The sequence below is a fragment of the Malania oleifera genome, chromosome 10 (assembly GCF_029873635.1).
Source record: "Malania oleifera isolate guangnan ecotype guangnan chromosome 10, ASM2987363v1, whole genome shotgun sequence".
Classification (NCBI taxonomy): Eukaryota; Viridiplantae; Streptophyta; class Magnoliopsida; order Santalales; family Ximeniaceae; genus Malania; species Malania oleifera.
The window spans coordinates 7,010,018-7,154,196 of record NC_080426.1 but is presented as its reverse complement, the minus strand read 5'-3'; the positions used below and the strand labels follow the sequence as shown (position 1 = coordinate 7,154,196).

Below are 144,179 nucleotides of genomic sequence, written 5' to 3'. Positions count from 1 at the left end.
GTTATTTTTTCAAACATGGAATAGAATGGGAATGGATATTCTCATGATGAAATTTACTTTACAATGAGAACATCTCTTTTGTAACCTACCAATCCTTTTTTTTATGGCCGTTCTGTTCCTGAAATTCTTTGAACCAAACTAACCTCTGTGAGCCAAACTAAGCTTTGTTCTCCTGGTTCAGGCTTCCAGTGCTTACACTTCTGATGCCATGCATTATAGCATTGGTAAAACAAAATCCTACTTAATTTCCATCCCACCTAAAAAAAGAGTGAGACGAGCTAGTTTGAATTTTGGTGTCTCATATGGAGTAATGGGTCACAAAGTTGAGCATGCTTGTTGTTTGCTTTAAAAATTCCAGCCTGTAACACAGCTGGATTTGTTTCCTTATACCAGCTGTTGCACTTGGACGGATTTTTTGTTGTTATTTGGCATTATAATTAAATTTATGATGTGTTGGAATCTTTTGGCGATTTCCTTCTTGCTGAGTTTAAAACTCCCATGGCTTTTTATTTCTCAATTCTGTCATGTACTGGTGTTCTTCCCCACACCTTGCGTCGTCTGGTGTGTTCGTGTCAAGCTCCAGTAAATGCCTCAGTTGAGGTCCAAGTTAGATGACTGTGGGCGCTTTTATTATGATTGTAGTTTTTCAAATGTCAACACAGATCCATAGGATTCTGTCTTTCTTCTCTCCGCATATAAAAATACAGAACAGCTGGAGATGAATCTGCTCCCATATCCTATGTTGCACTTTTACTTCTTGGAAAATTCTGCTTATATCTTGATTTTATAACTAGCAGGAAAGGCAGAGGCATATCACAATGAAGGCCCTTATTCTGGTCGGAGGGTTTGGAACACGGTTGAGGCCGTTGACACTCAGTGTCCCTAAACCACTTGTTGATTTTGCCAACAAACCAATGATCCTGCATCAGGTCTGCTTGCCCCTTCAAGTTGAATTTATACTAATAGTGTTTTAATATGACCTTGTAAACAGGGATCCTTTTGGATGGATATTCTTTAAAAATGCTGCTTTAGGAAAATTGTATTTATTTCCTTGTTTGAGATCTAAAATTTGACATATTTATTTATTCCTTAATCAGTAGAGCCTGAGATCCATAACTAGCAATTTATTTTTGTGAACTTTGTACCTTTAGAAAGTGAGATGCTGATAAAAATGTAAACACTTCGTCTATTATTGCTTGGTAGTATTTCATCCAAGATATGTGGAAGCCCCGTGTTCTTGAAATTTTTACTTTCCACTTAATTTAGTGGGTGATTGATATAGTCTTAACCCTGTGTCAGATTGAAACCCAAATCCCTCTCGAAAACAATTATCTGCCTAGGGAGGGAGAACTTTAGAATATGTCATGAAAGGAGGGGGGATGGAGGTGTCATGATCCTTATCTATATTATTAGTCCTTGTTCCAGTACTCAAATAGTTTGTGCTCTTTATTTCCATCTCTCTCTTTCTGTGCTAAGAATAGTTTGATAATGTCTGAATTTTCAGATAGAAGCTCTTAAAGCTATTGGCGTGAATGAAGTGGTGTTGGCCATCAATTACCAACCTGAGGTTGAAGAATGAATTCCTAATGCTCTGAGTGTTTATAATTGTAGATTAATTTTAGGGGATTCCTCAAGGGTCTACTACTTGTTTCTACAGGTGATGCTTAACTTTTTGAAGGAATTTGAGGCCAAGCTTGGGATCAAGATTACTTGCTCTCAAGAAACTGAGCCACTCGGGACTGCTGGCCCTTTGGCTCTTGCAAGGGACAAACTTATGGATGACTCTGGGGAGCCATTTTTTGTCCTCAACAGTGATGTTATCAGTGAGTACCCACTCAAACAAATGATTGATTTCCACAAAGCTCATGGAGGAGAGGCCTCCATAATGGTAACCAAGGTAAATAGTACTACTTCTTTCTTGCCTGGATGCATCCTAAGACTTGGACTTGAAGTAAAAAGATTCCTGCTATTTTGTTTACAGGTGGATGAACCTTCAAAATATGGTGTGGTGGTTATGGATGACTCAACTGGGAAAGTTGAGAAATTTGTAGAGAAACCAAAATTATTTGTCGGTAACAAAATCAACGCAGGGATATACCTGCTGAACCCATCGGTTCTTGATCGAATTGAGTTGAGGCCAACTTCAATTGAGAAAGAAGTCTTCCCAAAAATTGCAGCAGAGAGGAAGCTCTTTGCTATGGTCCTCCCGGGATTTTGGATGGACGTTGGGCAGCCAAGGGATTACATCACGGGCCTGAGACTCTACCTAGATTCTCTGAGAAAGAAAACACCATCTAAGTTAGCCATCGGTCACCATATTGTGGGAAATGTCCTTGTGGATGAGAGCGCCAAAATTGGGGAGGGTTGTCTGATTGGGCCTGATGTTGCAATTGGGCAAGGATGTGTGGTTGAGTCGGGAGTTAGGCTCTCGCGTTGCACAGTGATGCGTGGAGTTCGCATCAAGAAACACGCATGCGTTTCCAGCAGTATCATCGGTTGGCACTCCACTGTTGGGCAGTGGGCCCGTGTAGAGAACATGACTATTCTTGGAGAAGATGTTCATGTTGGTGATGAAATTTACAGCAATGGTGGTGTGGTTCTGCCCCATAAAGAGATCAAATCCAGCATTTTGAAGCCAGAGATCGTAATGTGAGGAAGGTATATCTACCGTTGTTTGTGCAAGGAGAGAACATGTGTAGGATGTAGTAATTTGTTGTGTTTGATTGTGAGATGAGTTTGTTTGTTTGTTTGTTTTTTTTTTGCCTTATTCCTCTTTTCTCTTTGTATCATCTGCTGCAAGTGTAAAAGCCAGTCTCAGCAAGTTTTCAAGAGTGATGGGGGGCTAAAATGCTGAAGGGTCATATCATCTGTTAATGATGGGTTTAAATTAGTATGGGCCTTTGGGGGTGGGATGTGTACATTTTAATAATGTTTTGTATATATAAATAAAGTGTTTCTTTGTGGTATCTGTAATTTATTTGAGGATGAATTATTTCATAAGAGTACGGCCATTTTAGCACTTAAATGAAAATGGTGTTGGGGTTTTCCTCCAATTTTGCTGATTCCCTATTGTAGGGCAAGAGGCTGGACCATGGGCAGACCTTAGTTGGAGACTCATTCAGAAGAATTGAGTCAAGGGATCATTGGGTTTAGTTAATTGTATGTTTTGTTTTATTAGTTTAAGGTTATGTCTATTTGGGGGTCTCTTTGTAATATTTGTGTAATTTCATGAAGATTTAAGAGTAATGTAATTTTTAGTGTTATTGGCTTTCTTACTAATGGTGCGTGAAAGCAATGTAGGAGATGGCTTATTGCTGAGTTTGAATTGAGAGGTAATCCTCAGTTTTGGTACCTATGGAGTCCTACCCCTCGCAGCATTAAGAAGTCTTGGCGCTGAAGGAAAAAAAAATACGTTGCCCACAAGGTAACTATTAATCACTGCGCACTTCTATATACACACACACACCCCCGCGAGCCAGCGAGCGAGGATTCCAGACCTTAGCTTTCCAACCATATTCCTACCGTAAATTTGAAGGAAGTTGAAGAATATTGGACAGCACTAATTATATATGATGGGGACATGGCAACAATTTTTCATGTGCAAATTTGACGCTTTTCTTTTCTTTTCTTTTCTTTACAAGCAAAGACATATTACAGGCGTTTTGGAGGTTTCTTTGAGTTTGGTAACCGTCACTTTCTCTGCGAATATCATGTTTGAGCATTACATGCATAATATTTTTAAAAATAAAAAATAAAAAAAAAAACATGAGAATTGTGTTTGAAAATATAAATTGAATTTAAATGTGTAAATTTTGATAGATCATGTTATTCGCATTTACACCAATTAAATTTAAAATTCAGAGAAAGGCGATAAGGTTGCATTATTTCCAATGAAAACAGCTGGGGTAGGGTAGAGGTAGCACGTCAAGTTCATGACGTGTTAGTGTGTCTTTTTTTTTTTTTTTGTCAAAATAAAGGATTGATCATAATTCAACCAGACGTGCATGACGATGAGAGGCCCTACTCATCATAAATAGTCAGTAATTTTGCTTGAAAAAAAGTATGTGTAAATCAACAAAATAACATATCTAAAAAAGAGAAATTAAATTAAAATAGAGAGCAAGTGATTTAGATGATGTAGGGGGAAATTCAAATGCTCAGAATCGCTCCTTCCCTCTACGCCCTCCTTGTTTAATTTTAATCAAATAGTATCTTACTTTGATTTTTCCAAGAAATGATAAATTTGTCTTCTTTTTTTTTTCTTTTGCTTGCAAAGTGAAATGTTAAAATTGTTAAAGTTATCATATAATACATGATAAAATAATTACATATTTTATTTTTAAAAAATCATAAATACACCAATTTAAGTTTATATTATTCATTCAAAATCACATATGTTTTTTATAAAGTGTATATCTATTAATTGACAGCGTGCTGGCAATATGTTTTAATAATGGTACTGTAAGTATTCCCAATAGCTTAGGTAAGAGGGATAAGAAACGCTATACTTACCTCATAAATATTATACTTTTATTTTCCCGCTATTATATTTTGTCATCATTTTTTAAATTGACCCCTTCCAACTGATAAGGCCATTAGGTTGGGTCAACTCAGTGGGCAAATTGGTGATATCATCATGATGTCATATATATATATATATATATATATAATTATGTATGTAATTATGCACATTTGTGTGTGTGTAAATTAATTCTTATATATGTACAAATTCGTAATTATAAATAATAAAAAATAAAAAGTAACAATTCAAAGTTTAACTTTAAGCAATTTTGTGTATTTACTCCATTTAACATTAATGTTTTAAATGTATATATATATTTAAAATAAAAATAAATTAAATCTGGCTAACCTACTTGTGAGTCTGGGTCAAGCCAATTTTAATCGCTTAGGATGGGTTGATCAATTTGGGACTGAGTTACTCAAATTTCGATTTTCTAATTTCACTTGAACTAGAAAGGTGGCATGTTTCGGACAAATCAGGTTAAACTAGTTTATTTTATTTAATTTTTAAAACCATGTATTGTATACTATATGTATGACACAATCATATATAGTAGTAGGTAAATAAAAAGTATGGTGTTTGGGTGGTAAGTGTAGCCCTACTCTTATTACTTAGAATCCCCCCTAAAAAAAAAAAAAAACATCATGATCTCTAATACTCTTTTTGTAAAGCTTTTGATATGAATAGCATATTGATTAAACAAACTGAAATGTGTGCTCTATGGACTTTATTTTTTAAATTTTTTTTAAAAAAATTTAAAAATTAACAATTGAAAGATATTTTAATTTTAAAATTTATATTTATTATAAATATTTTTAAAAATGATAAGGGTATTTATGATAATTACAGGAGTATTCTGAGATAGTTTATGTAGTTATAGTGATAATTTTGATATAATTATAAAATATTTTAAGATAATTATAGGTAGTTATAAAGGCATTTTAGAATAAGTATAGGTAATCATATGGATAAATTTGAAAAAAGACAAGAAAGGGAGAATCTCTTTTATTGTATTAGAGATTCTAAATTATATATTTTATAATAATACGTAATTATATTTTCATTACATAATAAGTAACAAATTAAAAAGTCAAAGATTTGTGCATTGCACAAGTCTCTTCTAGTATTAGCAAATGTGTAAGAACCCGAAATATGAAAAATGGGTTTAAATATTAAGAGAGGGACAAAATTGGAAATTGCCAGGTCAAAGGGCTATAAAAGGAAATTTCCTTTGCTTCTTCATTAAGAAATCTCAAATCTCTCTCTCTCTCTCTCTCTCTCTCTCTCTCTCTCTCTCTCTCTCTCTAAACCTCTCCCTACTCATTCTCTCTAGAATTCTTCGCCGATCGTTGACGGAATCGAAAAATGGAAGCTACCACGAGGATCGTGGAAGGATTCTCTACAACTTCTATGGATCGGAATCTCGTTTCAGAGATTTTCGGGTTTCGGCGTAAAATTGACATAAAGCTCGGTTTTCAATTCTGATCTTGTAGGTTTGTAGGTAACTGTCTTGTGAACATATTCTGTACTGTGATTTGTAGGTTTTGGAACTCGATTCGCTGTTTAGGGACCTTGGAGTTCGAGATTTGCTTATGGGGTTAAGGTAAGGGGAACTATGTTTATATTAGTTATTTTTTAAATCGGACTCGGTGGAACTGTGGTCCACGGTCTTATGTGTGTTTTGGCTACTCATTTGGGAAGATCTAACGGAAAAAATTATGGATTTTTCATTATTACAGTTTTGGGAAAAAGGGGGCGACGGGCTGAATCCCGGGTTTTTTTGAAAACCGAGTATATGTGTGATTTATACTGTGATATTGGGATGGCCGTGCCTTGACTTTGTTTAAACTGTATTTGTTTGGAAAACCATGATTTAGATTACCAAATGAGTGTGGTTTGTTTGGTTATATGAGTATGCATGTGTGTGTGATATGTTGAAATGCGAGTAGGAATGCGGTTCCGAAATGATTCCAGGTACTGAGAGTGTCCGACTCTATATCCAAGGGCGTGTATTTTACCACCTGCCATGTGGGTAAGAGTGTCCGGCTCTATATCTGAGGGCGTGAGCCTAATCCGGCAGATCAGGACGAAGGGTGTGGATCCACCAGTTTAGCGCCGATACGATGCCATGGAAGTCGGGGACTAGCCATGTGTCGGTGGCGCTGTGTTCGCGGGTTGGCTATGGGCCAACACCGTATGTCGCGGGCCGGCTTCGGGCCGAAGAGTGTGACGACACTGAGGATTACTGATCATGTGTATGTATTATGACGGGGCTGCGTATAAATGGCCGTCGTATGTGCGCGTGTATGCACTGTGTAAATTAGTATTGGAATGCATTTAACTGTGTGTATGTTGTATCATGACAACACTCAAATGTTATACACCGATATAACCTGTGTTCTTCCTTACTGAGAGGTGTTTCACCCCTACTATACGTACATTTTTACAGGTCCTTCGGGTAACCGGAACTAGCGCCCTGGTGTAGGGAGTATAGTGGTCGGTGTACTGCGTTAGCACTTGGGTAAGTGCTAAGACTGTAGTTTTGTTGGGTTGCCATTTTGAGTTGTATTTGGGCACCCAGTTTGTACGTTTTGTTAGAACCATGTTTTGCTCTTATAGACTCTAGTATGGTACTGTATATGTTGATATATAATGACTTTTTCCGCCGCGTATATGATTATGATTGGATGTGTGTAGAGTGCCTGGGAAGCCCACGGGGTCGGACCCTCATCCTTTGTACTGTATCTGTGATGATTTGTACGATATAGGGACAGGTTAGATTATATTTTCACCCTCGGGTCCCATTTCTGGGTTCGGGGCATGACAAAATGTCATTTTTAAGATAAAATTGTTAAAACTTGATATACATTGTTAAACTTTTAGGTAAACTGATAATCTAACATGGTATCAAAGCTGGTTACCAGAAGATTCTAGGTTCTAGTCTTATTGCCCACAATTTAAAAAAAAAAAATATTACATTCCTTATTATGGGTGTTATTTATCATGTGTTTATCTCTCCACGTGCTGTCGGACTGCACGTGCGGGGGAGTGTTAAAGTTTGATATAACTTTTAGGTAAACTGGTAATCTAACAAAAATTGAAGTTTGCTTGTAGCAGTCTTCTTCTATTAACACATTAACAGAAAGATGGGCTGTGAGATCATTGCCCAAATATAAAATTAAAAAAGAAGAAGAAGAAGAAGAAGAAGGGAAGGGAGGAGATGATATTATGTTATATTCTCCTATGCGATACTATCTCTTTATATAAACACCTATTCATTAATGGAAACATATCTTGGAAGATACCTCATTAATAGATATATCTTGGAAAAAGAGAGGTTTGTGGTATCCAAAATATTTTCATAAAATGACATTCAGAATCTCATGTCTATCATGTGAATATTTTGTTAGTTTGTATTGTAAGATTCCCATGAATTATATAAGATTCTCATATTTGGTTGAACATAAGAATCTTAGCATGCATTTCAAGAAGATGAAGACTATATCCTTGATATGCACATACCCAATACATAGAGAATAATTATATTTTTAATACGAAAAATTACTAATTGTATGAACTTATTAAATCCATGTCATAAAATTCTCAACAATCATAAATTAAAAACACCTGAATACAGTAGTGCCTAAATATTAATAATTAAATTACATTATTGTAACATAATAATATTATTTTTTATTTTATAATAATTTATTGTCTCAATATAGTAATAGAGTATAATAATATTAGTTTATTGAGGCATTGTTGCCTAATTCACCAAAACAATAAAAGCAATTGATCCAAAAAAAGGTAGAACTCCCATGAGAATGAGATTCTAAAATAAAACTCACTCATGGAGGAGGATAAGAATGAGATGTTTATGTTCTATGAGAATCTTTCATTTCATGAATGTTAAGATGTCTACAACAATAGATTTTCAAATCAAAACAAATGTTAGAATAAGATGTTATGTACTCATGCGTAAATCACAATTTTAAAAATGTTGAAAAATGACGCAAACCAAACAATCCCTTAAATAGTATTAGTTAAAATATATGCTTTTGAGAATAATATATATTTGTGTTTACTAAATAATTATTTCTTGTTTATGAATAACTATTCACAAATGGTATTATATGTGTGTGTGTGTGTGTATAAAAAGTTATTTGCTTATCGTATTAAAAAAATATTTTGTGTAAACTATTAAATTCTTTTAATATAACTGTTCTATTCCTAAGAGCAAAGATTTTTCGAGCCAAATTAAATTCAAATTCTTAAAATAGCATTTCATGAACCAAATGAATAAATGAAAAGATAAATTTTATTTGCATAATATGTAAAAGCAAAATGATGCCAATTATTGTAATTTACAATGACATTATTTTTTTTCCTTTGGGGTTTTTTTTTTTTTTTTGAAAATTTAAACCAACACCAATTTTTTTTTCTTAAAATCCAGCCTCCCTAAAATTTTGAATTGCTCAGCAAAAGGACTAAAAAAGAGCTATAACTATAATAAACAAAGTCGGGTTAATTATAAGTGGTATTTTTATTTATTTTTTAATTGTTGGGTTTATTGAAGGCTTAACTTGAGTCTAGATTAAACAAAGGTAGATAGTTTATCTCCCATCCCATGCTTCTTTTCACCTCTCATAGGATTCAAAGCTGATGGTGTAAGATATGTCCCACATGAATTATATGGGTCTCACATGAAGGACATATGTCCCATATGATGAGGGTAGTGAATGGACACATTTATGGGTTAACTAAAGAGATTAGCTTTGAAAATGCTGTAAAATTAATGGCTGGAAGTTGAAAGGTTTTCCTATATAATAGCTACTGTTATGGGGAGTAGTTGTATGGTTATCTGAATAGAATTGTGAATGGTAATAAAAGAAAGAAATATAGGAAATTGTCCTCTCTCTACCTTTGCTCTCTGTTCATCAGCTCTACTCCCATAAAATTTGGTGAAGTAAAGAAAGAAATCAGGGTGAAGTGAGAGAAATGATTTCTTGACGTGTTCTTCTCGATTGACATATATCATGAACAATCCCGATATGTGAATTTATGGTTTTCTTTATTTTTCTGCATCAAAGATAATATATATAAGTGAAGATCATGATAATTAAAGGTCCTATTTTCAGCAAACAACAGCAAAATAATAGTATAAATTCTTACATGTGGTATTAAAGTAAGGTTGAAATTATCATGATCTTCCTTTCAATATAAAGATTGTTTTTGATAACACCTTTCGATCTTGTTGCTGTTTTATATGTAAAGTTTATGTTCATGATAGTTTTCCAGGATCAAACAAAAAATTCATATGATATTTGCAAGATTATTGGGATTATATTGGATTAAAAAATCATGGTTCTGAAATCGTGATCTCGCTGTCTGAACAAAGTTGTCGACGGTTTTGACAGATCTTCTGATACCGTCGATGGAATAAAATATCGAGAACAGATTTTTGGATTCCAGAAAAATCATCGACGGTTTTTATGAAACCTCTGAAACCGTCGACGGTTTTCCTAGAGTGCTAAATCTGAATTGAGCCATTAAATGAAATGTATGCAAACCATTTTATTGTTTGATTATGTAGTAACCCGAAAAAAAAAATATAATAATAATAATAATAATAAAATAATAAAATAAAATAAATTAATTAAATTAATAAATAAAATAAACATTATCATAACTAAAAAATATATATATATATATATATATATATATATATATATATATATATAAAGGGTATGAAAGCTTCTTTACTTTACTTTAGGTTTATTATATATATATATATTATTAAATTAGCAAGCTTCTTTAAGAAGCTTTGGAAGGAAATCCAATTTTTGGATTTGTTGGCCGTGTCTCTCTTCTCTCTCACTTTCTCTCTCTCTCTCTCCTACAACTCTCTCTCTCTCTTCGATTTCGGGTTAGTTTTACGCCGGATCGACAAACCGAAACCACCACGACGCTCCTGGCGAAATTCTCTACAAGTTTGCCGGAACGGATCGTCAGGAAAACGAAATTGGATTTCATCCCAAATCCAAGGTAAGGCTTTATATTCAATATTTGGATTTTTGACAGTTGAAGAAAGTGATATACGCGTAAAAATACTGAACTTTAATACTGGAAATTTTCAGTTCCAGGGTGTTGATTGGGAACGTGGGAAATCATCCCTAAGTTGAGGTAAGACTTTTTAAAGTCGAATTTGATTTAGTGGTAGTTATAGAAAATGTTGTACGTACGAAAATACTGAACTTTAATTCTGCGAGTTTTCATTTTCAGGGTGTTGAGTTGAGAACCTTGTGGGTACGGGGGAGATTTTCTTAGGGGCTTTTCAGGAATCAGGTAAGGGGATAAACTAAGCTAGTTTTGTTTAAGAAAATGCATGTATACATATATGTAGCATCTGGTTTTAGGAAAAATAAATATATTTATATATATGATTTATATTTGGAAAATACTGTTTAAATGATGATATGTTGAATACGAGGAAAATTTGTTTAGTGTGGCATGAGTATAAAAATGTTTTGTACTGTTTTTTTTGGAATGGGGATGAGATTTGCCAGCGTATGGGCTGTGCTATGTGATTTGCCAGCATACGGGCTGTGCTATGTGATTGCCGGCGTATGGGCCGTGCTATGTGGATTGCCAGCGTACGGGCTGTGCTATGTGATTTGCCGGCGTACGGGCCGTGCTATGTTAAAATGTGTAATATCGGCGTACGGGCCGATGATTTTTATGATACACGTATATATGTGAAATGATATGATTGATGCGAAAATAAATGATATGAGATATTTATGTATCACGATTTTAGTATATGTATATGATATCAGAACCTGGTTGGCTTGGTCTAGGCTAGCACTTACACGGTACCGTTGTTATGTGTCCATGGTCTTCGTGATCATGATATCTGTGTTAACGCCGCTGTACGAAGTGGTGTGAGATTGGATGGTCGATGTGGTTATTTTCAAGAAGTGTGCTGTTATCGCCCCTGGTGTACGGACCAGTCTGGGTAGACCCATCGGACCTACAGACTACTGTTTGACTTGGCAGTGGTCGGCCAACTATTGTCAAGTCCCGCCTTCGGGCCACACAACCCAGTCATGTGGGGGTAATACATGACAACAGCCAGCTAACCTACCAGGATTGTTTTATGTTATTATTAGTGTATGAGATGAGATATGTTTATGAAAATGCAGTATATTCTGCTATGTGTTGATATGCATATGTTTTCTCAGATTTGATAAACAGTATTGAATATGTTATGTATGGTATATGTAGAACACAGAATACTCATGTTGCCACACACTGGTATTAGTTTATTTCCCTTACTGAGAGGTGTCTCACCCCTAAATCTTATACATTTTTCAGGAGCCCCTGATAGGAGAGCGGGAAAAGCCCCGCTGATCTAGATCAGTTGGTTGCCCTCTTTGGAAGGGTAAGTTTTTGGTAGGGACAGTTAGGTTTTTGTGGGGATTGTCCCTAGATTTCATTTTTGGGATGTATATACTGTGAGATAGTAATTGTAGTGACTCTGGTATGTGTTATGCACATTGTGATGAGATGTATATAATTTTGTACTTTCTACTGCGTTGGCTTCTGCTGTATGTTTTGTTATATCCCTGGTGCCCACGGGTCCAGGTGGATTGTGACCTGCTGAGCTGGAATGTATGATGTGATGATAATTTATTTATATAAAAAAAATAATATGCGAAAAAGGAGCGGGTCGTTACAGATTAAGTATAGAACACTCACATGTTTTATAATAGTAAATTCATAATGGTGGGAATGTTATGGACCCATTTGAGTTAGGTGAGTAATTGTATTTAAGCATGCATGGGCTGTTGGATTGTTACATGAAAGTAAGCTAGTAAAAATATTATTCTGGGAAATTAATAATCTACTTTGAGCATGGACAATATTTTGCTTGGCCTATTTTCAATCAATGTTTATATTATGGTCAGCATGTTGTCACCAAAGTGATCTTACCGAGAAAGGTCATAAACATTGAATTGAATTATGTTTTACAAAAATTATTACAGAATGGTTATTTGATTATTACTGTAGGAACCTGAATCAAGAAAATAAAAGAAAAGGAAAAGTAAAGAAAAGAGAAAATCAAAGAAAAGAAAGAAATCGGTTTGGTACAAGACCAAACCGTCGACGGTTTTAGTGAGCTCAGGGAAACCGTCAATGGTTACAGCTACCGAGAGCTCATATGTACAATACATCGGAGAATTTGGTATGGTAAGTGACCAAATCGTCGATGGTCTCAAGAAAAACGTCTACGATTTTCTACGGGGCTGGGGCTTATAAGTTAGAATCTTATTATAATTTTTCATTAAAACTCATACTTTCTCTCTCCTAGGGTTTCCTTTCTCAACCCTCATGTATCTCTCTCTCTCTTAAGCTCCCCTAGGTCACCCTCTCGCTCTCCGATCCTCTCTTCCTCCTCTTGGCTTGCAGGTCCGCATTCCTCGACTGGTTCAGAAGCTAGGGTTTTGGTTCTCTAAAGGTTTTAGGCAGATTTTTCAAGAATAGGTAAGGGTATTAGATTATGTCAACTATTTTTGAAATATGAACCAAATAAATTGGAGTATATGACTACAGGAATAGTATATATGTTTTTCTGAATGAATCAAGCATATGAAAATGATAGTTTTGATTATTATACATATTTGGGGAAAACTAAAGTGAATGGGGTAGATCATCTCCTTTTTCCAGTAAAACATATAGTTTGAGTTAAATTAAACCCTAAATAAGATTATACCCTTGTTTTCAGTAAATTATATGTTCCCTAGGCAGTTTATTATGTTATGATTTATCAATCAAAATTGTACGGCATGAGAACGAGTATTATGGCATAATTAAATATGATGGTTTTATTAGATAGTTTTATTAGTATAATGATATGGCGGCTATATGTCAGTTATGATATAATGATATGGCGGCTATATATCGGTTGTGCCGAGTTATGATATGCCAGTTTTATACTGAGATAGGAAATGACATATTTTATACAGAATTATGAACATGTCAGGTTTTATATAGATTTATGAAAATGAAATCATGTTACAATTTTTATTACATAAATTGTAGTATATGATTTGAGAACCCTGATGGACTAGAGATTTACAGATTGCTCGGTACTGTAGCTATAGTGATATAGTAGTGCAACCACACTGTTCTGAGAGTGCTGGTTATTGACTCTACGAGTCCAATCTGGTTTTTGATAATGACAAATCACTTGGTATTTGATCTGTGCCTTGAGATTGTGAACATGAACTATACATATAGCATTCACGAAAGGATAACAAGTCATGGAAGTCATGAAGATGAAAGCGTACATATCTTGACACAACTTATGGAACTCAAAGAGTACAAGAATGAAGATGCAAGCAACAAGTTCAAGAGAGTCATGGGAATGGGTACTTAGACCTCATGTATTTACATTTTCATATCATTTAATTTGAGGCTCAAATCATACCTTATAATGACCTTAGGACTCATGCATTCATGAACATCATTAGGGGACATTCATGGACTTATAAATAATGTCAAAACCTTGGAAAATATTTTTATAAAAGAGCCAAGAAAGAAAGCAAAATAGATTTTTCAAACTAAAAGAAAAAAATCCAGGAATTGGAAACTTCAGAAGACCGGAGTCAACGTTCTATCGTCTGAAGTGGCAACTTCAGAAGACTGAAGTTAACCTTAGTCGTCTGAAAAATTTCTTTAGAAGACCGAAGATTAAGTTCAGTCTCCTGAAGAATTTCTGGTGAAACTCTGAACCTGACAGAAGCACCTCAGAAGACTGAACTTACACTTCAGTCGTCTGAACCCAACACTTCAGTCGTCTGAGCCCCAACCTCAGTCGTTTGACCCTGTGTCTAGGTTATTTTTCGGAGCTTAAAAAGAACTTCAGACATCTAAATTTGCGCGAAAACTTAAAAAATTTAATTTTTATTAAGAGAACTCGTGAGATAATTTTTTATCTAACGGTTGAGATCTATTCTAAAGGCAAGATCACTATATATACTGAATATCTAAACCCTAGTATGAGAGTTAAGACATACAAGAAGAGAAGAGAACATCTTGTTGAAAAGAAAAATTGAGAAATTTGGACGTCTTGATATACGATTGCCTACACTCCAACTTACAAGCATCAAGTTTGGGCAAATCAACTCAAAAAATCAAAGGGAATATATTTACACATCTTGATTTCAACTTGGTTTTGAGGTTTGGTTAATTCATTCAGTGATTTCAAGAGTTTTTCATATCATCATTTGTTATTGAATATCATTAGAGAAGATTGATATTGAACTTTCATATACATATGGAGAGTGTTTTTGACTAGTTCATTACTTGAGAAAGTTTTACTTTGGACAAGATTAAAGAGTTATTTTTTAAGCGTGTTCTTAGCTAAAGACTTAATATCTTGGATACTCCTAAACTATTTGATTAGATATCCTTAGCAGTGCAAAAGTATATATATTATTGAAGGATAGTTTCTGAAAATCTTATATTAAGGTTTGATCTTTGGTAATCTCATTATATATATATGTATACATTAAGTTGAATATTACAAAGATCATATTAAGATTGAAATCTTGAGAGAAATATCATTTTGACAAAGAGTGTTTTTAAATCTTTGCAATCTTCAAAGTTGCGTGCGTATTCAAAGATTTAACCTAAGTTCTCCAAAGTATTGATTTATATAAATACTTTTGGGAGATTTGATAAAAGGGATAGTTAGTGAATCATACTCTTGCATATAACGATTACATCGTTACATTTATTTTGAGCTTCAAGTTTCATCATATGTTAATGTATTAGGAATTTGAATTGTACTCACTAGCTTTGTTGGAAGCAACTTTGAGTGTTTTACAGATTTCATTTGTAACGACCTGAAGAATAATAGTATTTAAATAATAAAAGAAAGTGAAATGGAAACAGGAACAAAAGGAAGCAGCCGACTTCGCATTCGTCGACGACGTTGCATTTTGGATGGGATAATCCCAAGAAATTTTTCAAGCCTCGTCAACGAACACAGGGGTTTCGTCGATGAGGGTTCTATAGGATCTCGTCGACGAAGTTCAGTCTCATCGACGAGAAGATACCAAGAAAGGATTTTTTTTGGAAGTCTGAAATTCGTCAACGAGGATTTAGGTTCATCGATGAACTTTCTGAAGGACTCATCGACGAGGTGACGTGGCTCGTCGACGAATCCCCTAGTATAAATAGTCTAAAACTTCGTCTAAACGCACAAAACTCAGAAATTCTCACTCTCTCTCTCTCCTCTACACCCCTCCTACCTTCTCTCTACGATCTCGGGCTGGATTTCCGCCGGTTTGACGATTTAAAGCCACCATGACGCTCTTAGGAAATTTCTCTGCAAATCTGTCGGAGCGGATCATCGACGGGGTTGAGGTGGAAACCATCCCAAATCCAGAGTAAGGTTTTCTACTCAGTATTTGGTTTCTTGACAGTTGTAGGAAGCATAGTACGCGTAGAAATATTGAACTTTAATTCTAAGAGATGTGATTTTCAGGGTGTTGAGTAGGGAACCCTACGGGTGCATGACAGATTTTCTTAAGGGCTTTTCAAGAATCAGGTAAGGGGATAAACTAAGGTAGTATTTTATGAAAAGTATGTATAATATTATAGCATTTGATTTCAAGGAAGTAAATATATTTATATATGATTTATATTTGGGAAATATTGCTGAAAATGATGGTATGCTAGATATATGAAAAACCTATTTCGTGTGGCATGAGTAGGAATTACAATGAAAAATTGTTTTCTGGGAATGTGTTAATGATACAGATTTTTATAAAGGAAAACTGGCGTATGGGCCGAGATTTTGATATATTTTTCGGCATACGGACTGAGCTATGTATATGATTTGCCAGTGTACGGGCTGAGCTATGGATATATTTTGCTGGCATACGGGCCATGCTATGTATATGATTTACCAGCGTACAGACCGAGCTATGGATATGATTTGCCAGTGTACGGTCTGAGCTATGGATATAATTTGCCGGCGTACGGGTCGAGCTATGGTAAAATGTGAAATATCGGCGTACGGGCCGATGATTTTCATGATATATGTATATATGCAAAATGATATGATTGATTTGATAATTAATGATATGAAATATCCATGTATCACGGTTTCAGTATATGTTATATGATATCAGAACCTGGTTGGCTTGGTCTAGGCTAGCACTTGCACGGTACCGTTGCTATGTGTCCATGGTCATCATGATCATGATATTTGTGTTAATGCCGCTGTATGGAGTGGTGTGAGATTGGATGGTCGATGTGGTTTTTAAGAAGTGTGTGAGCATCCCTAGTGTATGGACCAGGTCTGGCAAACCCATCAAACTTACAGACTGTACTTTTGACTTGGCAGTGGTCGGTCAACCATTGTCAGGTCCCGCCTTTGGGCCACACAACCCAGTCATGTGGGGATAATACATGACATTAGCCAGCTAACCTACCAGGAATGTTTTTGTATTATTATTATATGAGATGATATATGTTTATGAATATGTAGTATGTTCTGCCATGCTATGATGATTTATATGTTTTCCCAGATATGACATAACAATTTACTAAATATGTTATATATGGTATATGTATAACACAGAATACTCATGTTGCCACACACTAGTATTAGTTTATTTCCCTTACTGAGAGATGTCTCACCCCGAATTTCATAAACATTTCAGGAGCCCCTGATAGGAGAGCTGGAAAAGCCTCACTGATCTAGTACGGTTGATCTGCCCTTCTAGAAGGATAAGTGTTTTGATAGGGTTGGATGTATTTTATGGGATAACCCTAAGATATCTTTTGGGTTGTGTGCTATGTGTATATAAATACAGTGGTTGTAGTAACTCTAGTATTAGTATGTATGGTATAATAAGATGTATATGATTGTATGTTTCCTACTGCTTAGGCTTCTGTTATATGTTCTAATATATCCCTGGTACCCACAGGTCCAGGTGGACTATGATCTGTTGAGTTTTGTGATATTATATTTTCATTATGGAAAAAGAAAAAAAAATGAGGAAATTAAGCAGGTTGTCACAGTTTGGTATCAGAGCAAAGGGGTAGTTACCCTCGATCCTCGGGAACTCTCGCTTATGAATGATTGTGGTGAAGTAAGACTCTCCACCCGAGGGCTTTCTGAATTGAGGGACGGCGATACGTAATGCCTCAATCTTAGTGAGTGCTCTAATAGGTACCCGTTGTTGCCACGGGCGCAAGGCCCATAAGGAAAGTGACAATGCTTGAAAGGGGGACGTCACATCATTGAATTCATGGTTCCGATTGTGAACCGTGTTTGAGAAGAGAGTCGTATCTCCTGTAAGCAGCAGATTATGAGGAAATTGTATCTCTTGTAAGCAGCGGATTGTAAGGGAAGTTCTGTCCCAATTTAAGGAGCCGGGATTATAGTGGAATCCTTGAGTGGGTTGATCAAGGCGAGGGTATAGGCCGGGTTGGCTGAATTTTGTAAAAACTGTGTTTGCATTCTCTTTTCCCTTATCTTCGTACTTTCTGCACTACATTTCATTATTTACTTGGCATGTATGTTTGTTGAATAATTTCACACGAACTTGATAAGTAATTGTTTGAATTTATACATAGGGATTAATTGTTAAATAAGTTTGAAAGAATTTTTAAAATACCCAATTCACCCCCTTTTTGGGATTACACCTAAATCAACACTGGTATTAGATAGTCGATTTGGCCAGAGTATAGTAGAGTGTCTCCTGGAGTCCGGACCATTTAGGCAGGCAAATCGTACTTCAGACGATAGTTTTAACTTAGCCTGGTGGTAGGCCAGTCATGGTTAAGTCCAGTCTTCGGACCGCACAACCCGATCATGGGGGTTTATACAAGATGTGATATAGTATCTAGCTAGGAAGGTTCTTCTATGCATATATGTAGATTTATGATAAATGGCTATATTGAGCCGAAAGTATGTTATCAAAGAGTATGTATGTATTTTCAATAATACAGGTGTAAGTATACTTTCAAATGTCATTTCACTTATAGTTAAATATATGAGGATATGTTGTTCACACTAAAACTCATGACAGTCACACACTGATGATAATCTAATCCATCTTACTGAGAAGTGTCTCACACCATTAAACATTTTAACATTTCAAGAAATCCAACGAGTCAATCTTAGGAAGCTCCGGGAGGAACTAGATAGTTTTGGGTTGAAGTAAGTTTTTGTGAAACACTGATTTGTACATGTATATAGATACATTTTGTATCTAGGATGTAATATGAACGCTTGGGGATACAAGTGTAATTGTGATGGTATTAGAACTCTGGTATAGTATTTGAGGTATAGTGGCAGAAATATATATATATATATATATATATATTGTTTGTGTTATATTGAATGATGGACAGGTGTACCTGGTACCCACTTCGGGTTCGGGTATTTATAGTAATGGTATCAGGGATATATGTATAGATAATAGCACTCTAGGCCCCGCTAGGTTCGGGGCACTGCAGTTGTGGTATCAGAGTTTAGGTTGCTAGGTTCTGCAAACTTTGTCAGATGATCTTACCAGAGTATAGGTTTGTGTTAGAATGAGGGTAGGAATGGGTAGATTATTTTGAGTTTTCTCTTGCAACCTAGAGGCAGAAATCCCTTGATGGATTTCTGTGTTTTTCCTAAAATGATGGTTTCAGAAAAATCATGGCAATCTATCGACGGTTTTATTTCTGAGTAGAGAGACTGGACTTCAAAAGGCTGGAACTAGAACGTCACGTTGGTGGGGTACGTCGTAATATCAGTGGTGATTTGAGGCCTGTTCCTTAGAATGGTTAAATGTATACAGGAAAAATGGAGTTATTGAAGGTTGCTGGGGCCAAACCGTTAACGATTTTTAGGGGTCTTCACAAACCGTCAACGGTTTGCTTAAAACAGGCTCTCGAGATCTCAGTCTTAGGTTTTCCTTCAACGGTTTCAAAGGTCTCAGTAAAACCGTCGACAATTTTGTGTCTGAATAGTGAAAACAAACCTTAAAATGTAGAACTTGGATTTAAATTGATTTTTAGTTAAATAATTGTACTAGTCATGTTAAGATATTGGAATTCTAAATGCATTCTGTCCTAACTTCAAGATGGATCCCAAGGATAACAATGTGAACGCCGAAGAAGGTAGCAACAGGGGGGCTTCTCACGAGGACGGTATTGATTCTACATCAGTGCTTCGTGGTTTTGCCTAGTAGTTCGTGGCCGAGATTGTCACACCCCGAAAATTTTTCTATATTTTTTTTCCACATAATAATAATAATAATAGAACTCTGATACCATAAAACATAATCAAAGTCAACCCAGACCCAAAGGGGTACCGGGGATCAATTTGCTTATACATACATGTCAACTATGCAACGGAAACCATAATATACTAAACCTTATATACAATACTAGAGTTTTACTGTAACCAAAATACACGTACGTATACATTCCAAAAAGAGCCATAAATACCCTAGGGTCATAACCCTAAAAATTCATCCTGATTTCAACCCAACTACTTACCCTTCAGTCAGGGTAGCACTATCAGCCTCCTCTATCTCGGAGCTCGGTCCGCTCGTCTATCTGGGTTTCTTGTAATATTTGTATTTCTAGGGGTGAGACACCTCTCAATAAGGGAGATAGACTAATATTAGTGTGTGACATGAGTATTATTGTGTTATAAACATATATTGTTCGTGATAAACTGTATCTAATAAGTAAGGAAAATTTGTACATAGTTTAACTGCATTTGACAAGTCAGGTAAAACTGTTCTGTATAAATTTGAATAAATCATAAATCAACATAACATACTGTGTTGACCTTATTGGTCATATCCCATTTTGATTATGACAAATACTCTAATATTTAATGGTTGATAAGTTTGTGTGCAGGACTAATCGGAAGTATCATATGGTGCAAGCACATGACCTCAAAGAAGACAAAGACTCAAAATATTTTATTCATTGTAATTTATATTTATTATTTTGGGTCTATAATAGTAAGATAGGAAAATGGTTTGTAATAATTAATGTCTTACCTGCATGGTAGGATGGATAAGTTCAAGACCATAGATGGACCTTAGGGAACACTCTTCGGTTGACTGAGTCCGGATTTTTTCGGTGTCCTCAAAACGAAAAAGGGCCTAGAATGACCCTAGGACACTCATACATGCACACACACACACACACACACACACACACACACATACACACATATATATATATATGGTTAAATGGAAAGCGTGATTACATAATTAAATTGAATCGAAATGCACTTAAGTTGCATGTTCAGTCGACCGTACTTGAAAGTACAATATCTCTTGGTCGACCGAACCGGGATCGAGTCAACACTTTGACCACTGCCCGATCGATCGAACACGACTAGTTCATTCTCACTCGATCGACCAAATTTCCTCCGATCCAAATATTTGACCATACGGTCGACCAAGCCCAAAACGTAAGCCAATGTCCTGGTCAACCGAGTTCCCACATGTGAGAACTCAATGCTCCGGTCGACCAAACTAATCAGTTCAAAACCTCCTAGTTAACCAAACCATGTAGTTAAGAAAAATCGCTTTGGAACCCTGGTATTCGGTCGACCAAACTTCTAGTTCAATTTAAGCCCGGTCGACCAAACGTGCACAACTCGGTCAACCAAACCTTGCTTCGGTCAATCAGTGCCCTCGGGTCGCCCCAATATGTTTTACCATAGTTAAATTTTTTAAATGGGGTTAATTGTGTTAAAATGGTTTAAAACAACCCTAATAATACCCTATATGTCCCCAACGACTATAATTCTTCCCATTTCTATATATAGCCTTTCATTTGCAAAATTATAATGTGATTAGGGTTTTAGATTAGAAAAAATTCTCTAAAAATTTTATTACCCAAAATATTCCCTACTTCCATATTCTTCATACTCAAAGCCATATACTCTTCCATTGATCATTCTATTGCAAAACCCTTTTTGAGAAAGAGTATTTTGAGTTGTTCCATATAGTTCCTACATGCTTATACTCTCATAAGTGCATTGATTTTTTATTTTAGTGAGAGTAAGCCTAAAGGTGTTCCCAGTGATTTAATTCATAAATTCATTTGTGGGAAACCTTCTTAAGCTTGTAAGTCTTTGCATTCTCATTGCAAGAATCAAAATCTTGTCTTGTGTTGTGAAGAAAAATATTTTTGAGAAAGTTTGTTTTTCAAAAATATCTCTTGTGCTTGAACTTTTGAAAATCTTGTTTGAGATATTTGATTTTCATATTGAAGGTTAAGCAAGGATTTTTCTAACGATTTAATTTGATAAATCTTGTGTGGGAAAAATCCTATAGCTAAGTGGGTCTTTGCATTGTTATTGCAAGACTCATTTGGGTTTATATTTTTGTGTGCAAAAATATTTTACAAACTTATTTTTGAATATCTCCTTGTGCTTGAATATTGAGAAAATATTGTTTTGAGATATTTAGAATATACTTGGCATAAATCTTTGAATCCCTAGACTTATGATTGAGATATATTGATATAAAGTTTCAAAGATAGTTCTAGTATACACTCTTGTGCATATTTGAGAACACACATTATAGTGAGTGTAGATTGCACACATTCACATCACTGAGCTTATAGTTCCTATCGTGTTGATGTGCATTGTTTAGTGACTGTGCGTAGTGGTACAAATCTGCTTGTTGGAGAAGCAATGAAATTGTACACGAAATTTATATTGTAAATCTGTTGTATTCCAGGTGTGGGCCTGAAGAGGGAGACTAGCCCTAGTAAATAGTCCTGAATTGGCTTAGACCCGGTTAGGAAAGTTAGGTGCGCCATCCTAGTAAGGCGTGTTGGTTGAGGTCATCCCGGCTAATTGACCTAATTGTAATCGGTGCTGCTCCACCCGTTAAGTGAGCTTTAGTGGAATCCTCGGGCTTGCGAGCTAAAGGCGGGGTCGTAGGCACAGTTGGCCGAACCCCGATAACATATCGTGCGTTTTCTTTATATTTTTACAATTCATTTACTGCACATGTATGTCATATTGTGAATGTTGCGCATAATTTAATTTCTGCACATTTTATTTATCTACGCATTTGGAATTATATAGACAGACCCTAGGTTGCAAATATAGTATTGTTAGATTAGCTAAACCTAGGAATAAATTTTAAAATTCCAATTTACCCCCCCTCTTGGGAATACACCAATTCTAACATACTGTATTATACTAAATTTCTGTATACATATAATTCATCTGCTATATCTGTATATTATTGAAATTATACCCTAGATGGAAGGCTAAATCATGAATTAACCCCGCATGATTAGGGTTGTGCGGCCCGTGGGCTGGACTTAACTCTGGTTGGCCTACCAGGCTAAGTTAAACATAACATAACTACGAACGATTGCCCACCCAACCTGGTCCGCCCATCCTACTCTCTGCAACACTTCTTGGGTCAGCACACAGTGGGTATCCTACTCTTCGCAACACTACGGGGCTAATTGGCCTTCGACCCAACACTTTCTGAATAGTGTGGTTGAGCTATCAGCTAACACCAACTTGGTCCGCCCATCCTACTCTCTATAACACTTCAAGAGTCGGCACACAGGGGTTACATTGTCGACTAACACCAACCTGGTCTGCCCATCCTGCTCTTCGCAACACTTCTCGGGTTGGCACACAAGGGGTTACTGTAGTGACCCAGAGAATTTATAATATTCAAATAATAAAAGGAAGGGAGAAAAGGAAATTAAAAGGGGGTAAATAGGTCTTCGTCGACGATGCGACGGTTGGGCTCATCGATGAGGGTACTCTTCATCGACGAGAAAATATCGAGAGAGGTTTTAGGTGCCTCTGAATTTCGTCGATGAGGAGAGAGCTCGTTGACGAGTTTTCTTCATGACCTCGTCGATGAGGTGACATGGCTCGTCAACAAAGGCCGCAGTATAAATAGTGGTTAAACGCGATTTGTTAGAATTGGTGTTTTCCCAAGAGGGGGGGTGAATTGGAATTTAAAACTTTTTCTCCTAGGTTAATCTATCCTACAACAGTATATACACAACCTAGGGTCTGTCTATTCAATTTCCAAATGCGTAGATAAATATAATGTGAAATTTAAGTCATACGCATCATTCACCCATAACATACATGTGCGGTAAATATAAAGTGCGGAAATATAAATGAACACACGATATGTTATCGGGGTTTGGCCAACCGTGCCTACGTCCCCGCCTCAAGCTCGCAAGCAGGAGGATTCCACTAATAACTCACTTAAGGGTGGAGCGGCACCGTTTACAACCAGGTCAAATTAACACAGGGCTGACCTCAACCTTAACCAGGTCAATTAGCGGGGCTGACCTCAACCTACACGCCTTAACAGGACGACGCACCTAGCTTTCCTAACCGGGTCTAAGCCAATCCGGGACTATTCCAGGGCTAGTCTCCCTCTTCAGGCCCGTGCCTGGAAATACAATCAAAGTGTATTATAATGAAATGGTACAGTGATTGTGCTTTCAAGTAAAGCAAATAAGTACCCAAATTCGCGCAATAATATACACCACAAATATGATTCAATATGTAAACTGAATGTGGTCTAGATGATTCAACTCTCAAAGGTATTTTCTATCGGTGTAAAGCGTACGTGAGAGTGTCAAACAAACAATCTTTGTATCACAAGATATTCAACAAATAATTTCACACAAAGATGTCAAGTCTTATGTATTTCAATCATTAAGATATCTCAAGCATGTATGTATTAAACGATGTATATGCTTGGTTTGCAAAAGACGTGTAATCTTTGTATTCAGCAAATAATATATGAGTGAAAGAATATTGCAACAAAGATCACAATCACACAAGCAAATATCTCTTCAAAGTATTTTGCAATATAAAAGTATAATAGATATTTGGAAGTGTTTGAAAAGTTTTTGCAAACAAAAACAAATACACTCTTCTCAAGATCTTGCAATGAAGGTGCAAGCTTAGAAGATCTAACAAGGTTTTCTTAGGAAATGCTTATTAGCAAAAGCCTCCTAAGAATCCTTAGGTTTGGCTCTCAAGAAAATCATGTCAAACAAGTAGCATAAGGAGAGCAAACCTATTAAACAAAACACTCAATCAACTTACAAAATATGTAGGCAATGATAGAAAGCAAGTATGAGTGGTTTTGAGTAATCAAATGAGTATTATAGGGTTTTGGTTTTTCAAAGAATTTTCCCTAATCAAAGTGGCTAATTTTTTTTTTTTTTTTAATCTTTGCAAATGAACCCATATATATAGCTATGGAAGGAAATATGACCGTTGGGGACTTATAGGGTATTATTAGAAAAGTTTAATGACGTTTAAGGCATTTTAACCCTGTTTAGAAAAATATTAACCACGGTAAAAATTGGACCAACCCGAGAGGTTCGGTTGACTAGAAATGGTTCGGTCGACCAGGACTCAAGTGGCTCGGTCGACCAGGGGCATTTTGAACTGAGTGGTCAGTCGACCGGGTAAGGGCGATTTTTCAAAACTCCGAGGTTCGGTCGACCGGCCCCGTTTTGAACTGCATGACTCGGTCGACCAGACCGTTGGGAATCCTCCCAAGACCCCTCGGTCGACTAGGTAGTTGGAGTACAAATCTGGTCGGTTGACCAGGAGGTCAAACTGTTGACTCCCAGGTGGTTCGGTCGACCGAGGTCAAATGACCTATAAGGGCTCGGTCGACCGGGCCTGGGTCAAATAGTTGACCTGGACCGGTTTCGGTCGACTGGGCCCAATTGAACTGAATTGGCCGGTCGACCGAAAGTGCACCAAGTGTGCATTTCGGTCCCATATCTACCCAAACAATTCCTATTCAAGTGCCTAACAAATATATATGAATATGTGTGTGTCCTAAGGTCACTTGGGGTCCAATTTGAAAGCACCGAAAAAATCCGGTGTCGAAGGTCAACCGAAGGGCACCCTAAGGTCTTTCTACGGTCCTTTCTCATTCATGGTTCGGTTTGAGCTTACGTAGTAAATCATACATGTGATGTGCGTGAGCTTATCACAAACCGAATGCCCTAATTACTATTACAGACCAATATAAATATATTACAAAGAATATGATTTGGTATTCAAGCTTTTCTTGCTTTGTGCACATCTTGATCTTATCATTCTTGATTCCTGCACAAAACCTCAAACGTTCATTAGATACAATGAGTATTTGTCATAATCAAAACCGGGCGTGACCAATAAAGTCAACACGATTTATAGCTTATTTTGGCCGCAGAATTCACTCACTCACTCACTCTCTCTCTCCTTTCGGTTTCTCCTCCTTCTCTCTAAGTTTTTGGGCTGGATTTTCTCCTATTTGATGATTTGAAGCCACCACGACACTCCTGGGAGAGTTCTCTTCAAATCTGCTGGAGTGGATCATCGGTGGGGCTGAGTTGGAAACCATCCCAGATTCAGGGTAAGGGTTTTTACTCAGTATTTGGCTATTTGACAGTTGTAGAAAGCATAGTACGCGTAGAAATACTGAACTTTAGTTATGAGAAATGTCGTTTTTAGGGTGTTGAGCAGGGAACCCTGCAGGTGCAGGAATATTTCTCTTCGGGGTTTTTCAGGAATCAGGTAAAGGGATAAACTAAGCTAGTTATTTTATGAAAATATATGTATGTTATTACAGCATCTGGTTTCAGGAAAATAAATATATTTATATATGTTTTATATTTGGGAAATACTGTTGAAAATGATGGTATGTTAAATATACGAAGAACCTATTTCGTGTGGCATGAGTAGAATTATTATGAAATACTGTTTTCTGAGAATATGATAAAGTTATGGATTTTTATAATGAAAAATTGGCATACAGGCCGAGATTTTTATATGTTTTCCAGCGTACGGGCCGTGCTATGTGTATGATTTGCCGGCGTATGAGCCAAGCTATGGATATGTTTTTTCAGTGTATGGGTCGTGCTATGTATATGATTTGTCGACATACAGACCGAGCTATGGATATGATATGTCAGCGTATGGGCGGAACTATGGATATGATTTACCAGCGTACGGGCTGAGTTATGGATATGATTTACCAGCGCACGAGCTGAGTTATGGTAAAATGTGAAATACCAGCGTACGGGCCGATGATTTTCATGATATACGTATCTATGCAAAACAATATTATGATATTGATCTGGTAATTAATGGTATGAAATATCCATGTATCACAGTTTTATTATATATATATGTTATCAGAACCTGGTTGGCTTGGTCTAGGTTAGCACCTGTACAGTACTGATGCTATGTGTTCATGATTTATCATGATATTTGTGTTAATGCCACTGTATGGAGTGGTGTGAGATTGGATGGTCGGTGTGGTTTTAAGAAGTGTGAGCGCCCCTGGTGTACGGACCAAGTCTGGCAGACCCATCGGACTTACAGACTGTACTTTTGACTTAACATTGGTCGGCCAATCATTTTCAGGTCCCGCTTTCGGGCGACACAACCCAGTCATGTGGGGGTAATACATGACAACAGCCAACTAACCTACCAGAGTGGTTTTTGTATTATTATTATTATATGAGATGATCTATGCAATGAAAAATCCTTCATGTTCTTCTTTTGAATGAGTATATATGTTTTCCCATATATGATACATACAGTTTTACTTGTTATGGTTATATGTATAACACAGAAATGCTCATGTTGTCACACACTAGTATTAGTTTATTTCCCTTACTGAGAGGCGTCTCACCCCGAAGTTCATAAACATTTCAGGAGCCCTTGAAAGGAGAGCGGGTAAAGCTCCGCCGATATAGTACCGTTGATCTGCACTCTTTGAAGGGTAAGTTTTGGTGGGGACGATTAAATTTTGTGGGAAATGTCCCTAGGTCTTTCTTATTTGGGATATGTATATAATAACAATGGATGTAGTAACTTTGGTATTGAGATAGATGGTTTTGTGATTTTATGTTTCCTACTGCGTAGGCTTCCGTTTTATATTTCTGTTATATCCCTGGTACCCCACGGGTTCAGGTGGATTATGGTTTTATTTTATATTAAAAAAATATATGAAAATTAAGCATGTCGTTTAAGTTACACTGTCTGATCTGCCTAACTAGCTATGATACCGTGCTCATAATATACTTAGTCCATCAGGGTTCTGTTACAGTATAATATATTTCATTAATAATTTTAATAATAATGTTTCATGATTATGTGTAAAATCTGTCATAATAATAATATTTTTGAATATCTATTATAAATATATCTAGTCACGATATCTGCACCGATTGAATATCACGGCATCTGCATCGGCTGAATATCACGACATCTACGTCGGTCGAATATCACAATATACTAAAAATATAATTTATGTACTATTTATAGTTTTTCTAAAAATTGTTGTCAATTCATGCTTGTACTGTGAATTCATAAAATATTCTAACATACCATTATTTATAGTAAAATTTATACTCATGCCACACATAAGTAAGTACTACTCTATAATATATTATCTGCTGACAAAATAATATTAAATTTGTCTTCAAAGTTTCCTTAGTTCAACATCAGTATTCCCAAAAACTATTCTAATTCATATATACCTTTATGAATCAAATACTGTATATTCAATGATTAATTTACTGAAAATACCTAACTTAATCTATCCCTTTACCTAATACCTGAGAAGCCTATTGAAAACCCTAAACCATGCCCGTGGTGTTTAGAACTCCAAACCCTAAAATCGCATTATCCCCAGTTCAATTGACTCGTTCTGATTTTGCTTCCAAGTGCAGAAGTGTCAAGTTGTATCAAGGATGAGTCCAGGATCGTATTCCACAGGGACCACTGAGTATCAAAGTATTTGTGAAAGTTTAGCGAAATCCTGTTGTTGTAAAATATGGGTTGAAAATATTTTTGGTATTTTATGATTTTGAAAACAGTAAACAAAGTGGGAGATGCTTGAGTAAACTATCAAAATGAAACTGAAATTTTATCAATTTTGCAAAAATGTAAATCTAATAACGCAACCAAAACTAAACAAATTAACTGAAACAGTTTTACCAAACACTCAGGTTACGGGTTCAACATCTATTTGCTTCCATCGTTTACTAATTTCCTAGGTCTTACTCCTCTTCTTGTTAATCCAATCAAGGCATTAATAAGACGAAATTTTATCACTAAAGATTGAGTAAATTGGCCTCATCCAAGCGGAAGAAAATATAAACTCTCATTAAGCATCAACCGAATATCGTGTAAATAAGTTGATTAAAATCCTAGATTAAATCAAGGTTTTGATGTGCCTAACGTCAACAACAAAACAAGAAGCAAGAGCTAGCGATTTATCAACGATGTCTTCAATTTTCGGTTTTAACCAAATAAAAGTTTAACAATGATATCTTAGGATAACTAATAAACCATGGAACGCAAACGACATCGACCCACAACCCGAGTTACCGAACTTAGCCACTCATGCTAACAATACACACTTTTCGGGTTAAATTAATTCTATGGTGACTCATTCCATCAATAAAACGAAAGGCATCAAAATAAAACAAACCTAACACTTAAAGATACCGAAACATGAGAAAAATACGAACTTTAATCGAACCAATCCTAATATAAATTGAATTTCAAAAGAAAGAAAGAAAAAATTAAAACTTGAAAAACTTCAAAACTAAACAATATTTTTATTCTGTCTTTTTTTTTCGAACCGAACTTAATTTAAAGAACTAATTAAAACCACCAAGAACTAGTTTAATGAAAAAAAATTCAACAAGAGTTAAATGCTTAACAATATTCAATCTTAAAAGAAATTTCAAATAAACTAAAAAAAATCTGAACTTTATGCAATATTTAAAGTCTTAACAAAAATAAATAAATAATTAAAAGCAAGAAGGGAAAAGAGAGAGTAGGGAGGGACGGCCATGGCAGGCCGTGAGGAACAGAGGAGAGGGCTGCTGTTACTGCTGCTTGGGAGCTGCTCTGGCTGGTCGTGGGCTGCTGGAGGGCTGAAAATCTGGAGCAAACAGCAGAGGAGCTGCTGCTGGAGAAGGTTTTCTGCACTGCCTGCTATGGTGGAGATGGAGGCCGGAGCTGGTGGTGGTCCGTGGAGTTGCAGAGCTGCTGTGCTCTGCTGTGTATCTGCTGGAAAGGAGGCCAAAGGGGCTGCTTTTGCTGGCTGGAGCAGGTCTCTAGGCCGGAGTCTGCTGGTGTTCGGTTGGCTAGCAGGGGCTGCGGGTAGAAGTTGCAGCGGGGGAAACCAAGGGAGGCTGTGGAAGATAAGAGAGGGTGAGGGAAGGAGAGGGAGTGCAGAGGGTGCGCAGAGGCACACCGAACAGGGGAAGGAAAGCAAGTATAAATAGGATAGGGAAAAGAGAAAAAAAAAAACTATGACCCGCTGATAGCTAACCCGACCCGGCCATGCATGGCCGGGTCACATCAACCCATTCATATATATATATATTTTTTCTCATTTTATTTGTTCTCTGTTCGTCTCAAATTCTGCTCTTCTGGAGCCTGTATCTCACAAAACTCAAAACACAAAAGTTGTAGATGATCCTTTTCTCTTTCTCCAGAAATTTTAATCGTCTCGATCGGAGCTCGGACGGAAAAGTTATGCACAAAATACGAACAGGTATCAGTTTTGATTCCCGAGAATTTTCCTGCGACAAAAAATTACCAAAATCTCATAAATAGTGCAATAAAGTTCAAGAATGATGATTTTGGAATTTTATTAAAATATTAAACAAATTTAGACATTTAATTAAAAATATAAACGGTAAAGCCAGGGTTAAACGTCTAATTTCGCAGTTTCAGCGCGTAATCATCAATCAACTCAACCCCAGTGTATTTATCATCTAACACATTTCCTGAGTCTACATTTCCAAACAATAATTTAAACCCTTAAATAACTCACTTACCTTGATTTTGGAGTGGTGCCCAAGGACCCCAAATCAACAATCCGCTCTGCTCAACTTGCAGAGAATCACCCTTAGATCATTGTGGAGGTTCCTGATCGTTGAAATGGGCTTAAACAGAGCTGAAATCAAAGAGAGAAGGTGGAGAGGCCGAACTTAGAGAGAGCAAGGGCTGGGAGAGAGATTCATTTGCTAAAATTATGATTTTTGGCTATATATAAGTAGTTGTCTACGTGTCCTCATCGATGAGACACATGGACTTGTCGACGAGCCAAAGAAGGGAGTTCGTCGACGAACCCTGAATCGTCTGAAACTCCTGCTCTTGGTATCTTCTTGTTGACGAGCGCAGGGCCCTCGTTTATGAGTCCTTGCTAATCCCCTTTTCAAATTTCTCTTTCCCCATTTTCTTTCTCTTTTCCTTTTCCCTTATTTTTTTTCATAAATTAAATTTTTCGGGTCTCTACATTCTCCACTCTTTATAAAATTTCGTCCTCGCAATTTGCTATTTACCTCATATATCAATCTCTAAGGAAAAACCCACTATAATTTTATTAATTACCCTTACTTATGGCAAAGGAATACCATGATTATATTTATGGTTCTGGGAGATTACAATAACCAAACAAAATTCTCCCAAAATCCACCAAAACCAAAAACTCTTACATACAATTGATTATCTTGCACAAAAACAAAAATTTACTTAGTTACATGATTCCTTACCTAAACATTTCCTTCCTCTGACTGATGTTGAATCCCACTAAAATAGATGTGGGTACTTCTTACGCATTTCCTCCTCTAACTCTCACGAAACTTCCTCAATTGCGTGATTCCTCCATAGCACTTTCACTAGTGAGATTTTCTTGGTACGTAATTCCTGCTCTTTATGATCTAAGACCTGAACTAGTATTTCTTCATAAGATAAGGTCTCACTAATCTCCAGTGTTTCATAACTTATTATGTGAGATGGATCTGTGATGTATTTCTTCAACATGGACACGTGAAATACATCGTGGATTCTGGACATCGTTGGGGGTAAGGAACCTAGGGTTCTTTCCAAGGAGCATGGTAGGCTTATTTTTAGGAACAGGTAAGGAAAATAAATTATGTCAGTTTGCTTTCTAAATTAAACTGCCTGAATTGAGAATATGGATACAGAAGTACTATCTATGATTTTCTGAATTATTCAAGCATATGGAAATGATGGGTTTTGGTTATCATATATATATATATATATATATTTGGGGAAAACCAAAGAGAGTAGGGTTGATTGTCCCTTTTTTCTTATTAAACTGGTATTTTAAGTCGAATAAAAATTATGGAGATGGTCATACCTATTTTTCAATAAAAATATATTTTTCGAGAGCAGTTTAGTATATTATGATTTATTAGTCAAATCGTGTGGCATGAGATTTATTTATATTTTACTGCACAATTGAATCTAAGTATTTTTATGGTATTATACAGTGAAAATGTGATTTGCACTAATTGATGGAAATACCAAAAAAGTGGTGGAAATTGTGAAATGTGATATGATGATTGAATGCCGAGTTTGATATGACGGCTGAATGCTGGGTTTTGATATGATAGGTTTTATACTGAATTACGAAAATGAGATTATATTACAGTTTTTATTACTTAAATTGCATTATATGGTTTAAGAACCCTGAGGACCAAATGTGATAAGAGCACGGTACCGTTGCTAGTGAATGAGTTAGTGCAGCCACATGGTAGTGATACGTGTAGCTTTTCAGATAGTCGATTTGGCCGCGAAGAGTTGTTATACCCCTCTGGAGTCTAGACCAGACTGGGTAGGCAAATCGAACTAACATATGGGATTCTCTGACTTAGCCTGGTGGTAAGACAGCCATGACTAAGTCCAGTCTTTAGATCGCACAACCTAATCATGAGGGTTTATACATGATGATGTTGTTTGTCCAAAAGGGGGTTTCTTCTACGCATATATGTGAATTTATGTAAATGATATTATTTTCCGAGCTGATTATATTTTGAATAAAATGTATGTTTCCAACTGTATAGGTGTGAGTTATATTATACAAATACTATATTTGTCAGCTAAAGTAAATTAAAGAATGTGTCTGATTTCACTGAAACTCATGTTAGTCATACACTAATAATAATTTATTTCGCCTTAATGAGAAGCGTGTCACCCCAGTAAATATATCAACTTTTCAGAGCTTACAAGAAACTGAGTCTAGGAGCTCCAGGGCGGGACCTTGACGAGCTAGCTAAGAGTGAGTGTTGGTAGGACCCTATTTTGTTGTATTTAGTTGCTTTTGGTCATTATGGGTTGTAATATATTTTGGAAGATATTCATGCAAATATTGAGGGCTAGTACTCTGGTGTGTATGATATTAGAAGAGCATTTTGCTTCCATTGTTCATTTTTTTAAATTAATTATGGGATGGAATTAACCTGGACCCCACTGGGTCCGGGGATATTGCATTGCGTTATCATAGATATCATATGATGATATTATCTTATGTTTATTATGGAATATTTTTGGGATCGTTACATTAATGGCTGAACTTACTACCATGAAGTTTGATGGTAGCAGAGGAATGAATGAACATGTCCTTGGAATGACTAATCTGGCTGCCAAATTGAAATCACTAGGTATGAATGTTGATGAAAGTTTCCTTGTTCAGTTTATTTAGAATTCTTTGCCTCCTCTGTATGGGCCATTTCAGATTCACTATAACATTATTAAACAAAAGTGGAATGTGAATGAATTGGAAAGTATGTTAACTCAAGAAGAGGCAAGGCTTAGACAACAAGGACAACATTTAATCAATGTTATAAGTCATGGAGCTAGAAGTAAAGGAAAGAAACCAAAGAAAAGTTTAAAGAAAGATCCATTGAAGGTTGCAGGTACTTCTTATGGCAATAAGGCTTACAAGAAGGAACATGATGGATCGAAATGTTATTTTTGTCATGGCTATGGGCATTTAAAGAAAAACTGCCCAAAACGTAAAGTATGGTTCGGAAAGAAAGGTAAGTTATTAGCTTATGTATGTTTCGAATCAAATATAAAACAAGTTTCTTCTAATACATGGTGGATTAACTCTAGTTCTACTATTCATGTTTCAAATTCGATGCAGGGATACCTTACAATCCAGAACATAAAGGAAAATGAGTATTTTACAGTCTTGGGAAATGGAAATCAAGTACCTGTTGTTGGTGTTGGAACTTTTCGTTTGTTTTTAGAGTCAGAACATTGTTTGGACCTATTTGATACTTTTTATGTTCCAACTATTTCTAGGAATTTAATTTCCATGTCAAGACTTGATAATGATGGATATGCTCTGTATTTTGAACATAAAGTGTTGGCTCTGATAACTACACTATCTTGGTTTATATATTTTGATGATATTAATCTATTTGTTGTTCCTAGTATTTCCATCCTTACATATCTTATCTAGTGCAGGTACAAAGTGTCGGCTACACGGAGGTACCAAATCAGAAGCAAAAATCGAACCAAGTAGACATCAAATAGGAAAGATCGGAAGGGCGCATACTCGAAAGCACCAAAGCACATCCTGAAGTTTTTATTGTGTATAAATTAATTGTAATAAGGGTTGTGTGAGTGAGTACGTATTGTAACTCTTGTGGTGTGTGTCTTGCATGATTTCTGAGTAAGAGTTGAGCCATTGTATAAGCATACTTGGACACATGAGTATATAGGATTGCACTAAAGACATAAACACAAACTCACCTTTCATGGCTTTCAAAGTTAAACTTAAAAAGTTTATTAAATGAATCTTAAACTCAAATATGTTTTCTAAAGAGACAAGTTTTCAAACATCTTAATATTTGGAACATCTTCATACTTAGTCCCGGTTTTATCAAAACGAGTCTTGTGTCCTAAAGGTTCAAAGAAAGTCAAGTACATTTATAAAAGGACATACTAAGCATATAAGATATCAAAATGGGTTTTCAAACGTGTTTTATTAATCAAGATATTTTATATTCAAAAGAAAACTCATTCGGATAAGTTTTAATCTTCATTAGACTTAATAAATTTCATACACTTTTTTCCAAGAATGTTTTGAGTCATTAAAATGCTTTTTGACAACGAAAAACAAAGCAATCGTCACTACCATAGTGCAGCCTTGAGTCCTGAACACTTTTTGGTATTTTGGGCATAACTTCTTTTAGAAAAGTTCAAATGGGACGATCTTGATGTCCCTAGAAAGCTAATACAAAATTCAACAACTTTCATGTAGATGACTTTTTCTAATTCAGGGATCTCATTGACAAACACATGAGATTCGTCGACGAGGTGCAATATATGATTAGTCGACAAGTGCAGGGGCCTAGTCGATGAGTCCAATGGGTAGAATGATGCTAACGGGCGAAAAATGGCTAGTTTACCAAATAAAATATCTTTTCTTCCCCCAAACGACTAGTTAACGGCTCCTAAGGCTCTTGAGCTATAAATACAAGCTATTAGACTTGTATTAACATAGTTTTGAAGGTCTTTGATCATTGTTAGTAAAAAACATCATTTTATACAAAACCTAACACATTGCGTATTAGTTTTTCATTACATGTGTTCATTCTCTCTTGCTCACTTATTGTGTTTGATTCAATTCTTGAGAGAATAGTGTGAGTTTTGAGTTGTAAATCATATTTGCTCATTGTAAGGAGCATTCTTTGTAATCTTCCATCTTCTTGAAAGGTTCTTTGTGAACCAAATCGGTAAAGGCTCTTTGTGAGTGGTAGGGATTTGTTCCCAAGTTTGTAAGTCTTGCTCCGCTGCAAAAGGAGCGATTATAGTGGATTGTGGAATCCTTGGCATGGTGCTAAGACGTGGACGTAAGCTTGGTGCCAGACCACGTAAAAATACCGGTGTTGTTCTTTCTCTCCCTTACACTCTTTATTTTATATCTTGTGCATGATTTATATTTATATTACGATATAATTTCTTGTATCTTGCCAAGAGTTTTTATTTTATAGAAAAATACGTATTCCGCGAAAAGAGTCTATTCACCCCCCTCTAGACTATATACTCCAGGTTGGGACTCCCAACATAAAAGTTTTCGTTTATTAAAGAATGGTTTATGTGTTGGTTCTGGTGTTTTATCTGAGGGGTTATATAAATTTAATCTTAATGAAAATTTAGTTGAAACACTCCTCACCCTGCATCATAATGTTGGAACTAAACGTAGTAAAGTAAATGAAAACTCCTCTTTCCTGTGGCATAAAAGACTAGGCATAAAAGACTAGGCCATATATCTAGGAAAAGAATGGAGAGATTGGTAAAAGATGGGATTCTTTCAAACCTTGATTTTACTGATTTCGAAGTATGTGTGGATTGCATTAAAGGAAAGCAAACCAAACATACAAAGAAAGGAGCCACAAAAAGTGAAAAACTTCTGGAGATTGTCCATACTGATATTTAAGGACCTTTTGACTCACTATCTTTTGATGGAGAAAAGTATTTTATCACTTTAATTGATGATTTTTCACATTATGGTTGTATATATTTGTTGCATGAAAAGTCTCAAGCAATCAGTGCTTTAAAAGCATATATTGCTAAAGTTGAGCGACAATTAGATCGAAAGGTGAAAATCATTCGATCTAACCAAGGTGGTGAGTATTATGGAAGGTATGATGGAATAAGATAATGTCTAGGACCGTTTGCTAAATTCCTAGAAGAGCGTGGTATTTGTGCACAATACACAATGCTTGGTACGCCTCAGTAGAATGGTGTGGTTGAAAGACGTAATCGTACTCTTATGGAAATGGTTAGGAGTATGTTAAGTAACTCATCAATACCCATTTCATTGTGGATGGAGGCTCTTAAGACAACCGTATATGTGCTTAATCAGGTTCCTAGTAAGGCAGTTCATAAAACTCCTTTTGAATTGTGGACGGGAAGGAAACCAAGTTTAAGGCACTTTCATGTTTGGGGTTGTCCAGCAGAGGCTAGGATCTACAATGTAACGACCCAGAAAATACTGATATTTAAATATTGAAGAAAGAGGAAAATGGAAACAGGAACAAAAAGAGGTAGTAGACTTCGTCGCCGACATCGCATTTTGGGGGTAATAATAATAAATTTCAAGGAATTTCTAGGGCTTCGTCGACAAGTACATAAGGAATTTTTTCGACGAATACAGGGCTTCGTCGACGAGCACATAAGAAAATTCGTCAACGAATATAGGGCCTCGTCAATGAGAAAATACCGAGAGGGAGTATGGAGCAGCCTGAATTTTATCGACGAATATAGGGACTCGTCGACGAATTTAATGAAAGACTCGTCGACGAGATGACGTGTCTCGTCGACGAATCTGGTAGTATAAATATTTGAAAATCGGGATTTTTATCCATTTACCAGCGCCCCCCTCTCTCTCTCTCTCTCTCTCCTCTCTCTCTCTCTACGAATCCTCTCCCTTCTCTTTTCGATTCTGGCCCCACCAGTCGCCGGATCGACGATCCGAAACTACCACAACGCTCCTGGCAGAATTCTCTACAAGTCTGCTGGAGCAGATCGTCAGGAAAACGAAGTTGAATTTCATCCCAAATTCAGGGTAAGGTCTTATATTCAGTTTTTGACTTCCTGACAGTTATAGGAAATGATGTAAACTAAGAAATAATGATGTTTTGTTCCGTGGGATTGCGTTTTCAGGATGTTGGGTTAGGAACCCTGTGGGTATAGAGTTAGAATTTTATAGGGGCTTTTCAAAGTTAAGGTAAGAGAAATATGCTATGCTAGGAATTTTCATAATACTATCAGAGATTTTATAGACACATTTTTATACCAGTTTATTATACAGTATTTGCAGTATGTGAGTTTAAATGTTTGTGTGGCCTGAGTAGATTTTCATGTGATAGAGAAACTTGTATAGTTTTATAAAGTATCATACTATACTGAATATACAGATAGATATATATATATATATATATATATATTCACATAGATTCATATACAGTTTTATATGAGTAGTTTCATGAAACAGACATATATATATATACATATACATGTATACAATGTTACTGAGATCAGTATTTATATTACAGCTTATTATAGAGCAGTATACACAGAGTTATAGTATGCCATGTTCCTATTACCATAACTTACAGAGTATATAGACAGAGAACATAGACAGTGGTATAGACAGATATATATATATATATAGAGGTAGCATCAAGATGCTACAGATATAGTACACAGAGTTTACAGTAATTACAGTACAGAAAGATAGAATTATGGTAATTTTGGAAATATAGACCGTTATATGTATATATGTATATAGTATCAGATCCCTGTGTAAATATTGCAGATAGATACAGTTTACAGAGCACGGTACCGTTGCTATATTGAGATAGAGTGCAACCACACATATTCAGATAGTGTGTGGGTACCGTCTAACCGTGCTCAGAGAGGATGCAGCTCCCCAGTATGTTGGGTAGAGGGGGCCAGTTAGACGAGGTAGCAGCCAGCCCCGCGCCTAGGAGAGGATGCGGTTTGGCCGAGCTGAGGTAGTGTAGAGTATATTGACTTATCTGGAGGGCCGACCAGATAGAGTCCCGCATACGGGCCGCACAACCCTGTCATAAGGGGTCAAATCATGACATACAGAGTCCTAGGGAATAAGCACAGATATGTATATGTATACATTATTACAGTATATGATGAGTATAGTATGATATTATCAGTATGAAAAGTAGAAAATAGAAACGTTACAGTATATGTTAAATTGAGAAAGATAGATATGCATGAAAGATATGTTTTACAGATTGTTGCACTACAGTTCAGTTGCTATATCTTAAAGTACTTTTAACTTAGTTGCTACACACTAGTAATAGCATATTTCCACTTACTGAGCGTTGACTCACCCCATTACTCTAACATTTTTCAGGTGAGCCAGATAGGCAAGCAGATCAGGCTCGCGGATAGAGAGAGTGTTTGGTCGCCCTGGTTTAGGGTGAGTTTTTGACAGAATTGGGTATATTTTTTAGTAGATGATGATAGAAGGACATTTTTGTACGACTATAGTCTGTATATCCTGGATTCTGGTATTGTATAGTAAACATGTGAATGGTTGTATGATATATGTTTCCGCTGCTTAGGAATGGATGTGAATTCACATATTTATATATATATAAAATGGTATGAATTTTGAGGTCGTTACAAATAATCCATATGAAAGTACGAGAATTGTTGAAACCGGAAATGTCAAGTTCCTCAAAAATGGTGAAATTAGTGGGAGTGATGTATCACGTAATATGGTCATTAAAAGAAATTTGGGTTCCTGTCCCGATATCTAGACCTTTAACAAAAATTGTTGTTTCTCATGTTATTGAACAGTATGATAACATAGAACAACAATCAAGTGATCAGTCACTTCATAATGAAAATGTCACCATTGAACTAGTTGCAAAACAATCACAAGAAATAGTATTGAGGATATCTCAAAGAGAAAGGAGATAAGCTATTTCAGATGCTTATTTCGTATATTTGCAAGAATTTGATTATGATTTGGGGATTAGTAAAGATTTGATTACATTTTCACAAGCCAATGAAAGCAATGATTCTAAAAAGTGGATCAACGCTATAAATGATGAGTTGAAATCCATGGAATAAAATAAAGTCTGGGACATCGTTGATTTTCCTGAAGGATTTAAAACAGTTGGGTGTAAGTGGGTTTTAAAGACCAAACATGACTGTAATGGCAATATTAAATGATATAAAGTTAGACTTGTTACAAAAGGTTTCACTCAAAAGGAAGATGTTGATTATAAAGAGACATTCTCTCCTGTATCGAAAAATGACTCTCTTAGGATCATAATGGCTCAGGTGGCTCATTTTGATTTAAAGTTACATCAAATGGATGTGAAAATTGCTTTTCTGAATGGGAATTTAGATGAAGAGGTTTATATGGATCGTCCTCAAGGTTTCTTTACTAAAGGAAAGGAGCATATAGTATGCAAATTAAAGAAGTCAATTTATGGACTTAAACAAGCTTACAGAAAATGGTATCTTAAGTTCAATGATACCATCATGTCCTTTGGATTTAAGAAAAATACCGTTGATCTGTGTATATATCCAAAGGTCAGTGGGAGCAAGTTTATTTTCTTGATTCTATACGTTGATGATATATTGCTTGCCAGTAATGATCTTGGATTACTGAATGAAACCACGAGATTTTTTTTCTATGAACTTTGAAATGAAAGATATGGGTGAGACAACTTACGTGATTGGAATTGAAATTTTCCGTGATAGATCACATGGATTGTTCGGGTTGTCTCAAAAGGGATATATCAATAATGTAACACCCTGAACCTGCCACGTGGGGCTCGGAGTGTTATGAGACCAAACATGCGTCTCTAATACCATTTACGCAATGGAATTAATTAAATAACCTCAAACATAATACCAGAGTTCTATATTTGCATAAGCAAACCCATAAAAATTACAACCATATCCTCCATATTACATGACCAGTATAAAAATATATTAAACATAAAACTAAATACATATCCATTCTTATATCCACTCACAAAAACTAACCCCACCTTGGAGCTATCTAAGCTCGATCACCTAGAAGACCTGAAAAGATTGATAAATCGATGGGGTGAGACATCTATCAATAAGGAAGAAATAAGTTACAATAGTGTGTGGCTGAAGTGTTTAATATATAATTACAAAATATATATACAATTTTATTGCACCACCAATAGCAGCCAAGAAGACGCATTCATAATCACACCATTGTCAACTTCTCTGTCACCCAATCACATACACACATACATAATTATTTTTACTAATAATTCCCGAGAATAAGGAAGTCTACCCGCTCATACAAGTAGATTCTCTCTGCTCTAGTGCTAACACCAGGACACTCACCTTTTTCAGTAAGCCCTCGGGTTATGTATCTAGGTAAAGTCTCCGAGAATAGGAAAGGTCACCAGCCCATACAAGTAGCTTCCCTCTACTCTGGTATCCACAAATAATTACTAGAGTACTCGCCTTCCTTAGCAAGTCCCCGGGTGGAGAATCTAACTTTACTATAAATACTCATGTAATTAAAGTTACACATATTCAATGCCATCATATCACATAGTTTCACACACATACGCATACCACAACCAATCCACACAAGATAATTTGTATAGTTTTCATTCACACCCACATAGGGTTCATATCCACACAGAATGCAACGTCCACACAGGACTGGTGTCACGCCCCCAACCTGAAAATGGAACTCAGGGGTGAATTAGTAACCTAACCTGTCCCTGTATCATACAAAACATCCATACATAGGATAATGAATGAGGGTCCTTCCTCGTGGGGTTCCCAGGAACCCTATACACATCCATTTACAACCAGGTACACTGCGGAAGAAAGTCATTCTATACATATTCTGTGTCATTCCAGAGTCTATACAAAACAGAAATCCAGGTCCATAAAACAATGCAAAACCAGGTGTCAACCCAAAACCACAAAGGACCACCCAATACCGTCCTAGTACTTACCCAAGTATTGTCCGCAATACACCAACCACTATGCTCCCACACAAGGACACTAGTTCCGATTTTTCAAAGGTCCTGAAAAATGTGTACGTACAGTAGGGGTGAGACATCTCTCAGTAAGGAAGAATACAGGTTATATCGGTGTGTGGCATATGAGTGTTATCATGACATACTAACATGCATAGTTTAATAGTCAAAACTAGTTCCAGTATTTTCACAAAAACAAGCAATACAATATGGTGTCGTCACACCCTTCGGCTCGAAATCGGACTGTCTAATGGTATTTCACACCCTTCGGTAAAAACCAGCAATCTAGTGGTATTTCACATCCTTCCGTAAAAATCGACAATCTGGTGGTATTTCACACCCTTCGGCAAACACCGGTGCCCCCGGTAACCTGGCATAGCATCAGCGTTGAACCGGTGCAGATCTGGTGTTCGCACACCCTTTGCCTCGTAAGCCAGACGATCTAGTGGTATTGCGCACTCTTCGCAAAAGCAGAATTTTCAAACCTGGAATAATTCAAAACCCCGTTCCTATTTCACCAAAATACAACGCATGCATGCTCATATAACCAAACAAAATCACACTCATTTGGTAATCTAAAATCATGATTTTCCACACATATACAGTTTAAACAAGTCAAGGCATGACTATCCCTATAACACAGTATAACCATATACATACAGTTTTCCAACAAAACCAGGGATGCAGCCCGTGGCCCCTTTTCCCAAAACTGTAACATGAAAAACCCATAATTTTACCCGTTAGATCCCCTCAAATAAGTAACCAAAACGCACACAGGACCGTGGACCACAGTTCCACCAAGTCCGATTTCAAAAATAACCGACATAAACTGAATCCCCTTACCTTTCCCCAAAGGACAAATCCTGAACTCCGAGGCCCCTAAACAGCGAACTGAGTTCCAAAACCTACATACCACAATACAGAATATGCTCACAGCCCCATTCTCTACACAACTACTGAGTCAGAACTGAAAACCAAGTCTTACCTTGATTTCAAGCCAAAACTCGAGAACGCTCGAAATGAAGATTCGATCCATAGAACTTGTAGAGAATCCTGCCACAATCCTCGTGGTAACCTCGGATCAATGATTCCCGCAACCGACAGCGTAGAAATCTAAAGAGAGGGAGATTACGTTGAGTTTCTAGAGAGATAGGGAGAGAAAATGATATTTATTAGCTGAGAAGTAATGAAAATATCAATTTATAGCCCTTTGACCTGACCACTTCTCGTCGACGAGCCTGGGATTTTTGATTTTCTGAAACCCCTCGGATTCTCCACGTCTACGATCCTCTGAATTCGTCGCACTCCTAAAAACCTCTCGGCTTCTCCTCGTCAACGAACCCTTGCACCTCGTTGACGAGAAATATAGGGTCTTCGTCGACGAACTCTAGCTTCATCGACGAATCCTATTTAATTACCATTTTGCCCCTCTCTTAATTAATTAAACCCATATATCACGGTTGAGGTTCTTACAACCTCCCCTCCTTACAAAAATTTCATCCTCAATTTGCAATCTCTCATTCATAAACTCAAACATACAATCAAATACATATATGCAATTCTAGAAAGAAAACTAGCGACTACTACAACGCAGCCCCATCACAATATATACATACCCTCACTTGTGGAGGAGGAATACTGTGGTTACAAACATAAATTGTCTCAGGAGTTTACAACATACACACTCTCAACAACTAACCACCTATTCCAACCCAAAGTAGGATATAGTACACATACTCAGATCAACTGTGGATACTTTCGGCGTATTTTCGTTTCCAGTTCCCAAGAAGCTTCCTCCTCCTCGTGATTATGCCACAATACCTTCACTAGAAGTATTTCCTTGGTATGTAGCTTCTGAACTTTACAGTCCAGAATCTGAATGGTTATTTCCTCATACGCTAAGGTATCCCCAATCTCCACATCCTCGTAACTAATAACATGTGAACGATCCAACACGTTCCTTCTCCACATGGATACGTGAAATATATCATCGATCCTCGAGAGTGCTGGGGGTAGTGCAATCCTGTAAGCTACCGGACCCACTCGCTTAAGAACCTCGAATGGTTCGATATACCTCGGGCTCAACTTGCCCTTCTTCCCGAATCTCATCACCCCTTTCATCGGAGTGATCCTCAGAAATACCTTACCCCCCTCCTTGAATTCTAACTCACGGTGGCGAACATCTATATAGCTCTTCTTCCGACTCTAAGCTGATTTAATCCTTTCTCGGATCAAACCTACCTTCTTAGATGTCTGCTGCACAAGTTCAGGTCCTAACACCTGATGTTCACCAACCTCACTCCAATACATAAGAGATCGACACCTCCGACCATACAAAGCCTCAAATGGTGTCATACCAATGCTATCCTGGAAGTTGTTGTTATAAGCGAACTCTACTAGTGGCATGAACTGAATCCAGCTACCACCAAAATCTAACACACAAGCACGCAACATATCCTCCAAGATCTGTATTGTCCTCTCCGACTGTCCATTAGTTTGGGGGTGGAACACTGTACCGAAAGTAAGCTTCATCCCCAATGCTTCCTGCAAGCTCATCCAAAATCGAGAAGTAAACCTCGGATCTCGATCTGATACAATGGACACCGGTATTCTGTGCATTCTAACTATCTCATGCACATATATGTTTGCTAGCCTACTCAAAGGGTAGCTAACCTTCATTGGTAAGAAGTGAGCAGATTTAGTCAACCTATCCATGATCACCCAGATAGCATTATGCCCGTGAAGTGTTGGTGGCAATCCGATCACAAAATCCATGGAAATATGCTCCCATTTCCACTCTGAAATGGCTAGGGGCTGTAACGGCCTTGCTGGCCTCTGATGTTCAGCTTTCACCTACTGACACGTCAGACACTACTCCACGAACTGAGCAATCTGCCTCTTCATACCACTCCACCAGAAGGTCTCGCGCAAGTCCCGATACATCTTTGTACTACCTGGATGTACCGTATACAAAGAGCGATGTGCTTCCTCCAAAATCGTCCTCCTGATCCCGTCATCGTTCGGAACACATAGTCTGATTCCAAACCTTAGCACACCTCCCTCAGAGATGTTAAACTTTGTAGCCGATCCCTGTGTACCTTTTCCATAACCTCTGTCAATTCCGCATCATTAGCTTGCGCGACTTTTATACGCTCAAACAAAGTCGGCTGGACCACCAAATTAGCAAGGAAAGCCTGATGATCACCCCGCACAAACTCTATACCCGAGCTTTCCAAATCCTGTCTGATGTGATGCTGAGCTACAACTGCAGATACAACCATATGTTCTGACTTCTGACTCAACGCCTCAGCCACCACATTAGCTTTTTCCGAATGATAACTGATGGTGCAATCGTAGTCCTTAATCAACTCAAGCCACCGTCTCTACCTCATATTCAACTCCTTCTGCGTGAAAAAGTACCTGAGGCTTTTGTGATCAGTGAAATCTTGCATTGCACACCATACAAATAGTGTCTTCAGATCTTTAGTGCATATACAATAGCAGCCAACTCCAAATCATGTGTAGGGTAATTCTTCTCGTATTCCTTCAATTTTCAAGGAGCATACACTATTACCTTACCCTACTGCATAAGAACACACTCGAGACCTTTCAGATACGCGTCACTATAAATCACAAAACCGTCATCCCCCCGAAGGAATGGTTAAAACCAGAGCAGTAACCAGTCGGTGTTTTAACTCCTGAAAACACTACTCGAAATCACCGGCCCACTCAAACTTCACCCCCTCCCTGTTCAATCAAGTCAGAGGCCCAGACAATTTAGAGAACCCTTCCACAAACCGACGATAGTAACCCGCTAGCCCTAGAAAACTCCAAACCTCCTGCACACTCTTCGGCCTTACCCAGTCAACCATGAATTCAATCTTGTTAGGATCAACTGAGATACCATCCTTAGACACCACATGGCCTTAAGAATGCAACCTGATTCAACCATAATTCACACTTCTTCAGTTTAGCATATAACTTCTTTTTTCAGTAGAATCTGTAATACTAACCTTAGATGGTTCTCGTGCTCTTCCGAACTCCTCGAGTATACCAGAATATCATCAATGAATACCACTACAAACTGGTCCAAATACTCATAGAAAACCCTGTTCATAAGATCCATAAATACTGTCAGAGCATTCGTCAACCCAAAAGGCATAACCAAGAACTCGTAGTGGTCATATCTCGTAAGGAAAGCAGTCTTTGCTACATCCTCATATCTGACCCTCACCTGATGATATCCTGACCGTAGGTCAATCTTCGAAAAGACCTGCATACCCTGTAGCTGGTCAAAGAGATCATCAATACGAGGCAAAGGGTAACGATTCTACACAATCACCTTGTTAATCTCACGGTAATCAATACACATGCGCATCGACTCGTCATTCTTCTTCACAAACAATACTGAAGCTCCCCAGGGCAAAACACTAGGTCGAATGAAGCCCTTGTCCAGTAATTCCTGTAACTGCTCCTTTAACTCCTGAAATTCTGCTGGATCCATCCTATAAGGAGCTTTAGAGATCGGTGTCTTGCCAGGCAGCAACTCTATCGCGAAATCCACCTCACGATCTGGAGGTAAATCGGGTAAATCATCTGAAAACACATTCGGGAACTCACAGACTACCAAAATATACTAGAGCCTTAACTCATCCCGCGGTGGTTCCCTCAAGCCAAGTACCCCTAACGTTTGTCCAAGAGTAATCTCCTCGCCTGCAATGCTGATAGAATCTATGGCATCGAACGCACACACGATCCTATAAACTCGTACTTCTGCTTCCCAAGAGGTTTAAACACTACCACCTTCCTACGACAGTCGATCACAGCATAACTAGAGAATAGTCAATCCATCCATAGTATAACATTGAACCCTGGCATATCGTAGACCACAATATTTGATGGTAGTAGCTTCCCCTGGATTACCACTAAGTAGTCTACCAACACCCTTCTACAGAATGATATACTCCCAGATGGTGTAGCTACAGACAATTCTTCATTCATGACTTAGGTCTCCACTCCACAAAGTTTCACAAAATTTACAGATATAAAGGAGTGGGTCATACCCAAATCAAATAAAACTACAGCTCTATTTAAAAACAACATCAAAATACCTGTCACCACATTCCCCGCATGCTCGGCATCCACTGGAGTAAGCGAATACACTCATGCCGGAGCTGTGTTCACCTAATACGTCCTCTGAGATACCTGATTACTTCCCTAATTCTGAATCGAAGAAGGTGTACCCCTATTTGGCGCGTGACAATCCCTAACCATGTGACTTGACTGGCCACAATTGTAGCAGTTGCCCCCAAACGATTGACATGCAGCGTCATGCCACTTGTGGCATCTGACACAATGATCACGTGATTAATCCACATGGGAACCCTGGCGCTCGGTATTCTAACGGTAATACGGTCCACATAGGACTATCAACCACACAGGTTACACGGTCCACATAGGACTAATCATCACACAAATTACAACACAATCCACCCTATTCATGGTAAATAGGTAAAACAAACTCCTCATACCACTGCCAATGCTTTACCCCCCAATATAAACGCCCATGTAACAACCTCCTCATACTAATGCCAACGTTATATCACAATTTACATAAACCATAACACAAATCAATCGCAAATTCAACCACTCAAACACATCCACACATCTACCACAGTATGCACAATCTAATAGTTTCACAACCAACCAATATTTTCAACCAAATGGAGTTCACAACCCAAACAATATTCACAATCACACAATAAATCAGAACTCCGTAGTACCCGCAGCCATTTAATTAACAAAGTTGTTTCCACGCCACATGGTTTTTCCTAATATATTATATAATTAAATAAAAACAATATTTTCAATACCTGCACCATTCAGGAAATTATACCAAAATATATAGAATTTATACCCAAAATTAGCCAGTTTAAAATTATTAAAAATGTAATTATAAAATATTTCCCTTTATCTGCTCCTCGGGATTCATCCAAAAATCGAACAAAACGAGACCCTGTATTCCAAAAATCCCAACTTTCTCAAATCTCATAAAAATGCTCATTTAATATTTCCTAGGTTCCATATATCTCAAAATAATAATAAAACCTTAAATTATCTCACTTACCGTGGTTTTGGGATATTTCCCAAACTTCTCAAATCGAAATTCTGCTCCACCTATGTTGCAAAGAATCTTTCCAAGAGTCTCGTGGTAGCTTCTGATCGTCGAACCGAGGAGAAACGAGGCCAGAAACCTAGAGAGAAGGTAAGAGGGCCATTTTTTCTAGAGAGAGAGAGAGAGGCTACATGCAGAATTCTCTCACTGAAAATGAAAGGAATCTTTATTTATAGGCAGGGATTCATTGACGAGACATGTGGACTCATCAATGAGTTCAAGAACATCGTTCGTAGACGAAACTGGAAACTCGTTGACGAATTTCAGTAATATGAAAACCTCTCTCGGTAACTCCTCGTCGACGAGACATGTGCCCTCGTCGATAAGCCAAGGTAGAACATTCGTCAACGAGACCAGTTGGTTCATCGATGAGTTCTTGCTGATACCTTTTAAAATATTTCTTTTTCTTCCCTTTTTTCTTCTTTTATTATTTTTATTAATTAAAATTTTCGAGTTGTTACAAATAAAGTTCTAGAAAGATTTAATATGACTGAATGTACGCCAACTCCTACTCCTATTTGAAAAGCGGACAAGTTCAGTGAAAATGATTGTCCACATAATGAATTAGAAAATAAAATAATGGAAAATATTCCTTATACATCTGTAGTTGGAAGCTTGATGTATATTTAAACTTGTATGAGACCGGATATTAGTTTTGCAGTTGGGATGCTCAGGAGATACCAAAGTAATCCCGGAATGGAGCGTTGGAAAGTTGCAAAGAAGGTTTTGAGATACTTGAAAGGAATAAGACATTGTATGCTCACGTATAGAAGGTCAGATCAATTGGAGGTGATTGCTTACTCCGACTCAGATTTTGATGGTTGTGTTGATAGTCGAAAGTCAACTTTTGGCTATTTGTTCCTATTAGATGGAGGAGCAATATCATGGAAAAACGTCAAACAAACTATCATAGCAGCATCTACTATGGAAGCTAAATTTGTGGCATGCTTTGAGGCCACAATTCATACTTTGTGGTTGCAGAATTTTATCTCAGGACTTGGAATTGTCGATAGTATAGTCAGGCCGTTGAGAATTTATTGTGATAATTCCGCAACAGTCTTTTTAGTCAAGAATGACAAATATTCTAATGGCGCTAAGCACATGGAGCTCAAATATTTGGTCGTTAAGGAGGAAGTTCAGAAACAAACAGTGCTTATAGAAACATATAAGGACTGAACTCATGATAGTAGATCCTTTAACTAAAGGTTTGGCACCAAAGACATTTAAGGAACATGTTGATCACATGGGTCATTGTTGTAATCTTTGATGTATGATTGTGGATCTTTATGTTTTGTTCTATAACATTTGTAATGATGTCAATAACGATGTTTCTGAACATTATTCATGTTTACCATCAATTATGTAAGTATGGAGATGGATTATTGATAATAGGTATGGTTTTTGACAAAGACATTACAGGGACATTATGGTTACTTCCTATTTTGGATTATAATTAAGTGATTTACTAACATTTGTAGTACATCGAAGGGAAGATGTCGTTTTAATGATATTTACCGTCATGACTTGTGTGATGACCCAAAAATATATATATATGATTAAAGTACAATAATAATAAAATAATAAAAATAGTCATTAAGTTAATATCAATACAGAAGTGTTTTTCTGTAGGATCCTTGATTCCATATTTGATGCCTAAGAAAGACCTTGTCTTAGCGAGTGCTCAGAGACCATTGCGGCTCAGTCGCTCCCTGGAGGTCGGCCTGGTCAAAATGGAATTTCATAGGATAAACAGGATAGACACTATTTGTACACGTAAATAAGTATATATATATAAAATAGTGTTTTGACAGACATAATTTGTCGAAATACATAATAAGATAATAATAATATAGGTATCATATGTGGGGCCCACAATACTATGTGGGGCCCACAATACTATGTGGGGTCCACATGAGTCCCGGAGCCACAAGACACTGTTTATATACGTAAATAAGTACATAAAATAATGTTTTAACTGATATAATTTGTAGAGATATATGATAAAATAATAATAATATAGGCATCCTATGCGGGGCCCACAAGACTGTGTGGGGCCCACATGAGTCCCGAAACCGTATGAAGGTTTTCACAAGTCTCAAAACTATGCAGGATGCATAAAATCGTATAAGAGTTATTGGAATTACGTACGATCCATTTGGGTCTCGAAATTGTGTGGGGCCCACAAGACTACATGGGGCCCACAAGACCATGTGGGGCCCACATGAGTTTTTAAAATTTAAATTTAATTCTTGTTCAAAAATAAAATAAAATAAAATAAATACTAAATATAGTTTAAAATTAATAACAATGATAATAATAATGATTAAGAAAAATAATAAAATAATAAAATAATTAGTTAGGTAATGGATTAATTAATAAGGTAAGTAATTAATTAAAAATTTATTTAGTGAGAATGGTGGCAAGCACTCCCAAATGGCCTCCACTCAAGTTTAAAATTAATAACAATGATAATAATAATGATAATAATGATTAAGAAAAATAATAAAATAATAAAATAATTAGTTAGGTAATGGATTAATTAATTAGGAAAGTAATTAATTAAAAATTTATTTAGTGGGAATGGTGGCAAGCACTCCCAAATAGCCTCCACTCAACCCATACCTTGCCCATTCTTTAATTTTTAAAATTATAATTTCACCTATCTCCCCACACTTTTATAAATTCTATTTCTTCCCCAAAATTTTCCTATAAATAGGGAGCTCTCAACCTTCATTTTTCACAACAATTTTCCAAGGAAGAGAAGGATTAGTGAGTGAAAGAATTTGTGGTGGAGAGAGAATTTTTGAATAAATTCTTAATCACCCACTCTTTTCGATCTCATTTTTTTAAAGATAGTTATTGTGTTCGTAGCACGCGGTAAAAGAAGAAGGTAAGTAAATTTTGATTATGTTAGTTTCTTTTTATTTTAAATTCATACCCGAGTTTATTATGTACGTAAATTTTAATTATGTTACTTAGTTCCACAAAATTTCCATGAGTTTATTTTTACGCATATTTAATTATACCAGTTCTATCTTTAATATACTTGCATCTATTTTTGGGTTAAGAAATGTTCCAATCCCCTCGGGTAAATTTTCAGCATTTCTTTCTATTCAAAAATAAAATTATATATATTTTTAACACAAAAATTGTGTGGCATGAGTTTATTTCTACGTTACATTTTTTATGTAAATATGAGTAAAGATGAGATTTTCACGATATTATTTTAAATTGCATAAATTATAATAAGATAATTTTCAAACCCCTTATGGCAACGAAAGTTCAAAGTTACAGATGCTCGGTACCGCAGCTTAAAGTTTATACGGATCAGAGTGCACCCACACTGTTTACAGAATGGTTATTTATGTTAGTGGATTTCTCCTGAGTGCACACCTGGTTTAAGTCCAGGACTTAATAAGGAAAATCTCACTTAAAGTTTACGTACGTTGATTTAGTTTGGTCGGCCAGCCAGCTAAGTCCAGTCTTCGGACCGCACAACCCAGTTATGGGGGTAAACATGACTTACGGCAAACAGGCCTAAGGGTGGTTTTTACAATATATGTTTATACATATTTAATTACGTGTACAAAGTTACTGATAATTTGAAGGAAAAGTGTAAGTTTACGTGAAAAGGATCATTTTGGTGCTTATATGACGATCTAAGGAAAACGTATAAGGAAAAGTATATGTATGTTTATCATTAAATATTTTTACAGTTTTAAAGTTAAAAGTTTAATAGCAGTTATAGTATATGATTTAAAAATTTACTGTTGAAATTGATGACAAAAGTTTTATGCAGAAATTTTTAAATTTATGTTTATTCTAAAAGAAATCTTGAAGTTATAGTATTCATTATTGTTTTACGAAATTCTTTAAAAACTCATTTTGGCCACACACTAATAATAATCTTATTTACTTACTGAGCGTCGTCTCATCCCAATCATATTTTATTTCAGATAACTCTGAAGGACATGTCGGGAATCAGGCTTAGCAAGCATGCGGGTGGGGGATTAGAAAAAATAAAGATTGATTAGAAATATTAGTATGGTTTCAGATATTTATGTTTGTGTAATTTTCCTTCTTTTGAAATAAATGATTGTAATATGGAATATTAGTGCTCTGGTTTGAATAAAATTTGAGTTTATTTTGCTTCCGCTGTAAATCAGTAGTAAAAAGTTAATATCCCAGGCCCCTCGGGGTCGGGGTGTTACAACTTGTGTTAGTGAGTTATTTAATTATGATATTAATGTAAACTCACTAAAAGTATGAATACGCTAATGTTATGTGCATATTATGGTTATCTTGTTAATTCATATAAATGTCATTCATATGGACCAAGTGGGAGAATGTAAGACATGTTTCACATGAATGAAATGGGTCCCACATGAAGGATATATGTCCCATATGATAAGGGTAGTGAATGGATACATTTATGGGTTAACAAAAGAGATTAGCTTTGAAAATGTTGTGAGATTAATGGCTGGAAGTTGAAAGGTTTTCCTATATATTAGCTACTGTTAGAGGGAGTAGTTGTATGGTAATCTGAATGGAATTCTGAATGGTAATAGAAGAAATGAATATAGGAAATTTTCCTCTCTTTACCTTTGCTCTCTATTCATCAGACATACTCTCATAAAATCTGGTGAAGTAAAGAAAGAGATCGAGGTGAAGCAAGAGAAATGGTTTCTTGACGTGTTCTTCTCGATTGACATATATCATGAATGATCTCGGTATGTGAATTTATGGTTTTCTTTATTTTTCCGCATCAAAGGTAACTTATATAAGTAAAGATCATGATAATTAAAAGTCTTGTTTTTAGCAAATAACATTATTAAATTCTTACAGATGCTTCTAATACGAACATTTTAAAATTTTGAACCTCATTATGTCTCTTAAGAGATATTGGATAAGATATGATTATTGATAAATGAACAAATAATAATAATATTGGTTAGGAAACCCTTTATATTATGATGCATACATTTTTAGCAAACAACTATAATCTAATTAAAGTATTGGAGAGAGCCATTAGATATTACAAAATGTTGATTGTAAGTGATTGTCAGGAATTGACAAAGTCAAATTTTCAAGACAAGATGCATGATCCATCGGCCAATTTCTTATTGTTTTCTAATTTCAATTCTCAGCTTCTTCTTCCTCCTTTCTTATTTCTATGAATAACTGTTGTAGTGTGACTCATATTGAGTGGAACACGTGTACAGAGAATGCTCTGCTTCACTTCCCATATCAACCTTTTGGGCTTATAATTTATCGTTTTATTAGTTGGGACGATTAATGGGTTGGGGATGCCTCTGTATGGCTAGGGTATGATATAACTATACTTTCTATAATAATGAAATTCAGCTTAGTATAAATACATATGATATAACCATACTTTCTATAATAATGAAATTCAGCTGACGCTTGCTTCTGTGGATGTAGGCATACTGCCGAACCACGTTAAATTCGTATGTTTTTTATTACTTTATTTATCTCTTTATTTTTTCTATACTATTCATCATAATTGTCGCACGTTTCACAACAGTAACATATATCTCTTTTGTGAGGAACCTCTAATACAAAGTATCTCTTTATCAATGAAAGTTAGGATTTCTTTTTAGATTGTAACTCCTTACATATTGCCAATTTTAGGACCAAAACAAAAAACATATTTCAATAAAACCTAAATTTGAGTTCATTTGTTTGCTTATATTAGGCATCAAGGTTTTCGATCAATTATCTCTCTCTCTCTCTGTTTATTTGTTTCTATTAGGCATCAAGGTTCTCTCTCTCTCTCTCTCTCTTTGTGTGTTGTGTTTTCAAGCTCTAGAAACCAACATGAACTACTACCTCAAGCTCTAACAAAGAGTACTCAATTATGTAAATGTACAATGCACAACACTATTAATTTGTATTTATGTTACGATTATTTAACTTTTTCTTAATCTAATTTGACATAATTTCATGATCAAAAGTATTGCATTTTTATATGTTTTGTTATCATATTTGAATATTATGGTTTAACTTGATATGTTCTTTATTTTTATTTTTATTTTGGATCATAACTTTTGAGATGCTTGAATTGATGATAAAATATGGTAGGTCAATTACCATTTTTTTTTTATATATAATTTATATCAAAATATTGACTTATAAGATATTTGATATTTATTTTAATTACTGACCATTAATGTTATCTTATGTTAATTAAATTGATAGTTTTAATTAATTCTTCTAATGAATATAATTCATATTATTAATTTTTAAACATAAAAAATAATTTTGAACGTTAATAACATCGTTATATATATATATATATATATAGTTATTTAAAAATAAATTTAAAATTTTATCTGTAAATGATAGGAATGGAAAAACGGGTTGAAACTCGATGGGTGATCCATGACTCACTCGTTTAAATCGTATTTGAGTTTAACAAAAAGTAACCAGTTTATAAACAGATCAACCCGAGTCCAATCCGTTTAATAAATAGGTCAGGTGGGTTTAGGTTGGGTACCCGTTTGGTGATACGTTTAATTTAAAATATATATTATATATATATATATATATTACATTAAAAATATTAATTAAAAAGATATAATATTTTCTACAATTTATGTTTTTTTTTTTAAATATTAATAAATAAAAAAGTATGACTTTTTTAAAAAATATATGTCATTAAATATGAAATGTTTTTAAAAATTAAAATACTACTTTTTATAAAAATGTATCACTATATATGAGAATTTTATGAGTTTAAATTTATATAGCGGAATTTGAACGCTTTTAATCCCGACCCATTTACCACCCGTAAAATTCGACCCGTTTTGCAAACGCGTTGGATTCTCGCGGTGCAAGCAAAATGAGTCGAAATGAGGGGAGCACCGAAGCAGTAATTACCGTAACAGCAAGTCGCCTATATTTAAGTTCGCCGGTTGACGCCAAAAACCCTAAAACCCCCAAAGCCCTAAATCGACGTTCTCGTGGCCTAAAACCCTTCTCTGCAGCAGCTCTCTCTCTCTCTCTCTCTCTCTCTCTGATGGCGGCCTTGACTACGCTTCTACGTAGGGCAGCTTCTTGCGGGACGCCTGTTGCTCTGCGATTCCTCTCAAGTCAAAGAAACCGCCGTGCTGCTCTATCCACCGCCGTCAATCACTGCTGCTCATCCACATTTTTCCCGGCGCCTCGATATTTTTCTTCTAATAAACCCAGCTCCGGCGATACTCTTCTCCGCGTCCTGGACTCTGAGATAAAGTGTGCTGAGGAATCTGACGATCATGATCGGGTTAGTGCCCTCTCTCTCTCGTGTTTAATTTCAACTTCTGATTTCATTTTTTTTGGGGCGGAATTGAAAATGGAGGGAAAAATCAGAGAGATAAAATGATAAGCTAAGTGTGTGTGTGTGTGTTTTTTTTTTTTATGAACAGTAAGTGATACTTTGGGCCTCAATTGTCTTCTTTTTTTTTGTCTTTTTATTTTCTTTTTGGTCCCCGTGGGGGGTGTTGTTGTGGCGGTATGGAGGAAACAAAATCTGTGTTGGATTATCAAATATTTTTAGTTAGGCATTTTTTCCCTTCTAAAATTTACTAAAGATCAATGTTGGCATGTTGCTGCAAAGCTTAAGAATTTTTATACTGCTTCTTGTTGTAGCCTAATAGCTTATTGATGTGTAGAATGATAGTCTCTTAGAGTTTGACTAGTATAAAAAATTCAGAATGTGATAGCATGGAGGAGGATAAATTAGAACAACTTAGATGTGATGTGATTTCAATTTATCTTTGGGGAGGATCCATACAGTAAAAACGGAAAAAGAATGTCTCCAAGCTTATGTTAACATAAAAAGGAAGCTAAATTAGAATCGGTGGTGTAAGATAAACACAAATGAGAATGCCATCCAGTGGCGGATTCAGGAATTACAGTTAGATGAGGAGAGGGGGGAGGGGGAGTATATAAAATAATATTTTATTGAATTTGTGTGGAACTGAACAAGCACTGTACAAACTTGTTTTGAGTTCCATCCATATCCACACAAACAAATCCAAATTGAAGTCTCCAAATCTAGGCTTCTAAGCACACTACCATACTAATATTTAATATGAAAATAAAAATACAATAAAAAATAAAGTATCTTTAATGGCAACTTGGCATAATGATGACTATATGTCATTCACCCAATTACCCAACATTTGAGAGTGCACAGATTTAAGGGTTAGGATTTGTATTTTGATTTGCGAAATTTAGCCAAAATGTAATATAACATTGTATTCAATATGTTTCAAATCCACCCACAAATCAAAGTTTAAGCCCCAAAATCCATAACCTCAAAAACTATCTCAAAGCTGTAAGGTTAAGGATATGGTTCTTAAATTCACATGATTATATGAAAAAAGAAGAAGAAAAAATATGAATAATCAATCTACCTCAAATTCATAATATACAATATTACGTCATGTCTATATTAAAAATTACAAATAAATGTGCATATTGTTGTGTTAATATATATTAACATTGTACATTATAAAACATAAATGAACCATTGGGGGGGCGGGTTAGGGGTGGTTAGGAAAATTAGGCATTGGTATACATTTTTAACTTATAATTATTATTTAAATATATATCTATATGTAAATTTATGTAAGATAAATACCAAAAATAATAATAAAAAAATTTTAGGAGGTTCACTCTCAAAGTTTATTTGGCCTCCTACATGTAGGTTCCAATGGTTGCACAGGCTCCAAAATAAAACTTGTCATTGTCTCATCCTAAGTGAACATTCATTGGAGAAGGGTGAATAATCCATAATGTTGCCCATTATATGAAGTGCAAAGAGGATATGAATATGATTATAAGAGAACAAATGTAGAAGTTCTTTGTCGTGCATCATGGCTCAGAGAGGAACATAACCTTTATATATGTTAATTCCCAAAAAAGCTGAAGAGTTACTGACAAATTAATTTTGGCATAAAAAAATTATTTTTTTATTAAATAATCAAACAGGAGTGAAAGATATAAACACAAATAAGAATGCAGACTTGTTCATTTTACTTGTTGATGTATTATTGTCATCACCTACATCCTTCAGTAGCACAGCAATAGGGAGTAGGTTGAAAGGTCCACAAATGACGTAATCAACTAACTAGCCACAAAGACGTCTTTGATGTTTGATGTAAGTTTTGAATATTTAGGTATATTTATCAAATCTTGCAAAGAAATATCAAGATTTGGAATCACAGATATATCAATATTGACGGAGGCATGGAAAGAAAAACTGAAATATAGGGTAGGTGTATGTCAAAAAATTAACAAAGTAGTATTTCTTTGTTTTCTTTATAGAAAAAGTAGTATTTATGGAAGTGTAGATATAGTAGCATTTGTTCAATTCCATGATCATCCATGATTACCTTGCTCTCACAAGTCAATGGTTAATTGTTCTTTTTCCCGGATTCTGTAGATCGAAGAGATTCCAGGTGGCTTCCCTTTTGAAATTCAAGATAACCCTGGTCAACAAACTATATCACTGAGCAGAGAATATCAGGGTGAAGTCATCAAAGTCGAAGTTCACATGCCTGATCTTGTCACTGGGGAGGAGGAGAACGAGAATGATGATGATGATGATGAGAAGGGCAGTCAATCTAGCATTCCTTTGGTTGTTAATGTTTCTAAGAAGGATGGGCTCTGTTTGGAGTTTGGTTGTACTGCATTCCCAGATGAGATTTCCATTGACAGCCTGTCAGTCAAGAATCCAGAAAGTTCCGAAGATCAAATTGCATACGAGGGACCTGACTTCTCGTAAGTTTGGGATTTTATGTGTGCTTGCACATGCTCATTCTAATTTGAATATTAACAAATTGTCATAGAAACTACAGTTTCTTCAATTATTTTCTTATTCTAACGCATTTGCCTGCGTGCTTTTATTTGTAGTGATTTGGACGAGAATTTACAGAAGGCTTTCCACAAGTATCTAGAGATTAGAGGAATCAAGCCCAGCACCACCAATTTCTTGCACGAATACATGGTCAACAAAGACAGTAGAGAATATTTAATGTGGCTAAAGAACCTGAAGAAGTTCATTGAGGCATAAGCGACTGCCTTGTAGTCTGTAGAACAATTTTGGTCAAAATATTCCATATGCAGTGAGTTCTTCATGTTTTGCTTTTTGAGAGTTTGAACGTGGTTACTACCACCTCATTCCGCACTTTCTAAATAATTGCTTGCTTATGTGTTGTCAATGTTGAGTTTTATGTGTGCTCACCCCCACTTAGGAAAATTCATCGTCAAATTTAGGCGAGTCCAGAGGCAGTTTGGCATTCTTTAGCTGTCCAAATACTAGCTTGTATCTGTGATGTAATTTATTTTGGTAAGGTTATTTGGCACGTGGTTCCAACTTGGGATGGACAGTTCTGTGCGATGTACGCATTTAACGGGGTTTCCACTACGGGCAGACGCGTATCTACCATCACTTCACCCTTACCCGTTGAGGGGTTGGATGTTCACTCTTGCCAAATTTCGAGTTAAAAGAGTGTAAATAGAACTGCTCGTTGCATTAAGTTTTAGACTCGCAGTGAGGCTGCAGCCGGTCTATCAGATATCTATTCTTCGGAAGAAAATACTTATAAGACATAAGAACTTGGTAGTTTGTGAAAGACTCAATATAAAGTTTCAAAGTTTTTCATTAATCGGTTATTAAAAAGAAATATTGATTGTTTGAAAGTTTCATGCAAATTATAGCTAAATTTTTTCATTAATGCATAATGTGAAACTCTTGAGAGCCCTTCGGTAAAAATTATAATGCTAAAGCTAAAAACCATAAACAATTATAACTTGAAAACTAACATTCCAAACTCACAAATTAAAAACGTAATTGAAATGTTAGTAGACCTAAATTTTCATGAAGGATCGGGGCTTGGAAATGTGATTTTTAAGAACATTCGCAGGTATCTTGTCTGATTTTGGAAGGATATTTGCGCGGGTGAAATCAAATTAGAAAAGCTAATTGGTGTTGCGTATGTTCAGTCTTTCTTCTATTCATAATACACTGAAAGAAAGGTAGATGAGTTCACTTGTTGGGCACTTCGGGTTCTTAATATTCCTACCATGAGATGAGATGGAAGGCTTTGGATTGGGAAATGATAATCCCTTCCAAGTCCTTTTTCGCTCGTCTCACAAAATACCAAATCTCAGTCCTTTCCATTTGAACGAGTTGTGGGTTATTCAAGACCTAGACAAGTCAATGAGTTCCGTGAATGAAGCAAGTCTTTAATATTTATTTGTTTATTTTATAAAAATAAAATTTTAATAAATAGTCATTTCAACAAAAAACAGCGATAGCATTAAATTCTACTAGGTCTTCCAATGCATTTGATCGAGAATACTTCCTCTAGTATATTAAAACTATTAAATCCTTCCCCACTTCTTCATTTCAAGTTATCCTCCATGCTAGAAACAGTAAAACTATTAAATCCTTCCCCACTTCTTCATTTCAAGTTATCTTCCATGCTAGAAACAGTAACTAACTCACTTCATTGGTGCAGTACTATAAACCATGACCCTCATCCTATTTTTGACTGGTGCTAAAATTTTTCATTTTAATAATAAAAATTAATGCATTATTTATTTATACATAGCATTAAAGAATTAATTAAAATAAAAGAGATAAATGCAATGCTCATTACAACTGCACTTCATGAGTTTTCTCCATTTGAATTCGTTCTATAGTCGACTATCATTCACCCAACAATTTACAGTCCAAAGTAGGACAAAAAATAAAAATAAAATTTTGAATTTGTCCAAAATAAGGATTTATAATAAAATAATTCAATGTTCTAAACCTTTTTTTTTTCAAATATTGATAAAAATCTTGAAACTGAATCTTATTTAGCTAAGGCTCCAAACAAAAAATAAATAAATAAAGAAAATGAATAAACAAACCCAACACAAAACAAAACCACATATTGATTATCTGAATGTCCCCATATTGATTAGATACAATCTCCTAAAACTATACTAAAAGCCTATGACATACATGGCATTGATTGGTGGTTTTTCTTTTTCTTTTTTTTGTGAATTAAGTGTACATGTATTTAGATCCACCTTTGGTACCAAATTGTCAAATTAATAAAAAAATTATAATTTTACAAAAAATATTAAAAATCCATGAGGGGAAAAAAAGCTAATAACCTAAACAAACATATTGACATTTATTTTTTTCGCTACAAAATAAAACGAATTACCAAACAAACTCTTATTTAATTTTTGGGGGGGGGGGGGGGGGGGGGGGGGGGGTGGAGGAGGGAGAGAGGGATAAGACACTATTTACCAGCTCTGAAAAATAAAGACAGTTCCGCAGTCAAGACCATGACTCCAAAAGAGAACTGGTACAAAGTGATTCTAACCATCTTCGACAAAGCAGAGTATAATCGAAACTAGCGTTTATAAATATAAATTATACAACATGTGTGAGCACCACCACCACCACCACCACCACAACCTTCCCTTTCTTTCCCACTTTTTTATCTTCTTCAGTGACGCTCTCTCTCTCTCTCTCTCTCTCTCTCCCTCTCTCTCTCTCTCTCTCTTTATTAACAAAGAAATTTGTTAAAATCAAAGGCTGCAGAAGAGAGCGCGTCACCATCCATCGACCTGGTAGAGCTTTATTTTGAGCCATTTCTTTTAAGCCTGTAAAGGGAGGTCCTTGTGGGTGTAACCAACCCCTTTATCCCCATCTACTACTTGCCCACTTCCTCTGAGTAACCTGCATTTGATACAATCAGCTACGCATGCATCCATGCTCCAGATGAAATCATTAGCACACCTTAATATTAACGAGTTTGATCAGTGTCAATCAATGATTTTCTTTCACCTCTGCATATCATACAATACGCGCCCATAAAATTTTTTTGATTTACACTGCTTTGCCATGGCTCCAAACATTTTACCAGCATGACTGCGCAAGCTCATCCTTCCGTGATTAATTCAACTTTACTTTTATTCCCAATATTTTTGTATATAGCATAGATACGACAATTTCTCCAATGCTTTCTTATTTTACCTAACTCCTAAAATCTTATTGAACGTGTCAAATCCATAAATAACAAGTAGAAACCAAGCTTCAAGTCAGACTAGGTGAGGCCAAACCCATACTAGTGTTTACCTTAATTTCAAAATCCAAATGTATAACATAGTAAACCAGGTGAAATCTAGCTAATTGAATTTGCCCCAACAAAAAAACTAAAAAAAATAAAAACTCCATCCACAAATACATTGATTGCAGTCAAACCCATATTGCACAACCAGTATGCCACATTGTCTTCTCTTTTAAGACTCTTATGAAATGCACGGATCCTTTCTCCCACACATGAAATCTAACAGGAAAAAGTGCCTTCCAAAAGGCTTGAAACTTGACTGCTAAAGGAGAATGCAGGACTCTTACTATCCAGCAAAAGATGTTGACACGAATACTTTTAAACATTAGACAGCATTTAGGCAAAAAAAAAAAAATGGTTTTCAAAATTGGAGAATGTTGGCATATTAGATTAGAAATATAACAAATATGTTTCATATTAATAAAGGGCAGCTCAATGCACAAAGCTCCCATGCATGTGAGGATTGGAGAGGGGGCAGACCATAATGGATCTATATTACGCAAATCTTACATTTTTGCAAGAGGCTACTTCCATGTCTTGAACTCATGACCACCAAGTCACACGCCACAACTCTACCGTTACACCAAGGCTCCCCTTCTTGTCACATATTAATAATAAAATATTATTATGTACACACTTTGCTTTAGATTGCGCAACCCCATCCTATGAGATTGAAGGCTTGGTCATGGTTTTTATTATATAAACACACTATAGACATGTTTGGTTTGCGGCATAAGAAATATTGGGTGAAAGAAATTAACCTCCCCTAAGGTTTAATAAAAAGACAGACCAGATTTCAAAAATTTTAAGGGCCTTCCCTAAGATTTCAAAAATTCCACAGATCATCTTTGAAGTTTGCTAAAAAGACACAGATCTTCCCTTATATTTGGAAAAAAGATATTTTTTTTTAGAGGTACAAGTATCCAAAAAATCAAATGTCAAAGGAGGTCTATGAGATTTTTAAAATCTCAAGGGAGGTCTGTGGGGTTTTTGAAACCTCCGAGGAGATTAGTATCTTTTGCCTAAAAATATTCCCATTAAATGGCATTCTCAGGAATTTCATTCTAAGAATGGGATGTCTGCCTTATGAGAATATTTTTATTTGATGTGTTGTAACATTTCCAAAAATGTACATAGATTCCTATGTCAATGTTTGGTTAACTTGAGTATCCTAAAAGGCATTTTAAGAATATGATTGTTATACCTTTGACATGTGTGTAACCAATAGATAAAGAATAAATATATTTTCGTCATAAAAAAATACTAAAAATACATAAACAAATCCTTGTCCTAAAATTTTCAACAATCACATAAATTAAAAAAATTTGACACTAAAATAATCAATTAATCGAAATAATTGAGGGAAATAGGGTGTCTAAATATTAACCATTCTATTATATTATTATAACACACATCAATAATAATATTACTTTCACTTTTTTAATAATTTGTATTAAATATAATAACGTGTGATAATACTATATCATAGGGGTCATTGTTGTTCAACCCGCCAAAATAGTGACGGCAATCTCGTCCAAAAAGTAGGATTCCTATAGAAATATGGGATGCCCAAGAATGTTAAGATGCCTGCCACATATGATTCTAGCGCCCGAAGAAAGGCAGAAATGATATGCTATGGAGGAACATCGAAAGATGCTGCAAACCAAACACCCCCTATAGGTGCTCTCAATCTTAAATCCCTACCCCTCTCGTGTGCTTGCTCCTGCTACTTGAGAGCGAAACCTGACTGGTTTAAGCAAAATATTGGAAAGCTCTTTCAATCAGTCAAATTTCACAACAATGAAAATGCCTACGCATCTCATCTGATTATCATGGTTCAATTCCAAAATGAGATGGGGTGGGGTTGTAGGAATATGGCATGGGGGTGGGTCTACCCCAATGTGCACCCCAAGGCCCCTCTACGTACATAAAAAAATAATAAATAAAGGGAAGAAAATGCCTATAAAACTCACCTAATTTCCTATCATTCCATAATGAAGGAAGAAAGCTTGCAAACAATTGTAAACAATTATATTTTGTTTGAACATTTATATATTAGTAGGGGTGGGAAAAGGAGTTCACGGGCCGGGTCCGGGCAGGTCTTAAACGAGTCACAATCATGTAAACCCTAACCTGCCTGTTTAATAAACAGGCGGATCACGAGTTACCCGTTTAAAAAATATAATTTATTTACTTTAAAAATTTAAAGCCCAAAAAATTACATAACAGATCATTGAACCCCAGTTTTGTAGTTTCAAAAAAAAATTTAAAAAAAAAAAAAACGAAACAGCCCCAATAAACGGGGCTTCCTCATTCACTAGGCTTCCCTCTTCTGGAGCCTGTGTCCTGGACTCCCAGCGTTTTTATGCAGATCTGGCAACTGGTTTCACTGGTCAAAGGCTGCAGAGTGCCAACTGAGGTCCGAGGGAGAGGGAAAGGATAGGGAGAGGGCAGGGTGAGGATTGTGGGGTGAGGTTGTGACTCATGAGGGTGAGGCGCTGGCCGCAGAGGCAGGAGGGACTGAACGAGAGCGAGTGCTGCAGGCTGCGAGGGAAAGTGAGTGCTGCGGCCTGCGAGGGAAGGGAGTGCTGCGGCCTGGGACTCTGCGAGGAACTCTGACTCTGGTGTGACGGTGCTGACAGAGGGAGAGGGAAAGAGAGAAGGGTAGGGTTAGCTTTAAGTTCAATATATATATATCAGAGTTTTAAAAGGCGAAGGCGTGAGGCAAGGCATTTTACCCTCCTTGAGGCGAGGCGTAAGCCTCAAGGCATTGAGGCGTAAGCATTTTGGGACTATACTTTTTTAAATAATTAATAAATAAAATCAATTTATATATAGTAAAAAAAATGAGAAAAATTTTAGAATAATGGAGAAAAAATTAAAAATATGATTTTTAAATATCATATAAGCCAATTTTAGATAACAAACACAAATAATATATGTTAAAAAATAAACATGAGCCACATTACCAAAAGAATAAAAAATAAATAAATAAATAAATAAATAAGCCAAATTAAAGCATCATCCGAAAGAATAGAAAAATCCAAATTAAAGTCATTCACTAATTTTTAAGAATATAAAACTAAACAAACAAAGGCAGATCAAATCGAAGGGTACACAAAGATTGGAGGAATCATCAGAGAGGGAGAAGGCGCTGGAGGAAAGCTACGGAAGCTTCGTCGAGTCGTCGGAGAGAGAGAAGGAACTGGAGGAAAGCTACGGAAGCTTCGTCGACTCGTCAGAGAAGACTGTAGGCTTCGTCGAGAGATTTGAAGCTTCATCCAGAGGAATCGTCGAGAGAGGAGAAGACTGGAGGCTTCAAAGAGAGACCAGAGGCTTCATCGAGGCCTATCGAGAGAGCAGAGGAGAAGAAGCTTAGCAAGAGAGAGAGGGAGGAGAGCGTATGCCTTGACATTTGAGGCATAAAAAGGCGAGCCTCTGCAACTGATGCGTACACCTTCTCACCTTATGCGTATGCCTTTGTGGAATTATGCATTTCCACTTACGCCTTAGGGCATTTTAGGCTCAAATCGCCTCAAGGCACACCTCAATTACGCCTTTTAAATCACTGATATAGATAAATGGCCCATTTATATACGGGCCGGTTCCGGGTTGACCCGTTTATAAGCGGGCCGACTTGTATAAAACCCGAACCCATTTTAAATGGGCAGGTCACGGGTCACTTGTCGGGTTTTGACCCGTTTTGCCACCCCTATAAATTAGTGATTTTGTTTTAAATTAGTAAAATTAGATGTATTAAAAGTACAGTTAATTTAGGACTATTTTGTGTATTTGAAGCACTCGCAGTTATTTTTGAATTTGTTTTTTTTGTTTGGATTATTTTGAAATTATTTATTTTAGTTGTAGTTTTGGGTGTATAAGTACATTGTGTTGTGTTTGTGAGCAGTTAATATTTTGAGAACAGATTTCCAATATGTTTCCCTCTCTCTTTCATGCAGTCCTCTCCCCTTTCCCTTCTTCCAACCCATTTCTTGTTCGTCCTCATTATTCTCTTCTCCCCTCTGTTCTGTATTGATTTGCTGTTCTGTCCAGCTTCTCTCTGTTCTATTTCTGTTCTCAACTGTCTAATTTCAATTCTGTAATTCCTCTTTGCCATTTCCATTGTTCTCCTCCCCTTCTCTTCTTCTTTCTATTTCTCTCTCCTAATTTTCTCCATCTCTCTGTTTCTGAATTCTCTCCACATAAGAGATACAGAGAAGGAATTTTATGAAACAAAGAATCTTTTAATAGTACAGATCCCTCCTAGCAATGTACAAACACAACATAGGAACACAACAAACTTCATAGTCAGAACTTAAGAACATGAATATTAGAAACGTACAAGAAATTAGAAATATACAAGAAAAGGTTCATGTACCCCAATTAGCTCCTATATAATCTAAAGGCTTAGTTTAGTCTAGTCCTGGATTCTTCAAAATCCGCACAAACTACCAACAATGTTACTTTGAACACTACCAAACAGAAAACCCTGCAACCACCCAGCTAGATCAAAGATATAATGTATATGAAGCAGTGTTTTAAAAGGCTCAATTGAGGCTCGCCTCGAGGCAAGGCACGCTCAAAACGCCTTGAGGCTCAATCTAAAATACCAAATTCCAAAAAGGCTAATGCATTACATGCTGAGGCTTACACATATTTATAAAAAGCATGCCTTTTGCACCTTTTTAGTTGAGGCTTACGCATTTTGGGTGTGATTCTCAAGTTAGAACTGGTTATAAAATTTTAACTACATATTTGTACCAAAGGCATGTCACAATATGAGTTTATTTCTAAAATCCTTGAACCTCAACCTTTCCTAAATAACTGGAGTTGTATCTTACGTCATGAAATGAACTTTGTAATGGTATAGCTATCTCTTGTCATGATTTATGTCATGTATTCAAGTTAGCAATTTTTTAATGGGCAACAACTATTTTGCGAAGTACATCTAGTTTTTATTTTTTACATTATATTTGTGATTTTATTAATTTTTTACTTTATTTTAAATATATATATAATTTATTTAACAAATTTTTATCTTAAAAAATAAATTCTCAAAAAGGCTTACGCCCCAACGCCTTAAGGCTTATGCCTCGCCTTTTGAGGGTTAAAACGCCTCACCTTACGCCTTCACCTTTTAAAACATTGATATGAAGTGAAACACGTCATCATAAATTTAAATAGAAGAAAAAAAAACAAAAAATATACAACATTATAAAACATGTTTAAGCAATTTCTACTAAGATATTTAAAATATAAGTGTGCCAGGACTTCGAAGTTCTACAAATAGTTCAGAAGAGAGCATAGCTACATACCATCTAGTCGTTAACAATCCCTCAACACCTACTGGACCTCGAGCATGAATCCTGCTTGTACTTATCCCAACCTGTTAAGCCATTAAAAAGAATCCGCCATATAATTGGCCATCATAACCAATATCCAACAAAAATTATAAAAGATACGGTACCTCTGCCCCCAGTCCAAAGCGAGCTCCATCACAAAATCTTGTGCTCGCATTGTGAAACACAGCAGCACTACAAATTAAAGAACATGCCACATTATAAAGCTACGCTAAATTCAACTATCATTTGAGAAATCAAACATAGAGTATATGTTACACAAACAAGGATTAAACAATTCACAACTGCACTGTGTATAGAAACTCAGGTTATGTTTCATATAAAGTGAGAGGCAAAAACCAGGAAACATGGTTTCAAATGTTTGATAATTAACATGTTAAGGCATTCTTACCTGTCAAGTTGATGAAGAAAGACCTCTGCAGCTTCATGGTCTTCTGTTACAATGCAGTCTGTATGTGCACTGCCAACAAGATGAAAGAAAGTAAAAAACATGACAATAAGTGTTTGCACTTGTGCTGTGAGAGAGGCAGAAACTGAAAACATGCCTTCCATGACTATGTATATGATCAATGGCAGCATAGACATCATCCACAATTTCAACAGTGCAAGACATTGAATTGTACTCATGATGAAATGAGTGTGCCTCTGGAATATTTAGCGAGGAACTAACTTTTGGCCCACCATACAAAGTAACACCTGCAATAAATATACATCAATTAGTAGTCAGTGGCTTGTTTTGCTCAGTGCTCATCAACATTCCTCAAGGGTCACCTTAAGAATCTATACTTTGACCATCAGATGAAACATTACTAATTTGCAACTTTATGCCAACACTAGAACCTGGTAGACTTTATTGGAACTTGAAAGTAAAAACTAGAGATTAATCTAAGCAGAGAGATATCTCTTCAAATTCTGCTTCCTCCATAGGTTCTCATAGAGTTGACCGATGTATCATGACTTGGTCAAGTCATCATATTGGTCTAAATGAAACCAAACTTGACAATGAGAGAATTTCAGAATGAAAAAACCCACTATAGACCAGGAGCTTAATGCAAAGAACTTCATCCCTAATTTAACAAAATATTCATGTGACCTCCCCAACTGCTTCAAAATGATCAGCACAACAGTAATGAGTTAAAAGTGTGGAATCTATCTGTTAAGCTGTTCAAGGACTTCAAATCTTTTACATATTGATGTAGAACAAGAAGTTATGTGTACACCCTTGTTGGGGACTAATAAAAAAGGAATTGGATCAAAAGATTGTTGGATCCTAACCTAAACATGTTTAGTTAACTAATTTATTTGGTTCTTTAGTTTAATCAATAATAGGATTATGTATATCTGGGATTTATTTTTTGCAATAGATGTGTTTTCTAGGGTTTCATTAGTAATTTCATGTATCAATAGAGGTTATTATGTAATTCCTATAATTTAGGTTTTCTTGTAAGTAGGGTTTGAAAGCCATGTAAGAGTTAGTCTTTTTTCCTCTTTGTTTATGAATTTGAATTGAGAAGTTTAATGGAATTCCCCCCCCCCCCCACGCACAAATTGTATCTCTTTCTTTCTCATCTCTTCTTCTTTCTAGCTTCTTCTCTCCTCTTATCTCTCCCATATTATCTTTTGGCTATAAATCCCTGATGTTGTTCTGCATCATTTGGTATCAGGGCCCAAATTTTGTCTCCACTCTTCCAATTCACTCCCACATTTTCCACTTTCACTCATCCTTCTTTTTTCCTGCTCAATTTTCCCTCCACAACATCAAATTCCTGTATGGTTCTCGAACCAATTTCTCTCCTCTATACTTGATCTTTTTCCTTTCCACTTTGTCTTCCCTCTTCTTATTTATGTTTCTCTCTGTCCCACCCCCCCACCCTGCGGGCAGCACCTAAACTGCTGTTCTGTCTTATTCTTCCATATTCTTGTCAACGAAACAGCAAACAGCAAAGCAAAAGATTTCTTTCATTACTTTAGCCCACAAATTATTTCCTTATTTTTCAATTCATTACTTTGTACAGTTAGCATATATTTAGTTTACATGTATAGGGCTTGACGGATTATAGTTTACATGTATAGGGCTAGAATCATGCTAGACCTTATTTACTTTCCATGTATAGCATTCTTGTAAAGTCTATATATAATATACAGAACTCAAGGCCAAATCATTCAGCCATTCACACAATACTTTGACATGGTATCAGAGCCAGCTGACTATTAAGTTTTTTTTCCCCTTCGAATTTTGTTGTCTTCTTGGTTTCGTTGCTGTTGTGGTTTTTTTCTCTCTACTGGAATTTTTTTTTGTTCTCTGTTCTTTCAGTACTTCTGTGGCTGAGTGGCTGTCGGCACAGCAGGTTTTCTGGCTTGCCATTTATTTCAGTGCAGGCAACAACTTTCTGTTGCTGTTCCTGGTGCTTCTCTGTCTCGGCACAGCAGGTTTCTATCCTTGTGATTCTCGGCAAGCAGGTAACAGCTTTCTATTGCTCTTTGTGATTCTCGGCAAGCAAGCAACAGCTTTCTGTTGCTGTTTCTGGTACTTCTCTATTTCGGCACAGCAGGTTTCTGTCCGTTGTGATTCTCAGCACAGTAGGTTTCTTGGTTCAAGATTTATTTTTTAAGTGCAGGAAGGTTGGTCTTGGTTCTCTTTGTTGCTGTTTCTGGTGTTTCTCTGTCCTTGTAATTCTCAGCACAGAAGTCTTCTTTTTTTGGTTCAAGATTCATTTTTTAGTGCAGGCAGGTTGTTCTTAGTTTTCTTTGTACCTGCATTGTTTATTTTTTGGGCTTCTAGATTTTCTGGTGGTCTTTTTCTTTCAGCAGTTCGTTTTTTTTGGGCTTCTCGATTTTCTCCTTTATTTAGCATGAACTCGGGACCTGTGCGCGTCAAGTTTATGGGCAACAATTATATTCTACGTGGGCTTTTCAATTTGAACTTTTCCTGAAAGGAAAATATGTTTGGGGTCATATTGATGGCACGCATTGTGCACCCAATCCTGATAAATCCAAGGAGTCAACGGCTTGTCATTCATGGGCTGTGCTTGGTGCCAAGGATTCAGCAGCTTGTCTTTCATGGGGTGTGCTTGATGCTCGGATTATGTCTTGGCTTCTTGGCTCAATTGAGCCACATATTGTCCCCAATTTGTGACCTTATCGCACTGCTCAATCCATGTGGACTTATTTAAAAACAGAATATAATCAAGATAACGATGCCCGTCGTTTTTAGTTAGAGCATGCGATAGTCATGTTTCAACATGACAATCGTTCCATCCAAGACTATTATTTGGGGTTTCTGACTCTTTGGAATGAATATTCTGATCTGATTACTACGGATGTTCCTGTTGCCTCTCTTCCCATTATTCAACGTCTCCACGAGACTAGTTGTCGTGATCAGTTTCTTATGAAACTCCGCTTTGAGTATGAATCTGTTCGCCTGTCTCTGCTAAATCTCTCTCCGATTTCTTCTCTTGATGTTTGTTTTAGTGTGTTACTTCGTGAAGAACAACAGCTAAGTACTCAAGTTACTCTGGCACAATCTCATGGTAGTTCAGGGTCTATCCCTGTGGCTTATGTTGCTCAACAACGCAGACCGCCTGCGCATTCTAGTACCTTGCAGTGTTTTTGCTATAAAGAATTTGGGCATATCGCTGCTAAATGTTCCAAGAAATTCTACTCTTATTGCAAGAAGGGGGGTCACGTTATCAAAGACTATTGTATCGGCCTGCAGAATCGTCAGGCCCAGGCATTACAGACTTCTGTTAGTGCACCCCCCACAGTGCCTTTTGCGGCGCCCCTGGCTCTTCTTCAAGTGACTCCTCTACTCCTGCACCTATAGCGAATTATTGCACACCCAAAATGGTGCAACAGATGCTAATTTCGGCATTATCAGCGATGGGGCTCCAAGGTAACAATTCTACTAAACTCTGGTACGTGGACTCGGGTGCCTCTAATCACATGATGAATAATCCCACTACCCTGTGTCATGTTCGGCCCTACGTTGGTCAATCTTCTATTCAGACTGCCAATGGCATTTCTTTGCCAATAGCTGCTGTTGGAGATGCCTCTTCTAAGTTCACTGATGTGCTTCTTGCTCCTCAGCTTTTCATGAATCTTATTTCTGTTGGTCAATTAGTTGATAACAATTGTGCTGTTAATTTTTCTGGTAATGGTTGTGTTGTGCAGGACCAGGTAACGGGGGAGGACCTAAAGAGGGGCGCTTGTTTCCACTACTTTTGCTTGTTCCAACACATTCTCCAGTTTCTTCTATTAAATCTTTTGCTTGTAATAATGTTTCAGATCTTAGTATGGCATGGCATCGTCGTTTAGGCCATCCCAATACTCAGATCTTATCTCATGTATTGAACTCTGGTTTACTTGGTAATAAAGAACGTTCTTCTTTATCTCGAGTGTGCCTTTTGCAAACTTGGTAAAAGAAAAACTCTTCCCTTCCCTTTGCATGCTAGTAGAGCTTCTCAGTGCTTTGATCTTATCCATAGTGATGTTTGGGGACCTTCCTCGGATAGTTCACACGAAAAAAATTTAAATACTATGTGACTTTCATTGATGAATATAGCAGATTTACTTGGGTCTACTTTCTTCGCTCTAAATCATAGGTTTTTCGTACTTTCACTGAGTTTTTAGTGTATGTTGACAATCAATTTTTTGTTTCTATTAAGACATTACGCACAGATTCTGATGGTGAATATGTGTCTACTGAGTTTCAGGCATTTTTGTCTTCTAAAGGTATTATTCATCAACATTCATGTCCTACTACTCCCCAACAGAATAGAGTAGCCAAACGGAAAAATCGTCATCTCCTAGATGCGGTATGTACTCTCTTGCTGGAATCCTTTGTTCCATCCTTGTTCTAGGTTGAGGCTCTGAAAAATGCTACTTACTTGATTAATTGTTTACCTTCTCAAGTCCTACTCATGGAGTCTCTGTATTTCCACTTATTTGTTAAGCAACCTAGTTACGATAACCTCCGTACCTTTGGTTGTGTATGTTTTGTTCATTTACCTCCTCATGAGTAACATAAATTATCTGCTCAATCTGTTCAATGCACATTCTTAGGATATAATGTGTGTCAAAAGGGATTTGTTTGCTATGATCCTACATCACATCATACACGCATTTCTAAGAATGTTATTTTCTTTGAAAATCAACATTTCTTTCCTGTGTCCTCTGTATACTATGATTCTCCCTTCCTTTGAGGAGCATTTCTCGGATTCTCTTCAAGTCAGTTCTCGTTTTAAACCAGGTATCATGTATACGACACTCCCGCCCACAGTCTCCTTCGATAGCTCATCAGATATCTGATCCTACCACGCTCCAGATTCTGTCAGTTGCAGCACCTCCAAAGCCTTTGGTACATCACGCTTCTCGAATGTCTATACCCCTGGATAGATATGGGTTTCCCTCTTCAAGTTCTAGCAATTCTGTTTTAGCTCTTACTACTGCATCGTCCAATTTAGATATTCCCACAACCTACTCACACACTGCCAAGCATGATTGTTGGCGACAAGCTATGCAAGAAAAATTGCTGCTCTAGAGGCCAATCACACCTGGGACATTAAGCCTTATCTGCCCACCATTGTTCCACTGGGTCGTAAATGGATTTTCCCAATCAAGGTCCAATATGATGGAAGTCTGGATCGTTACAAAGCTCGCCTTGTTGCACTTGGGAATAATCAGGAATATGGTGTCAATTATGAAGAGACCTTTGCTCCTGTGGCTAAGATGACTATTGTTCGTACATTTTTGACTATTGCTGCTTCCAATGATTGGCCACTACATCAAATGAATGTCAAGAATGTTTTTCTTCACGGGGATCCTAAAGAGTGTATTTATATGAAGCCACCCTCGCGCTTGTTTCCCTCTCTGACTTCACATATGTGTAAGTTTCGTAGCTCTCTTTATGGTCTCAAACAAGCTCTAAGAGCCTGGTTTGATAAATTCCACACCACTTTATTACAATTTTCATTCAAGCAGAGCAAGTATGACACTTCATTGTTTCTTCGGAAATCAGACATGGGTATTGTTGTTCTTTTCGTTTATGCTGATGATTTGTGATTACTGGTTCCGATTCTACTTTACTTGCTTAGCTCAAGACTCATCTCTCAGAATCCTTTCATATGAAAGATCTTGGGTCTCTCACATATTTTCTTGGTCTTGAGTTGAATCGTAGTCCCTCAAGTATTTCACTCAATCAACATAAGTATGCTAGTGACTTGGGGGCCACAGCTGGCCTTCAGAAGGTTCAGAAGGGTACTTCCATTGATACTCCCATGGAATTAAATGTCAAGCTTCACAAAGAGTAGGGTGACTGACTTGCTGATCCCAATTTATACCGAAAGTTGGTGGGTAGTCTTGTCTATCTCACCATTACTAGATTAGACATTTCTTTTGTTGTACAACAAGTCAGCCAATTTCTTCAGACTCCTCGTCAGCTTCATTTGGCTGCTGTCCGTATGATCATACACTGTGTTCAGGGCACTTCAGTCCGTGGTTTATTCTTCCCTGCAGTCAGTTCTACTCGTCTTGCTACTTATAGCGATGCTAATTGGGCTGGTTGTGCGTATACACGTCGCTCCATCATTGGTTGGTGTGTGTTCTTAGGTGATGCATTGATCTCTTGGAAGAGTAAGAAGCAAGACAAAGTTTCTAAGTCACCGACAAAATCTGAATACCGCGCGATGTCTCTTGCTTGTTTTGAAATTATTTGGCTTCGAGGCTTGCTTGCAAAGCTAGATTTTTCTGAGAATGATCCTACACCTCTACATGCCGATAATACGAGTGCTATCCAAATCACGGCCAATCCTGTCTATCATGAGCGCACGAAGCATATTGAAGTCGATTGTCACTCTATCCATGAAGCATTTGAAGCTCGTATTATCACTCTTCCACACATTTCCACTGAATTACAAATTGTGGATATCTTCACCAAGGCTCTCACTTGTCAACGACATTACTTCCTAAGTAGCAAATTGATGCTTGTTGATCAACCCGCATCAATTTGAGGGAGGCTGTCAACGAAACAGCAAAGCAAAAGATTCTTTCCTTATTTCAGCCCACAAATTATTTCCTTATTTTTCAATTCATTATTTTGTACAGTTAGCATATATTTAGTTTACATGTATAGGGCTTGGCAAATTATAATTTACATGTATACGGCTAGAATCATGCTAGACCTCATTTACTTTCCATGTATAGCATTCTTGTAAAGTCTATATATAATATACAGAACTCAAAGCCAAATCGCCATTCACACAATACTTCGACAATTCTTCCATTACATCAATAATATTCCCGCGGTGGGGGGGGATTGGGGGATCACAGCTGCTGCCCTTCAATTTCAAATGCCACTTTTCGACAACCACTTTGCAAACACTTCTACCACCCTCAGAGACAAAGAACCCCCCTCCCCTAAAGGCTTATGTCCGAAATTTTGTTGACACTCGATTGGAGAAGCCTCCCACGCTACATGAAACTCCACCAGCCGCTGCTCCTCTTGTTTTCCCATTCTGACAAAATTTCCTGGTCAGGTCACAAGCAAGGTTGAGTTCCCAATCTTTTGATTTGCCATCTCATTAACCGAAATCTATCCAAGAGATCCCCATGCATCTCACGTACCAGTTGCTTCTAATAAGAAAGTAAAACCAAGTTCACCTCTCATATTTTTTAATTCTCTAAAATTGACATAGTCCTTTTGTACAAAAACTAATCCATTAGAAACAAAAAGATTAAAGAGCCCAAATTTTCAACAAGCTCATTTTTCCCTCGTATATCAGACCCAGCCCAAAAGAAGGGTAAAAAATGGTCTTTCTCTTAGCATATCTCCTTGTGCTGGCCTCCTCACTCCTCAATACCAAGCTTAGGCCCACATCGTTATTTGCAAGTCCAAAAATAAAATTACTAAAACAACCCAGCCCATCCTACAACAATATAAGCTAAGGACTTTATGTTCTCTTTCACTATACCCACCAAGTTCATCAAACTCAACCACACTGCCACATATCCAATCCACATCAACTAAGTTGACAAATAATATGCCATGTCAATGAACCTGAAGACAGAATTCAATTTTTGTATTTCTTCAATTGAATATTTGTACATCCCAATCTTATAATATATAATACAATCAAAGATTCTAAATAAGTAAACAATCTTCCTACAAAATAATATACAATCTTCTACATTAACTACTTTCCTAATTTACTCAATATACCCAAGGATACTCCGGATTTCAACACTCCCCCAAGTTGGATCATAAATATTAATCATATCCAACTTGCCAATGAAATCATCAAAGTTTTGTCGTGTTAACCCTTTAGTAAAGATGTCTGCAGTTTGTTCCTAGGTAGGTACATAAGTCATACAGATGGTTCCTTCTTCAACCTTCTCTTTGATAAAATGTTGATCTACTTCCACATGTTTAGTCCTGTCATGTTGAACTGAATTGAGAGAGATGCTGATGGCTGCTTTGTTGTCACAATAGAGTTTGATAGGGAATTTCGCTTGAATTTGTAACTCTTCCAAGAGTTTCTGTAACCACAGTCCTTCACATATTCCTTGTGCAACTGCTCTAAATTCAACTTTAGCGCTGCTTCAAGCCACTACATTCTGTTTTTGCTCCTCCAAGTTACCAAATTTCCCCATACAAAGGTGCAATATCCAGTGGTAGACCTTCTGTCTTCCGCTAATCCTGCCCAATCCGCATCTGTGAAGATTTCTACTTCCTTGCTTTCACATTTTTTGAAGAAAAGTCCTTGTGCGGAGAACCCCTGAGGTACCTGAGGATCTTATACACAGCATCTAGGTGAGTCTTTTTCGATGAATGCATGTGTTGGCTTACCACACTTACTGCAAATGCAATGTCGGGTCTTGTATGCGATAGGTAAATTAGTTTACCAACCAATCTCTAATACCTTTCTTTTTCAACTAGTATCCCACATTCTTCGACCCTCTTTACCGCTTCAATCGGTGTTTCACTAGGTTTGCAACCAAGCATGCTAGTTTTCGTTAGGAGGTCAAGAATATCCTTTTGCTGAGAGACACTGATACCCTTTTTTGATCTAACAATTTCCAATCCCAAGAAGTACCGCATTTGTCCCAAGTCTTTAACTTCAAACTCAGCAGCTAGGACTTTCTTTAATCTTTCCATCTCCACTGTATCATCTCCAGTTAGGATTATATCATCAACATATACTATTGGAATTGTTTTCTTACTACTTTCAGACTATTGGAAGAACATAGTGTGATTTGATTGTCCTTGTCGATATCCCTAATTTTTAATCACTTTTGCAAATCTGTCGAACCACGCTCTGGGAGATTGTTTGAGTCCATAAAAGGACTTCTTGAGTTTGCATACTCTATTTTCTTCACCTTTCTTACTAAAACCTAGTGCTATAGTCATGTAGACTTCTTCTTCTAGCTCGCCATTTAGAAATGCATTCTTAATGTCGAGTAGCTATAGTGGTCAATCTAAGTTAGCTGCCAAGGACAGGAGTATCCGAACTATGTTCAATTTTACCACTGTTGCAAATGTCTCCGTGTAGTCAATGTCATAAGTCTGTGTAAACCCTTTTGTAACGAGTTTGGCTTTATATTGTTCAACCATCCCATCAGCTCTATATTTCACTGTGAAGACCCATTTGCACCCTACTGGATTCTTTCCTCTCGGCAAGTTCATAACATTCCAAGTTCCATTTTTTTCTAGAGCCCACATTTCTTCCATGATGGCTTCCCTCCATTCAGGAATTTCCAAGGCTTCCTGAATATTCTTTGGAATTTTTATCCTGTCATGGTTAAAGGTAAAAGTATGATACCTTGTAGACAGAGTTTTATAGGACATGTATTTTGACCAGGGATATAGAGTACATGACCTAGTTTGTTTTCTAACTACAATGGGTATATTGATGTCATTAGGTGCAAACCTATCAAAAGAAAGCTAATTGTCATTGATTACCTGACCGGGACTGAGCATGAACTCATGGTTGCTCGGAGCTATCACCGGTTCCAACTCTTTTCGTGCCTCGGGTATGAGATTCTCCCTATTCTTTGTTTTTGGCTTTCTTGAGTAAACAAGTATTTCCTTTCGTTTTTCTGCATCTCCCCCTGAGTTTAAGTGATCAATTGTATATGACAGGTCAGGACATGATGCAATGGGAGACTCAACAATGGCACAGATTCAGTAGTATAGAAATCAAAGAACCGATCTTCACTCCACTTCTCCCCCTGAAGAGAGGGCTTTGGAAAATAAGGAGTGGTTTCAAAGAACGTGCCATCAAGGCTGACAAACATTTTTTTTGAGACAAGGTCATAACATTTGTAGCCTTTTTGCATAGGAGAGTAACCAATAAATACGCATTTAATGGCACAAGGTTCCAATTTATCCATATTATGAGCATGAACATGAACAAATGCAGTACATCCAAAGATTTTAAGAGAGAGATTGGAGTGGAATCGAGAGATAGAAAAATATTCCTAGAATTTCTGGAGAGGAGTGGCAAAAGAAAGAACTCGACTCGGCATTCGATTAATGAGATGTGTAGCTGTTAAGATAGCATCTCCCCAAAAATAGTTTTTCATACTTGTAGTGAACATCAATGCCCGAGCTACTTCAAGTATATGTCTATTTTTTCATTCAGCAACCCCATTTTGTTGAGGGGTATCCACACAAGAACTTTGATAAACAATTCCATTTTCTTAAAGATAATGTCCCAGGATATCATTAAAATATTACATACCATCAGTACGTAAAATTTAAATGCGAGTTTGGAATTGTGTTTGAATCATGGAGTGAAAACTGACAAAAATAGAACGGACTTCAGTTTTATCTTTCAACAAGTAAACCCAACAAATACGAGTATGATCATCAATAAAAGTAACAAACCATTTAATATGAGTGCGATTAGGGGAGCATGAGGGCCCCCATAAATCATTGTGAATCATAGTAAATGGGCGAGATGGTTTGTATGTGGATTTTGGGAAAGAATGACGCTGGTGTTTTGCAAGCTCACAAACTTCACATTGAAAATCAGAAGACGTTTTATTTGAACAAATAGAAGGAAATAAACGTCTTAAATATTGAAAATTTGGATGACCCATCCTAGAATGCCATAACAGAAGCTCACTATCTCTAGAAATAGATCCAGAATCACAAATTACAGTATTACATTGTTCACTAGTATTTGCCTCTTCAAAGTAGTAGAGTCCCTCACATGCCTTAGCACTACCAATCATCTTCCTCGATGATAGGTCCTAGAAAACACAGTGAGATGAAACAAATTTAACAGAGCAATTGGAATCTTTTGTCAACTGGCTAATGGATAACAAATTGCAAGATAACTTAGAGACATGTAGGGCAGATTTTAAAGTTATAGAATCAGTTATGTGAATACTTCCTTTGCTTGCAACCAGTGAGAGAGATCCATCTGCAATTTTAACTTTCAGGTTTCCAGCATATGGCATAGTAGTTAAAAGCGCGCCTCAGGCGCAAGGCGCAGTGAGGCGATGAGTTCGCCGCCTCATATCAGGTGAGGCGAGGCGACCTGCAAGAGGCGAGAGGAGGCGAGACGAGGCGCAGTGAAGCGCGAGGCGCAGTGAGGCGCGCCTTGTGTATTTTTAAGCCATTTAAAGGAGACAAACGAACAGAGCCCTAGCCCCTTTCGACCCTTCCTGAGTTCGTTTGCGAGCCTTTGAACCAGCCGGAAGCCTTCGCGACTTCGTCTTCGAGCTTCGACCAGGATCGTGAGTTCATCTTCGACATTTTGAAGAAGCACGACCTGCGCAACTTCGTTTCGAACCAGCCGGAGCCCTCGCGAGTTCGTCTGCCTGCCTTCGAAGCAGTCGTGAGTTCGTCTGACTGCCTTCGAGCACGACGTGAGTTCGTCACGTCGCCTTCAACACTTCGAACCTTTGTAAGTCTTCTTCTTCTTCTTCTTCTTCTTCTTCTTCTTCTTCTGTTGCTGCTTCTCTTCTTCTTCTTCTTCTTCTTCTTCCTGCTGCATGCTTGCTGCGTGCTGCTGACTGCTGACGGCTGCCTGCTTTTTTTCTTCTTCTTCTTCTTCTTTATATGTAAGCTTACTGTTTTTTAATTTATAATATTTAGTTTAATTAATGTAAGCTTATAAATTATAACTAATAACATAATATTTATTTTTTTCACAGAAATTTAGCTACTGTTTTTTAATTTATAATATTAACTTCAATTAATGTAAGCTTACAATTTATAACTAATACATAATATGTATATTTTTTACAGAAATTTAGCTACTGTTTTTTAATTTATAATATTAAATTTAATTAATGTAAGCTTACAATTTATAACTAATACATAATATGTATATTTTTTACAGAAATTTAGCTACTGTTTTTTGATTTATAATATTAAATTTAATTAATGTAAGCTTACAAATTATAACTAATACATAATATTTATTTTTTTTACAGAAATTTAGCTACTGTTTTTTAATTTATAATATTTAGTTTAATTAATGTAAGTTTATAAATTATAACTAATACATAATATTTATTCTTTTTATTGAAATTTAGGTACTGTTTTTTAATTTATTTGGAAATGCATTATGTAAGTCTTAAATTATAAATATATGATGCATTGTTTTTTCAGTTAGGATACGGGATACCAAGTCTAAAATCTTAAATGGATTCTAGTTCTGGATGTGAGGCCTCGTCAAAGAAAGATCCCGCATGGAAGTATGCACATTTGGAGGATCAAAAAAATAGAAATAATTTGACTTGCAATTTTTGTGCTAAAGTCACAAGGGGAGGAATATTTCGAGCAAAACAACACATTGTCGGAGGATTTCGAAATGTGAAAGAATGCTCTAAGTGCCCTACTCATGTACGTGAGGAGATTAAAGAGTATATGTTGAAGAAAGATATGGAAAAGGAGGAAAATGAGTTATTGCCCGACTTTGATGATATAGATCATTACGGTGAAGATGAAGAAGATGAAGTTCAAGAAATTGACATTCGTGGCAAGAGAGTGTTTACTAGTGATGGAAGTAAAAGATCATACCAATCCAACTTGAAGAAACCAAAACAGAAGGGGCCTATAGACTTGTTTTTACTCCCGATCCAAAGAAAGCGATTCAAGCTAGGAAAGAAGGGAAGATGAAGCAAACATCAATAAATGAAGCGTGCAAAAAAGAACTTAGAAAAAAGGCAATGGGAGATTTTGCTAGGTGGATGTGTGATGCTGGGATACCATTTAATGCTGTACGTTTGAGCAGCTTTGCAGTGGCACTTGAATCGATTGGACAATATGGTCCTGGAATAAAGCCACTTAGCTATCATGAAGTGAGAGTTCCTTACCTAAAGGAGGAAGTCAGTCGGATGAAAGAGTTGTTGAAGGTCCATAAGGAGGAATGGACAAAATATGGCTGCTCAATTATGTCTGATGGTTGGAGAGATTCAGTTGCTAATAAAGACAAAATCAACTTTTTAGTGAACTCTCCAAGGGGATCAGTATTCATCAAGTCTATTGATGCTTCTAATATTGTCAAGAATGCAGATAGAATGTATAGATTACTTGATGAGATGGTCGAAGAAATTGGAGAATCAAATGTGATTCAAGTGGTAACTGACAATGCGTCAAACTATGTTGCAGCAGGTAAGAACTTATTTTTAGAACTACTTTCTATAGTGTATATATTGTTTATTTTAATATTTTAATGGCTTCATTCCTTGATTTTTCAACAGGGAGATTGTTGGAAGCAAAGAGGCCACATTTATATTGGACACCGTGTGCTGCTCATTGCATTGATTTAATTTTGGAGGATATTGGGAAGATGCCTTCAATTCATGCAACTTTGAAAAGGGCAATTTTTTTGAATGGCTATATCTATAATCGTGTTGGCGTTGTCAACTTGATGAGACAATTCACTGGAGGAAAGGAGTTGCTAAGACCTGCAGTTACAAGATTTGCAACTGCCTTCATCACTCTTCGTTCAATCCATCTTCAAAAGAATAACTTGAGGAAGATGTTTACTTCTGAAGATTGGAATACTACTAAATGGGCAAAGGAGGCGGCTGGCAAAAGAGCAGCTACTATTGTTTTGATGCCTACTTTTTGGAGTACCATCGTTTATGCTCTTAAGTTAACAGGTCCACTTGTTCGTGTACTCCGTTTGGTTGATGGGGAAAAGAAGCCTGCAATGGGATATATTTATGAAGCAATGGATAGGGCTAAGGAAGCCATAGCTAAGGCTTTTGGTGAGAGAGAGGATAAATTCAAGGAGGCATTTGAAATTATTGATACGAGGTGGGGATGCCAACTCCATCAACCGTTGCATGCAGCTGCACACTACTTGAATCCAGAATTTTTCTATTCAAACCCCAACATTTTGCAAGATGAAGAAATTATGTTGGGTTTGTACAAATGTGTTGGAAGGTTACTGCCAACTATTGAAATGCAAGATAAAGTTTCAAATGAGTTGGAAAAATACAATGCCGCTAGTGGCGTCTTTGGAATTAGTTTGGCAGTGAGACAAAGGAAGACAAAAGCACCAGGTAAAGTGGCATTTGTACTACCTCTTCATTTTTGAAAATTATTTTTGCTATTTACCTAGTAGGTATTCATTTAAAATTTATTTTATAACAGCGCAATGGTGGATGGCATATGGATCAACAACTCCAAACTTGCAAAAGTTTGCTGTGAAAATTCTTAGCCTCACGTGTAGTGCTACTGGCTGCGAAAGAAATTGGAGCATATTCCAACATGTAAGTCATTAGTATATCATGGATTAATTATTAAAGAACAAGAACTACCAATCTACTGCTTTTTAGAATCATTATTAACCATATTACTGTAAACTTTTTGCAGCTTCATAGCAAAAGGAGAAATAGGCTATCCCAGCAACGCTTGAATGATTTGGTATTTGTGAAATACAATCGAACTCTGAGGCGTCGATACGACAAACGTGACACCATTGATCCCATCCTCCTGAAGGACATTGATGATAGTAATGAGTGGTTGATTGGTAGGATGGATGGTGATTCTGATGAGGATGATGAACTTGTGTTTGAAGATGATAATTTGACTTGGGATTCTGTTGCTAGAGCCGCTGGACTAAATAACCCCCCGCATCACACTAGATCAAGAATAAGTACAAATATGCCATCATCGTCTAAAGGAAGAGGAAGAGCTTCATCTAGTAGTGCAACCACTGCTAGGGGTCGGACCACAATGTTGGAACTTGTAGATGAGGATGAAATCCAAGTGGATAGTGCAGAGGAGACGGAAGAGGAAAAAGATGTTGGAGAAAACAGTTCTAATGATGAAGAGGAAGATGATGATATCTTCACCGACCTAGTTGATGATGAGTGATGAGTGATGATTGAGGAGGATTTTTAGATTTTATATTTTGAAATCTTTTATTGTACTCTTTTCTTTTGATGTTGAACTATGTTGAATTGTTGAGGCTTTTGGGCTTTGTCTTGGCAATTTTATTAAATTTCCAATTTTTTTATTGAATGTTTTGACATTTTAAATTCTAATATGACTAGATATTCATATGTTCATATATAAATTACCCCAAATAGATATTTTACACCATTTTAATAATTGTGCGCCTCACCTTCGTGAGGCGCGCGCCTTCGCCTCGCGCCTTGCGCCTCGGCTTCAAAGACCCTTTGCGCCTCGGCTCGCCTCGCGCCTCTGACTACTATGGCATATGGTGAATAGGATGACAACAATTGATAAGAATCAGTCATATGATCAGAGGCACCCGAGTCAATTATCCATGGTGATTTGTAATGGGATATAGAATTTAAGGCTGATAAAAAAATTAACTCGGTGGGCTAAAGAACTCTAGTAGAAGACTGACCCGACGTTTGAATTGATCGGGAAAATATTTTATATAGCTGGTCCAACTACTCTAGACTGAATACACCACTTGGAGTGGTATTGTTATTTTTCTCGCCTTGGGACTTCTCAGTTGAATTATCAGTAGTAGCTTGATAGCCACGATTTTTTTTATATTGCCTCGGCTTCCAATCTGCAAGCTTTCCATGAATCTCCCAGTAGGTATCTTTTGAATGACCTGGCTTACGATAGTGCTCGCACCATAATTTTCCCTTTTGTGATTTTTACCCAAATCCCGCAGGGCCTTTTGAAATTAGGGTCGAGACTTCAGACCCATTTGATTTCAAATTCAAGGCTAGTACTTCCAACCCAACATGGCCCATCAGTGGTCTCAGCATCACGTGTCTTCTGCTCTCCTTATGCCTCACTTCTGCAAACACCTCTTGGGTCGATGGCAAGGGTCGTCGGCCAAGGATTCTTCCCCACACGTCGTCCAGATCACGATTGAGGCTAACCAAGAACTCAAGGACCCATTCGTTCTTGAGTCGTCTCTTGTAGCGTGTGCTGTCGTCGGAGCATTCCCACTCCTCCTCGATGCTCAAATCAAGCTCCTGCCATGGGTCATCTCCATGAAGAACTTGGTAACGTCTCTCTCGCCTTGCCTCATCTGCTACAGTTGGGTCTTTATCTCAAAGATCTGAGAGTAACTCTCGATGTTGGAATTCATCTCACGAACAGCGTCCCAGACGTCCTTCGTCGTTGGCAAGAACAAGTAGATCTTCCCGATTGACGGCTTCATCGAGTTTACGAGCCAAGCAGTAGCCATGGAGTTTTTGGACCTCCATTTCTATAGGGCTACAACATCGGTAGAGGCTGGTTTCTTCCTTTCGCTGGTAAGATATCCTAACCTCCCTTTTCCTCCAATCACCAATTTGAGGGATTGAGCCCACTCACGGAAATTTTTTCCGTTTAATTTCTCCACTACGAGTGCAAAGGCTGAGTTTTCTAGCCCATTCGAACCCCCAATGGATGTGGCTTCCGAGTTGCCGTCGTGATTTTCAGAGGAAATCGATCCTCTGCTGTTGACGGTGCCGCTAGCCACAATTAGCTAAGGTTTAGAAACCCTAGCTCTGATACCATGAAGACATAATTCAATTTTTGTATTTCTTCAATTGAATATATTGTACATCCCAATCTTACAATATATAATACAATCAAAGATTCAAAATAAGTAAACAATCTTCCTACAGAATAATATACAATCTTCTACATTTACTACTTTCCTAATTTACTCAATATACCCAAGGAAACTCGGGATTTCAACATGCCATGTCTGCAACTTGCTATGTCTGCATATTGTTCAAGTTTTCTAGACAACAACCCATGAATCCACTTGTTCGACTGGGATCAGCTCAGCTGTAGTGGGAAAAAAAAAAATTCCAGCAACATGGTGACAAATTATTGGAAAATGGGATGCCTTTTCTCGTACCTTGGGCACAATTTCAACCCATTTCTCAGGTGTGGAGAAAATGTTAGCAAAATTGCTGTTGATGGAAGATGCCCAATGAGTTTGGTTTCTAGAAATGGGGTCACTTGTATGCAGCCACATCTGAAACCCCACCCAGAGCCTTATAATGTATCTTGGTATGATCATGTTACCTTACATGTTGTAAAAGATGTTAGTCCCTATCCAAATGGTTAACTATATTGATAATGTTTGTTGTGATATCATACCCATGAATAATGGACATATTCTCCTTGGTTCTACTCACTTGGATAATTTGGGCTTAAGAATATGAGAACTCGTATATCTTTCACTAAAATGGTAAAAAGATCATTTTGAAGTCTGCTCTACAAACCAACCAAGAAAGAATCTGAAAGTTGATCACATCAAAGTTACTCAACTTGGCGCTACAAGCAAGGGAATGCATGTGTGTGAAAGACATCAAAAGTCTTCAAAACATTCCTATTGTTGAGTGTGTCATTTCTAAGGTGTTCATTGATCCCAATTCTTGTATCAAATGAGTATTGACTTATGAAAAGTCCAAGGCCATTGCTTCTTGCTTTAGATCCTTCAACATGTCAAAATTCGAGGCCAATTTATTTTTTTGTGGGGGGAGGTTTGGGGTGAGAGATATGATGCAGAACAAGTCAGACCTTGGGTAGACTCTTATTAGAGACTAAGTCAGAAGAATTGGATCAAAAGATTGTTGGCTTCTAACCTAGATCTGGTCAGTTAATTAGTTTATTATGTTGTTTAGTTTAATTAGTAGTAGGAATATCTGTATCTAGAAGTTTGTAGGTAAGATAAGTATCTTTCATGGGTTCATCTCTAATCATGTAATTTATGCTTTCTTATAAATATGATGTGAAAGCCTTATAAAAGTCTTTTTGCCCGATGAATTTGAATTGACAAGTTTAACATGAGTTCCACCCCAACTGTATCTCCTTCTTCCTCCTCTCTTCTTCCTTCTTCTCCTGTCCTCTCTCTCTCTCTCTCTCTCTCTCTCTCCAAATTCTCCCTTGGCTGAACTCCTTGATGCTGTTCTGCATCAGATATGCCAGTGTCTGACTAGTTTGAAAGACCAAACAATCATAAACTTAACATCTCCATCATCAACCAAGTCATGACTAAAAGAATAAAAATCTGTACCGAATAATAGAAAAGGTTAAACAAATCCTGCATGTAGAACATTACCAATTGGAAAAGTAGCCATGCCAATCTAAATCTAAAATACAACTGAAGGAAAATAGCAGTACCCAGTAACATGGCAGAGCAAGGGCACAGTATAACAAAATATCCCAACTAAATTATCATAAAAATAACACATTGGATGCCATGACATGAAAAAATACAGCCTATTTAGTTGTGGAGAATAGTTTTCATTTATCATTTTCAATTCTCCAAAAATTAAAAAAATGCCACCTTATTTTCCAGCCTTGTAACATTAATTTAGTGAAGTTGGAAAACAATAAAAATGTGCTTTTCAAATTTCTTCTAAAATGTGGAAAAAAAAAACTAGAAAACAAGGCTGCATTCTTGTAATCCTTTGGCAAACTGAAAATGGTAAATAAAAACTGTCAACAACTAAACATGCATATAATATCCCGAGTAAAATATCATAATAGCAACACATCAGAAGCAACAAACATCTTTTTCTATGCAAAAGATGCAACATCACATACAAGAGAGTAAATAAGATCCAGCAGTAAAATGTGTAAACCTCCTATATAACCTGTTGTGTAGTAGTCTATCCTTAAAACTGAAAATTTCTTTGTACATCCCACAGCAGGACTATAGATTGTTACTAATTCCCGTATCCCTGTTTTAGTAATTATAATAATTGCACTTCTCTGTCAACATAGAATTAAAAATTTCTCCCAAGACCCAGGATGTACTTTTATGTTTTTTTGGCAATGGTTTTGAAGTTCGTAAAATAAAATGAGCATCTCTCATCAAAAAACAAGGGGGAAAGGAAAAGAACATTAACCCTGTGTTCGGCACATAGAATTCAAGCCTTGGATTTGGATTTGTGTGGATTTGGACAAAACATAATATAAAATTATATTGAATTTCTTCCACTTCCACACAAATCTAAATCCAAGGCCCAAAATCCACACTCTCAAAAAATTACCTAAGAAATTTAATTCACCTGGAATGTGGAATAGGAATGAGTAAATGTAGTAAACTAATTAATGGTGAATTGGTGAAAAACAATTTCCAAGCTTTCTTTCCACTTTCATTTAACAAATAATTGATAATAAATTGGCAAATAAACTAGAGTTGAGCCCATCAGCTCACCCTTTCTGAAGTACTTTTGAAGTGGTGGGAGAAAATGAGCACTAGTCACCCATGGGGAAAAAAAAAAAACACTAAGAAGTTCAATTCAATAATACTTGGATTATGGATTAGGATTACTCTGTTATTACTTGGTGGAATGCGACATGCAATGGAGATGGGCCCTTTTAAGTTTCAAAGAGTAATTCTTTTCTTTTCAACTACTGATTGGGGAGGATCAGCATAGCATCACCTCTAAAATCCAAGTTATTGGATTCAACTCATTATGTTTGTTAATTCCTCAACATAATAAATTTCTTAAATCACTAATTTTATTGTCGTAGAATTGAAGTGCTCAATATTTGGTATTGCATTATCCAGATTGCAGCCTACTAGTGTATTAAATTATGTGCTAATTCATTTACAATTGAAAAACAATAATAGTTGTTCGCATAGAGACCACCTTCAATACGAAGATCTACAATAAGGTCGTTGAGCCCACCAATCTCAACCAAATCCTTGTGTACAAGAAGTGTTTCCTGAAGGAGAAAAGAGACTGTAAAAGGCCATAATCAAATATCAATAACTTAATAGATAGAGAAATTTTTACTTCTCCCAACCATTCAAGAGTATATCTAGACAAAAGAATCGGTCAAAAAAATTTAAGAAATATTACCATTGCATTACAGGCTGCTGGATAATCTATTTTTGCATCCAAAACAATGCGCTTTGCCATATTCATATCAGCAGCCTTATCAACATAAACATGACATATTCCATCTGTGCAGCAAAAATAGCAAGTTTACAATAACATCCAGCATCATGTTCTACTTCTAATAAAAAGACATTACTAGTAAAAATGATGTAATAACTACAGATAGTGATCATATGGATAAGATCCCAAGTAACGTCTATATTACTATTTACCTGCATGACCCAGAACAGGAATTTTTGTTGATTCCTTGATTTGAGAAACAAGTTTATTACTGCCTCTTGGAATAACAAGATCAATGACATCATCAAGCTGAAGCAGAAATATAAATTCTGAGTTTTAAATTTCTGATTAATACCAGTCACCATTTTAAAAGTTCTCATGATCTAAGTATCTAGTATTCTAGATCTCCCGACCTTGAGAAGATCTGGGATTTCATCCCTTGAAGTCACCAATCCAATGAGCCTTCCGCCAACATTGTCTGGGATAGCTGAAATGATGACCTGAAAATATATGGAAACAGGATGCCTTACTAATTTCATGGAGTGGCATTTTAATATTGTGTGTGTGTGATCTTAAAATTCCAAACCTTGTGCAAGATCGCATTAGATCGCCTGGCCTCTTTTCCCCCTTTCAAGAGAAGCCCATTCCCACTTCTGATCGCTAATGAAGCTATCTATTCAAATCATACAAATAGCCAAAAGTTGATCATTATCAATAATTCAGCAATACATGAAACACAAACATTTACCCAGCTCAATCAGACAATATAAAGCAATTCAGTTGAGCTCATAAATAATACAAGTGCCAAAGTTATTTGGGGGTTTTGGTGCTCACATCTTGTTGATGTGGGAGGAGTGAGGAAGGGATTGGAATTATGTAACACTACACAGAAAAATGTTTCACTACCCCAAAGAATCAATTTGAATAGCCATTGCAAAATTGAAACCAAATGGCAGAAGTTTCCAAGAGCATATGCTAGTTTTTTATCTTCAGCTCAAAACTTTTCAGCCAACTTCAAAACAAGAGTTCCAATTGAATTAATGTAGTGATCTTTCATGCACCCAGCAATATTCAGCATCTATCAGTGTATGATACTGCAATGCATAACCTAAAAAATGGCATAATCTTTATCATATATAAATGTAAGGATGCATAAATTATTTTGTGGACAGGAAAAAACCCATCTTTTAAAAATAAGACAAAACTTCTTTAAAAATATTAAATTAAACCAAAATTATATGATAAATTGCAGTAAGTCTATGTTTTACATATGTTAAGGCTTGAAATGCATTGTTGGCCCAGAACCATAACAACTTAAGCTTTCAAGTAAAGTGGCAATCTAACATGGTATCAAAGCCATGGTTGTGTTGCCAGAATTCCTAAGATTTAGCCATGTTGCCCACGTTTATTGTTTATTTGTTGTAAAGATTTTTTATAAAATGAATGACCTTACACAAAGATAGGTCTCTCCCTCTATTTATAAATATCAAATACATTATAATGATCATAATACCCTTACTAACTCTCACTATTCAACATAACATTAACATGCTTAATAATACTAAAATACTAAAATTACCATTAACATTCCACCTCAAGCTGCAGCATAGATGTCATATGTTCCTAGCTTGTTACAAATAAATTTAACACAAGCACCTCTCAAAGCTTTGGTAAACAAATCAGCAAGCTGCATATCAGACTGTGAATAAGTGGTATTAATGAACTTCTGCACAAGTTTCTCCGAAACAAAATGGCAATCAACTTCAGTATGTTTAATATGCTCATGAAAGACTGGGTTGGAGGCAATATGGAGAGAAGTTTGATTATCGCATATCAACCCAATTCTTTCAACATGTTTTTCAACCAAACACGCTCACATGTAGTGTGAGCCATGGTCCTATGCTCTAACTCAGCACTCAACCTGGCCACTACATTTTAATTACTCTTCTAGGAAACCAAATTACCACCAACAATGATACAATACTTGGTTGTGGATCTTCTATCTGAAGGTGATCCAACCCAATCGCCTTAGTATATCCCTAAATATAAGTGTGACCCTAATCTCAATATAAGAGACCTCTCCTAGGTGCACTTTTGAGATATCTCAAGATGCAAATTATTGCGTCCCAATGATTTGACCTCGAAGAATCCAAGAATTGACTCACAACACTAGTAGTAAAAGATATGTCTAGCCAAGTGACTGTGAGATAATTCAACTTCCCAACAAGTCACCAACATTGTCCAGGATTAGGCAACAAATAACCCATATCCAGCACTAACTTGCTGTTAGGATCCATGGGTGTATCAACCGGTTTGGATCCCAACAACCCAATCTCATCCACAAATCAAGAACATACTTCCTCTATGACAAAAAAGTTCCCATATGAGATCTAGATACTTCTAAACACAAGAAGAGGCCTCGAATCTTTGGTTTGAAACTTAGTCCGTAGAAAATGATAGAGGCTCTTAATACCTTGATCATCATCGCTTGTAATTACAATATCTTCGACATAAACAATAAGAAGAATCCTAATAGATGAAGGATGACAATAAAACACAGATTTGTTTTCATTTTAACTTTTTTGATCTTTTATTTTTAGAATCAAATGAATACATATCAATACAATATCTCTATGCTTCTATTATCATTATCATGGTTTACATAATTAAATGCCTTTTTTACCAAATTTTTGTTTTCATTCTAATTTTATTTATCTTTAATTTTAGAAACAAATGAATACATATGTACGCTATATTTGTATACTTCTATAGTCATTATCATCATTATTATTAATATTATTACTATTTTTTTTTGTTGTTGTTATATCTTTAAAAGCCTCCAAATCCAATCTATGCATTCTCATTGAAAATTATTGTTCTTTCATTCACTCCCTAAAATTCCACCTTCTCAAACACTTGCAGCCCTAACCAATATTAATTAGAAAAATTCAAAATACAAGTGTCTCTGTGATAAATTATAAAAAAAAAAATTGTTTAGCCTTTGTTTTTTGAAATGAATTATTTACTCAATTATGAATATTTGTTAGTTATAAAAGAGGGAAAATGTTCTTTGTGGATAAATGGTTCTGTAATATATAAGCTCTTTGTTACTTAAAAGTTCAAGACGTGAGCTCATCCACAGCATGAGATACTGCTAGTTTTATATAATATTGGTTGCATTTGAGTGTTTTTTTTTTTGGAATGATCTGTCTGTCTCACTTTTAAATGACATGATATTTTTATACACAAAATAATTTGCACTATTCATACTGATACTAAAAGCTTAAGCTGTTAGGTTGTGGGCCAACCAGGTATATCAAGCCTTAAACACTCCCCCACACATGTATCCCGATTCACGTGGAGAGATAAACACACGGAAAACAACATCCATTACAAGGAATAAGATAATCCTTAACAAATGTAAATGATTATTTTAGTCTTTTAGTATTATTAAGTGTCTTAGTGTTATGTTAATTAGTGAGAGTTAGTAAGGGTATTATGGACATTCAAATGTATTTGATATGTATTATAAATAGAGGGAGAGACCTATTTTTGTGTTATGTCATTCGTTTAATAAAAATGTCAACATGATATCAGAGCAAGCTCCAACATAAACCCTACCACCAAACTGAACTCAGCTGCTGCTGGAAAACACCCTCCTCTTGCTGCCTTTTTCAGAACCACTACAAAACCAACCAGAAACAAAACCCTCTGAACTATAACCCTACAAAATCTCATAGCTGGAAACCTACCCTTGTGCTGCCACATGCTGGCCAACTGCCGGCAGTCCCAGACTCCCAACCCCACATGCTGGCGCATGAGAGTATTTCAGGCCACCTTTTTTTGCCAACCTTTTTGGACCATGCACTCATGATAATCTGTTATTTGTTGTTAGGTGTTAGTAAAGGCTATTAGTGCATTGCTTGGAGCAGTGGCAGTGTTTCATAAGTTGATTTGTGAGGCTGTGGAAGTGTTATATATCAGTTTTGTTGCTGATTCACCTCATATGTGGTTGTTTCGGTGGGGTATGTGGTTTTCCCAGTTAGTTATGATTGTCCCTCTTGTTTGATGGTGGCCTGGTTTGTGGGTGTTGGTATGGAGTCTATGAATCCCAAAAACATGTTTCCTTCATCGCTGACACAAGTAACAATTGAAAAGATGGATGGTAAGAATTATGTTTAGTGGTCTAAGGCCATTAGGGTTTATTTAGTAGGATTACGAAAATATGACCACTTGCTCCAATTTGGTCCTTCAAAAGAGAGGGCAAAAGAAATGTGGGTTCAGGAAGATGCCTTTATTGTTTCCCTCTTGTGGAACTCGATGGAGCCCTAGATTGCATGGATGTGCATGCATCTAGATACATGCAAGGAGATTCGGGATTATGCCAAGCTTCTGTACTCTAGTAACATCACATGTATGTATATGTATGATTTATCCCAAGAATACTTTTAGTTACATCAGGGAAATAGGAACATTAGAGTATTTTGCAGAGATGAAACGTAATCATGAGGAGCTTAACATTGTGAAACCTATAATGGCCAATGTTTGTGAGATGCAGAAGCAGCGGGAGCAAAAGACAGTTCTTTGGGTTCTAGTGGGTTAGAAACCTGAGTTTGAGGCAGTTTGGTCGTAGATACTTGGTAATGCAGAGTTTCCATCATTTGCCCGTTGTTTTTTCTCGTGTCATTCGTTCTTCCTTCAGCACAAGTTCTCTTGCTCTTGCATCTAGCTCTAAGAGGACAATGTTTGCCACGCATGGTGATTTTAGTTTCAACTAAGTAGCTACAGAAGTTATCATGGTGGTTCAAGCAATCGTGGTGGTAGAGATGGACGAGGTAAAGACACTCCTCCCAAGTGCGCTTGTTATGGACAAGGTAATCATACTATTGAGCAGTGTTTGGATCTCCATAGTAAACCTTCACGAGTTGCCAATGTAGCCACCATCGACTCCACACCTTTGGGCCAAGTGAGGGGCAACATGCTCTTCCAAGTTCCAATTGTACTAAGTGTCACAACAAGCTTCTCTTCCTATTGCATCTCTTGCCTAAGTAGCCAACCCCACAACATGCCTGTCATTTAGTACTTCTCGTCTTAGTCCTTGGTTATAGACTCTCTGCCACTGATCATATAATAGGTATACCTAATTTCTTATCCACTCTCAAGCATCCTGAAAACTTACCTTGTGTTACTATTGCTGATGGATCCACCACTGCTGTAAAGGGAATTGGAATTGTAAATCCCACTTCTTCTATTTCTCTTCCTTCGATTTTGTATATTCTCAAGTTTCTTTTCAATCTTGAGTCAGTTAGCAAGCTTACCGAATCCGTCAATTGTTTAGTAACATTCTTCCTTGATTCTGTGGTCATTCAAGATTTAAAGATGAGGAAGACAATTGGCGGAGGGCATGAAGTTGGTGGAGTTTATCACTTTGACCTGCTCTCGTTCTACTGCCTGCATTGTTATTGTCGCACGTGTCCAAATTCATTGTCGCATTGGTCATTCTTTGTTAAAAAAGTTGAAACGTCTAGTTCCTATTTTGAATTCTGTCTCTAGTCTTGATAGTGAGTCTTGTCAGTTACGAAAGCATCATTGTGTCCCTTTTGCTTCCCGAGTCAAAAAATGGGCTGCAAGCCCTTTCATGTTAGTCCATTATGATGTTTGGGGTCCTAGTAGAGTTGTGTCCAAGTTAGGTTTTCTATACTTCGTAACATTTGTGGATGATTATTCAAGGATGACTTGGCAATATTTAATAAAAGATCATTCTGAACTATTTCATATATTTTGTGCTTTTTGTTTTGAAATAAAGACTCAATTTGGTTTGTTGGTTCAAATACTTCAAAGTGATAATGCTCAAGAGTATTTTTTCACTATTTATATTACTCAATTTGGTATTGTTCATCAATTATCACATGCCCACACTCCTCAACAAAATGGAGCTGCAGCGAGGAAAAATAGACATATCCTTGAAATCACATGCACCTTACCTTAAAAAAAATATATATTTGAAGAGCTTTGGAGTGATGTTATACTTATAGCTTGCTATCGTATCAACAAGATGTTGTCCTATGTTCTTAGCGGTAAAATTCCCTACCCTGTCCTCTTACTTGATTCACCTCTATTCTTTCTACCTCCTCTTATATTCGGGTGTGTGTCCTTTGTTCATCAACTAACTCCCGAGGTGGATAAGTTGGATCATTATGCTATGAAATCTGTCTTTATGGGTTACTCATATTCCAAAACGGGGTATCATTGTTATAGTCCTACTCTGCATCACTTCCTTGTTTCTGCAAATATTACCTTCTTTGAGTCTATTCCTCACTACACTTTGTCCCTGAGAACTTCTGATCTCAATGAGTTTCTTCCTCTACCTAATCTTTCAAACTGTTTGTTGTCCTTACCCAATCATCCACCTGTGTCTCCATAGTTTGAGTCCTTCTCATTGCCTTGATCGTCCTAATTTGTAGGTGTATTCCTAACGATGGCTCCAAGGAAGAGAGTCCCCTCTAGCTTCTACTACCACGCCTTTGGTATGACTTCTTATCAGCCTCTTATTATTATTTTGTTAATACTCTATCATCTACTACCCTTCCTAAATCTGTTTCGAAAGCCTTAGCCCACTTCGAGTGAAGGAATGGCATGGATGAAGAGATGAAAGCTTTATAGGACAATGATACTTGGGAATTGGTATCCCTTCCTCCTGACAAATCTGTGGTTGATTATTGTTGGGTATACATTGTGAAAGTCAACCTTGATGGTTCTATGGCTCGTTTGAAGGCACGTCTTGTTGTTAATGGGTATACTCAAGTGTATGGTTTTGATTATTCTAACACTTTTTCCCTGGTTTCCAAACTTACATTAGCATGTCTGTTCATTTTCTTGGCCACCAATTGTCAAAGGCCTCTGCATCAGTTATATGTGAAGAACATCTTCTTACATGGTGACCTTAAGGAGGTCTATATGAAGCAAACACTTGGGTTTGTTGCTCAGGCAGAGTCAAGCTTAGTGCGTCAACTCAAGAAGACATTATATGGTTTGAAAAAGCCTCCTAGAGCATGGTTTGGTCAATTCAGCGTTGTTCAAGAAGGCATTATATGGTTTAAAACAATCTTCTAAAGCATGGTTTGGTCGATACAGTTTTGTAGTACTTGAGCCTTTGATGGTGTGCAGTACATCAAAATTATAATAAATACATTTTTCCACTTCCAACTGAAAAAATCTTAACAAATTAAAATAACATTAAGGGAAATGTGTGGACCAACATTCAAAAAAATTGTAGAAACAAAGCAGAATATGCGATGGGTCCACATTAAACAATTTATTTTTTAATTCAAGCTAATCAAAAATTAGAATTAAGGTTTTGGAGGCCAAAGAAATCTTATTTTAGATAGGTTAAGACATAACCTATACAAAGAAATATTATTCATTAGGATATATAAGTAAATATATCGCCAATGTTAGATAAATAAGGTATATCACCCAAAAAAAATAAAAAAGTGGCCATCCCTAGCATGTCCTAAAACTATCATAAAGTGACTAATATCATTCAAATGAACAATAATTTTATCTTAGGACAGAAAATATTGGATATAAAATCATATACCCAAACTACCCTCAAGATAACAAAGATCAAATTTACTTGAATTAGAAGAAACTATCTAACTAACCACTATGCAAGTAAAAGAATAACAGCTACAAAGATTTTAGTAGAATCATAATGGACATAATGCTAAACTATGAATCATGGAAATTGTGTATCAATGTTCATGTATTAGCTTATACTGCCTTAATATGTAAACTACATCATTTTAGTATTCTATAACTTAAAGTGTGACTCACAAACACACGGTCCTATTTCTAAAGATAGTTAACATTATTCCCAATGGTATGCCTTCACATCCTTTTTAAACAATAATGCCCTTGAATTTAAATTACGTATGCCAATCAAACAACAGCATATTAGGCCTATACATGTATTACTTACATATTAAATGCATACATAATTTCTCAAAAATAGCTCAACATTAACTTTGTTTAACTTCTTTCATATCAATATGACTATCCCATATGACATATTCTTACCAGATGAATTAATTCTTTTAAATTTTAATTTTAAGAACAACATGATATATTAGTATATATATTATAAATGTTGAATTGAAATAGGCACACTTGCAATAAAGTATTATCAAATTTTTAAAATTTATTTAGACAAACATTAAATAAACTATATTACAATTCATAAAATATGAATTAAATGAAACATAAATCATGGATCAACTAAGTTTGGGGACTTGCTTAAGAAAAAGTAAAGAGGAATCCCATGTAAATACCATGGAATAAGCTTTGATCCTATTAATGGGGATTCCGTAAATTTTCCAATTTAGATAACACGCGTTTAATATTTCTAACATTTTAATCAAAAAATAATTTTTAGCATCATTTGTTAGAGGCATCATTTTTTTTCCTTGAATTAGAAAGGAGTAACATATACAATGAAGGAGAACAAGAAGCCATCACTTGTGAAAACAAGGAAAACAAAAATAAAATCAATTTAATAAAGCCGCCCAATTTCAGTGGACATCTTGAAAACAGCATTCCTTAAATCATCCTGCACAATAAGCCCAAAGAGAAGCCAAATACCTCAACCTATCCCAAAGAAGCCCCATTGATAATCTCTTTCAAGCAAATATTCTACAATTTCTTTCCAGCCATACTCCCCAACACAGCACAAAGAGCACACCTCCACGACCTCTTTTCCTCCTCATCTTTCCAAAAACCAGTAAAAAATATAGTCAAGAGCTCCTTCACCGATTTTGGACTGACCCACAAAAAAAAAAAAAACAGCCCTATGCACAGAGCTCCCATGTATGCGAGGTATCAGAAAGGAGCGGACCACAAACATGCAGCCTTACCTTGCATTTTTCACAAGGGGCTGTTTCCATGCCTCAAACCTGTGACCTCCAGGTCACAAGGTGACAACTCTACCATTGCACGTAGGCTCCCCTTCTTTGGACAGACCCACACTTCACCCAAATTTCCAAAAAGAGTATTCCACTAGTCCCAAGCAAAAGAACAATGCAGAAAAAAATGAGACACATCCTCAAAAGTCACAACTATTCCCATAAGTGAGACACATATCGAGAGAACGATTTAGAAAGCCAACAAACCTGCAGCATATTGTTGGAGTTAACTCTATTAAGCATCACTAGCCATACAAATGCCTTCTATCTTAGAAGGAAATTCAGTCTCCCATACACTCCAATAAAGAGGAAAAGCCACATCAATAATAAGGTAAGAAACGAAAGATTTACACTAACAAACACCCCAATGAATCCATAGATCAAACTCCACCATCACTCCTAGACTGAAGCTATGGAAACCCTTCAGTACAATGTGCAAAGAAGTTATCAATTACCACAAATCATGTGTCATTGGTATTTCTGTAAGGCAACGCTGACATTCTTTGTACATTTCTTTGACATACATCTGACACTTAAAAGAATTTATTCTACTTTATACACTGTTATATGATTTTATTCTACTTTACATTAAAAGAATTTTTTTTTTTTAAAAAAAATATGAAGCTTTGAGTTTTTCAAGGTAACTATAATAAACTTACTAATAGTTTCAATAAAGAATTAGCATGATGATATTTTTTACAAAATATTAGGATAAAAAATGCATTGCACTAACTATAACTGACATTTGTGCAAATCTTCTCCAGCAATCCTTAGATAATCATCCACTACTTTTATAAAGCATGTTTTAGATAGATAATTTTGCAATGTAAAACAATTTTTTATTTCACTTATGCAATCCTAATTAAAAAAGACACTACAAATTTGGTTTATTCAAGAAAAACCACAATGAACTGATTGGCATTTTCAATGCAAGTTTTAAAATATAAAAAAGAAAGAAGATGCATATGTACTTATTAGATTTTTTATATAGTGCTATATAAATTTTAATATTTTAATGTTTTTTTGTAATAAATTTAAATATAAAGTGTGATTTATTGCATTCTATAATTTTTAGGATCTGTTGTCTAATCTGTGTTTTGTCATCAGTGTCATATATCCTTATCCATATTTTATGGTTGTAAATGATACATAAAATTCCCTAAAAATAACTTTAAGCATTCATGCTTTATCTTAAAAAATTATTTATGACAAATTATTATCAATTTGTTTTGAAAAACATCTGAACTACATTAAAAAGTAACTAAATATATTACTCAAAATTATTCACTTGCAATCACATCTAACACAGGTGACATATTTTACTAGTTCAATTAAATGTCCTGGTGGCTGTAAAACATTAGAAAACATACAAAAAAGGACGCTCAAGTACTTAAGATGCATGGATGCTCCAGGCTCCAAATACATTGACATGCAAAAAATCATTCAAGAGGGATGAAAATAACTATTTTCAGTAATACAATTTTTCTAACCATTATGTGCAAGAAAGCCCACTCTTTTTCACTTAAAACTTCATATAAGAATCAGAAGTCCATCAAACCCAAGCTTACATAAAGAAAATCACAAGATCAACTGCAGAAGTAGCTTTGAAAAATCCCTAAAGGAAGATTAGGTCAGAAAAACCCAATAAAGGGTTATGGTACATAAATGGGACACAAAAAAAATAAGCCAACTGTAGAAATGAAAATACAAAAACTCATCCACTTCGACCTTCCTATCCAATTAAAATAGTCCAAAGAGTTTACCTGAACTAGTGCATCTGGTCGAGACTCAAAGATAATCAAGAGAACACCTAAAGGAGATGAAGTCTTCTCCAGGATGAGCCCATCTGCCAGCTGGATTAACAAGTGATCATCAGACAAACATCTTATCTCAGTGGTCAATACAGGACAAGCGTACATCATCAAAATTCAGATGATAGTAAAGTTCATGCAAAAAACTAATAATTTTTTAAAGGGTCAAGCAATAACTTCAGTTACAAATGATTTATAACTTTATCTCCATTTTTATGCATGTGTGTGTACACTGTATACCCTTAGCATATCAGAATACCAAGAGCCCAATAAAACCACTTTAAGAACCCCTTACCTCTGTTTTCTTCAATATATGACCAATTGGTTCTTTCATGTTCGCAAGCACACGAATAGAGTTCGCAAGACCTAAAATCTGTAACAAAAAATAAATAATATCTAGAGATAATAATTCATTCCAAGAAAGGTTAAGAAGTTAAATAAATCTATACAAAAATCAAGAAGTCGGTAGCACGGGATAAAATGATGCAATGAATTCAATTAAGCAATGCCTTGCCTTCCCAGGCTTTAGAGCCAACCGAGATATCAATGATTGTTCATATCCAGCTTGTTTTGCGTCAGCAACATCGGCTTCATTTTCCATTTTGATAAATTCTTCATTAGCTTCCAGCGCATCAGCTATATCCAGCAAAATTTTTCTCCTATCTTGGGATGACATGGCCTGCAGTGCAAAGCATTGCCCAATTATTTGTGAGTTGTGACAGTGAACCTGCTTTTAGAAAGTTACTGAAGCAAAGTCGGTGGCAAAAAAATTGCCAATAATTCACTGGTGTAGACAAATTTATCTTTGGAAAACTGAAGCATGTGATGCTACCTGAAGCCGTCTGGAACTATCCCTTGCGGCAACTGCCATCTCACGTGCACTAACTTCTTTAAGTGGAGCATCCCATAAATGTGAATCTCGATGAAATAGGGTACCAACGCGCTCTCCTTTAAGTACTTTTATGATATCGCCAGTAGCATAGCCACTGCAAAAGAGAGGAGAATTCAGGCATGGTTACAAAGGCAACAAGCTGAAATCAACCTTAAATCATGTTGTTAGCATAAAAATTGGAATCACATATGTAACACTAATCAACTGTCATTTCATTATTGGATTTTTGTTCAAGAAGAAGAAGAAAAGAAATAAAGAGGTGGAGACACACTTAATCCATTATATATTAGGCCTATCCATGTGCATAAGCCTCATCCTCCACTCCATTTTCCAAGCCCTTGATGCTGCTCAAACAACCCCACCCCCCCCCCCCCCACCCGGGGGGGGAAAACCAGGAGGGAACTTGATAATATATTTTTCTACAATATCCTAACTTGCCTCTGATTATATGCATTAGTGATTGAGCTCAAAAGATGACTCAAACCCAAATAAGATAACAGTTGGCTACTGCTCAGTTGCAGTTATGTGTTCTGGTCCAAATGAAGTGGCAATCAACCCATATGCGATTGGTACAATCACCTTCCAATAACAAAGCCAACCCTCTTTTTACTTGGTAATTCCATATTATTTTCTCCAAAAAGGCAGAAAATAGCTGGCCCCTATAATTTACACAACTTGAACCCCAAATCTCTCTCTAATAATGGGTAGAGGGGTATCCAGGCCTGCAGCAGTAAGAAAGTCAGCCCAAGAAGAAAATCTAAGCCATAGAAGGTCACCACTTGACTCAGAATCACAGGTCACCTTTTCCAATACAAGCTATCTTTTTTTGCCCTCCAAATGTATTAAGGTGGCAACAGGCAACAGATGGGCCAGAGCCAAGAAAACAACTCAAATGAAATACAACCAGTTTAAGGTTCACTCACAGCAACTGATGAATAAAAAGTAATATAGAAATTCCAAGGCCCAAAAGCAAAGTATAAGCATACCTGGTGATAACAACAGGGATGCCAGCCTGGGCTGCATAAACAGCAGCTTTCACTTTGGCAGTCATACCTCCCCTTCCCACCCTAGATTTGTCTCCAAAAGTAATTTCTCCTTCATGCCTTTCCTTAATGTATGTATGAATTAGCTTTGAATGAGGATCGCTAGGCGGGCCACTATAGAGGCCCTCAACATCACTCAACAGAACAAGGAGGTCAGCTTTTAACTCTAGAGCCAATAAAGCTGCCAAGCTATCATTATCCCAAAATATACCAGAAGAATCCTGTAAAAACACACATAATTAGAAAAGTAAAATTGGTGAATTCCACAATGATACAGAAATAGTTCAGAAAAAAAGAGAAACTAATATAGGTAGTAATAACAGTGTAGAAAATATACTATGAAATTCAGTGACAAAGCAAAAGCATAAACAGATCCTAGGGTCAAGAAACTAAATCAAAGGATGGATTTTACAAGGAACCACCAAATCCTTCCAACAACTAGAATCAAAAATAGGGAGGGAAAAAGTTCTGTCCAAGTGTCCTGAGTGTGACCATGTTATAGAAAGGATGGGTAGCAAATGCATGCATTCTACCCACTGTATACTACCAAAAGCATGTCAAGATAATGTTCCATACCTGGATAAATTTATGCACACACACATTTATTTATTTCAAACCATTCACAATATATCAATCGAAATGGATGAGTGGAAGATCCAATTGAAGGGCAAGATGGATTGTTCTTGGGGTTGAGACCTTCACTAGACTGAGCCAACCAAGAACAATCAAATGTCTATTTCTATTATCATTTTGAAATATAATTATGTTATAATAATAAATTCCTGGTTAAAATGCCAAAGAGAAAAATTCTAGTTTCTATATCATTTAACAGTTTAACATCATTTAAAATCATACGCAAGATATCAATGCATCAAAGAACTGACTGGCTGCCTGCAAAATCTTTTTCCTACAACTACACAAAAGGGGAATTATTTTCCAGTTGTTTCCATGAATCATATCAACTCTATAATTGACTCCTGCTTTTCCAACCAGTGCTCTCAATATACTTCAATTGCAACAAAGGTAATAAGGATATAGCTACAAGTCTACAACTTATACACAAGGACTTAAATTTTGAAGTTGATGGAAATTTCAATAGGGTCATCTTAGGGAAATTTTGACGGAAATTTTGATTTTGATTTTGATTTCGCAAGATGGAAATTTATGGTAAATGGTGGAAATTTACAATGAAACTTTGGGAAACATTAAAGTAGATGATAATACATAATTTGGAAGCAATATAAATTTAGCAAATGCATACATTACAATTTTTTAGTGTGTAGAGGATATAAATTGCATATCACGAAGCAAGCAAGAATAAAGAACATTTATAATAATAATAATAAGGCCACAGTTAAATAGTGGGGTAAGTGTTGTAATTAGGAGCTGCAAGGGACAAAATAGTAAAACAATGGTGAGAGGGCATTTTAATTACATAGTCATAGTAGCAGCAGCAGCAGTAGTAGTAAGGGGATATGCTTAGTTTAGGGCTTCAAAACAAGTGTGAACTGATGAGCAAGATCTTAAATTTCAACTTTGACTCAAATTTTGAAACTCCAAAAGTACAGAAATTTATATGGGAATTTCAATTTCAATTTGAAAAAATAATGAAAATCAATAGTAAAGCATGGAATTCTTTTATGAAACATCAAAAATGATTAATAGACATAATAATGTAAGTTTCGGACTAAAAGATTACAAGTTAAATACATCTAGGTTGTGTATGAGGTGGACAAGTTGTAATATAACATGTGTATCAAACAAATATATTTGTAAGATAATGTGCATAAAATATTGAGTTAATACAAATGAAATTCATAAATCATTTAAATATTATTGATTATGCAAATAACGATAATTTACACATGAATTATTAAATAAAATTTTATTGCAAGTTTATTTTTTTATATAATTTCAAAAGCCCTCATAATAATCTTTTGTTTCAATTAAAAAAATAAAATAAATTAAGAGAGAAACTTCACTTCACTCTTAAATCTCTCATTTGAATTCCAAGGAAATTTCATTCTATAGTTAAAATTTCTACTAAGTTTTGCTAAATTTTGAGATTTCAATAAATTTCAGATGATTCATTGAGATTTCAATGGAAATTATGTAAGGCGAAAATTGACTGCCATTTCAATTTTGAGGGAGACGAAAACCAGAAATTTCGACAATTTTGTGGAAATTTAAGAGCATGATGAGCATGCTTAGTTTAGGGCTTCAAAATTCATTTTTCTTTTCCTTTTTTTTTTTTCCATCAAAATTTGAGCTACAATGTCAAATCCATCGAAATTTTGAAACTTCAATCAAAATTTACCAAAAGATAGAAATTTCAGTCCCAAAATTCACTTGAACATCAAACTGTCAATCAAAATTTTGCAAAAATAAATTTGACAATTGACAGTATTTTTGATTTGATACCCACCAAAACTCAAAATTTTGACAGAAATTTTAATGTTTCGACCGAAATTTAACTCCTCCCTTGTACTTAAAGTCTAAAAATATTAACAATTCAATAACTCAAACAAATAACTGGCTCAATTGTATCTAACCATGGCTGAAGTCCAAGTAAATCTGTTTTCATCATTTTGATAATTTGTTAAATCTAGCTTATTTCAGCATAGCAAGGATTTTTTTTTTTTTTTGGTTATACACTAATTTTAAAAATAAAAAAAAAATGTGGGTTTTTTTTTTAGAGGGGAGACAAGGAGAGTGTTTGCATTGTCCTCAAGAATCTATAACAGTTTTTCCATTGAATTATGCTACAACAAGAAGCCATAAGTTTAGGGATTGTAGTGCTCCCAACAAAATCTTAATAGGAGTTCTCGCATTGCTCTCATCTGGACATAGGACGATTAGAACAGTGGGGCTCCACTTAAAACATTTTCTGGAACTTATTTTCCTTAACACAGGCTAAGTCTTGACAGAAGTTTTTTCTATAGCCTCAATCAGCATCTAGGAGGCTTGTGGCTACTAATACACAATCACCAATATCTTTGCTGTAACTCATGATAAAGCACAGTGCATTCATTACTCACATACAACAAAGTTAAAATGAAGTTAACAACCAAGAAGAGTGGCATGCCTCATATGGGGCTTTCCTGGTACTGACGGCATCATTTTCATTAAATATAGGAATAACTTTCAGAGCTAGCAGTGATTTCACTGTTTCAGAAAGTTGCATCCTGAAATTTGAATCCCTAAAATCCTTATCAGTCACAAGAAGCTGAGATGACGTCACGTCCAGCTGTGTCAAAAAAAAAAATTCAGCATTAAGTTGCAAAATCCCTAAAACAAAAAAGACAAAAAAGACACTCATTTTGGAAATAGCAACCACATGCTCTAGATAGAAAGGAGGTAAACCTGAAATAGTCAAAAGATAATATGCAAATCAGGTCCAAACAAAGTTGGAGAATATACAAAAAAAATTATTATGATTCTCGCCTGGCTAAACAATGTATCATAGAGAGCCATGAGTCCATTCTGTCCAACAGCCGCACATGCCTTTCCATCAATTTCAACTTGTGGTTTTTGAAGATCAGCAAAGCTGCATGACATGAACAACCAAATGAGACATGCAAATCTACTTAGTTATGTCATTATGAAAGGAATCATGATGTGAGAATGCTTAAATGGCAGTAATTTTACAAATACATTTCTCTTAGCTTATATTTTCCCCAATGAGATGCTTGAATTCAACAGAAAAACAAAAACAGCAACCTCTGTACAGCATTGACCCTCCATAATATAACTAAGCAGATACACTTCAAGGTTGCTGAGTGACAAAATATCTAAAATTTGATTCTTCTGTGAACAGAGGCTGCAGTTCCAACAGCCTATGCCCAGATAAACAGCATACAGACAGCACCTTCAAAGAGATGGTGAGAAGGTATTTGAAACCAAAATCTGGACACCCAACAGAAATTCTAATGAATCTACATCAGAAGGATTGACTGATCCATATATCTACCTATCTACATGCACAGTGTGCATGCAGAGTTAGATATGTATGTATGCATATATGTATGTATGCATGCAACAATATATGCATTACAGATATTCCCTCGTGTGAGCATGTTGTGTCCAAACTAGACAAAATGTCTTCATGGTAACTGAAACCAGGATGTAGGAAGAATTCTATACAACCTGCTATTGATTAATCGCCTATACCGAAGCCTTTGGCGACCAACACCCACAGCACCAGATGTCACCAAGATAACTTCATATCCATCAGAGTTCATTTCTTTGAGCTGCATCATGCATGTCATTTGAATATAACATTGTAAGCTCCAACATATCCAAATTTCAATCAGTGAACCTAATGTCATAAGCTGTTAATACATACAAAAGTATAGGTGACATGCTGAGTTTACCTGCTCACAAAGGGCACCAAGTCTTCCAAGTGCTAGTCTTCCATCAGGTTGACTAACAACAGCAGTCCCAACCTTTTAATATCAAAGCGAAACATCAGTCAACAAGTCAAAATATGAGCTTTCCAAACTAATGGAGCACATCATGGGTTCAAAATCAGTCACTATATGTGTATGCGCACGCACATATTAAAAGATTAGGTTTTCCAGTTTTCTTGAATAAATTCATTTCCTAGAAGACATGGAAACAAGATCAAAGATCTTGATCTAATGTTCAGGCCAGAAATAACAAGATGGCTATTATAGCTGTTGACATTTCTTGGGTTAACATACTCCGGATCTGTCATGAACTAATCATATTTCAAGCAAAACAAAACTCTCTTTTTCAACCCTCCAAAGTCCAAAACCACAGTCAATTACCGTCATAAGTTCAAATCTCCTAAAATAAACAAATTTCACTCAAATACAGGAAATGAAAACTTCAGGGCCATTTGATGAAATTAAGTTTTAAGTGATAATCGTGAGACCAATTTTTGAATATGTGAACCAATCCCTGAACAACTGCGAACCAAATCTAATATGATTAAGAGAGCCAGAGGGGCATTTACTAAGCATTTTACCAAGGGAGTTGTGTCTTAACAATTCGGAGGCACTAAGAAAAAATTAACAGGTACAGTCAAAGACCTTCATCAATAAATTGGTTTCAAATAAAGATTAAGCTGATTAAGTGCAAACAAATTCCTCCTTAGGATTGAGCTTTACGGCCCAAGGCTGGAGTTGGATACGGAAGAAGTAGGAAAACAAAAGGAAGGATGGGAAGTTATATTTTCAGTCTTTATCACTAGGTTGACTGACAATATGGAGTCAACCTCTTTGCTCCTAATAGCTTTTTTGTTACTTAGAAATGGATGTCATCCCAATCCCCTATCTTACCATCACCTGATAGATCAGTAGATTGAATCATGACCACAACACCACTATTTTATAGAATTAGCACCCAGACATACCCTCTTTGATTATAGGCAATGGGGTATTGACTTGAGAATCCACAATACCAGGTTTTCCTTTTTCTTATCTTCTCCTCCTCCCACTTCATCCACCCCAACGTCATAGTGCCCTCTCCAATATGTAAGATTAGATTTACAGGGCAAGAAACTAGACTCCATAGGGCAATTAAGGTATGCCAACTAGAACTCATTTCAATAAATTAGCCTGCAAATTCTAGAAAAAACCATTATGGCGGCTTAATAATGACAATACTCAAAAAGAATTTATCCTTTTCCAGGTTTATCACTTCTCCAGCACTTTCGCTCTGTTTGGAACTCACAAAGTACGAGGGAAATGATGAAAATTGATTAAACACTGATTCCCCACTTAGAAGCTTTGTAATTTTCTCTTTCCTTTAGTCTCAAACTTTCTGAGATCTACGCTGAGGCATAGCTTCCTTGTACGTATAATTTTAGGCTACATAATGCAGCAATTTCTTTCATCCATAAAAGCACTTCAATGCGCCATTTCGTCCTTAGAAAATACGACACAAGAAACTAAAAGAAAATAAGTATTTCCTTCATTAAAGCATTATCATCTGTTAAATACGAGACACAAAAAACTAAACGAAAACAAATGTCTCCCATCTTATATCACTGTCCTTTCCTTGCTCTCCAGCTTCAACAAGCCAAAAAAAAACACGAGCTCCTGTCAGTAAAATACAAGTTCAAACAAGGAAACTCATGGAGTATGTTTGACGACCAATTAACAGAGTAAGCACTTCAATAATAAACACCGGGCGATCGGACGAAAGCGAGCATACTATTTCCAAAATTCATCATTTTTTCAGCAACAAAAGAAAAAAATTACTAAAAATAATCGCATTATAAACTAGGGTTAGTGGACGACAAGAGCAGAACCGCCCACAGCCTATGATCACATTCAGACTCAATCAGCGGATAGTCACTCAATCACCGGATAATGCATTTAACCTTACCTTGACGATCACACGCTTCACGTCTTTGACGAAAGCTCGCGAAGAATCCAAGGCGTCCATGGCGGCGTCAACCGGCAGGCCGAGTCGGACTCGTTCCAGCACCGGGTCGAGAGACGAGGCGACTCAGAGCAACAGCAGCAAGTGTTATAGGGCAGGAGGCAGAGACGACTCGAGATATAGACGAAGCGACGACCCGACCCCAGCATATCCCGTCCATGGTTCTCAAATCTCCGCCTCCCCCGCCCCCCAGTCCTAGTATGCCACGTCACCACTCCAAGGGCATTTCCGTCACTTTATAAGCTACAGTTTCGGCGTGGTGATCTAATATATAAAGAGCCGTGTCAATCAGGGACTTTCCGCAGATAGAGAGAGAAGATGCGAAGAGGAAGAAAGCGCGTCACATTGTCGCACGCCGATTGAGGAGCTTCGGTGGATCGAGCAGACTGATTTGAGATTTCTGTGCCGTTTGCGAGTTAAGGTTTGGATTTGTGGAAAGGGGTTTAGTCCCTGGCGGAGTTGGGCCTGAATTTGTGGTAGCGAGAGGTGAGCGATTCTGCTCCGCCACAGCCTTCGCTGGATCCGATGAATCGTTATCTGTTGTTATGTTTGAAAAGTGATCCTGAGATTTTTTTATTTTTTTTAATTTTTTGTGCAGAAGGCGGATGTAGATTCAGTGAGGGACAGATGAAAGCTTCTTCGTTTTCTGGCCAAACAAAATTACCATATTTGGTCATATTTCCGTTTATGGATGGAGATCTCCTAAGGAGGCAATTTTAGTGTTTTTTTCAGTTTAGAGAGGAAAATCTTTATCATCCCAAAGATAAATAAATAAATATAATTTTAAAGAGTTTAATTATAAATTTATGAAATGCATTTTCTTTCATGAATCAATTTTGACTGTTAAGACTGATATTAAATTTTAAAGGATTTAAAGGTTGGATGTCAAAATTAAAATATGTAATATTAAAATAAAATTCAACCAAAATTTTAAAAATGATTGAATAAAACTATATATTAGTTTATGTTGAATTAGAAAAAATTATTGAATTAGATAATCTTTATTTAGTTTTGTAAGGGAAGCAAATATAAGAGATGAATTTCTATGCAGTAGTCAATTGCGAGGGCGTCGAGAAGCCACAAGTCAAATATGTATAATTGAGTCTTTGGCATTTTGCTGGCATTATCTTTTGAAATTTTTGAATTTAAAGTGGAATTAAAGCTTGCTAGATGAATGATTGAGTTCATGAAACCAGAAGAGGGGCCAGCCACGCGCCTGCACTCGCCACAAGCGACAAGTTTTATGTGTATTGTCAAATAAATAGTCATGACTAGGTAGGATGAATGGATGAATCTATATGGACCTCCAAAGAAGCCTATTCTTTCTCCTCATAATGGACGCCCACGAGAGAATATCTTTCCCCCTTCACTCTCTCCACTTAGTTCACATCATCAGTTATATGCATAATGCATACCCAACCCAACGCGCTCACTCTCACTCTCGCTCTCACTCCCTCTCTCTCTCGGTGTTCTTTCTCTCTCTATATCCATTAGCAACCACACGATCCTTTTCTAATATATATAGGGAGAGTCGTGACATATCACAGCATAATACCCCTAACTAACCCTTCCTCCTATCCCTACTTTCAAAAGTTCCCTCGCCCTTTTGAAAATGAAGAGGCATCCTTATTTTATTTTTTATTTTATTTTTTTATTTACATGGAAACTCCTGCTCACCGATGCCCCCATCAAGGACCTCTCTGCCGACACCAAACCCATGGATCGACAACCTTCTCCCCTGATCCGTCTCCCTCTAAATCTAGATGTGACCACGGCTTATACACCGTTGAATCAAACTTTCAACTAATCCGCCTCCCAAGACCCATCTCAGGACCCTTCACTAAGGACACCACTTCGCAGCATCAAAGGGAGCATCAACTGAGTGCATCTACCCGAATTTGAACCCCCGATACTCCTATTTGAATGCCCAACAGCTTTGCCACTGTGTCATGCCCATGGGGCAAGACATCCACATTAATATTATGTTTGGAGTATCAATTTCAAATTTTAATTTGAATTTGAGTGACTTTAAATAAATTTTAGTATAATTTTATATTACATTTTATTCAAATCTAATAAAATTCCAAACTCAAAATCTCTCTAAACATAGGGTAAAAATATTTGAACCAAAACCTTTCTATAAGAACCTAACCTGAGATATGTGGATTGAATAAATGAGAAAGGGTAAAAAGGTAAATTAGCAGGCTTCGTCGATGAAGCCATTATTCTCATCGATGAAGGCCCTCATACTCTTCGTCGCCAAAATTTAGAGTCTCATCGACGAAAAGATACTGAACGAGTTGTAAAATATCAAAACAAGGTCTATCGCCGAAGGAGCCGATTCGTCGACGAAATGTGTAGATGATTCATCGACAAAAGCGTCGTTTCGTCAACGAGGTTGGCTGGGTCAAAGGGGCTATAAATATCCTCCTTGATTGCTTAGTTGCTAAGAAAGCTAAAACTCTCTCTCTCTCTCTCTCTCTCTCTCTCTCTCTCTCTCTCTCTCTCTCTCTCTCTCTCTCTCTAACTAGTGAAATCTCTCATTCTCTCTTCAATTCTTCGTTGTTCATCGCTTGATTCAGAAATCTGACGTTATTGCGTGGATTAGGGGAGAAATCTCTACGTTTTTAGCGAATCGAAATTCGTTTCGAGGATTTTTGGGTTTTAACCCAAAATTGAGGTAAGGGTCCCATTTTAGTTTCGTTTCGGTATATATGCAGTAGTAAGAATTATAGTGAAGTATATAGTTCTTGGATGTTTAGGTTTTAGAAACTCAGTTTGTAGTTTTGGAGCCGTAGAGTTCGTATTTTGGTATTCATGAAAAGGTAAGGGGATTTTGTTTATATTAGTTATTCTTTAAATTTGGATCAGTAAACCTGTAGTTTACGATCATATGTATGTTTTGGCTACTTATTTGGGAAAATCTATCAGATGAAAATGCGGAATTTTCGGGTTACAGTTTTGGGGAAAATTAGGAGTTTCGGGTATCGTCTTTATTTCTGTTCGAAAATCGTATGTTGTATAAAACTGTAGTATTGAGATGATCGTACCTGTATTTGTATTAAACTGTGTTCTCAAACTAAAAACGATATGATTTGTGTATGCTCAAATAAGTATGGAATTAACTGTTGTATGTAAAATGTTTCAGGTTTTGTAAAACAGCTAGGGGGCTAATTATCGTACGCTGATGAGTATAGGAACATGAGTTCCAAAATTGTTCTAGGTTTTGTTAAATTTTGCCATGTTTTGGCTAATTACTGTGGCCAAACGCCATGTCTCGGCTAAATACCGTGAGCGAGAGTGTCCGGCTCTACATCTGAGGGTGTGAAATATCGTCTGTTTGTTCTGGCTGGTCACCGATGGGTGTGAGTGGACACCGTATTAGCATGATATCACTATGAGGCTTCGATTATTGTAGGATATCGAGTGCTTGAGTGTAACAACACTGACCGTATGTTTGGTATCGTATGTATTAGAACTGGATTGTGAAAATACTGGAAATGTATCGTGTTATGTTTTATGTTGAAATAACACTTGTATGTCACACACTAATATAACCTGCTTTCTTCTTTACTGAGAGGTGTCTCACCCCAAATATACAAATATTTTTTTTCAGATCCTTCAGGTAGCCGAAATTAGCATCCTAGCATCCAGGAACGTAGGTGTCAGTTAGCTACCTAGAATACTTATGTAAGCACGGATTTTGTGACCCGATTGTCATTATTGGGTTTTGTAGACACCCGGGATATGTATGGTATTTTGGATCTTAGACTCTAGTCATGTATAGACTCTGGTATGGTACGATGTATGTATTAGAAAGAATATTTTCGCTGCGTATTTGATGTGTATGGATATGTATGTGAATGTGTATAGGGTTTACGTGTACCCTACGGGGTCAGACCCTTATTCAGTATAGTATCATGTATGTTTTGAATGATATAGAGACAGGTTAGGTTTCTAAATCACACCTGGGACCCATCCTCGGGTTCGAAGCGTGATAGCTTGGTATCAGAACTAACCAGGTTATTAGGTCTTGTAGACTTGGTTAGGTGTAGTTATGTGTACATACCAAAGTGTAGGATGTAGGAAATATGTAGAATAGGTCAAGGGTTGTTTTGTTGTTAGACGAGGACTCATTGGCGGTGATCTGTGTTTTTCCTGGAATGACGATTTCAGTAAAATCATGGAAAACCATTGATGGTTTCGTGTCAGTGTGGTAGGACAGACTTGGACCCATGAGAGTAGTAGTTGACATGATTAGCTTTCAATGATTATGTTAACTGTGTATGATATAGGAATTCTAACTGATTCCTATCTTACTTTCATAATGGAGCCCAAGGATAACAACTTGGATAGTCGTTCCGAGGGGACTGCGAGTGATGGGTCTCCTTATGTGCCTCGAGGTTTAATGAGCCAGGTTATGCGGGAGATCGGGCGGAGTGTTAGGAGATGCGAGCATTCTTCTATTGCTACGGGTTGTACTATAGACAGGTTCACCTGCATGTACCCTTCGACATTTACGGGAGGACCTGATCCGATAGTAGTAGAGAACTGAGTGCAAAATACTGAGAAGATATTGGAAGTTCTGCACTGCGCTAACCAACAGAAGGTTCTTTATTCTACCTTTCAACTGACAGGAGAAGCGGAAAGATGGTGGACGGTTGTGAGTTTGCTTGAGAAGCAGAGAGCTAGTCCATCTAGTATGACTTGGAGCCGCTTCAAGGAGGTATTTTTCGAGAGATACTTCCCGACTTCCACTCGTGATACAAAGGCTGATGATTTCTCGAGTCTGACTCAGGGGACCGTGACAATGCAGAGATATGCTGCCAGATATATTGAGCTATCTCGTTTCGCACCGTATTTGATCTCGAATGAGTATGAGAAGACTCAGAGGTTCTAGAAGGGTCTGAGGAAGGACATCCGCAGGCTTGTAGGTATGTTGCAAATTCGAGAGTTTTCTGTTCTTGTCGATAAAGCCACCATAGTTGAGGCTGACCTCCAGGGGGATGAGGTGGTACAGGAATAGAAGAAGAGGCCAGTATCTTCTAGTTCTCAGACTGGTCCTCAACAGGGTCAGTGGAAGAAGAAGAAGAACTATAGTTCAAGCTATCGCCAGAATACCGAACGGCAGGGTTCACAGGGGGGATCCATTTTCCACACTATGCACCAGATGTTGTAAATGTCACGATGGTGAATGCCAACCATTATGGGGTAACTGCTACAACTGTTGCAAACCGGGCCACATATGCCGAAACTGTTAGGCACCGAGGAGCGATATGCCTGCACAGAGTCAAAATCGTGGGAGTAATCAGATGCCTCGGGGAAACTATCAAGCAAACACGGCTCCGGCGAGGATGTACTCTCTTACTCCAATAGAAGCGGAACATGCTGGGAACATGGAGATAGGTACCATGTTATTGCTTTCGAATAGAGCTGTTATTTTATTTGATTTAGAAGTAATCCATTCTTTTATATCTACTAGTTTTGTGAAACTGTGTGGGGTTGAAACCCAAGTGATGGATGAGTAGTTGTTTGTCGCTACACCGACTGGGAGTGTAACGATTTGTAGTAAGATGTTAGGAAATTGTCCGGTGGTTATTCAGGGAAAGCTGCTATCGGGGAACCTAATAGTGTACGACATGTGTGGATTTGATGTCATACTGGGGATGGATTCGTTATTCTCTAACTATGCGATGATTGATTGTTGTAGGAAGGTAGTAGTGTTCATACCTCCTGGGGAGCGGGAGTATGAGTTTGTGAAATCGTGTGTGCGATCGACGCCATAGATTCTATCAGCTATACAGGCAAGAAGGTTACTCTTAGAGGGTTGTCTGGGGTACCTAGCTTGTGTGAAGGAACCACCTTGGGATGATTTGAAACTTGAAGAATCCAACTAGTTAACGAATTTCTAGATATATTCCCGGAAGACTTACCCAGTTTACCTCCTGATCGTGAGGTGGAGTTCGCTATTTATCTACTACCAGGCATGGCACCGATTTCTAAAGCTCCATACCAGATGGCTCCAATTGAACTTAGAAAGTTGAAAGATCAGTTGCATAAATTACTAGACAAGGGCTTTATTCGACCTAGTTTTTCGCCCTGGGGAGCTCCAATGTTGTTCATGAGGAAGAAGGACGGATCAATGGGAATGTGCATTGATTACTGCGAGATCAACAAGGTAACAGTGAAGAACCGATACCCGTTGCCTTGTATAGATGATCTGTTTGACCAACTGTAGGGAACGCAAGTCTTTTCGAAGATCGATTTACGGTCAGGGTATGTCACGCCCCGAACCCGGAAATGGGACCCAGGGGTGAGATTGTAACCTAACATGTCCCTGTATCATACAAATCATCACAGATACAGTACAAAGGATGAGGATCTGACCCCCGTGGGGTTCCCAGGCACCCTAAACACATCCAATCATAATCATATACGCAGTGGGAAAAAGTCATTCTATATCAACATATGCAGTACCATACTAGAGTCTATACAAGAGCAGAACATGACTCTAACAAAATGAACAAACTGGGTGTCCAAATACAACTCAAAATGGCAACCCAACAAAACTACAGTCCTAGCACTTACTCAAGCGCTAACGCAGTACACCGGCCACTACGCTCCCTACACCAAAACGCTAGTTCCGGTTACCCGAAGGACCTGTAAAAATGTACGTACAGTAGGGGTGAGACACCTCTCAGTAAGGAAGAACACAGGTTATATCGATGTGTGGCATTTGAGTGTTATCATGATACAACATACACGCAGTTAAATGCATTCTAGTACTAATTTACACAGTGCATACACGCACACATACGACGGCCATTTATACGCAGCCTCGTTACAATACATACACATGGTCAGTAATCCTCAGTGTCGTCACACTCTTCGGCCCAAAGCTAGCCCACGACATACGGCGTTGGCCCGTAGCCAACTCGTGAACACGGCACCACCGGCACATGGCTAGTTCCCGACTCCCATGGCATCGTACCAGCGCTAAACTGGTGGATCCATACCCTTCGGCATGATCTGCCGAAATAGGCTCATGCCCTCGGATATAGAGCCGGACACTCTTGCCTACATGGTAGGCGATAATACGCCCTCGGATATAGAGTCGGACACTCTCAGTACCTGGAACAATTTCGGAACCGCGTTCCTACTAGCATTTCAACATATCACACACATGCATGCTCATATAACCAAACAAACCACTCATTTGGTAATCTAAATCATGGTTTTCCAAGAAAATACAGTTTAAACAAAGTCAAGGCACGGTCATCCCAATATCACAGTATAAATCACACATATACTTGGTTTTCAACAAAACCCGGGATTCAACCCGTTGCCCCCCTTTTTTCCCAAAATTGTAATAATGAAAAACTCATAGTTTTTCCCGTTAGATCCTCCCAAATGAGTAGTCAAAACACACACAGGACCGTGGACCATAGTTCCATCAAGTCCGATTTCAAAAATAACTAATATAAATATAGTTCCCCTTACCTTAACCCAGTAAGCAAATCCCGAACTCCAAGGTCCCTAAACAGCGAACCGAGTTCCAAAACCTACAAATCACAGTACAAAATATGTTCACAAGACAGTTACCTACAAATCTACTGAATCAGAATTGAAAATCGAGCCTTACCTCGATTTTACGCCGAAACCCAAAAATCTCCGAAACGAGATTCCAATCCATAGAAGTTGTAGAGAATCCTTCCACGATCCTAGTGGTAGCTTCCATTTTTCGATTCCGTCAACGATCAGCGAAAAATTCTAGAGAGAAGGAGTAGGAAGAGATTTAAAGAGAGAGATTTGAGATTTCTTAATGAGAAAGCAAAGGAAATTTCCTTTTATAGCCCTTTGACCCGGAAATTTCTAATTTTGCCCCTTTCTTAATATTTAAACCCATTTTTCATATTTTGGGTTCTTACAGGGTATCATCAGGTGAAAGTTATGACTGAAGATGTGGCAAAGACTGCTTTCTGAACTAGATATGGTCACTACAAGTCTTTGGTCATTCCATTTGCGTTGATTAACACTCCGACGATATTTATGAACCTAATGAACAGGTTTTTCCATGAATACCTATATTAATTTTTAGTGGTATTTATCGACGATATTCTTGTATATTCTAAGAGTTTGGAAGAGCACGAAAACCATATGAGGTTGGTACTTCAAGTACTATGGGAGAAGAAGTTGTATGCTAAGCTGAAAAAATGCGAGTTCTGGTTGAATTAGGTCACGTTTCTAGGTCATGTCGTGTCGAAGGGTGGTATCTCAGTTGATCCTGATAAGATAGAAGCACTGGTTGACTGGGTGAAATTGAAGAGCGTGTAGAATGTTCGGAGTTTCCTAAGACTGGCTGGGTATTACCAGCGGTTCTTGGAGGAATTCTCTAAGTTATTTGGCCCTCTGACACAATTGATGAGGAAGGGTGTGAGATTTGATTGGATTGAAAAGTGCGAGCAGAGTTTCCAGGAGTTGAAACACCGACTGGTGCTTCGGTTTTAATCATCCCATCTGGGGATAGTGTTTTTGTGATTTATAGTGATGCATCACTGAAGGGTTTGGGATGTGTGCTGATGCAACAGGGAAAATCAATTGTTTATGCTTCTCGACAACTCAAGGGGTACGATAAGAATTACCCTATGCATGATCTAGATTTGGCGGCAATAGTACATGCATTGAAGATCTGAAGACACTACTTATATGGTGAATAGTGTGAGATCTTCGTGAACCACAAGAGCCTTAGATATTTTTTCACACAGAAGGAGTTGAACATGAGGCAGAGAAGGTGGCTCGAACTGATTAAGGACTACGATTGCACCATTAGCTATCATCTGGGGAAACTAATGTGGTAGCTGATGCGTTGAGTTGGAAGATAAAGCACACATCAGTGTCTACAGTGGTAGGTCAGCATCATATCAAATGAGATCTGGAGAGTCTTGGCGTGGATTTTTTGGATGGTAATCATCAGGCTTTCATTGCTAACTTGGTGATCCAACTGACCTTATTTGAGAGGATTAAAGTCACGCGGGCTAGTGATGTGGAGTTAGTCAAGGTTGTAGAGAAAGTGCAACAAGAGCTAGCTGCATATTTTAAAATCTCCGAGGGAGGTGTGCTGAGGTTTGGGACCAGGTTGTGTGTTCTGAACGACGAGGGGATAAGGACGACGATCCTGGAAGAGGCGCATCATTCTTTGTATACCGTACATCCGGGTAGTACGAATATGTATCGGGATTTACGCAAACCTTTCTAGTGGAGTGGCACAAAACGGGAGATTTCACGATTTGTGGAGCAATGTCTGACGTGTCAGCAGGTTAAGGTTGAACATTAGAGGCCGGCAAGGTTGTTGCAGCGATTGAGTATTCCAAAGTGGAAATGGGAGCATATTTCTATGGACTTCGTCATCGGGTTACCACTCGCACTACACGGGCAGAATGCCATCTGGGTAATCATGGACAGGTTGACCAAATTTGCTCACTTTGTATCGATGAAGGTTAGCTACTCTTTGAGTAGGTTAGCAGATTTGTATGTGCAGGAGATAGTTAGAATGCACGGGGTACCAGTGTCCATTGTTTCAGATCGAGACTCAATATTTATTTCTCGATTCTAAAAGAGCTTACAGGAAGCACTGGGGACAAAGCTTACTTTTAGTACAACGTTCCACCCCCAAACTAATGGACGGTTAGAGAGGACGATACAGATCTTAGAGGATATGTTACGGGCTTGTGTATTAGACTTCGGTGGTAGTTTGATTCAGCTTCTACCATTAGTGGAGTTTGCCTATAACTACAGCTTCCAGGCTAGTATCGGGATGTTTCGAGGCATTGTATGGTAGGAGATGTCGGTCTCCTCTGTACTGAGATGAGGTTGGTAAATGGCAGATATTGGGTCCCAAACTCGTACAACAAGCTTCTGAGAAGGTTAGATTGATCAGGGATAGGATTAAATCCTCGGAGTTGGCAGAAGAGTTACGCGGATGTTCATCGCCATGAGTTGGAATTCAAGGTAGAGGGTAAGATATTCCTGAGGATCACGTTCGGGAAGAAGGGCAAGCTGAGCCCGAGGTATATCGGACCATTCGAGGTACTGGAACAAGTGGGTCCGGCGGCCTACAAGATTGCACTACCCCCAGTGCTCTCGAGGATCCATGATGTGTTCCACGTATCCATGTTGAGGAGGTACATGTCGGATTGGACTAATCATCATATGTGATTAGTTACAAATCTTTAGAGATTGGGGTTGCTTTGGTGTATAAGGAGATATCCGTTCAGATTTTGGACTATAAAGTTCAGAAGTTGCGTACCAAGGAGATAGCGTTAGTGAAGGTACTGTGACGGAATCATGCGGTTGAGGAAGCTTCTTGGGAGATAGAAACAGAAATACCCTAGAAACATCCATAGTTGTTCTAAGTAGTAGTTTTAGTAGTAGGATAGGTATGGGTATGTATGTATGTAATATTCTACTATTGTAGTAATGTCGTGTGGTTAGTCTCTGGGAGAGTTTGGTAATATTGTGAACTCCCAAGACAGTGTATGTATGTAACCTTGGTATTCTTCCGCCATAAGTGAGGGTATGTATGTATTCAGGATGAGGTTGCTATGTGGGTGGCCGTCGGCTCTTCCTAGAACCGGATATGCGTTTGGGTATGTAGTTGAGTTAGTAAATGAGAGATTACAAATTTCGAGGACGAAATTTTTGTAAGGAGGGGAGGTTGTAAGAACCCGACTCGAAATATGTGGATTGAATAAATGAGAAAGGGTAAAAAGGTAAATTAGCAGGCTTCGTCGACGAAGTCATTGTTCTTATCGATGAAGGCCCTCATACTCTTTGTCGCTAAAATTCATTGCCTCGTCGACGAAGAGATACCGAATGAGTTGTAACATATCGAAATAAGGATCGTCGTCGAAGGAGCCGATTCGTCGACGAAATGTGTAGATGATTCGTCGATGAAGGCATCGTTTCGTCGACGAGGTTGGCCGGGTCAAAAGGGCTATAAATATCCTCCTTCATTGCTTAGTTACTAAGAAAGATAAAACTCTCTCTCTCTCTCTCTCTTTTTCTCTCTCTCTCTCTCTCTCTCTCTTTTTTTCTCTCTCTCTCTATCTATCTATCTATCTATCTATCTCTCTTTCTCTCTCAAGCAAAATCTCTCTTTCTCTCTTTGATTCTTCGTTGTTCGTCGCTTGATTCAGCAATATGATGTTACTGCGTGGATCAAGGGAGGAATCTCTACGTTTTTAGCGGATCGGAAATTCGTTTCAAGGATTTTTGGGTTTTGACCCAAAACCGAGGTAAGGATCCGATTTTAGTTTTGTTTCGGTATATATGTAGTAGTAAGAATTATAGTGAAGTATAGTTCTTGGATGTTTAGGTTTTGAGAACTTGATTCATAGATTTGGAGCCGTAGAGTTCGTATTTTGGTATTCGAGAAAGGTAAGGGGATTTTGTTTATATTAGTTATTTTTGAAGTCGGGATCGGTAAACCTGTAGTTTACGATTTTATGTATGTTTTGACTACTTATTTGGGAAAATCTATCTAGTAAAAATGCAAGATTTTTGGGTTACAGTTTTGGGAAAAATTGAGGGTTTTGGGAAAAATTGAGGGTTTCGGGTATCATCTCTATTTCTCTTGGAAATTCGTATGTTGTATAAAATTGTAGTATTGAGATGACCGTACCTGTATTTGTATTAAAATATATTCTTGAACTGAAAACGATATGATTTGTGTATACTCAAATAAGTGTGGAATGAACAGTTGTATGTAAAATGTTCCAGGTTTTTGTAAAATAGCTAGGGGCGTCTAATTACCGTACACTAATGAGTATAGGAACATGAGTTCCAAAATTGTTCCAGGTTTTGTGAAATTTTGTCACGTCATGGCTAATTATCGTGGGCAAACGTCATGTCTCGGCTAAATATCGTAGGCGAGAGTGCCCGACTCTATATCTGAGGGTGTGAAATATCGCTTGTTTGTTCTAACTGGTCATCGATGGGTGTGAGTGGACACCGTATTAGCATGATATCGGTGTGAGGCTTCAGTTATTGCAGGATTTGGAGTGCTTGAGTGTGACGACACTGACCGTATGTTTGGTATCATATGTAATGGAACTGGATTGTGAAAATACTGGAACTGTATTGTTTTATGTTTTATGTCGAAATAACACTTGTGCGTAACACACTGATATAACCTATTTTCTTCCTTACCGAGAGGTGTCTCGCCCCAAATATACAAATGTTTTTTTTCAAATCCTTCGATTAGCCGAAACTAGCATCCTAGCGTTCAAGAGCATGGGTGTCGGTACGTAGAATACTTATGTAAGCACGGATTTTGTAACCCGGTTAAGTTTTGTAGACACCTGGGATATGTATGGTCTTTTGGAGCTTAGACTCTAGTCATGTATAGACTCTGGTATGGTACGATATATGTATTAGAAAAAATATTTTTGCTGTGTATTTGATGTGTATGGATATGTATGTGAATGTGTATAGGATTTACATGTACCCCACGGGGTCGGACCCTCATTCAGTATAGTATCATGTATGTTTTGAATGATAGAGAGATATATTAGGTTACTAAATTACACCTGAGACCGGGGCGTGACACTTTCTCACAAGAGGGCAAAAATATGAACTATTAGACTAGAGCCCAAAATTTGATTCACTGCACTTTAAAATAACAAAATATAAAATAAATACAAGACCGACATATTTATAATAAGTTAGCAATATCAAAAAATATTTTATATATATAAATCTCTATTTTCTCCAACAACTCCACTTCCTTAGGTAGGGTGACTTCGTTCAAGAAAGTCTTGGCATCTTTCTCATTGTCCAAAAATTATTGTCCTGTTCATCTTTAAATTTTGAATGAAAAGCTTATATTGATGGGCAAAAAATATGTGTACATGTTAAAAATAAATGAAGTTTGGTTTGATCTAAATTTTTCCAAACAAGCCTAGGGGTGAGAATTAACCAAATTAACCAAAAAATTTTGATTAAAAAATCTCATTAACTGAATCGACCAAAATTTCATATTTAACCGAACTCAAAACCGACTGAACCGAATTTTGATTAAATTGGTTAACCGTAACAAATTTAATATTTTAATATTTATAAAATATAAATTTTAATATATATATATAAAATTTTAATATATATAATATATAAAATATTTTAATATATAATATTTCTAATTATTTATTATTAATTTATACTATTCGGGTTACCAAATTAACCGAGCCAAAACTGAAAAATGAAATTCAACGAAAATGAAAACCAAACCAAATATTTTTTTTAACGAGAACGAACCAACATTATGCTCATCCCTACCTAAGAATTGCTCATCAATATTCCTTTTTTCAATTCAACTAAAGGCATGTATAAGAACTTTTTAAGCAGTGAAAACACTCAAATTAAACACCAACGTAAATAATAAAGTTACAAGTTAATAAGAACATTATCATAAATAATAAAATAAGTCAAAAAAATTTGTACTATATGAACTATCCAATACAATAGAAGTCCGAAAATGACTTTAGAACTCACTAAATATATTAAAAAATGTCCTTTATTATCATCGAGAGAAAAAGGTTGATAAAGTCGGCGATGGGCATCGGCCATCAAGATCACACCCCACTAGATTTCAACTTACAGTGGATCCCACAATTTCTTGTAAGACGCTTTTGCCCTTCCTAGCATTTAAATAATACCAATATTTTTTGTTCATGTAAATTTTGATCATGTAATTTTGTTCATTAAGAAGCAAACTAATAATTCTAGAGTTATATATTAAATATTTTCCCATAGGTTAATATCATTATTTTTTGTCAAGATCTATCTAGATATTTCTTGTGTGCTACATTGTATAAGATTTTCTTTTATGTGCAATTATATTTCAAATATTTTTTTATTAAATAATGTCAATCTACGGAAAATAAATTTCGAACGATTAGGTTTTTAAATTTATTTCCATAACGCTTATTCATGATATTTCTATATTTATCATTGTTTGTTTTAATTGAAATATATGTTTTACGGTTTTAATCCATCATGTTTTGAGATGATATGTTAGGAAAATATGAAAACTTATCCAATTATCAAGATTATCTATAATCATATCATAATGGGACATAGACGGTACGATAAAAGGTACCATATTATACCCCCTTCGACCCGATTGAGATTTGGAACTAACTTGATTGATTATCAAGTTAGTTGAATAAAATTTAATTGTGGAGTTATAGGTAGAGTCATATTTTGTTCTTTGGAGGGCCATGTTGAGTCACTACACCAATGTTTTGAAAAAAAATAAAAAGGCCGATGTAGAATATCATAATATTTTAGTTAATATTTGTACTATAAATATTAAAGATTTAAGAATGTTGGAATAATCCTTAATCCTTCCTCCTTTTACTAAGAATACAGAATGCTCTTGTGAATTATGGCTAATACCGGGTATATAAGTAATGAAATTAAGCAATTTACCGACATTGTGGGATGTAAAAATGCATTGGTAGGGGAGCGTCTTATGTGAAAACTTTTAGTCAAGAGAGTCCATGACTCCCTTTCTCGTTTGCGATATTAAAAAGAACACATCACCTTTTTATTTCTAATAGTGAGATAAATTTATACAAGCATATGATAAAAAAATAATATAAAAAAAGTGAAGAGAGAGAAGAAAAGAAAAATGCAATATAAAAAGATAAAAAAAAATTAAAAATGAATATCTATTTGGTGAAAATATTAATAATAAGCTTTAGACTTAAATGATCAAGCGAAAATATTTAAGTGTAGACAACATATCTTATATAGATGATTTATGAAATATAATCAGTATTTTCTTTTCTCAATCATATTGTATTTAGAATTAGTATCTATCCAACTAAATTATTATTGAATGAAATTTATTTAATGTTTCAATTGTGAAATCAATTTAAATTGGATTGGAACTCAGAAGAGATCATTGGGCCAACTTGTGCTTTTTTTAAAAAAAGAATAGAATTATACATTGGACTTGCATATGAACCATACATGAATAACAATTATATTTTTAGGATAAAAACCGATGAAGACTATGTATCAAATTAAATCCATGCCCTAAAGATTTCATCTAAATAAAATGATTTAAAGCATAATAATCCAATTAACCATAATTTCATATTATTATAACACAATAATAACATTATTTTTCATTCTATTTTTATTAATATTTTATTTATATACACATAAATGTAAGAAAAATTACATAAATCCTCATTGTGGTCCAACTAAAAACCAAGTCATCGATCACTAAACCCCTCCCCTTTTGTGATTGTCAAAATTATGAAAAATTATAACACAGTTAAGTTGTGTTTACTAAAATGTGTGAAAGTACTAAAATGTCCCAATATAATTAATTAAAATGAGGAATAAATGAGAGCATTTGGGTTTCCAATATCTAACTGCGAGAATTATAATAACAATCTCATCGCTGGCATCTAGAGGTGGTGACTATAACCTACATGTCACCTAATTAAGATTTAATTAATTAGTTGTCTAAAAAGTGAAATAACAAAGGTTGAGGCATTCCAATGTACTTGTCACAATGACAGTGCCATGGAAGTTGGACCACTTGAAAAATATGTACTCCTATTTTGTTGCTATGATGTGCGCTTTTTCAGTATTGTTATTTTTTTTTTCTTTTAATGATAAACCATAGGTTGCCCACATGACACGTGTGCATTAATTTTTTTTTAAGTACACATTTTGTGTGCTAAAATGAAATAAATTTAAAAAGTAAACAAAAAAAATAAAAAAAATACATGACACACGTGTAATGTAACAACCCAGAAAATATCCATATTCAAATATTAAAGAGAGAGGAAAATAGATACAGAAATAGAAAGAGGCCGTAGACTTCGTCGACGACATTGCATTTTGGAGAATAAAAGAAATTCAAGAAATTCAAGAAATTACAATGACTCATCGACGAATACAGGGATTCGTCGACGAGTGATTAAGAAATTTCGTCGACGAACACAAGGCTTCGTCAACAAGAAATTACCGAGAGGGGTTCTGAGGTTGCCTGAATTTCGTCGACGAATACAGGGTCTCGTTGACGAAATCTGTGAAGGACTCATCGATGAACACAAGGTCTCGTCGACGAAATCCCCTGTTATATATATAGTTGAAATCCGAGATTTTTATCATTTTCCTCCGAGCTCTCTCTCTCTCTCTCTCTCTCTCTCTCTCTCTCTCTCTCTCTACGACTCTCTCTCCCTTCTCTCTTCATTTTCAGCCTCACCGGTCGCTGGATCGACGATCCAAAGCTACCATGACGCTCTTGGAGGAGTTCTCCACAAATCTGCCGGAGCGGATCGTCGGGAAAACAAAGTTGGGTTTCATCCCAAATTCTAGGTAAGGTCTTTTATTGAGTTTTTGACTTTCTGGCAGTTATAGAAAATGATGTAGACTAAGAAATACTGAAATTTTGTTCTGAGATATTGTGTTTTCAGGAGGTTGATTTAGAAATCCTACGAGTATAGAGCCAGATTTTTATAGGGGCTTTTCAAAGTTGACGTAAGGGAAATATGCTATGCTAGGAATTTTTATAAAGTATTCAGAGATTTTATAAACATAGATTCATACCAGATTATTATTTAGTTTATACAGAATATGAATTAAATGCTTGTGTGGCCTGAGTAGATTTTCATAAGATAAAGAATTTATACAATTTTGTGATGTATCATACTATACTGAGTACATAGTTAATAATAGTATATGCAGTTTATAAAGCTTTTTCAGTATGTGGACTTACACAAAATGTACAAATATAGATTTATGTTTACAGAGAAATATACATATATATATATATATATATATATATATATACATGTATACAGTGTTATTCAGAAGAGTATTAATATCACAGCTTATACAGAACAGTAAATACAGAGTTTAACATGCCATGTTTTTCCTATTACCATAACATACAGAACACAGACAAAGTATATATATAGTATACAGAGATAGATATACAGAGATAGCATCAAGATGCTACAGATATAGTGTTTACAGTACAAAAAGACAGAGTTATGGTAATTGTGGAAACACGATGAAAACAGTAAAAGAGTATATATATATATATATATATATATATGTATATATGTATATAGTATCAGATCCCTGAGGAAAGTTACACAGACAGATATAGATTACAGAGCACGGTACCGTTGCTAGATACAGATAGAGTGCCATGCTCGGAGAGTATACGGCTCCCCAGTACACTGGGTTGAGGGGGCCGGTATTGAAGAGGTAGTAGCTAGTCCCGAGCTTAGGAGAGGATGCAGTTTGGCAGGGCTGAGGTAGTGTAGAGTGTGTTGACCTATCTGGAGGGCCGACCAGATAGAGTCCCACCTACGGGCCGCACAACCCTGTCATGAGGGGTCAAATCATGACGTACAGAGTCCGAGGGATAAAAGCACAGTTATATATATATGTTTACAGTTTTACAGTATAGTATGATATTATCAGTATGAAAAGTAGAAAACAGATGATACAATATGTTTTAAATAAAGAAAGAAAGTTATGCTTGAAAGATATGATTTATAGATGATTTATTGCATTACAGTTCAGTCATTATTTTAAAAGTATCCTTAACTTAATTTCCACACACTAGTAATAGCATATTTCCACTTACTGAGCGTCGACTCACCCCTTTATTCTCACATTTTTCAGGTAAGCCAGATAGGTGAGCAGATCAGGCTCGCGGATAGAGAGAGTGTTTGGTCACCCTGGTTATAGGGTGAGTTTTTGGCAGAGATGTGTATGTTTTTGGGATAGATAATATTGGAGTGACATTTTTGTGTATGGTCTGTATATTCTAGAATCTGGTATTGTACAGTTTATGTATAAATGGTTTCATGATATATGTTTCTGCTACGTAGGAATGTTTGCTGTGTATATATAAAAAAAAAAAATTATAGGAAATTTGAGGTTGTTACATGTAAGAACATAAAAATAATTGTATTTTATTTTATTATATTCTTAGGTGCTAAGTAGATGATTTTAATCACTTGTTTTGAGCTATTATTTTTGGATTGCTTTTAATGTAAAATGTTTCTCATATAAGCAAGTGCTCTAATATATATATAGTCTCATGAGTTTTCTATCTAGTACCTAAAAAATCTTTTAAAATATTTTTTATTTTATATTTGGTTAATTCTTGCCACATAGTGCGCATGTGAGCAAGAGTAACTTAATTACTATGGGGGGCAGTAGAAGGGGTAGGGGTAAACATAAAATAACTTGGGAGAAGATAGTGAGTAAAAATTTAATATCCTTAAATTTATAAAAAAAAATGATTCATGATCGCATAAATTAGCGAAAAATGATTCATATAACCGGCCCCACTTAGTGGGACTAAGATTTAATTTTGTTGTTGTTGTTGTTGTTGTTATATTTGGTTAATTCTTAAAAATATCATTTACTTTTTAGTTTTGCAACCACAAAGTTGCGAAATAATAAAATTTATCTCAAAAACTCTTTCAGTTGTAAAAATAAGTTAGATACATATAGACACCCCATTTTTAGTACGGGCGCATATAACAAAATTGAATATGAAAAAAAAATACAAAGAAAAGAAAAAATAAAAAAAATTAGAACTCTTCTTTACATTAAAAAAATAAACAAAAAAAGAAAAAAATAAAAAAAGAGGGGTCCAAGTTCTTTAATTTTCCATGCTAACACTTGCATACACGCATAAAGGAATAGCCGTTAGGAAATTAGAAATAAAGTTGATTGATTTGTTTAAGTATGATTGAATTTTGATAAGTTGTTTCCTTAATCTGTTTTGAATTTGATTGATGAGCTTAAATGTTGTTTTATCAATCAAATTCAATACAAATTCATCCCTCAAATCTATAAATAGTGAGCTTCTGAGGGAGAGACACACAAAATCATATAGAGTAAGAGACACAAGCACAGTAATTCAAACAATTCAAAGTGAACTCAAAATTTAAGAGAGTTGCTGGAGAATTGAAGAATTGCATAGTAAATTGCAACATAATGAGATTAGAAGGCTCGAAGCTTTAGAATTAGAGTTTGGAATTGAAGGAGTTCAACGAACTTCTGGTTGTAAAATGAAAGGTTCTAGAGTGAAGAATTCAGAAAACTTCATATTCTAGAAAGAGAATTCAGGCAAAGGGGAGGAAAGAATTGTTAAAAGGAGTAGCTTAGTCAAAGGTAAGTACGAGTTTGTAATGCCCCGAACCCGAAACTAGGGTCTGGATTGTTATTTGAAATAAATCTCTGATATCGCCTCGTGATGCCTCGAACCCACCAAGCGGGGCCCAAGTGCCACGTGTTCCATTTACCTGAACCTGGCTCTATATCAGTTACGCAACGCAAATAATAACAACTCCTCAGTAATATACCAGAGTTTCTACATCTATACAACCTCAGAAGTATAAACCAACATCCAATATTCACAACCATTCACAATTATGAAAACATAAATATATTACAATTCCAAAATTATAACCAAAATTTATACTCTCTATCTAAAAAATGCTACAACAACCCAAGCTCTCTAAGCTCGATCCTGCGGGGGTCTTGAAAAGATGAAATTCAACTATCATGTGAGACACATCTCAGTAAGGATGAAATACATTAAATCAGCGTGTGACAATCATGAGGTTTAAGTACAACATATATGTATATTCATTATTTTCAAATAAACCACAATTATAAAATCATTCTTTGTTCATACTCAAACACATGCAAGGTATTTTACCAACGAGAGTTTCTAAGGATTGGGGTGATTACCTGCCCATACAAATACCACCCCTCTGCTTTGATACCTTAAGCAACCTACGATCACAACTGAAGCATATCAAGATACTTACCTTACTCAGTAAGCTCTCATGTGGTTAGTTTATCTCGTACTCACACATTCACACAAAGGTTTACTGGCAAAAGTCCTCGAGAATAGGGAAGATTACCTGTCCATACAAGTAGCTTTCCTCTTCCCTAACACATTATGCAGCCTACAACTACATCCGATACCTACCAGGGCACTCACCTTTCTCAGCAAGCCCTCGGGCGAACAGTATGCCCCGCTCCAAATACATGTAATACTACTATATTTAATACTGATAATACTTTACTACATTACCCTTTATGTTGTTATCTCTGTGTCATTCATTACATTTACATTCATATTCTACATTTCTCATTTCTGTACTCATGTCTACTTTCACATATTCTGTTTTCATGTCATTTCTGTCTACTGTTCTTATATTCGTTGCTTCCATATATGCTATTCCATATCCGTTGTTCTCATATTATCCATGGTTAAACTTACAATTATGCGTTTATACCTTTATATCGATGATAATCATAGTCATGCTTCCACCCCATGACGAGTTGTGCGGCCCGAAGGCTGGACTTAACCCTTGTCGGCCCTCCAAAGTTAAATCAACCACATTCTACAGTCTGTAGGTCCAATTGGCTTTTCCCATACTGGTCTAGACTCTAGGAGGACACTACCCTTCCTAGCACAATCAACCATCCCGTCTCCACACTCTCTCTAAAATGTGTGGGTGCCCTAGCGCTACCATACATATCCGCAACAGTACTGTGCCCTTTTCTGGTCCACCGAAATTCTCAAACCATACATTGTGATTTAACATTACCAAACACATGCAAAATAAATCATATCACATTTTAATTCTCAATACATTTCCAATAATTCCAGCATCTCATATATATATCATAGTTCAACACAGAAACTTCATTTTACTTATGCCACACAATTTAACAATATATTTCATAGGTTTATTGTAAAATAAGCCAACCCATAATAATCGTTCATATACTGAAATATACATTTAATTCCTTACACAATTAACTATAAAATCTGTCATTTTAACTTTCCATTTTCACAAATAATATCTAATAACACAACCCTAGGCCCAGAAATTTACAATTCAAATAGTTGGCGTTTCAGAACCCACATGAAAATATAATATTTCCATTTTTCACCAATTATTTCCTAAAAAATAATGATTTAATATATTCCCCTTACTTGATTTCCTGAATTACGCCAGCAGGAACCCCGAAACGATACTCGTGACCCTCACCCGAAGTCTAATTCAAAACCCTAATTTTATCAACTCAAATCTAAAAAAAAAACAATCATTTAACACTTTCTAGGTTCCATATACTTCAATCTAACAATAAAACTTTAAAATATTTCACTTACCCTGATTTTGGGATAATGCCCCAAAATCCCAAATTAACGATCTACTCCGATAACTTTGCAGAGAATGATCCCCCGAACCTCGTGGTGGTTCTGGATCGTCAAAATAAACCTTAATGGAGCGAAAATCGAAGAAATATGAGGGAAGAACTGTAGGGTTCAGAGGAAGAAAAGAGAAATTTTAATTTCATTTGAGAAACACTTGCAAGACTTTTCTTAATATCACCTATGCAGAGAAAACCGTCACCGGTTTTCTCAACCCTTTAGAAATTTGTCGCCGATTTTCTTTTTAACCAACCTTATTCTTACAGTTTAACCCGTTACTGACCCGCGGTAATTCCACAAAATCGTTGTTGGTTTTCTCCTCACTTCAGAAAACCGTCGCTGGTTTTCTCTTCTCCTAGTCCAAAAACTTCTTTTTCCCAATTTATTTTATTATTATATTTTTCGGGTCTTTACAGAGCCTTTTTGTTAATTTCTAGAAAAATATTGAATTTTGAATTATGTGTTTAGCATTTTAAATAGGAAATAATGTGCATAATTCAACCCAATGACATGAAGATCTGAATGCCTATATCCATTGACCTAGACCCAAATACCCATAGTGTAATGACCCGAATAATAATAATGTAATTTAGATAAAGAGGAAGGGAAATAGAAATAATAACAGAAGGAGACAGTCGACAACATTGCACTTGGAATGAATAGGGAAATTATCAGGGCCTCGTCGACGAACACAGGGGATTCGTCGACGAGAAGATACCAAGAGAGGGTTTTGGGGAAGTCTGAAATTCGTCGATGAACGTGCAGGTTCGTCGACGAACTTTCTACAGGACTCGTCGACAAGATGACATGTCTCGTCGACTCCAGTCCTATAAATATCAAAAACCCGAATTTAAACATCAAAATTAAGAAATCTTTCACTCTCTCTCTCTCTCCCTTCGACTCCCTCCCCTTCTTCCTTCGATTTCAGGCTGGATTTTCGCCGAATCAACGATCTGAAGCCACTATGATGCTCCTGGAGAAGTTCTCTGCATATCTACCGGAGCGGATCGTTGGTGGAACTCCGTTGAAAATCATCCATGAGTTGAGGTGAGGCTTTTTAAGTCAAATTTGGTCCTACTGTAGTTATAAGAAATGATATTCGCATGAAATATTAAAATTTAATATTGAGAGTTTTCATTTTCAGGGTATTGATTAGGAAATCCTACGAGTGTGAGTCCAGAATTTATAGGGGTTTTCTCAGTAGTCAGGTAAGAGAATAAACTAAATCAGTTATTTTTTCATGCAAGTTATTATTATTTATTAATAAATTAATTTTTAGGAAAGTATGTATTATATCTGTATATTACGGAGGAAATGTACGTTTGAGAAAAATACTGCTATTATGTTGAAATGTATATGTATGTATGAGATGCCATAAATTATGATTCTAGAATATGAAGTATGGTTTTATACAGTTAATGTGTGGCATGAATATTATTTTACGTGAAATGTATTACGATATGAATTTATTATGAATGAAGCATGTTTTCAGGAATATGAAATGTTGCAGTACGAATGATGTTGAAAATACATGATTATTGATTTATTTTCAAAATGATATATATGAAATGATTTCGGCGTGAGGCCGTATATATATATGAAATGATTTCGGCTCGAGACCGTATATATGAAATGTTCGGCGCGAGGCCGTATTTATGAAATGTTCGGCGCGAGGCCATATATATGAAATGATTTCGGCACGAGGCTGTATTTATGAATGATGAAAAATGCTATAATATCATGTATTATATGTTATTAGAACCCGCATGTTAGTTTAGTTCAGTTCAGGAGCACAGTACTGTAGCTTATAGATCAGATATCTATGATTAGATTAGTGCTAACCATCCCACAAGGGGGTGGGAGATGGATAGTCGATGTGGCTTTCAGTAGAGTGTGGACGTCCACCTGGCAGTCTAGATCAGGGTGTGGCGGGTCCATCCTACTTACAGACATTTTTGACTCGGCAGTGGTCGGCCAGCCATTGTTGGGTCCCGCCTTCGGGCTGCACAACCCGTCATGGGGGATAATACATGACATCAGCTAGCTATTCATCCTGGGTATGTTTTCAGTATTATCAGTAATAACAGATGTTTTATGTACGATATGATGTATTAGCAAATATGAAAGTATATGAATATTTAATACGATATGATGAACGTTACATGTATTGCCTATTTATCCCGTGGCACGGGTTGTGCACTGATATCTCCAACAATACCCTGTTCGTGCAGGCATATGTCAAGTATCTATATATAGTCCGACTGCCCCCATTTGGTTTATCATTTCACCAGTGGTTTCATTTCACTTGCTAGCCGACCATCTATACACCCACACTGATTTTAAACATGAGTGGTTGCACTGTACCCTTCCAGTTGAGGAATATTCCCTACCATTAGGAGTATCTTTCAACTCCATTCATGAGTATCTTTCAACCCCTATTACTGGAGTATCTTTCAACCCCTATTACTGGAGTATCTTTCAACTCCTTATAGTAGCAAGTTGTGGTTCCATTTATCATATATACAATTTATAGCAAAATATAGTAACCTGTGCAATTCTAGTATTTTCACAAATTCAGATAATCACATCGGGTTCAAACCGACCCCTATTGTGACGCCTCGATTTTCGTACAATTTTTTTTCCAATAATAAATAAATTTTCACTTGTCATAAACAACATCCATAAGTCGGTCACGTCAACAATCCTACTATCATTCGTACGACCCGACCCGCACTGGGTACCAGGTAAAAAGTCATTTCATTTATAAAACCTAACAGTGGAAGACAGTGTATTTATATCATTCAGAATACAATACCCAGAGTATCACATACACACACACACACACACACACACACACACACACATATATATATATATATATATATATATCATTATCACAAACTCAAAAACTAATCAACTCTAGAAATTACACACCCTCTAATCCAAAAACTCACCATGTGTGTCAGGGTCCCAGCTCCCTATGATCACAGAGTTTTATCACCTAGTCTATCCCTGTTCCCTGAAAAATTTAGATAATTTGGGTGAGACACATCTCAGTAAGAAGGAAAAAATTATTTACAGTGTGTGGCCATATGAGTTCAGTTATAATACACTTTACTTTTCAAATCATCATTTCACTTGAGAAAATACACTGGCAAATATATTCTTATAGTTATATAGATATACAACACAAGCTTTTATAAGCTTTAAAATCATTTCTCAACTCCAATGATTTCCAACACATAATTATCCGTGAAGTTCCTGAGAATAGGGAAGATTAGCCGCCCATACAAGTAGCTTCCCTCTGCCCTAACACGTTATGCAGCCAGATATGGGCACATCTGATACCTATCAGGGCACTCACCTTACTCAATAAGCCCTCAGGCGGAGAGTTTCACTTGACCTTAATTATTTATGTCATTAATTCACACAATTCTTTTCTTATATTTAACATTCTTTATTTCTCAATTTCCATTCTTTCTTTCATTTCTTATTTTAGTCAATTTTATCATTCTTTCACTTTCCATTTTCATTTTACTTTCTGGCTCATGAGTTTCCTTGGTATCAAATACCAACATCGCGTCTGTAACTCATGACCACCCTGAGGATCTTTCTATCCACGCCATACTTCCCCCCATGGTCAAGGTTGTGCAGCCCGAAGTCTGGATCTAACCGCGGTTGGCCGACCCGGTTAGATCAAATATCATATCATATATCGCGTCTGTAGTATGACTGGTCAGCCTATAACCTTGATCCGGACTCAGTAGGCCCAACAACCCTATGAAATGGCACAGTTGACTGTCACGCTACACACTCCAAGAGTTCGTGTGGTTGCACTAACACCACTAGCAACGGTACTGTGCTCAATATCATAACCATCCAACAGGGTTTATTACCACATACCCGCAATCATTATGCGGTATTGACATTTCATCAATCATATTCCAGTATATTATAATTCAATTCAATATTAATATTCTCATCATTTTCTGTGCACATTTCATCATCTCGTAATAATATATATCATATTTCACGTATTTTCACATTTTCCCAAAATACTCATATCAATAATTTGTACAAACTCATTTGTCATGCACATAATTTCCACTCACAAATAAATACCACATTTCATTATTTCTCAATATCTGTAATTCACAAAATCTCATTTTTCAGACAAAACATTTATACTCACATATAAATATCATATTTCATTATTTCTCACTAAACACATCAATAATTCTCAGAAAATACCCATCGTTATATTTCACATTTTTCAATACATGTCGTGTGCCACACAAAATTTTCATCTAATATTCATAACATATTATTTTCACATTCAAAAATATCACAATTTAAAATCACTCAAATGTCACACAATTTATCTGATATTTATATCGTAATAATTTCCAGACAAAATACCATAAGCACATTTTCACATATTAATTTAAATAGTAATTCTAAAAATACTGTTATAATTTATTCTCCTTACCTGACTTACAGAGAGACTCGTTAACACCTAGAAACTCAACTCCTACTATTTACATTTTTCCTAGATTAATTAATCTATTTCTCCAAAATAATACCCATCCAACCTTCCCTAAGCTCCATATACCTCAAATTATCATTTAAACTAACATTTAACAGTCCCACTTAATTTTTTTAAATTTTACCTGCGGGTTCCAAAATTCCACCCGCGGCGCTCACTCGGGCCCTAAATTTTAGAAATCTTACTTTAACTCTAGATGCTCAACATTTTAACATTTCTAAATTAATACTAATTAATTAAAAATAAGCCCCTTAATAACCCCCGTGCCCCAAATTTGGGGTTTTGTCCACCACGACCCCACGAGAATTCCATCCCACTAGACTTGTAGAGAATCATCCCTAGATTCTTGTGGTAGTGTCTGTTCATCGATTGGGCTTATAATTTGCAAGAAATTAAAGAAAAAATGAAAAATTGGCTTACCCAAGGATATAAGTCTACGCCGCTCCTACCACCGATCCGCTCCGGTAGAAATGACGGCAGCGGAGAATGGAGTCTAGCGGTATCTTCCTATTTTCGATCGGACAAAAATCTGCCATGAAATCGAGGAGAGAGGGAGAGAGAATGAGAGGAGAGAGAAAGAAATTTCAGGGGGAGAGGGGGCTCTACGCAGCCTCTGCAATTTTTTTTTCTTATTTCCTTCTGAAAGTCTCCTGAAGCAGAAGCTTCAGGAGGTAAGGTTATATAATAATAATAATAATAATAATAATAATAATAATAATAATAATAATAATAATAATATATTTAATTAATATTAATGATAGTATATTTTATTAATAAAAATTAAAATAAATTTTTAATTAATCTTTTTTCTTTTTTTTTTTAAAAAAATTTGATTAATTAATTCCCTTAACATATTTCCATTACTTGACCATCTAAGGACTATTTATTATTTCCTATTTCACGCTTGCGGCGTTCGTAATTTCAACGCCCTGAAATTATATACATGAATTTTCCCTAGTTAATCCACTGAGTTCCCAAAATAATTATCATATTCATATTTTCCCAAACTTGCATATTTCAATTTATCTACAGAATGTCAACTAGGCAAATATTACTATCTTTACCTTATTTTTCTAGAAAAATACTCGCCGAAACTCTAACTCATGCCTACATCATTTACACCATAACCCTATATTTCACAAATTCCCATTTCCTTAGTTTAACTCCAAAACTATATTCATATTCACATTTCTAAATCTATACATCCAACAATTCAGATAAACAACCCACAAACACTCAAATAACACCCTTACCTCAGTTTTGGGATGGTGCCCCAAAACCCCAAACTGAATTTCCACTCTGCCTATGTTGTAGAGAATCTTCCTAGGAACTTTGTGGTGGTTTCTGATCGTCAATCCGAGTTTTAATGGAACCGGAATCGAAGGAAATTGAAAGAGGGTTCGTAGGGTTTCTTGAGAGTGAAAGAGAGAGTTTTTTTATTTTTATGTTTTTCAAATGACTCTTGGGTTCCTTTATAAATTCGACATTGCAACCAAAAATCTTCGTTGGTTTTCTCCTCCCTTCAGAAAACCGTCGCCGATTTTCTACTCCTCTGGCTAAAATTCCATTTTTATTATTTTCATTTATTTATTATATTTTTGGGTCTCTACACTGATAAAAAATTATTTCGTTTTACTAAGAGGTGTCTCACCCTAGTATACAAATTAATTTTTTTTAGGACCTTTTGGTGGTCGAACTTAGCGAGCTCCAAGGCAGGGTTTTCGGGATAGCTTAGTATAGTGTGAGTATCTGTAAGAGATTGGAACAGTTATATTTACGTTTATGTTTTAATTACTTGGGAACTTAATATGGCCGAGTGGAGGCCCTTTTCGGTTGTATAAATTAGCACTCTGGTAATATAAATTGAGGATGTTTAGTTATTTTCCACTTCGTACATGTTAATGCTAGTATCAAAGATATGTGAGTGGAACACATAACACCCTAGGCCCTAGTTTCGGGTTCGAGGCGTTACACTAAGCCTATTTAATCTAAGCCCATTCAACCAAGCCCAAGCCCATTATAAAAATAATAATTCTGGACAAAATATCATAAGCACATTTTCACATATTAATTTAAACAATAATTCTAAAAATACTGCTATAATTTATTCTCCTTACCTGACTTACTGATAGACTCGTTAACACCCAGATTCTACGCCCTTGGCGCCAGAAACTCAACTCTTGCAATTTGCATTTTTTCCAGATTAATTAATCTATTTCTCGAAAATAATACCCATCCAACATTCCCTAAGCTCCATATACCACAAATTATCATTTAAAAAAACATTTAATAGCCCCATTTAATTTTTTTGAATTTTGCCAGCCGGTTCCAAAATTTCTTGCGCGGCGCTCACCTGGACCCTAAATTTCAAAAATCCTACTTTAATTCCAGATGCTCAACATTTTAGCATTTCTAAAAAAAAAAATAAGCCCCTTAATAAACCCCGTACCCCAAATTTGGGGTTTTAACCACGACAACCTCACGAGAATTCCGTCACACTAGACTTATAGAGAATCATCCCTAGATTCTCGTGGTAGTGTCCGTTCGTCGATTGGGCTTATAATTTACAAGAAATTAAAGAAAAAAGAGAAAATTGGCTTACCCCAAGAGATATGTCTACGCCGCTCCTACCACCGATCCGCTTCGGTAGAAATGACGACAGGGGAGAATGGAGTCCTTCGGTATCTTTCGATTTTCGATCTGGCGAAAATCCGCCATGAAATCAAGGAGAGAGGGAGAGAGAGCGAGAGGAGAGAGAGAGAAATTTCAGAGGGAGAGGGGGCTTTGCGCAGTCTCTGCAATTTTTTTTTTATTTCCTTCTGAAAGCCTCCTGAAGCAGAAGCTTCAGGAGGTAAGGTTATATAATAATAATAATAATAATATATTTAATTAATATTAATAATAAAATATTTTATTAAATAAAAATAAAAAATAAATTTTTAATTATTTTTTTAAATTCGATTAATTAATTAATTAATATTAATAATATTATTATTATTTTTTATTTTTTTATTTTTTTTAGAATCACTCTACTAATCTTCTATAGCCCTTTTTGGGATTATTACATTCTCCTTTCCTTAAGAAATTTTTGCCCTCGAAATTTGTTTATTCATCAACTTTCTATCCTTAAAAAAAGAAAATTTTCATTGGTAAAGAGAGAGAGAGAGCTTTTGGGAGAAACTTAGCTCTTAAGCAACTTAAAATGGATATTTATAGGGCTTACCAAGTCCAACTCGTCGACGAGGCGGCGTCTTTGTCGACGAATCCACCACACGGCTCGTCGACGAGGCCATCCCTTTGTCGCTGAGGTCAAGTTCTGGATATTTCTCTGATCCGCTCGGTATTTGCTTGTCGACGAGGCTCTAAATTTCGTCGACGAGGATCTGAAGGACTTCGTCAACGAACGTGACCCTTCCTCGATGAACCCAACTTATACAAGTTGGGTCTCTACAATTATTATCATGAATTGATTAAAGTGGCGTTTGTAAGCCTAGAGATTTTATAATAATTGTTATTTCAAAGTTGAACCGATTGAATTAGAGTATGTGACTTTTAGATTATTGTAGTGGATTTTCTAAATGATTTGACCGATTAAATAATGGGTTTGATTATTTAAACGTATTTTGCTAAAGGATCAAAGTGATTAGGGTTGACCATCTCAGTTTAGTAAGTGTAGTTAACACTTAACTCATGTGGCATGAGATTAATTCTTCATAATAAACCGGTTGCAATTGCTGTGGTGTGAGTACTTATATGTTTGTGTGATTTAATGTCCTTCATGTATATCACAATATAACGTTGGCAGGCAAATAAGGAGTTCGTTATATTGTCCATGATATAAGTTGCGAATAACGTTGGCAAGATTATGAGGAGTTTGTTATATTGTCATTTATATAAATGGGGTGAAAACATTGGCAAGATGGATGAGGAGTTCATTTTTTTCGATGTGCTATGAATGATGTTGTGTGTATTGTATCTGTGAAAGTCCCTGTGTGGGCCACATACTGAGAACGATGGGGAGGGATGTTCAGTACGCAGTGAGGAGGCCGGAAAGTAAAGGTGTGTTGTAGAGATGTGCATTTCAATTATGGATGTGCGTGCATGAATGTGAATTGAATGTATGGTAATTGTGATGTGATGTGGTAGACATGAATGCAGATTCTGTGGTATGGTTGATATTGAATGTGTGTGGGTTCTAGTTGGAATATGAAAATTAATTATAGCAAAGTATTAAATGCAATTTTATACTGTGGCATTATGTATGATTGAAGCGAAGTAAACTCTCTGCCTGAGGGCTTGAAGTATCAGTTGTAGCTGCACCCAGGATAAATGGGCAAAGTTACATAAGGTATCAGAGCAAAGGGGCGTTACATGTATGGGTGTGTAAACTCCCCAATTCTCGAGAAACTCTCATTATAAATAATAGTGTATGTGAATTGAATGCATCGTGATTGTGGATATGTTGTGGTGTGATTTGTGATGGTGGATGTACTATGGTAATACGTGTGATATATGTGTATGCAAATTTCTGTGTTATGGATGATGATGTATGTGCGAGTACTGTCTACAAGTGTTTGTTCAGTTATTGGCGAATAATTAAACTGTTATATTTTGACTACACTAAACCTCATCTGTCACACACTGATAATAATTTATTTCATCTTACTGAGAGGTGTCTTATAAGAACCCGAACCGTGATATGTGGATTAATTATATAAAAGAAGGATAAATTGGTAATTGAGTAGAGTTCGTCGATGAAGCCTGAGTTCATCGACAAAGTCCATTTTGTACTCGGCGATGAAGTTTAGGTGCTCGTCGACAAGGAGAAGCTAAGAGGCTTTGAAAAAATCAGGAATCTCAGGCTCGTTGACGAGGTCACCGTCTCGTCGACGAGACGTATTCAGTGAATCATCGACGAGGATGCCATTTCGTCGATGACGACGGCCGAATCAAGGGCTATAAATATCAGTTTCCATTACTTCTAAGTTAAGAAATCTAAAAATATCCTCTCCCTCTCTCTCTAAAACTTGAAGATCACTCTCTCTCTCTAGATTCCTTCGTTGTTCGTCGCCTAAATCGTAAATTCGACGTTACCGTGTAGATCAGGGCAAGATTCTCTTCGTGAATAGTGGATCGAAATCTCGTTTCGAGCAGTTTCGGGTTTTGGTCCAAAATCGAGGTAAGACTCGATTTCTATTTCTTTTTCGAAATATGTGTAGTAGTACGAATTGTAAGGAAGTATTGTTCTGCGCTGTTTAGGTTTTGGTGTCTCGGTTCGTAGTTTTGGAAGCCGTAGAGTTCGTGGTTCGATTTCGGATTAAGGTAAGGGGATTCTATTTATATTAGTTTATTTTTGAAATCGGAATCGGTAAACCTGTAGGTTACAATCTTATGTATGTTTTGATTACTTATTTAGGGAAATCTACTGGGTAAAAATGTGGAATTTTTTTGTTACAGTTTTCGGAAAAGTTGGGGATATCGGGTATCATCTTTATTTTGTTTGGAAAATATGTTTTTTGTATTTAAACTGTATTATTGAGGTGAACGTATCCATATTTCTATAAAACTGTATGTTTGAATTGGAAAACGATATGATTTACAATATACCAAATGAGTGTGGAATGTATGGTTGTATGTAATTGTTCCAGGTATTTTGTAAAATAGCTATGTAGCGGCTAATTACCGTACGCTGATGAGTATAGGAACATGAGTTCCAAAATGATTACAGATTTTATGAAATCAGCTAGTGGCAGCTAATTACCGTATGTTGAAACAGTTATGTGGCGGCTAATTACCATACGTTGCACCATGTATCGGTTCATTACTGTGGGCGAGAGTGTTCGACTCTATATCTGAGGGTGTGAAATATCACCAATGTGTTCCGGGTGGTCACTGATGGGTGTGAGCTACAACATATTGGCGACGTACTGTTGTGAGGCTTCGGTTATCATAGGGTTTCAATTGCTTGAGTGTGACGACACTGACCGTATGTTTGGGTATCATATGTACTGGAATGAATTTGTGAAAATACTGGAACTGTGTGGAACTATATGGAAATGTTTCAAACTGTATCGTATTGTATGGTGTTATGTTTTACGTAAAATAACATTTGTATGTCACACACTGATATAACCTGCTTTCTTCCTTATTAAGAGATGTCTCACCCCAATGTATATACAAATGTTTTCAGGTCCTTCAGGTAGCCGAAACTAACATCCTAGCATCCGGAAGCGGGGGTGTCATTTAGCTACAGTTAGTGCTTGGATAGGTACGAGTTTTGTAACCGAGTTGTCGTGATGATTTTTTTGTAGACACATGGAGTATGTTTTGTAATTATGGGAACGTCTATCCTAGTGTTGTATAGACTCTGGTATGGTATGGTATGCTATATAGATAGAATGAACATTTTCTGCCGCGTGTTTGATGAGTATGAATTTGTATGTGTATGTTTTCTTTTAGGGCTTCCGTATACCCCACGGGGTCGGACCCTCTTCTAGTATTGTATCATGTATGTTTAATTGATACAAAGACAGGTTAGGTTACTACTTTCACACCTGGGACCCATTTGCAAGTTCGGGGCATGACAGTTTGGTATAAGAGCTAACTAGATTGTTAGGTCTTGTAGACTTGGTTAGGCGTAGTTATGAGTACTTACCAGAGTATAGGATGTAGGAAATGGGTAGAGTAGGTCGAGGATTGTATTGTTGCTAGACGGGGACTCGTTGGTGGTGTTCCGTGTTCTTCCTGGAATGACGATTTCAGAAAAATCACGACAAACCATTGATGAATTTGTGTCAGTGTGATAGGACAGACCTGGACCCATTAGAGTGGTAGTTGACATGATTAGTGTTAGTGATTGTGTTAACTGTGTACAATATAGGAATTCTAACCAAGTCCTATTTTATTTTTAGAATGGAGCCCAAGGATAACAACTTGGATAGTGGCTTTGAGGGGACTACGAGTGATGAGTCTCCTTCCATGCCACGAGGTTTGACGAGACAGGTTATGCGAGATATCGGGCGGAGTTTTAGGAGACGCAAGAGCTCTCCTACCAATGCGGGGTGTACCATCGAGAGGTTCACGCGTCTGCACCCTCCGACATTTTCAGGAGGACGCAATCCGATTATAGCAGAGGACTGGGTCGAGAAGACCAAGAGGATTCTGGAAGTCCTCCGCTGCACAGATAGGTAGATAGTCTTTTTCGCTACTTTCCAGCTGTCTGAAGAGGTCGGGCGTTGGTGGATTGCAGTGAGTCTATTTGAGAAGCACAGAGCTGATCCATCGGGTATAACGTGGGGCCGCTTCAAGGAGGTATTCTTCAAGAGATACTTCACGACTTCTACTCGCGATGCGAAGGTCGATGAGTTATTGGGCCTGATGCAGGGTACCCTGATGGTGTAGAGATATGCAGCCAGATATATCGAGTTATCTCGATTCGCACCGTACTTGGTCCCAAATGAGAACGAGAAGGCTCGGAGGTTTGAGAGGGGTCTGAGGAAACACATCCACCTGCTTGTAGGGATGTTGCAGATCCGCGAGTTCTCTTTTTGGGTGGATAAAGCCACCATAGTTGAGACCGACCTCCAGGGAGACGAGCCGGTGCAGGAATAGAGGAAGAGGCCAGTATCTTCTAGGTCTCAGACTGGTCCTCAGCAGGGATCGTGGAAGAAGAAGAAGAATTACAGTTCAGGTTATAGGCAGAACATAACTAACATATTTATCTAACTGAAATCTTATATCCTCAATTAACCAAACGTCCTTATTCTCAATTTAAGATTCAATATGGTAATTAAAAAACACAACTCGACAATAGTTTACTATGGCTTTCTAGAAATCGTCACCCCAAGAAAGACACAGAAACCACTACAGAAATCCTGCTTCCTGATCACGGAACAAAACCCTAAATACTCATCTTAGTTTCCCCAACATTGACTCACTAAATTCCTAATCTATTCCTATGCACTGGTATTGTTTTCTGCTGTACACTATAGTCTACAGAACCTAACAACCTAGACTCTGATACCAAATTGTAATGAGCCAAATTTTCTAATCATTTTTTTTATTGTCAAGCTATATATCATATCTCCGATACCCTGTATATAAATATTTGTCATTATCACGGCCTAGTGTGGATGCTGTGATAACCTGTGCCTTCCATGTATATCACCTATGCAGCGGAAAACATAAATATCCAAATCATATCCCAAAATACATAATACTAGAGTGCTGCTGATCCACCTATAAATATATACACACATGTACATCATTTCCCAAAAAAATCCCAAAATACTAAGGGCTCTACTACTCGGCCCGAGACTCACCCCAAAACTATGCCGACTCAACTACCTCCTCTATCTTTGACCGGCCTTGCACGTCTCTCTAGGTTACCTGAAATATTCATAATTTTGGGTTGAGACACCTCTCAGTAGGAAGAAACATGTTATTACTAGTGTGTGGCATATGAGTCTGTACACAAAATATAATCTTTAATTAAACTATAAATTAGAAATCATGCAAAAAGTATCTGTATAATAACCCACACCTATATCATTAAAAATATAGAATTTATGAGTTACTATTCAATCATAATTCTAACTATAATAGGTAATCTCCGTTTTCTGTGTACACTATATATGTACGTAATTCTGAAAACTTCCTTAAATGGTTGTATGTTATGATTTAACCCCTTATAACAAAGTTGTGCAGCTCGTAGGCGGGACTGAACACTGTTTGGCCTACCAGTGCTAGCCTAACTATATTTATCTGTGTCTATAACACGAAAGGCCAGCTCCACCTGGTCTGGACGCCAGGGAACCCTCTACTCTACCTGTGGCACAATCAGAAAAATCATACTATATCTAAGACGTATGGTTGCATTATCTATACTGTATAGCTACGGTACCGTGCTCTGTAAAATGCTCTGTTCCATCAGGATCTGATACTATATAATACTATTTCTATATAATATCTATCTGTTTTACCATGATTCTGTATCAACTGTATTTACCATGATGCTGTAATTCTCGGTATTAACCATGACGCTATAATATAACTGTATATGTATCAACTGTATTTTTGTATGTCATTGTTCTATGCTCTGTATATCATGGTTCTATAAAATACTGTATAATCATTGTTTTGTATAACTATGTAAACTGTAATTCTGTAAGACTCTGTATAGCCGTAACTTTGTAAATAAAACTGTAAAAGTTGTATATCATTATTCTGTAAAAACTATATAATCATAATTATGTAATATTTTAGTATTTCTTATGCCACCCAAATTAAATAAAACTTAATAAATATAATCTGTAATACTATATAATTTCCTTGCTCTAATTAGTTCAAAACCATACTCTATAACTCATATTCAAATACTATGCTTTATTGGTAAAATTTCTAATTTAACTAACTTAACATATTTCCCTTACCTGACTATCTGAGGACTGTTTATTATTTCCTATTTCACGCTTGCGGCATTCGTAATTTCAACGCCCTGAAATTATATACATGAATTTTCCCTAGTTAATCCACTGAGTTCCCAAAATAATTATCATATTCATATTTTCCCAAACTTGCATATTTCAATTTATCTACAGAATGTCAACTAGGCAAATATTACTATCTTTACCTTATTTTTCTAGAAAAATACTCGCCGAAACTCTAACTCATGCCTACATCATTTACACCATAACCCTATATTTCACAAATTCCCATTTCCTTAGTTTAACTCCAAAACTATATTCATATTCACATTTCTAAATCTATACATCCAACAATTCAGATAAACAACCCACAAACACTCAAATAACACCCTTACCTCAGTTTTGGGATGGTGCCCTGAAACCTCAAACTGAATTTCCGCTCCGCCTATGTTGTAGAAAATCTTCCTAGGAACTTCGTGGTGATTTCTGATCGTCAATCCGGGTTTTAACGGAACCAGAATCGAAGGAAATTGAAAGAGGGTTCGTAGGGTTTCTTGAGAGTGAAAGAGAGAGTTTTTTTATTTTTATGTTTTTCAAATGACTCTTGGGTTCCTTTATAAATTCAGCATTGCAACCAAAAATCTTCGCCGATTTTCTCCTCCCTTCAGAAAACTGTCTCCGATTTTCTACTCCTCTGGCTAAAATTCCATTTTTATTATTTTCATTTATTTATTATATTTTCGGGTCTCTACATTGATAAAAAATTATTTCGCTTTACTAAGAGGTGTCTCACCCTAGTATACAAATTAATTTTTTTTAGGACCTTTTGGTGGTCGAACTTAGCGAGCTCCAAGGTAGGGTTTTCGGGATAGCTTAGTATAGTGTGAGTATCTGTAAGAGATTGGAACAGTTATATTTACGTTTATGTTTTAATTACTTGGGAACTTAATATGGCCGAGTGGAGGCCCTTTTCGGTTGTATAAATTAGCACTCTGGTAATATAAATTGAGGATGTTTAGTTATTTTCCACTCCGTACATGTTAATGCTAGTATCAAAGATATGTGAGTGGAACACATAACACCCTAGGCCCTAGTTTCGGGTTCGAGGCGTTACACTAAGCCTATTTAATCTAAGACCATTCAACTAAGCCCAAGCCTATTAATCCCAACACTGGAAACCAGGACCCATTCAAAATATAATTTGGCTCGGTCCAAACCCAATCTCAAACTCAAGCCCAAATTATAACAATTCAGTTAAAATTAGCCCATTAAGCCTAACTCTGATTCGAGCCTATAGCCAATTAGGCCCAATCCTAATATGAGCCCGTAGCCAACTAAGCCCATTTCTAATGTGAGCCTAACTTCTAAACCTAACCAAATCAGCCCCTAACCTAGGTCAGGCAGTTCATTCTATTTGGTTCAAAGGAAAATATGGGGGAAATTTTCTTGAGAAAATTTAAGTCAAATAAACAATAAATTTTTAAAAAAAAAAACTAAATAAAGAAACTCATATGGCAACCAAAACTATAAAAGCCCCTGTTCCCATTTCTCTGAATCTACAAAATTGAAGAAAAATGAAGTTATTTGTGGGAAAATAATAAAGCGAGAACTGCGATAGAAGAAAATAGATTGTAGAGAGAGGAAACTGCGAGAGAATAAGAGAAAGAGAGAAAGAAGAAAATGAAGGAGAATAGAGAGAGAGAGAGAGAGAATAACGAAAAGAGAGTAGAGAGAGAGAACTGTGAGAGAAGAAGAGAGAGAGGGAGAATGAAAGAAGAAGAAAATAACGAAGAGAGATAGAGAGAACTGCAAGATAAGAAGAAAGTAGAGAGAGGGAGAATTGCGATAGAAGAAGAGAGAGAGAGAGAGAGAGAAAGAGAAGAAGAAAAAGAAAAGAGAGAGAAGGAGAATGTGTGATGCATGAAGGTGTGAGTGAGTGCATGTGTGGTGCATGAATGTCAATATGTATACATAAGGTGGATGTGGGTATGGAAGCATGCATGTATGTGTGTACATTAAAATATAAATTATGCATCTATGTGTGTGTGCGCGCTTGTGTGGTATGGGTCTATTAATATATAAATATATGTATATATGTATGTGTTATGATGTGTGCATCATTATGTAGTATATATATGTGTGTGTGTGTGTGTGTGAGTGTGTGTGTACAATGTTATTTTCTTCATTGTCATTTTCATTATTATTGTTACTGTTGTTATTGCTATTATTATCGTAAGTCTTGTTGTTGTCAAGCATTTTAAGCTTATTTTTATGAGTTTGTGTGTGCATTCCCTTGTGAGGAAAATTTAAAAAAATAGAGGTTTTTTGATTCAAAATATCTCATAAGGGGCAAGATTCTTATCAAATTACTTTATTTTAGTGATTTTTTTAGAATCTTTAAATTTTAATGCATACCTTGTTTGTAATTTTTTAGCTGTGATCTTATTGCATGTTGTGAATATATGTAATGGTTTTTCTTTACTTGCCTATTTGATGTGTCACTGATTGGAAAACTTTATGAAATTTTCTTGAAATCTCAAAGGCTATGTCTTTGCATGCCTTTGAGGTTTGAAGGTAAGAAGTCTTTGTCTTATGCAAATCTTCCCGAAAAATGAAGGTGAGGTAATTAGCACATTTTAAGGGAAATAAAGGAAAACTTTAAGTAATCCTCAAAAAAGATTACCGAGAGTTATGTTCTTAGCACGCTATTGGGAGTCTTGAGGTAAGGGTAGTCTCTATCTTATGCCGGACTATCCAATATTTAAAGACTAGGTAAATAAATAAACATAAGAACAGAGGTCGTGATCGGTCAATTTTGATCTTTAGGTTAATTAGGTACCATCCGCTGGATGAGTATAAAGGGGTGTTAATATCTTCCCTTTGCATAAACATACTCCTGAAATCCAAATTTGGCAACACAGACCGTTGACTGCTAGTTTTCATGGACCGAGACAATCAACGAACTAGTAGTATGTTAATAGGCATTCTAACTGCACCTAGAATAAATAGGCTAGTGGCGACTCCATTGTTTTTAAAACAACACATTTCTTAATCCATATCTTGTACCAAGTTTCGAATCATATAATATCGAGTCCGTCATTCGGTCGAAGCGATTTCGAATTTCGATCTCGTTCGTCACGTGGGTTTAGCCCCACGGGGACGTTGCGATAGGTAGTTAAGACAAATTGTTTGAAAAAAATTTAAAATAATTTAAGAAAATATTATATATTAAATTTAATTAAAATAGAGGTTATTTAAATATTTTAATAAGAAAATCCACCCTATTTCCTCCCATGTAAAATCATAATGATAGGTTCATCAATAAACAAATTAGGAACATAAGTATCTTGGCAAACCCAGGCATACACATCTCCATCCTTCTAAAAAAACAAAAAAAAAAAAAAAAAAGACAAGATATTGATCTCTTTTGAGATTTGATAAAGAGACAATAACCTATCTTGAGATTTCAAAAATAACATGAATCTTCTTTAAGGTTATAAAAATTTCAGGAACCTTTCTTGAGCTTTACCAAAAAGACACAGATCTTTTATTATATTTTGTAAAAAGATAATTTATATATATATATATATATATATATATATATATCTTTTTGTCAAAGTTTAAGAAAAGTCTATAGTATTTTTAAAATTTTAGGAAAAGTCGGTGACATTTTTAAAACTTAGGAAAGATCTTATCTTTTTTTAAATTTTTTTAAAAGAATGGATGTCTTTTATTAAAAAAGAAAAAGAGAAGTGATGATAGTCAATGAAATTAATTGACCGCCTAGGCCCCCTCCCCCTTTTTTTTTTTTCCTTATTGGCCTAGGGGCAGCCCTTGTCTTTTTTTTTTTGT

At 36.4% G+C, this 144,179-nt stretch overlaps 4 protein-coding genes and 2 long non-coding RNA genes across 8 annotated transcripts in view; 5 read left to right on the top strand and 1 right to left on the bottom strand.

The window, feature by feature from the left end:
• LOC131165830 (mannose-1-phosphate guanylyltransferase 1) overlaps window positions 1-2,966 on the top strand; it is a 4,229-nt gene extending 1,263 nt beyond the window's left edge. Inside the window, exons 2-5 of one of the 2 annotated variants that reach the window (XM_058123931.1) lie at window positions 798-929; window positions 1,505-1,567; window positions 1,658-1,897; window positions 1,982-2,966. In XM_058123931.1, the coding sequence (XP_057979914.1) occupies window positions 819-929; window positions 1,505-1,567; window positions 1,658-1,897; window positions 1,982-2,653 (1,086 nt within the window). In that variant the 5' untranslated portion in view covers window positions 798-818 and the 3' untranslated portion in view covers window positions 2,654-2,966. Of the gene's footprint in view, window positions 1-797; window positions 930-1,504; window positions 1,568-1,657 lie in introns of both variants that reach the window. The other variant, XM_058123930.1, reaches the window with a different exon arrangement.
• A 7,372-nt stretch (window positions 2,967-10,338) lies between these two features.
• Window positions 10,339-12,118, top strand: LOC131165829 (uncharacterized). The gene is made up of 4 exons (XR_009139655.1): window positions 10,339-10,567; window positions 10,660-10,705; window positions 10,805-10,867; window positions 11,897-12,118. It is a non-coding gene; the product is annotated as an uncharacterized LOC131165829 (long non-coding RNA).
• A 41,848-nt stretch (window positions 12,119-53,966) lies between these two features.
• Window positions 53,967-57,370, top strand: LOC131165827 (uncharacterized protein At2g39795, mitochondrial-like). The gene is made up of 3 exons (XM_058123928.1): window positions 53,967-54,426; window positions 56,593-56,930; window positions 57,063-57,370. Exons 1-3 carry the CDS (start codon window positions 54,004-54,006, stop codon window positions 57,220-57,222), a joined length of 921 nt encoding a protein of 306 aa, XP_057979911.1. The 5' UTR covers window positions 53,967-54,003; the 3' UTR covers window positions 57,223-57,370.
• A 2,096-nt stretch (window positions 57,371-59,466) lies between these two features.
• LOC131165824 (delta-1-pyrroline-5-carboxylate synthase) lies at window positions 59,467-105,673 on the bottom strand. Of its 2 annotated transcripts, none has more exons than XM_058123926.1 (20): window positions 105,014-105,673; window positions 103,033-103,104; window positions 102,806-102,909; window positions 102,104-102,206; window positions 101,745-101,906; window positions 98,603-98,880; window positions 97,557-97,710; window positions 97,239-97,403; window positions 97,020-97,097; window positions 96,677-96,766; window positions 86,540-86,626; window positions 86,367-86,453; window positions 86,166-86,262; window positions 85,915-86,018; window positions 85,702-85,777; window positions 66,189-66,339; window positions 66,035-66,103; window positions 65,751-65,817; window positions 65,599-65,669; window positions 59,467-59,892 (listed from the first exon to the last, which is right to left on the bottom strand). In XM_058123926.1, the coding sequence occupies exons 1-20, from the start codon at window positions 105,071-105,073 to the stop codon at window positions 59,811-59,813; spliced, it is 2,157 nt and encodes a 718-aa protein (XP_057979909.1). In that variant the 5' UTR covers window positions 105,074-105,673; the 3' UTR covers window positions 59,467-59,810. The 2 variants fall into 2 exon arrangements, with proteins under 2 accessions (XP_057979909.1, XP_057979908.1); XM_058123925.1 differs by lacking the exon at window positions 59,467-59,892 and adding an exon at window positions 61,844-62,918.
• LOC131165825 (uncharacterized) lies at window positions 79,131-81,320 on the top strand. The gene is made up of 4 exons (XM_058123927.1): window positions 79,131-79,267; window positions 79,357-80,166; window positions 80,258-80,376; window positions 80,480-81,320. Exons 1-4 carry the CDS (start codon window positions 79,174-79,176, stop codon window positions 80,981-80,983), a joined length of 1,527 nt encoding a protein of 508 aa, XP_057979910.1. The 5' UTR covers window positions 79,131-79,173; the 3' UTR covers window positions 80,984-81,320.
• Window positions 105,370-105,873, top strand: LOC131165826 (uncharacterized). Its single transcript, XR_009139654.1, has 2 exons — window positions 105,370-105,556; window positions 105,669-105,873. It is a non-coding gene; the product is annotated as an uncharacterized LOC131165826 (long non-coding RNA).
• Window positions 105,874-144,179: the final 38,306 nt, after the last annotated feature.

What these genes read in the sequence shown, in the direction of transcription:
- LOC131165824 (XM_058123925.1), bottom strand. Translation starts at nt 105,073, where the DNA reads ATGGACGCCTTGGATTCTTCGCGAGCTTTCGTCAAAGACGTGAAGCGT. An exon ending in AGGCGATTAATCAATAGCAG is followed by an intron (nt 102,207 to 102,805) that starts GTTGTATAGAAT and finishes CATGTCATGCAG; the next exon opens with CTTTGCTGATCTTCAAAAAC. An exon ending in ATAGTTCCAGACGGCTTCAG is followed by an intron (nt 97,404 to 97,556) that starts GTAGCATCACAT and finishes TTTGCACTGCAG; the next exon opens with GCCATGTCATCCCAAGATAG.
- LOC131165825 (XM_058123927.1), top strand. Translation starts at nt 79,174, where the DNA reads ATGTATAGATTACTTGATGAGATGGTCGAAGAAATTGGAGAATCAAAT. An exon ending in GTCAAACTATGTTGCAGCAG is followed by an intron (nt 79,268 to 79,356) that starts GTAAGAACTTAT and finishes ATTTTTCAACAG; the next exon opens with GGAGATTGTTGGAAGCAAAG. An exon ending in AAGGAAGACAAAAGCACCAG is followed by an intron (nt 80,167 to 80,257) that starts GTAAAGTGGCAT and finishes ATTTTATAACAG; the next exon opens with CGCAATGGTGGATGGCATAT.
- LOC131165827 (XM_058123928.1), top strand. Translation starts at nt 54,004, where the DNA reads ATGAGTCGAAATGAGGGGAGCACCGAAGCAGTAATTACCGTAACAGCA. An exon ending in AATCTGACGATCATGATCGG is followed by an intron (nt 54,427 to 56,592) that starts GTTAGTGCCCTC and finishes CGGATTCTGTAG; the next exon opens with ATCGAAGAGATTCCAGGTGG. An exon ending in TACGAGGGACCTGACTTCTC is followed by an intron (nt 56,931 to 57,062) that starts GTAAGTTTGGGA and finishes TTTTATTTGTAG; the next exon opens with TGATTTGGACGAGAATTTAC.